A 144,179-nucleotide genomic window follows, 5' to 3' on the forward strand; every position below is an offset into this window, starting at 1 on the left:
TTTTCATGAGGGGAAATCCACAGGAGGCCACAAAAACTGCTTTGCAGCCCAGAAAACACATGTATACTCCACTTCTTTCTCCTAACAGAGAACTAATACAATTGAAGAAATCAACTTGTTCATCTTTCACAAAAGGGAGTCAGCAAGATAGATATTTATAATAAAAATATTTTAAAGCCTTTCTACTACTTGAGAAGGTTTTAGAAATTTTTTAGAAAGTGTAACAAATTGAAAAATCACAATTAGAAAAATAATTCTAAAAATTAAAACCTATTCTTTCTTTCAAGCCTTTAGTTTCCAGAACCAGATTCTATTTGCCTATGGAACCAAGATTACTTGTACAGAAAATCAGAATCATAAGTTCTTTTATTGTAAGTGATGTCAGCCTCATTTGCTGTCAGGAAACAGAATGACCAGAAAATAAGGTCATCCAGAACTGAAAACTAATTTGTTTTCTTCTCTACTTTGTTGTTGACACTTAAGTTCTGAACCAATGTGTGAGCAATGCAAGAAAAATGAGGCATTTTTCATTTAATAAGCAAAGACCTAAAGTTCAAGAAGCTGAAAGAAAGGAAGAAACAATGGAATATGTGATATGTGGGGGAAAAAATAGAGCAGTGTGGAAGTGTTTCTGGAAATACAGGAAAATATTAACAGTAGAGGATAGAAAACCAACTGTGACACTATTACACTTCTAGTGACTTCTGACACGTGGAACTGGTGTGGGGGTGTAGATACAGAAAGTGAAAACACTTGTGAACTGCAAGAAAATAAAATTAGAGTAAATTGAATACTATCTTTGCAAGATAAACTATACACTAAGAGTTTGTGCATTAAGGTCAGAAACCTTATTCTCAAACAGTGCACATATCTTTAACGATGCACACAGCCTTATTTTCCATAATAATTTATAATGAAATCAGAAAAAAAAAAAGTGAAGAAAATTTGTTTTACTACAATTTCGGTTTATGACCTTTTTTTAAGTACATTTAGGCAGTTCTGTGGAATCCATATAAATGACTGGGATGTCTAGGCAGTCTGACAGCATTATTTACTAACAACAGCAACAACTGGGGACCAAGCTATCCTGCTTGATACATCTCTGTCTTCCACTGCTCTGAGTGGTGACTAATGGTAACTAGGGTTAGTGAAGTTGCAAATGCACTGGCGTTAAACAAGAGAAGTGACAAAAGGAATGGGAAAGGCATAGAACAAAACAAAATTAAATAAAATGAAATGTGTTCCGTAAGAAAATCAGAGCACAGCACAACACAACACATTGTAGCTACTCTCTCTGAACATTCTGAGTTTTGCATTTTCCATGCAAAGGGTGTACAGCCTCAGAATTATGCTGCTTTCAGCTTCACTAGGGAACTCTGTAAAAGTTTACTGTATATAGGCATTTTATCTTATTTCCAGCTTGTAACAGGAAAGATTTTTGTGGAATTCTCATCATGGCAGTGGTGTATCACTTCCTGAAAGGATGTGTCTGCTGTCAAATTTGTGTTACAAAGTCAGAAAGGTTAAACAGAAGAAGCAGTGAAATTCCAAAGCAGCATAAAACATATTGCATAGTGCTGCCAATGATTTATCACTGGTTTCCTTCATTTGAATTTATAAGGAACAGGATAATCTACTAAAAAATAGACTTACATCAGAAAAAAAAAAACCCTTAACACAAAGAGCAGTGACAAAAATTACTGTATGAAAACTTCAGGTGGGAATTAATATTTTACAGTGATTAAATCTTTAGGTCTTTCAGAAAATTTTTAAATTATTAAAATGTTACTATTTTGGGAAGAACATATTCATATATGTAATCTCATGGAATTTTTATAAAATTTATTGTTATTCAAGGATTTTTAAAATTTATTATTAGTCTTAAGGGTTAACATGAGGAGACCTAGCAAAATCACAGCAACATATCAGAATTGCAGAGTGACTGACAGGTGTCTGGATCACTATGAAATATGAATCTCAATATCTGATTTTTGCAGCTGCTTTACCACAGTTTGCGTGCAGACAAGAAATCTGCTGCCCTTTGAATATGACATTAAATATCACAGGAAGCAAGTTGGCATTTTGTTAGTTCTCTTCCTATCCCTCCTCTATGTTTGCTAATGGGTGGAAATCCTCATGACAACAGCAGTAGGGCAAGCTACTGTTGTCCAAATCTCAATCCAGGGACTTTTGCAATTATTTAAGCAGAGTTTGAAGCACCCAATCTGCACAGTGTGTGGGAGATGTTATGAAAAACTGATGTTTTATGAGAACTTCAGGCACTGAACTGTGATTTATATGCTGAAGGAAAGTTAAAAAAAAACCAAAAAAAACAAAAAAAAATTGCAGAAAGCCTGTATGTTTAACTGTTAAATAGAATGGCACACCATTTCATAGAATGAAGGCAAGAAGATTTTCTCAATATTTTTCTTAATCTAAAACTTTCTTTAGACAGTAAAGTATCTTACTCAAGCTGTAGATTTTAGGGCAATGAGAAGTTATATTCTCCTTTCTGAAAGCTGGAGTAGATTATTTAATTGCTTTGGAAGACCAATCTTGAAAAATATCTTTATTAAGATCCTTACACCTGTTTATGCCGCAGTAATGCATCTACCTTGACATATCCTGAGATGCTGGTGGAGAAAAGCAGTATATTTTCCTTCTAAATAACAAAACCAGTAGAGATTCATGTGGGTTTATATATACATGTGTGTGTGTCTGTGTGTTTTGCCCAGTATAAATCAAAATTTAACTGAGTGTTGAAGTGTCAGTTATGAAGCATGGAAGAATCATAACTGAAAAGGCTGGATCAGAGAATTTTCAGAGACATCTGGGAAATAAGTCGCAGTCCTTCCTGTCTGCTGATTCTATTATCATTATTGTGAAATGCAGTGAAATTTCCTGTGTTCAGAAATCAATATTTTTTGCCTTTTTAATGTGTGCAAATCAGAATTTGAAGTCCTCACACTGAAATTTCTATTACTTTTTTCTGAAGAAAAATTCCCATGTTTAGTCTGAAAATACTGCTCTGGAAAATAACTTTGCATAGTAAATACATGCACAAAAATTTAAAGATTAGAAATTTATTACATCAGGCTAAAATCAAATTGCTCATGAATTTTTTTCCTTCTTTTTTTTCAGTATTGGCTGCGGTGTAGTTAAAGCTTAAAATGCCTTTGTATACTTGGGATAAATAAGGAAGAAGGAAAAATTTTAAGAACTAGGTGAAAATACTTACTATATAAGATGCCCTGCAGTAATAGTTGTTTTTAATTTTGAGCATATTCATAAACTTGTCTACAGTGGCCATGATGCCATTAAATCACTAAAAAATATCATATCCCATTAATCACTCTAAAGAGAAAGAAACACCTTTAAAATTTTATTTTCATATGGAAATGCTAGACAGATGCAGACATTGAGGAGGATTAACTGTTTTATCATATTTTCTACTTAATACATACATTCCTACATAACTACCATTAAATTCTAAATTTATTTTAGGGGTTAAAAATAAATATCAGCAGTTTGATAGGACTTGGGAAGATTTCCATAGCTTCCCATAAATTTTAAGAGCCATCAGAAAGGTCCATTGATGAGAAAGGTGTAAAAAGTAAGTCAGAAGCAATGGGCCATGAGAAGCGCAAGGCAGGAGTTTCCAAGAAGCCATTATTTTGTATTAGCATTGTGTAGCAGCAGGTTCTCTGAAGGAGAGATCAAATAAGGAGAAAAAGGATCTGTGAGCTATTAAATCTAGAGAAAAGGTAAAAAGACTAGAGCCAAACTGCTCAGAATAAAACCATAATTACTCTCAAGGCATCATATCTATGTCCAGGGCAACATTATCTGTGATAACTCTTGGCTGCACCTTAGTTTATCAGGATATTTAAACTGGCTGGAGGTGCAGGACTCACATACAATATGTTATATAGAATGGAAGACTGTGATAATTCTTCATGTACTAGATGGGATTGAAAAAAAAAAATTAGAAGTGAGAAGTTTATAAATAGCACAAGAAAACAAATATTCAGGGTTTACTGTATCTTTAAGCATAGCATACTCCCTGCTGAAAGAGCTCCCAGTTAGCAATTCAGGTGGGAAACAAGATATTACAATTCCTCTTTTGTTGTTTTCTTGTTTGTTGGTTTTCCTCAATCTAGAATAAAAGTAAATCAGTCTGAATAAAAAAGAGGTTTGCTCTATATGTATAGCAGCAAAACCATGACAAGAGAGATTGATGTGTCTATTAAAGAAGTAAGTGAGGGAAATCATATCTTAGTTTTGCTAAGGCTGTGCTTGCTGGTTTTTTTTCTAAATGTTTTGGAGTACAATTTTATGTCTAAAAAAAGTTAACCCGTTCATCCAGCAAAATCAGGCAAATAATAATTTGTCTTCCAGGATGATATTGAAAATAGTTTTCATGTCAATACCCAGACTCCCAACAGACTATAGATTCAATTACCAGAAACTTTCTACGCTATTACCTGACAGCTTCTTTGAGACATAGCAGAGCATAAAATAGGCTTGCGAGGTTTCTTTGTTTTGGGTTGTATTTTTTTTTTCAGTGAAGAAGACTAGGATTGCCACTCAGAAAGCTTCAGCATCTGACATTATAAACAACTGGAACATTCTAGTTATAAAAATTCTTAAAACTACTGTTAAATATATTAGGAAACATCATGGTGAAGCTTAGTTGGTTATAGATACTCCTCCTCTTTTTGTCACTTTCAGTTTTACAACAGCCACTTGTTCACTTTCAATCCACATCAAGTCAGAGAAGTTACTTGATTGTGCAAAAAATCGGTGCCTTATGAAGCAGTTTTAGGGCCACATAGGATTAATGGAAGCAGATGAATAAAACTTAATAAATAGAATGTAGAAATAATATAGACAGGTGAAAGCTCATAGATATTTTCACAGTTTTCATTTTCACAGTGTTTCAGTCTACATTTTAATTGTACTACTGGTCACCAAAATTCATTTCTGTGCAATGTGTTTGAAATATTGCAAATGTGAATAACTTCTTAATGTCTATGATGATGATGTGATTGTAAGCACCTTATTTAAGAAGTATTTCCTCCTATCCCTGCATAAATTGCTATCTGCCTATTATTTATCTTATCTGATCATATAAATGATAATCACAGGGCTTCCCACTGCTCTTAGTATTAATAAAACTCTTGAGAGTGCCTGAAATAAATTTTAAATGAACCTTAAACCTTAACTAGCTTGCCAAGACTTGAGACAAAGCACATAGCTCAGAAGTGAAGGACATGGAAATTTTACTGGATTGCAGAACTTGGTATTACTTCTGAATTGTGCCCTGGCAACACCTCAGGGCAAAGCTAAAGTCACTGCTGCCTTGTCCTTTCATCCTTGTGCATGGAATGAAAATAAAAAGGGACAATCCAGATCTAGCTGCAAACCAGCACATGACAGATGACTGATGTACCTATGTCTCAGCAAATACACAGAGATACAGGGCAAGAATGATAAATAGCCTGTAGTTAAGCAGAAAATCAGTTCTCCTTGACAACCTCCATTTTTGTGATTGCAGGATAGCTGTTGAAGTCCAAGGCAATAACAAAATCAACTAATAACAACAAATTTGTAGCAAGTATTTTAACAGCATAGTAAAACTAGAGACATAATTTAAGGAAAAAGGACTAATTTCCTCTAACTTGCAAGCATTGGTATTGTCTTCTCATTGACTTTCAAACTTTCAAATTAACAGAAAGAGTAAAGCTGTCCCTGGTTTTGGACAGATTCTTCTGCAGTGGAAGTGTCTTTGAACAACAGTGAAGTCAGCCAGTATGTCAGGTTCCCATGATCTCATCTATGAAGCTAATAATAAGCTCCAGAGTGTTAATGAGAAATGGTGAGTTGATAAAAAAACAAGTCAGAGTATAAACCCTTAAATTAGATGCTCCAATACAATTTTTTGTGATACCATCCTACCTTGATTTTCATTGCATTACTAAGTCTTAAGTTGCAAATGAAAGATTTGGCTGGGGTTGTGTATTCTATTGCCCTCTGTTAGAGGTGGGGCTGTTATCTGCTGTTAATTGGGCCACCTGTTAAAACCAGGGGGAGCAGTTTTCTTTATCTCTTCCACAAACCAGTCCTCTCTCCAGAAAATATCTTCTGTTGATAGGCCATTGAGTGTCACTGCATGACTGATAAAATTGCATCATCCCATTGTGAGATACTCCACCCAGGAGGAGGAGCCAAGCATTCCTACCTGGATATAATCTGAGATTTAGGATACTACATGCAGCCTTTTCCCATTGGACTCCAAGAGGAGTAGCCTTTTCCCTCTAGATTCCCAGAAGAAGACCAAGCCCATCTACACCACCACTGAACCTTCAGAAGAAAACTATGCCCTTCTACAGGATTGCTGCTCCAACAGAGCCCCACATGTCACTTCAGGAGGACTGTAGCTGCCATTTAACTGGACAGCTACCAACACTCTGACCCACAGGGTGTCAGGTTGTGTTCTGTCTCTGTTGTTTGGTATTACTGCATTTTTGTTTTTACTTTTCCTAATAAAGAACTGTAATTCCTACTCCCATATCTTTGTCTGAGAGCCCCTTAATTTCAAAATTATAATAATTTGGAGGGAGGGATTTACATTTTCCATTTCAAGAGACGATCCTGCCTTCCTTAGCAGACACCTGTCTTTTCAAACCAAGAGATCTTATTTTCCAAATTATTCATGTAAGCAGGTATATTTGAGGAGTCATGGGATCCCACCACTGGGTCTTGTCCAGTCCTGTCTTCCACAACTACTACTGAAAAGGTAAAGGTGAATGCAATAATTCTGTGACCTTGTGTGCCAAAATGTAGATTTGTAATTTCCCATCTGGAGGATACCTCGAGAAACTCTCCATGTCAAGGTTAGAATGAAAATAAGGAATTACCCCATCTTCTTAAATTTGGATCCATGTGACTTCTAAACAGGGAACACAGACACCCTGAGGCAGTCTCCTTCTTACAGATCTCAGCTGTTTTTCTTGCTATCACAGCAGCCACAGACAGCTTGCTTGGACACCATGGTGAGAGATGAGTCAGACCTCTCCACGTAGCAGAAGGTTTCCTCAAGCCCAACACTTCTGAAGACTGGACTGAATGATGCAGATAGGGTGGTTTGTACCAGAGGAACTATCATATTGTGGCACAAAATTCTGCAGGTATTTTTGGAGGAAAAAATTGTTTTTACCAAAATGTAGTGTGGATGAAATTGCTGTCAGGCATGTGAGAGCCTCCAGGGTCTGGGATCTCAAGTCTGATTCTAATGTTTTGAATCAGAAATCCCGGACTTTTTTATAGACCAAAAAAAATAGGACAATAGTGGTTTTTCCTTTCTGACAATTAAGAAAATAGGCCGCTAATTTAGACACTCAAAAATTTTAAAACCTACTGTTACTCTTAGTTTAAAATACCATTCATGAAAATCTTATAGCATGTTTGCTCTCTGCTTAATATTTATTCAAAACCCTTTCCCACTACAGCTGGGAATGCTGTTTCTAACCACTGAAGACAAGTGCAGAACGCTGGGGATGTAGAACAATTGGCATTGTTAAAGGCAACAGGGACAGCTTTCATCCAAAACATACTACACATCTCACAGATGCTGGTTATCTCCCAGAGCTGGTACTGATAAATGATGTACAACAGGAGTGAATGCTGAGACACAGCCAAGCAGAGAAAAGGGTATCCAGGAGGAATTCTTTCACACAAAGAGGCAACTTATTAAATGAAGAGAGCAGGTACAGTGTTTATTTTTCCTTTGCACATCTGTTTTCCTTCTCTCTTAAACTCGGGACTCGTTTGCATGCTCTGTTTCAAGACAGAATCTTGGTCATGACAGCAAAACCTTTATTTCTTTGTTCCTAGGATGGGTTTACATAGGTAAAGATGTAATCAAGAGCATCTAAAGGAGGGAGGTCTTGAAAACGTGTTCTGCTCTTCTGAGAAAGAAGTGTTCAAACTTAAAAAGGGCTCTGTGATTCAATACACCTTACTCTTATTCCCCCAAAATGGATAGTAGGTTCCTAGTTGTCCTCCTTTCACTTTCCATGTTTTTATTTTTTCCATGTTTTTATTCCCAGTTTCAAAATGTCTGAGTTGTCCTAAAGAACATCTCTATTGCTTGAAATGTTGTACAGTTTTTTCAAGATTTCGTGGTTTTGGGTGAAGTTGAGTTAATTTTCTTCACAGTAGCTGGTATGGGTTAGTGTTTTAGATCTGTGGTGAAAAGTGGGTTGGTAATACAGAGATGTTTTTGTTATTGCTGAGCAGAGATTGCACAGAGCCAAAGTCCTTTCTGCTTTTTGTACTGACACACTGGTGAGGATGTCGGGGGTGCATGGGAGGCTGGGAGCAGACACAGCCAGGACAGGTGACCCCAGCTGACCAAAGGGATATTCCTGACCATATGGCATCATGTTCTGTGTATAAAGTGTGGGAGGAAAGAGGTGAGGTTTGGAGTGGTGGCATTTGTCTTCCCCAGTCACCATTACATGTGATGGTGCCCTGCTCACCTAGGGATTGCTGAACTCCAGCCTGCCCATGGGAAGCAGTGAATTAATTCCTTGTTTTGTTTTGCTTCTGTGCTTGGCTTTTGCTTTCCCTATTAAACTGTCTTCATCTCAACCCTTGAATTTTCCAGCTTTCACCCCTTCAGTTCTCTTCCAGGTCCCTCTGGTGGGGAGGGGAGTGAGTGAGTGGCTGTGTGGAGCTTCATTCCAAGCTGGGGTTAAACCATGATACCAGTCTAGCCTGTCTCATATATTAAACTGTGTAAAGAACATTTGCAACTAATTGAAAACATGCATAAACTCCACAGATGAATGCCTCAGTCATTATCTTTCAATTATGAATCTTGGCTCTATCTATTCTTCAATATCTGGTTTTGAAACCACCTTCAAATCCTGACCTTCCAGCTCAGTAGCTTGTGTAAGATCTGGAAGATAAAGAACACTTTGAGTTTTGGCTCTGCATTATGTCAGATCCTATTCATGGGAAAATGTAAAAATTACAGTCCATGGTGACTGTGGTGTGGCACACATTTAATGGAATAGGCATAATTCTCTCAGAAACATTGTTGTTTGAAAGTAGAAATCAAAGAATTTGCAATATGTTATACCAGGCTCTGATCTACTTCCAGCAATAATGGGAGAGTTTTTAAAAGAAACCACAGACTTTTATCCACTCAGCTCTCAGGTTCAGAACCAAACAGTGCTGAGTATTAAAGTGTGACTCACTGACACTGATTCAGGGGTGATGAGGACATTTTAAACTTACCCCAGTGTAGGTAATTGTAGATCCACCTGAAGTGGTATGATCCAGCAACCATAGAGATTTCAAAACCTATAAAAATTGCTTGTTTTAATTTGCTCTTGATGCTAGGAATGTTTTCTTTAAAAATTGAGTATCTTTAGGCAATCGCTGACATATATGAGGGAACGTTCTAATGAAATTTTAATTTTTGAAAAAAATTGTTACATGCAATATGAATAAGTGAATAAATGTAAGTATTCACAAATTACTTTTTCTTACACAGGAAAAGAAAAAATACTTTTAATTCATTAAAGTATTATGCCTTACGATTTCAAAGTTGGAGTTACTTGTCCAATTTGTAGTTATTTGATTGAAATGACTTTCCATCTTGAAATTAATTTCATTTCAGGAAAAAACTATGCCAATTTTAAAAATAATTATTATTTGATGAGATAAAAATGCTGGAGATTAACAAGTTATTAATCTCTTATCTTTTGTGCTTCATTTTTATTTTCATTTAATTCAGAAATCTTAAGGGCCAGGAAAAATCTCTCTCTCTCTCTCTCTCTATATATATATATATATATAAATATAGATATAAAATTGTTTACAGCTGGGAATGGAGAAGTGAGTAAATTAAGAAAAATTTTCCCTTTTTTTTTTTTTTATATACTTTATTTCTCAGTTCTACTTCATAATATGAATACAGAAAATGTTACAAGTCATGTCATGCTTCCCTTGATCATTATCACCATATTCAGTTCCAAACAAGATTAAATAGGTACAAACTGATCAGAAAGTAATTTGGCTGGTCACTGGAAGAACAATATTAATCATCAGAAGATAACGTATTCTTTTATCCTTATTCATTCTCTCAGAATTAGTTTTAGAGCCTAAAATTATTCCATGGTCAAAGTAGTCTGGATTTAAGCAACAAAATCAATTAACCCGATTATTCATAGATCCATTTGTTCAATGGAAGGTGTGATATTACAGCAGACTGTGGTACTGAATGATTAATGAATTTTCTTTCGCTCCTGAGAAGCCACAAATAGGAGTATGGGTTTTTCAGTTCAGTTCTATCAATAGTTATAGGCCTCTATGCAAAATGTCACGCTAGTTTTTAATAATTTTTGCTCCTCTAATGCATGCTAAGATCAAGAAATGACTCAGGTGTTTACCTATTTCCTTCTTTCCCTTTAGAAGTAAGGATGACTAAACAAAGGGACTTTGAATTTTGGGTTTGAATCATGACAAGATAGACATCTGGGTCTAATTAACTCTCCTAACCTGGCATGCTGCAAGAAGGGTAGTGTTTTAAAATGTAAAAGAAAGGAGTAAAATCTCCTCTTTTCCCAGAAAAAGAGCATGAAGGAAGCTGGGAAGAGTAATCAGTATCCATGTCTGGTCTTTCTCTTCCTTACAGTGGAATCATATTTTTATCCTTGCATCCCACAGAGCTAGAATTTATTTTTTTTTTGAGCAGGTTTTTTCGAGTCTGGGATACATTTAACTCTTTTTCTTCCACAATGGGGGTACAAAGTCTACATCATTGCACGAATTGTTTATTATATCCTAAAGGATATTGGAAAATGAGTGAAAGATTTGTGGCTGGTGTGGAGGATGAAATCTTTGTATGCAGACAGCCTGGGGTGGGAAAGGTTGTTTGGATATTCTCCTATGGACTGTGCTATGAAATTACAAATCTAACAGAATAATTAATGAAACCTATGCTTCACAGTCCAGCAGTTGTCTTCTGTATCCTGAACCCAGAGTTATCTGTCCCATGGAAGCAAACTGAGTTTGAAAAAATGTTTTTCTTCACACTCCCTGCTTACCTGTGCTTGCATCGGATGACTCAATTTACTTGTTTGTGAGACACATACTAACCACAAAAATTAATTCCTTGTGTCTCTTCAGGAGTGTAAAGAAATATCCACATTCCCCTTTATCACTTGTTAAAGAACAAGATGGCTTAGCTGCCCCACTGTAAAGCTTATTTGCCTAAAACTTCAGTATATTACAGTACACAAAAATTATACAACTGCTTCTACAAATGCTTTTATAAACAACTCATTCAGCAACAGTGCACACAGTGAATGGGATATAATCCCAATCTTCCTTGGGAAGACAACTACAGACCTTAGCAGAAGAGTTCAAACTGATGCCACTGCACACAAATCTGAATTTTTTAATCTATTTTCCTTGCAATAGACTGGTGTAAGCCACCAAAAGAAATAGAAGTCATTCCCTTTTCAGTCTGTCAGATCAATGATCCATGAATAAAGAAGCCTTCATGCCAAGAATTAAAATAGATTGGAGATCTGTTACTTTTGTCTTCAATGGACTTAAAAAATAAAGCTCATTATGAAGATTTGCATGTGCACTGGTTTTCTCATGTTCTCCTTTTTTTTCTGATTATAAATCTATTTTTTCAGGACTTGGTCATATGCAAACCTATAATTAATATAAAGGAGATATTGAAGTATACCAAATATACAGAACAATTTAAATACTAAACGCATTTCTACCAACTTTATAGGTAAAGTTTTACAGTTATTTCAGTGACTTATTACAAATCAGATCTTATGCTTGTGCAGCATATTTGTCTGAGTTTATCTGAGGATAATCACGTCACACGAGAGAAGAAGAAAACTCTAAGAAAACTCTAAGAAAACTCTAAAACTCTAATGTCTTTCATTAAGTTTGGCTGTGGCTGTTATTCTGCTGTGCAGTAACCTATCTGGGACACTGAAGATCACTTCCTGATAGTAGAAGTCAGTAAAATGAAGTCTGGTATTTCTTTGGTATAAATGTCTACATTTACAAAAGTTCATGGGTACATCTATGTCAGATGAGTATAGCTAGGAGAAGTTCTTGGGGATTTTGATTAAAACATTAATGACAACTCTCTTAATTAAAGAGAGTTAATTATTTAAAAAATGGAAGCACTCAAACAGAAGAACAAAGCAAAACAGAACTATTCAGGCCTTTTCTTCAAGTCTGCCAAAAGATTTCCAGTGCAATAGTATCCTTCTTCCATTCTTCCACATCTGTACCCTGCTTCTGGACTGCAACAGAGAAATGAAAATGTGTTTAAATAAACATAAACTATAGGCCTTTTATGATTATATCTTTCCACATTTAAACAAAATAAAAAATGATGATTTACCTTTTAGACAATGACAACAAATCTTGATCTGAAATAGTCCAAAGTATCTAACTCTGTTAACTTTCAGTCATCATTTGAAGATTACTGTAAAATCATATTTCTGTATTAGAAGTGGTGTTGAAGATTACTGTAAAATCATATTTCTGTTTTAGAAGTGGTGTTCTTCTTGGAAAGAAAGTTTGCATATTCCATTTCCTGGTATGTAACTTCTTCAGACCTTTCTAGTTAATTTTAAATTCATAGAGCCATGGAAGCGATGTGAGAGATCTAACGAAAAAAACCCCAAAAAACAGAAGATGTGAAAGATTTTGTTGTAATAGAACAAAGCATCTTATGCCAGGTTACCAGCAGGCCAAATTGCTTGAATTATCCCCTTTATTGAAATACATACTGCTTCACTGAAATCCATGCAATGCTTTTATTGTGTTCTATGAAATAATGTTTAGGGAACACAGGGTTTGTTTGTTTTTCTAAACACTGAGTCTAAAAATGTGTGTATATATGGGGTATGTGCTCATATTCTTTAGTTTTATCAGCCCTACTCACACACAGAAATAGTGTTTGGACTTGTGATGTAGGGGAAGGAAAGGTACATCTTCTCCTCCAAACTTGTTTAATTCTTTCAGATTTTAACTTTTGAGCTAACAATGTTATCTAAGCATCTCTTATTAGGCTACAAGAAAAATGTATGTCATCGGAGGATTTTTTCACAAAATTCATGAAGTTTGTCAGAAAACAGAAAAACAAAATCCCTAAGCTAAACAAAAATGAGATGTCAAGGTTTGGAATATCCAGGACAGACCTTGATAATGAATAAAGCAGACTCTTACTGAGAATTTTCTTAGATCTTGGATTTCAGAGGAGCTCTTGATTTGTGTGGTCTTTGTTACATCGGGTAGGTAATTTGTTTCATCTTGATTTAATTTGTCACACACCACTTACTTAGCAAATGCAGGGAAAAGAATAGCCTTAAGGATACTTATATTTGATTGTTTCAGTAAGGAATATATGTTCTTTATACACTCAGTGTCCCCACCTTATAATTTGCAAATATGAAATGAATAACTGAAAGTGGTGACAGATGGAGTCCAAACACTCATGATAAATATAGTTATTTAAAATCCAACTACAATTTCTTGTGAATATAAAAAACTAACTTATTTTTTTCTTTTTGAGCTCAAGGCTTTGAACATTTTACTGCTTCTTTTAAAAAATCATAGTACCAAGGAATCAGACAATATTCAATTGAAGGCAAAGAGAATTACAGAAGAAGAAAAAGGTGAAGCAAAAATTTCATGCATGTAAGATTGATAGTCAACAGAGCTTTTTGTGTGTGAAGCACAATAATCTTTATGGCAAAAAACATCAAGCTACAGTAAAACAATGTTGATGACTTGCCTGGGCTGCTGTAGGACATTTATTATCTCATTCCCATGAATGTTGTGGTAGACTCACTGGGATTTTAAATTTAATTACTCCTATTTCAAACAAAATTGAGAGAAAAAAAGGGGAAGAAATAATAAAATATGTTTGAAGACCAAAGATGAAATAAACAATTGTGAAGCTGATGTTATTCCTTAAACTGTGCAATACATTTAAAGGCAATTATATAAAATAGATTTTATCATGCTTTGAATTTTTCAGAACATTTCTGGGTGACTTTTTATACTAAAGACAAATATTTTTTCATATGTGTGCATGTATAAACATACTTATGCATAACAATAAAATATTCTTTATGAATTTGGGCTGCTGACCATACCGAGAAGTTAATAAACTGGACTGAAAACTGTAAATAGAAGATATGTCAGATCAAAAGTACAAATAAAATAGTGCTTGAGTTAGTATACAACTTCTAAAATTATTGGTTAGTTCCACAGTGTAAAAAGTATTTTTCATATGCCTTTTTTGGTGATAGATATTAGACCAAAATAATGCATCAATCTATTCACCCTTTAGTATGGATTATTTGATGTTTATAACTGTATGAAAAAATGGAGTTTAAACATCACAACTGAGATGTAAAAATAGTCACAGGCAATATAGTTCTACTTTAAATTTTATTAGGGTTACCTATATTCACTATTTATTCCTCTAATTGCTGTGATCTTATATCTTGAAGAAATCCCCAAGTGTGGTGAACTTAGAAATAGCAGCATGGTTCATTGAGGTGGTTCAAAAAATTGAAATTTGAACTTTCTGTCTCGGTGTTAGACTAATATAGTTTGGTGTAGTAGATAACATGATGTCTATATGCATCTCTCTGTTGTCAGACACTGGTTACATAAAAATAACCTTGTTTTCACTGACATGAAGAGAGCACTTCATCACTGAGCCACTAACAGTGAATGTTTTCATCACAAATCTATAACATCTCTTACAGATACTGATGTGTGTATGCTCTGTATCCAGAAAAAAGAAGAAAATTATGTATCATATCCATGCTTTAAATGTAATGGATCAAGTACTCTTGATTTTTCTCAAGGAATGTAAAGTGTGATTTTGATTGCAGACCATCAAACTTCAGTCTTGATCTTCAGTTTAAAGGAAGACATGTAATACCTAAGGAACATAATCTTATTATGTCCTCTGGCATGTGTAAATCTGCCTAAAATCAAAAGAACAGACAACCTGGAAGGTGGGATCCCTTGTAATGAACCACTGTTAACATTGATAGCAACTTTCAATTCTCACTCTTGCAGAAAGACAGTAATTAACATTTCTTCAGCATAAGAACTCCCTCAAAACAATCAAATATCATTTTACAGTTAACTGAGTATGATATTGAGAAAGAAGTGAAATAGTTGGAAAACTAGTTGGCAGCTTTTTAACATTATCGATTAAGATTTTTGCCCTGATGTTGCCAAATTAATGTGCAAGGACTGGATTAGTCTTTCAAATATTTGCTTATGGAAAAGCTCTTCTGTGTGTCTGGGGCAATCTAGCAGACTATCTCCATCTTTTTAGGTGACAATTTTGTGGAAGCATATGTTGCAACCAAAACATGAGAGCAGGTCATGTAAATATTATGCATCTATTTTTCACTAGAAGCCTTGAACATTAGATAAAGCAGCTAAAACAGCAAACTCAGCTACATGGGCCTGCAAAGCAAAAACAAGTGCCTGTTTTCCCGAAATCTCAGTGCTGTGGAAACTAGACTGCTACCAAGATATACTATTTAATTTTGATGTGTCATATGTGTGACATATGTGTGACACATATAATGGTATTTGATACATGTAACCTTGAGCTACTCTGGTTATTCTACCAGTACAATACTTATAATATTTTGTAGCTTGCATGACTCAGCCTTTTTTTAATGGTAAAGAAAGAAACAGAGGAAACAGAGCAACTACGATCAGTACTTGAAAATGCAGAAGAGGAATATTAACTCGATTGAGAACTTGGTGCAAAATTTGAATTAAGACATAGTTTATAATTTATTATGGAAAGTGAAACAAAATAACCATGTAGCAGTTTTCATATAATGTAATTTTACTTTTTGCTCTGTATTTTTTCTTTCTTTGTTTAGAAAAAAAATCCTGAGTGTATTAAAAAGTATGGACCTGTATATCTATGTTATGCAAATGAAAAAAACAAAACAATTTCTATAGCTGATATTCATAAGATTTCCATAGCAGAATTTCAGTTACATAAAAGGAAGATTTTGTTTACTAAGTTTTCTTTGACATTTGAGTTCAGTTAGTGCCATGGCAGAAGACAAGTTGATTAGGTCATTTGCATCATCTAAATGGAATTCTGAGTAATGTCATCATTCAGTGGGTCATTGAGAACAGAAAAGTGATTGTATCTCATCAAACCAGGCTTTATAATCAAGCAAATAATACTTGGAATGTATCATTAGTCTGTACAGATACAAAGTCTGATTGGCTGATATTCAGATAAGGAACATGGACTTGGAATTGAGGGTGCTTAAGAATGGGGAAAAAAAAGAAAGCGTTAAGAAGGAGGAGAAGAAAAACACCTTTCAAGTGAATCCATGTTTGAGCCAAAACTTATTCCCATTAATCAGATTTGAAATCACCTTTAAATATGCTGAGATGCAGCCAATAAAAAAATATTTTCAGTAACAATATAATTTTATTTATACGCATAGTTTAATCTGATGGAAACAGTGTTTCTCTAGAGGTCTGTGTATTTTATTATGTACAAATGTTCAAGATATCTCCCCAATTTAATAAGAACTGTAGGTCTTACTATCCAAACCAGGCTTAAACAAACTTGTATAGAAAGTTTTAACTTCACCTGCCTGAAGCACTTGACATTCAATCAGCCCCAAAGGGCTCGAGTTAGTCCAAGCTGCAAAAAGCACTTTCATTTAAAGCACATACCACCACCGGAGAGGTGTTGAATCCGTTGCGTATTAAGTTAGCCTTTGTCAGCAGAACATTGCAGGGATTTAAACATGTGTTAACAAATTACCTTCATTCAGAACACCAGCTTGACCTGAATCTCCTGAGCTACAAAATTCAGCATGATCAAAAAAAGATAAAGAAAAGTGACAGTCTAGGTTAGACTCTTTTGGAATTGTAATTTCCTCTTTCAGTACAACTGGCAAGAGTTTTAAGAAACTGGAGAATATCTTCCATTGAATGGAATATGAAAGAATCTGAGAACAACACAGTGTTTAACCTCTATACTATAAGGAACATATATTCACACATGTCTGTATATCTTGCCTTAGGCCAGAGTCAAAGAAAAGAGAGTGTTCAATCCTGTAAGGTACTGAGTACTCTGGCTGTGATCCAGCAAAGCACTCAGCTATGTGTTTAAATTTAAGTACATGGATCATGCCACTAACTTCAATGGGATTATGCTTAAAGATAAACTAACTTTAAATGCTTTGCTGGATCACAGCCATGGTGCTCAGTACGGAGTGAATACAAATCCAGTCTGAGAGGAGCATTTTCCTCCCTGTTTCAAGTGAGACTACACAAAATACATAAAATATTTCTTTTCAGGAAAGGAGGTTCATATGATAACCAGACTGAAAAGATTCAGAAGGGTGGGATGATTAATAAATCTTGGAGTCCTTGTGTTCAAACAAATAGGCAAAGCAACAAACAAAAACCAAGCTTTGACTTTCCCAGGCTCAGATATTATTTTTTTTTCATGTCACATAATGACTGAGCATGGACTGGGATATAGATAAAGCAGCAAAAATTGAGTGAAAGAGTAGAGATAGAGGCAAACAATGTTCCTTTTTATCCTTTGCCAAATTTATCTCTGATTGGCCTCTCTTAGTTCTGTAATTGAAAAGAACAAGAAGTCTCTAAGTTTAAGCGTATGTGAATACCCTCACAGAATACACATCAATTGAAATCAGACAATACAGGCTATATAATGAGAGGCAAGTGACATTCTGATGGGTCTGATGCTGTTCCAGATGAAAACAGCACAAAAGTACACTTAGGAAACAAATAATCTTTCAAGAAGTAAAAGCAAACCTATGCTTTTCAGCATTATATATAAAGACTATTAACTTTGTCATTTGGTATACATGTTTTGAGCTTCCCTTGGCTCCTGTCAGTCTAAAGAGGACCTGGTTAAAGCACTGGAGCCTACTGAAAAAAGTCAGATGAACCATACTGGTCTTTCAAAAAGTGAAGCAAATAGGAGAAAGAACCTATCATGTACACACTTCTACCACTCACCTATTTTTGATGGGCAGAAAAAAGGGTTGTCACTAATTTTTCTTTTATTATTATCAGTCTAGATTGCCAAATCTTTGGGTAAACCTGAAAATTTGTCTTCAAACAGTAACTGTCACAACAACTCAGGTGATGAAAATGGACTGTGCAGCAGTATTTACCAGGGTGATGGTACGACTTGAACAAACGTGTAACAATTGCAAAATCCTGGGTAACCTGACTGACAAAATGTCAACCAAGTCACATTCATCTTCCTGTAAAAAAGAGAGCACATTCCCTAAAATAGCATACAAAAACCTAGGACTGCCTCAGAAAACTTGGCCACTCGTGGCTCTCTCAAAGACTTTAATCGTATTTAAAAATAATTCACAATACATACAATAGGGCTTCATATTTCAAGAGAAATAATTAGACAGCATTGCACTTTCTGGCTAACAGCTCTTGCTGAAGCAATGGGCCGCTCTGGCAAAAGTCTGCCACAGTGCACCCTGAAGTACAATCAAATCAATCTGATAAAGAATTCTATCAGAGGTTAGCGAACATGAAACGCTTTTGAACTACAAAGCGCCCAAGCAACTCAGCATGTGTATTTTTCCCCCTAGGTTTATCTTATTCCCAGAATTCAACTTCTCACCTTTTCATCATATCCATCGATTTCTTCCTTGTTGAGAAACAATTATACGCTAGGAATCTCTTTAACTCATTTATACTCTATTATTGAACCTTGAACCTTGTTCTATGGCTTTATTATTTTTTTTTGTGGAAGCCCTGCTCTAATTTTCTATTTACTTCTAAATCCTTAATGCTACAAAATATTCTTCAGATTCAAAATTTGTCACCAACAGCTGTGAAATTCTTTCTCAAATAGAAAGGCTTTTGATTCAACTCTTGAAATTTGAAGAATGTTCTCTATATTATACATATTTGTTTTTACCAAATTTGTATAATATTTTAAAGGAGGACATGTTTTCTTAGCTATATTCCCATAGATCTACATTTTTAACCACATAATCAAATCAGGAAAAAAAAACAAACCATAAACATTGAATTGGTTGATTTTTCTTTTCCATCTTACACAGATTTTTATCTCTCTATAAAAAGAATACACAAGAATTTACTAGTTGTGTGCAGTATTGGAACTCATTTCCTAGTCTTTTAAAATGCTTTTACATTTTTTTACAAAAGCTTAATTTTGTTTGATTGAAAATTCCACTTGGCTCCAGCATGGGAAAATATTTTAATCTGTAGTTCACTGATGCTTACCTTACTCAAATAAAGTGATGGTTATATTTTTGAAGTTCAGTATCTCTTCCATAGTACCTGTAAAAATCACTGCAATACCTGCAGCAGCTCTTTTCCTTGGGAGGCAAGTGTCCATCAGGAAATTTATCATCACAACTAGAATTCTTTGGGAACTTCATCAAAGAGACTGAGAATTAAAGGTATTTGGAAATACAACTCTCTTCCGGGGTTAGACTTATTTCTGTTCTAAGGCATTTTGGTGAAGCTCTTTACTGTTTTTTGAGGCCCTGATAGAGTTTAGGGTGATCTCAAGGTCAGCTCTTTGTCCAAACTCTTGGTTGTTTCCACAATGATGCTAACTCAGATTTTTCAATGCTTAGGTGAACTCTTTTGCAAACTCATTGCTCAGTGTTCACAATGTCAGCTCTTGGTTTTGAACCCAGAATAACACACTGGCAGGCTAGCTCAAATTTAAAGTTCTTATTAGCTCTAGGGAGAAGTCTCCTGCTTTGAATATGAAGTGAGACGCAAATGAAAGTTAAAGCTTAAGTTTACACTTCAGCAGGGAAAGAGGTACTTGGAATTTTTTCCTGTTTACATTTTAAATTCCCAAGGGAAATGAACAAAGCAAATCTTACATGGAGAACGGAAGCATGTTTAGGCAGGTAAAATTAGAATATTTCTATTATTTTATTGCTATATTAATATGTTTGATACAGATTTATCTCTGTGTCAGTCTTGGTGGGTTAGGAATCTTTTACCACAGTGTAGTTCCTCTAACCCCAGCAGCACAAATAAAATGTTTTCAAGAAAATCAGCAAATGTCATCCATTCCAGAAGGCAGTGGAGTTATTTATATTTACCTTCTGTTTTGAATTAGTGACTAAGCATAAGCACTATTCAGACTTCCTTCTATAGGTAGACACGTGCCTTGAAAACTGGGAAATGGGAACTTACATAGTAATTATGATGTGTTACTTATGTTGTAATTTAATCAAAATTACTGTGCATTTAAAGCTGAAAGTATGTGAAAATACATATGGCATAAAATAAGATTTAATCTCTTCTTTGGATGTAGCTACTAGCATAGCTACTTCCAGGGGTTAAGTTACCTCCATCTTCTTCCTGGTCCAATCATTCCTCTCTCTTCTCCAGCTCCTTCATTTGCACTTCATATTTGCATTCATCTCTGTGCAGCAATCTCACTTCTCTTGTGTCCACTGTGACACATCTGATTTTGAAGGCAAATGTACATAAGAGTCTGTGAAAGCAATAGGTTGATAAACCTACTTGTCATAACAATACTCTCTTGTTTTTGCTGGGGAGTTTATGTTTTGTGGTTTGTTGTTGTTGTTGTTTTTTTTTTTTTTTTTTAGCCAGATTTATTTTATTGAACTGATTTACCACAGAGACAGTGTTTTGGTGGCTCAAGGTTGGGAAGGGTTGTACAGTATGAAGTGGTGAAGCAGCAGAGTTGGAGGAGTGTTCTCTCCAAAGAAAATATTGTTCTTTCCCATTTGAATGTAGAAAGCTCCTAAGTCATCTCAGGTTTCTATATAACTGCACCACTAGCATATGATAGTTTGGAAAGGATAACAGGTAAGTTTGATGTGGTATTGCCACATAAATACCTAGCTTATGGCCAGACTTTATATAACTAACTTAAAAGACTGAAAATATAATTTTGCCTTCAAATGTGTTAACAATTTTTTTGAAGAATGATTCAACATTCAGCAAAGAATCTAAGAGCCTGCTGACTTCTAAATCAGTTGCCCAAAGTTAAATGAGGTTAAGACATAAATATTCATCCTAGCGCAGCCCTGAGGGCCCAATGGAGAAACAGGATCTCAAAGTTTCTCCCAGAGCCCATGTTTTGTAGTCTATGAAGAAGCTGAAGAGATTATTTTTGACTTTGTAGGGCAAACAGCTGCAGAGGCAGGAGTCTCTTATAGAGAATAATATGGCAGCAACCAACATGTCTTTGCTGAGAGATGAACTGCAAACAAAATGTGATGCAGCCAGCTGTCTATCTGTACTCTCTGGTAGCATAGGATTAATTGGAACTTTGGTGACACAGAACTTGGATAATGTAGTACAAATCAGTCTTGTTCTGAAAATGAGTGTCAGCTTTTACCAACACATTTCTCATATTATTCTCTACCCTCTCATAATGAAATAAAAAATTGTTAGCTTTTCTGAGCACTTATTTGCATTGAGAAACCAAGTTCGATATGTTGCCTGAGTTGACACATAGATCTTATTCCTCTTAGATTAAAACAAATTTTAAATCTATTAATTTGTATGGATTTTCTTTCCTCCTTGCTAGGTGCATTAAACTGCTCTAGATGACAATGAATATAATTTCCTGTCAAGTGTCTTCATTTTTTTTTTCGCATTGTCCCTCTGCTTTTCATTACCATGAGCATGGGCTATGCTCATGTCAGTCTCTGTGACTTCTATTCATCCTCCTAATTGTTTTTAATCTCTGTTTTAATTGTATTAAACAAACACATTTCTCTCTTCTGTTGTCTGTAGTCAAAAGAGCTCCTCTTTTTGAGCTCCCTTAGTTTGTTGGTGCAGTTGCTGGGTACAGCTACTTGAGCTGTCTCTCAGTAAGACCCTTTGAATTTTGTTTTGAACACATTTGGTTCTCCTTTGTTAGGAGAAAACAAAGGAAACAATTGTGCATTATGTGTCAGAGCACAATTTTTACACTCTCACACCATCCTTGCACTTGCTGTCCAAGACCCAGTAGCACTGCTATCAGGAATGTTATACCTTGCAATTTTTTCTAAAAGGCAAGCCATTATATACATTTTGATACTGTCCAATCTGAGGGTACAATTGCATTAGCTCCAGTTTGGAAATAAACTGGCATTCAGAACACCTCTTAAGAAAAAAATGCATGTATTTCTGTGTAAGTTAAAGCTCAAAAATTTATGATTTGAGGGTACAAAGGAGTTGCTCTCTAGTTTAATCTAAAACCTACTGAATCAATGAAAACACTTCCACTGGCAGCCGCTAACTTTGTAGCAGATTCCTTGTGCAGTATCTGTCCTCCTCTATTGGCCCATGCCTTGTTCTGTGACTCTCTCAGCAACGAAAAGAGCATCTTACTTAACAGCTGGCATAGAATGCATCCTTGTTAATCAGAGACAAAAAACAGCCCTTCAGTAGAAGATGTAAACATATTTTTAAAAACAAGAGTAAAATTACAGACCTCTGCAACTAATTTATCACTGTTCACAGTTTCCAGTCCATGGCAAAAGAAATAACAATAAATATTTACCAAAGGAAAGTGGATCTGCATTTAGAGTGTTTTAATAAATGTTTAAAAGAAAATCAGCATAGATCACTTGGCTTTGACAATCGCTTTTATCTGTCTGTCTTTGATGGATGTTGTTCATGCTCTTTAGTTTACAGTAACAAGCAAGTTTTTAATTTTTCTATCTTCCTTCTCTCTAGTGCCAGGCTATGATGGATGATGTGACAAAAATATTCATCAGTAAATTCTAAATCTTGAATACAAATTAAATTAGTAATATAAGAAACAGATTTACATTCTCCTTTGACATTGTTGTAACTGGATTGCATCTGCTACTCTCTTGTTTTTCCCTTCTACTTGTTTAATATTTATAATAATACCAAATCAGCTTTGGAATATCTTGTATTTTCCTTTAAGTACATGAGCATACCCTATTGTTCTAATATACTTTTGTCATTATTTGAGGTGAGATGTTTGGATTTTGAATGGAAGCAGCAGGAGCTGAATCATAGACAACTATCAAGGACTGGATTTCCAACCAACCATGTTCTGCTCTAAACAGCATAGGTAAAAAATTTACTAATTAAAAATATGGCTGTCTGCCCAGGCCCAGAGAGTGGTGGTGAATGGAGTGACATTCAGGTGGTGGCTGATCACGAGAGGATTTCCCCTTAACTCAGTGTTGAAGCTGCTCCCGTGTTAACATCTTGTATCTATAATCTGGATGAAGGGATTGAGTGCATCCTCAGACAATTTGCAGATTACACTAAACAGGATGGGAGTGCTGACCTCCCTGATGCAGCTGAGATGGAGTGTAGGAAGGCTCTGCAGAGGGATTTGAAGAGACTGGATTCATGTGCCAAGGCCAAACCCCATAGGCATTTAAAATATGCATGGAAGTGACACCTGGGGCATGGTTTAATGGTGGGCTTGGCAGTGTTGGGTTAATGGTTGGACACAGTGGCCTTCAAGTCTTTTCCAAACAGAACAAATCTATGATTCTGTGATTCTGTTCTATTTTCCAAGTGTTTTAACTTTACTGTCCTGAAGGGCAATGTTCACTTTAACAATAGTTTTCCTCAAGTTTAGGGGTGTCTGCATCCCTAAAGGTCTCCTGTATCTACGTAGTTTCTTGAAATCTTTCAGAGGTCCTTTATCCTCCATGCAGAGAAAAAGCAATACCTCATAGATGAAAAGAAGAATGGTAGAAAAACTAAGGAAAAATTTGATGATCCTTTTTAAATGCTTTTCTTTTATACACAATTTCTTCTTTAGAAAGGAATTTAATTTTAAATTAATGTTGCATGTAACCACTGTTAGGCACAAATGAGCACACACACACACACATACACACACATGCACACATGCACACACAAGGTTGTTATGCTGAAGTTTTCCTGAGAGAAGAAATACCTGTTCAGGAACTTAAAATGTGATACTTATGGAAGTCAGGGAGAACTAAATAAATGTTCACAACTCAAAATGTTACCAGTTAAAAATCAATAGGGAGAAGAAAGCTGGATGAATTTAAAATGCTCCTTCTTATAGATACCATATTTTCAATAATGTTATCCTAGCATTGCAGTTATTCACTCTTGCTGAAAAGCTCCTCTAAGGTCAATCTCAATAGAAGCTCAGAGTGAATCCAAATAAAGGATTATTTTTACGGTGTGGAGTGCAGCTTCTGCAATCTCTTTTACATTTCTCTTCAAAGGTAAGACTGACCAGGTAGGAAAGAGATGCCAAGGCATCCTTATTCTTTAATCAATTTCCAGTCACAGGGATAGACATTTTGGTCATCTAGTTTAACCTTTTCAGGGGGCAGATTTTATCCCATAGTTCTTGTATCTATCTTAAGGCTTTACATTTTTACATACTATTTCAGTATATGAGGATAGATAACATCTGGTAGAGCTACAAATTATTTTTTTTTTTGAAAGGTTCTTAGTCTAATATTCAACACTTGCAGAGGCAGAGCTCAACAGCATATTGATTAAAGGATTTCAGTGTTTAGTTATTGTAAAACTAAGACTGATTTCTAGCACGAACTTTCCTCCTCTGGCTAGTGGATTGCATAATAAGCACAAATAAATTGAAACTCCTTTAAAAACAACAACAAAAAAATCAAGCTGCATAGTTTGTGCTTTGGATGGCTAGAAATGAGCGAGGAATATGCCCCCGATGCCATATTTTGAGGCAATGAATTCCATGCAACCCAAACATCTAAGAGAACAAAGCAGCCAGCAATCAAAACTTGAAATCGCCCTCAGTTTCCCCTGCAAAGAAAGTAAAAGCAGTATGCCAGCACGGTTTATTAGATCAGATAAAGGCTGTGAAGTTTCATTCATTTATGTTTTTCCTGTTGTATCACTGAATGTTTCAGAAAGTGTGGAAGTTCGTATTGGCAAAGAGAAGCTGAAACAAATCTTTCTGGGATTAGGAACAAAGAGATCATCAGGCCTGTGCTCTTATCATGCTGTGGTGATGCCCTAGGGAGTCAGTGTGCTCTTAAAGGAATTATTATACTATCTGTCTCAGGGGGAATGTAACTTTTGTGAGACTAGAACTTGAGCAGAGAAAACTTGTAAACATAGTATGGCAGAAACAGATTACTGGGGAAATGAGAAAAAATGGATCAAATCTACAAATTCACAGAGAATGCTTTGGAAAAAAAATAAAATTATTGATTTCTTGCATTTGGGAAATTATCCTCTTAAGGCAGAGAAGAAGTAGAATGATTAGCTGGTTTAATTATAGGACCAATGTGACAAGAGAAAAAAATGGCCAAAGAGGTGACTGAGAGCTGTTCTGTAGGAAAAGATTTGAGTGTGATGGTTGATGAAAAACTCACCATGAGCTGGCAGAATGTACTCATAGCCCAAAAAGCCAATGGAATCCTGGGTTGCATCCAAAGGAGCATGGCCAGCAGGTTGAAGGAGGTGAATCTTCTCCTCTACTCTTGTGAGATCCCACCTGGAGTACTGTATCCAGTTCTGGTGTCCCCAGCCTAAGAAGGAGATGGAACTGCTGGAGAGAGTCAGGAGAAGGGCCCCGAAGTTGATAAGAGAACTGGGCTGAGAAAGTTGGAGTTGTTCAACCTGGAGAAGAGAAGGTTGTGTGGAGACCTCACAGCAACTTTCCAGAGTCTGAAGGAGACCACAGCAAAGATGGAGGTAGCTTTCCCTCAGGAACTGTAGTGATGGGACAGGGAGTAATGTGTGCAAATTAACAAAAGGAAAATTTAGGTTAGATATTGGGAAGAAATTTTTCACTGTAAGGGTATTTAGACACTAGAACAGATCGCTCAGGGAAGCTTTGGATGTCCCAACCCTATCAAAAGCCAGGCTGGAGAAAGTCTTGAACAATCTGGTCTAGCGGGAGATGTCCCAGCCCATAGCAAGAGATTAAGACTACAAGATCTTGAAGGTTCATTTCAAGCCCTTAACATGGCGTGATTGTATGATTCTGTGAAGTACAGAAGACATTTAATTTTAGAGAATCCACGAAATGCAGAGGATAAGTAAGAGTATGCTCTCAGAAGTATCCTAGAACACTTCAGAGCAATGAGACCATTAAGTCAGGGAAGAGTGTTTTGTTGTTTATTGGTTTTGTCTGGTTCTTCTAATGTAGTCTGACATATAGTCTGACAGCAATTTGCTTTCAGGTACGAGCAAAATGCCCATATGTGTAATACTCACACCTGTCACAAATTCTTTAAAACATTTATTGTAAAGGAAGAATTCAATCTTCAGTCAGAGCTGCTGGAGGTGTCTGGGGAAGGCAAACTTTATTTCCAAGACCCAGTCATTCTGGGCACTTTGGTGCCAAAGGATTATCAGAGTACTAGGGGAAGCTCATATCCAATGTACCTCAGGCAGAGGCAGAGAATGTCCATAAACAGAACCAGAAAACTCATGACTTAGAGGATTCAAGGCTGAAAAAAGCTCTCACAGCAATTCTGCAGTGTTCAAGCAAGGGTGTTCCATTATATCTATGACATATTTTTTTTCTTTGGGCTGAGTTTGTACATTTCACACCTGAGAACTTAGTCTAACTTGAACAAAACTTAGAGATTATACACATTCAATAAATATAAATAAAAATTATATTCTGATTGTATATATAATAAAACATATGCATTCCTCTTTTTTTTTCACCATATGTATCACATGGTCTTAAAACACACTTACATATATCTCTCATTTTTCAATTTCCTTGGAATCTTCTCTCCTCTGAGATGCAGAAGTGTGATTCCACAACTTTACAAAGTATTTCTCAGTCCACAAAACAAATTAGCAGAGTTTTTGCCTTCTAATTTGTCTCCATTACTGATGCCTCTTGATAGTTGCAATGTGAGTGAAAGAAACTGGGACATCCTATCTGAAAGCACATTTAGATGTTCCAGTTTGAGTGGAAAATAGACATAATTTCAAGTAATGCTCAGAAAAAAACCTCAAATAAAAGAACATTTTGTTTCACAGTAATTCCAAAGACTTAGCATCAACAGTGACTATAAATAGAAGCCGTTACGGAAAATGGTTTGGCAAATATTACAAATATGTTTGAATTACTGTACCAGTGCTGTGTAAAAGGCCATATGAATATGCAAAAAACATGCTGGATAATTAAAACCAGAAGAGAACTAGTGGGATGCAAAACAAGCTATAAACACCAATTCACCCATTTCTGCCCTTGAAGTTAAGAGCTTCTCATAGAGGTAAAGCTAAATAAATACTGAAAATTAGAAAAGAGAAAACCAAAAAGTATGCTAAAATGAAAACTTACCAAGGAAAGTTTAATGTGCTATTAGAGTTTGCATTTATTGTTTTTCTAAATGAAATATAAAGAAAAAAGAAAGGGAGAGTACAAAAAAAATCTCCAGATAAGCACTGCAGTTTTCTTCTACAAACCTGAGATAAAACATACCCACTTATTAAGACTAATCTCAAATCTGTGTTAGAAACATATTTGAGACATCTAATTATGGTTTCAGTTTTTATCACCAAACCAGACAGGAAGCATCTAGCTGTCAAACACTAGGACACTGTTCCTAGCTAAATACCTCTTTTTATATAGACCTAAAGAAACTGGGGAGAAAATACTATCTATGAAATATTTTTATGGAAGTTATACCCTTATGTGCTAAAACCAGAGCTATTTTGGGAGGCTGAAGCTGTTCCTTAAAGGAGAAGCTGTCATATTTCTGAGTTATCCAGCATTCTTGTGATTGGCAGATTTGTAACAAAAACAAGCTAAACCCACCCAAGAGATGGAAACAACCCTCCAACAGCCAAACACTTTGATGAAAAGCTTTATTAGGTTCCCAGTGGATCTGATGGTCAATCTCAAAAAGGTTTGCATTGCCCTCTATCTAGGCATTTGAGATTTTCACTTCACCCCTGACAGTATAAAACGTAAATGGTGCACTACTTCTCCAGCTCTGAAAAATGAAATTAAAACAGAGAAATGCATTTTCAAGGGATCATGATTAAAAAAGATTCTTATTTTTCTTTAGATGTATCAACCTGCTGCATATAATGAGTGGCTCTCTGGATCCCACAGATAACCATGAGAAGCTTTCCCCAGCCCCATGATTCCAACCAGGCAGTACACAGCTCCTAGATTAAGGGATCAGTGAAGAACACTTCTGAGACACATAAACGAGGCAGTTTCTAGCAAGAGTCGCATTAGAAGAATGTGCGCCTGAGTCCTTGGCTACTTCTTTAAGAGCTGGAAAATCTCTCTTTTCATCTTACTTTTCTTGAAGTAAAGAAAGAGAGTCTCTTTCAGTAACAACTCCCAGTCATGCCTGAGAAGTGGGACCTGTGTGACTCACCATTGCACCAATGCACAGGTGTTGTCAGGTGAGAACTGAAGTTTAGGAGGGTTCTTCATGGCACCCAACACCAACGCTACAATCTAAAGATGCAATCCAAAGGCTAAACCTCATATAAAAGAAGTATGCTCCTGTACACAGAGAATTATTTTGAAGAAGCTACCCATGTGTGTTGAGCCTCAGAATTTCAATTATTTGTACTGAAGATTCAGTAAGGTACTGAAAAGCACCCAAAATCTGTCAGTTTCAGGCAAGAGAAAACTTCATGCAAATATCAAATTTAGTCAGGATGGTTTGTGTTCTGGATGTCAATGAAGGGCACAAGAGGAAAAGGACAGAGTGGAAGAGGGAACTTGCATGAATGGCTTTAAGCCTCTGGGTGAGCTCAGGGCAGACCCTGTGCCTATGAAATCATTTTCTATTGTTAGCCTGTACAAAATGTTTGACTGTAAGCCCAGAGAGAAACTAGGCTGGTTCTGAGCCAGGCTACTGTTATCAGGACAGTGTAAGACTGCTGCACTGCACATACAGAACAAAGAATTGCAGATGTACTTTTCTCTGCGAGAGTCAGCTTAATGACCATTATTGTGATTTTCTAAAAAAAAATCAGTAAAAAAACCTTGTGTTCAGGCAGATGTGTTTCTCATGTATTAGAGAAGGGAAACCTTGACTCTGTGGATACTGAGGGTGAAAGGGGAGTTATTTCAGCCCTTGGAAGGTGACCTGCCCAAGAATATCTCAGCTCTGTTTTTATACAAGCCTTTACCTTTGAGTACACAATTATCCTGGTTATTCACTCTGAATAAAAAATTGTTTCTGCATGTAAAGGCATACAGCTTGGGTTTTCCTTGAGAGAATAAATGCACACAGTACATAATGGGGGAGGGGGGGAAAAGAGAAAAACAACTTGGCAAACACTTTTAGCAGTATTTCTATTAATAAGCAATGAGATAATCATGTACCTGAAAACATCTTATGATTCTATACCTCAGTAAGCTGTGCAGCACAGTGTTCTAGTAAACATGAGTAAGAGATTAATATAGAAGTTAATTTCAAATAATTTTTTAAAAAATACATTTTATGCATTCATTTCAATCCCTACTTTTGGATTATCATCTGAGAGTGTATGAGAGTGTATTATCATCTGTTGAGTTGTATTTCTGTTTTATCTGTTGTAATAACTACTCAGATTGGGAATCTTAGTTTTGGACGTTGATGGACAGGCCATTTCATTTTAGATCCAGGTTATACTTTCTGCCCACTGTCTTCAGATATGAAGGTGTAAGGCTATAAAAATAGAAAGTACTTTTCACAGGTCATTTGATTCAGCTTTGGAGAATAGAGTGTTTTGATATCAATCATGTCAGGATCTCTTCCTCTGCTTTAACTAGACCAGCTTAACATTAATTACAGAGCATTTAAAAGTCATCTGTTTAAAGGTGACTAGCTGGGAGGAAGGCTAGATGAAAGAACTTAATAAAGTTCTATTTTGGTCGGCATGTATTTTGAACAGCAAACTGTATTATCAACCTTGAATATGATTCACATTCTGTCAGCATGCTCAGGATGTGCAGGTTCCTTTGCAGCAAAACTAGAATGAATGTCATTTTGAATGTGAAACAAATACGTAAAGCAAGTATCCTGAAACATAATTTCTCTAAGGATGTTGTCACTGTCAAAAGTCATGAAGTGATTTAGTGTCAAGGAGACTCTAGATAGTTTTGCTTCTTTCCTCAGGGTTCCCTGATATTAATTATTTGCAGGAATCTGTGTATTCCTATGAAACAATAAAGGCAAGGAATATTGACTCTGAAAAAAATAGTTTCATTAATTAAATGCCTCTAGGTAAAAATATGCTCTGTGAAACACAGCTCTCTCAAAGTCCTATATACATTTGTGCTGCCAGAGATCCTAAACTGTGTTTTCCTGAGTACTTCCATAGAGATAAAGTGTACACCTGTAAATAAGCAATATGGCATATCTACTCTGTTAAGATGGTTTTAGTTAGGTTAAGCTGAGCATAGGACATGGAGTTTTCCTTTATGGGTTACCTGAGACTAAAACTTTTGGTTTCTATAAACAAGTTAGTCCACAGCTTGTCCTAAATAAAATGCAAACTTCTCAGCTTGGTGACTGTTCTCAGCTCAAGTCCTTTTCAGTGGCACAATGGCCTTTTAAAATTCATTATTTGCCTGCCAAATTCTGAAAAATTAATATTCATCAACTCCTTTTGATAATTTGGGTGGCTCATCGTGGTAATCCCATGTGCTGGCAAGGACCAAACACAGTCATATATTGGCTTGTAAATTAATCTTAGCAACCTGGTGACATAGTAACATATTTTGCATAGGATGAATGGATAAATTGATCACATCTGTGTAAATTCAGTTTTGGTATATGCTACCGTATGGTCAGCTTGACTTATTCTGGCAAGTGATTATATGATAACTAATGGTGAAACTCTTGGTTTGTCTTTTCTGCTATGATTTTTGTGAGAAAAGAAGGACTGTACTTCTTGTTAGCTAGGTCTCAAATATCAGCTCTTGTTGCTTTATTTTATGGATTAACATGTACAATAGTAGATTTATAATAAAATTCCATCAGAAAATACTTGAATTTATCTTTCTAGAGCAAACAGAAGCTGGTTAGAGTGATTCACCTTTCAAGTTCCGCAAAGTATAACATCTTCCGAGAATCACAGGGTATCTCTGGTTAGAAAGAACCTAAAAGGAACATTGAATCCAACTCCCTGCTCCTCAGAAGAGTAGCCTACCTCTTATAGAGAAAAACACTTGTTTTATCCAGTGCTAATCTCACACATAGGAGTCCTACTGAACACGAGACACTCCATGAACAAGACAGACATCCTGTTTTGATTGTTGATAACTGTGCACCATCTCTGAGTAAAGAGGTCTTCATCTTAAAGGGATGTTTCAAGTCTTCTGGATAACCAGTAGTGAAAAATCTCTTGGGCTTTTTTTTATTATTTTATAAAACTAGATCATAAGAAAGCATTTACCAGTTTCCTGACAGTTTTTCAAAATGATTTTGATCTGTTGGATGACTGATGTCCTTCAGTATCAAGGGTTCTGTTGAGAAAACAACATGTCTTCTTGAAGATGATGTAATGGGAAAACACTGGCAGATAAGAAGTAATAGACAGCAGGGTGAAAACTTTCCACCATGCCCCTATGACCTAAGACAGTAACACATGTTATTTCCATGAGATCACAATTCTGGCAAAATTAAAAATTGCAAGTGAGGATATAAAAGGCAGGGGAAAAAAGTTGCTATTATTGGTTGAGTTAGAAGATTTACTCCATGATTAATTTTAGTGTCACTGAAACTCAAATTTTAGATCTTTCAATCCTCAATCTGCACTGAGTGCAGTTCCTCCTAATAACAATGTATGAAAATAGATTCTCACTATTTAGAGGGTACCTGTGGTGTTCTAAAATATGTATTTTCAGTTGCTTGCTTTTTATATTATATATCTATTCAGGAACCCTCTGTACATATAGTAGCCAGTGAAATAACCTGCAGTTTGAGAGAAGCAGTTCATCAAAGAGGAGGGCTGTGAAGATGATCAGAGGCTTGGAATATCTCTTCCATGAAGACAGGCTGAAAGAGTTGGGGCAGTTCTGCCTGGAGAAAAGAAACCATCTGACTGTGGCCTTCCAGTACCTAAAAAAATCTTAAGGAAAAGAACAAAGAGAAGGGCTTTTTACCAGAGCATGTAGTGATAGAACAAGGGAGAATGGCTCCTAAATTGAAGAGGGTAGCTCTGGATTAGATATTAGGAACAAATTTTTTACTGTGGTGGTGGTGAAACATTGGAATAATTGGCCAGAGAAGTTGCACAATCCCTGGAAGTGTTCAAGGCCAGACTGAATGATGCTCTGAGAAACCTGATCTATTGGAAACTGTCTCTGCCCTTAGCAGGGGGTTGGAACTAGATTGTCTTTAAGGTCCTGTGAAAACCAAACCATTCTGTGAGTATGAGTCCCTCAAGTCCCCTCAGCACTACAAGCAAAAGGCATTATCTGCTGGCCATCAGCCCAATATCAAGACATCAGAGACATGTCAGAACAGGCTCTCAGCCTGAAGGTGAGATTGGTGCCTGAAGGGAACATTTTTACAAATGTTAACAGAGCATAATATCTTTGATTTTCTGATATTTCCTATTAATAGGCCAAGGACCTTGGTATTGCACATACAATTCTGCTCAACCTCATCAAGATGCATTTTTTTTCTCCTTGAATCACAGCAAGATATGTTTTGTAAAAAAAAAAAGCTTATACCATCAGAATGAAAATCGAATTCTGACAGGGGAAAGATTTTAACAATAAAAGCTGTGAAAGTCTCCTGAAAGTGAGAGTCAGTCCAATCTGACACAATAAATTGTTTTACTGTTGAACAGAGTCCCAATAACAAGTATAGATTACATGTGGAAGACCTGGTTTTGCCTGCAGCTAATGTACCTAGAAGATGTATTAACTGTGTAACTCTCCTATTTACAGGCAGTAGAAAGAGTTTCTATTTAAGTATAGGGTAAAATGGAAAAGAATTTGAGCACTAAATCTTAAAGTCAGCCAGATATTCAAAATATTTAACATTAGTAACTGACTTAATGTTCTAAATAATCTAGGGAGTCGACGTCTGTACCTACAAGTAAAATATTCATTATTATTTACTGGAATATGGAATTAAAAAATTACATTAGTCACTGATATTAAAATGCCAGACAGGCAGAGGAGGTGTGCTCTGTATTCTGCTGCATGCCTCCTAGGAACTATTAGTACTTCATGCTTTAACAGGCTGAAAATCAAGTGCAAACTCATCAGTGTAATTATTTCTTCTCTTCCTTTTGTGGAGGGGGTGCTGAAGGGTGGACATCTTTAACTTAATCGCTGATTACATTTGTTGCCGTATGAATCTGTAAAACAAGTACAGCAAATCTGTTTCTATGCTGAGTTGTTGGGAGCCCCCGCTCCTGCTCTCAGATTTGTAGCTCTGCTGTATGGAAAACAGAAAACCCAATTTTTCCTGCTGGTGGTTTGAATTGGTCTAATTTGTTCTGGTAATGGCTCCAGATGTCACAGTATAAAAGGAAGCCCAGCCCCGCAAAAAAGATTGCCATTCTGACCTTCTATTGAATTCTAGAGCTCTTGCCCTTTTTTGTCTTGTGAACAAACCCAGCACTCACAAACATGCTGAATGGAGTGGAAAAAACAGCTTGACTCTTGTGAAAGAAGTTACAAGCAGAGCTGAGATGGCCGCTTGCCACTTTCCCTCTCAGGGTGACATCTGCCACAGTTTTCTGAGCTGCTTTTTTTGGGGGAAAATGAACCTTCACCTCAGCAGGGCTGATCCTCTCCCCCCATTCCTATACCTTTTTTCTGTTTCTTTTTTCTGAAACTTTTGTGATTTTCCTTAAGTTTCTGGAGTCCATCTTTTAGGAGAGATGAAAACTCAGTCTTATTGGGTTTTTACTTCTTCAGCAAGACCCTAAAACTATTTCTCTTCTCATACAATAAAAATTTATTTTATTTCACTTACCACTCTATTTGTCCTGGCAAAAAGAGGTCATCAGAGTAATTCCAAATGAATACAGACACCTGCTCACACTGATAACAGTCCACTTACATGAACCAGACCCAGATATATGAGTGAATCCCAGACTTTCTGCAAATCATCTCCACAGTACTCTTGAGATAAGTCGTACCAAATAATAAATAAGTTGCGTAGCCAAGCAGAGTAGAGAACAATAACCTGTCCAGTGCATTTTATCAATTTTAAGTCATAGTCCAACAGCCAAGGGGAAGGATAGGAATGAGGAATAGAGTTTAATCAGCTGCTATTGCTTGCAAGAGCTCCAGAGGCTCTTGCAAGCAATACTTACATGATACAGGCAGGCAACATGATTCATCCATCTTTGCCTTTAGTTCATATATTTTGTTAACTGATCTTCACCTTGTTCAAGCAAAAATGTGTGAAGTTCAATTTCCCTGTTTACAGGAGGAAGTAACAAATCTTAGAAAATACTGATTTTGTGTGCAAATTATGTCTGCATAAGCTTGTGCACATGGGTGTGCATTTGTGTGTGTCTATATATTTCCAAGGTCTTGTCACTTACTTTATTGACATAATGGTTTTTTAAATAAGCCTAAAGGTAGTTCTGCCACAAAACTAGATACAGAGTATGATATAGTGGAAGCTTTCATAGGCAGATAAAGAGTAATTAAAAAAAAAAATAAAAGAACATATTCACAACCCTACTCTGCTTGGTGAGAATATAAGTAGCCTTGGCAAGCCAACAAGAGCAAAGATTTTGATCTGTCCTCCTAACTGCCTCAGATGTACTATTCAGCATCCTCCAGGGCAGAGCCATGCTGCTTGGCAGAGGGCATAATCTCCCAGTGCTACATGAAGCTGTCTCTGTTTAATGAGAGCAGAAAAATAGGGAATAACTACAAAAGACAAGACCAAGTGGCAGTCAAAGATATAGAGTACAAATCACCCATAAGAACATGTTAGAAGACGACTGTAGCCCTTACTCATGCAAATTCATATTTTTTCAATTACAGAAACCCAACAAGTGTGTGCACTACTTCAGGATTATTTTCACGAAGCAGAATTGTGCAGATACATATTTTGTTCAATATAAAGAATTCAAATGGGAAACCATTCGTTACACTGAAATAAAATATTCTTTTTGAGCATCGTGTTCAAGAGAGCAGAAAGCAAGTAAGAATTAGAGACTAACGTTAAAGCAGGCTGAAAATATAAAGGATTTTGAAAATTAACATTAGAACATGTCTTGGACATTAAAATATGGTTAAGGATCTTCCCCATGATATTTCTTGTAGGATACATATGGGAGAAGAAAACTCTCTCCTATGAAGTGTGCCTATTTTTATATTTTTCTTTATACATTTATGTCTATCTTCATATCTTTATTCATTATTTCTTTATCACTATCTTTATCAATAACATATTTTTATTAAATTTTATCTTCAAAGTATGCTTCATTGGGCTAGATCACTCCTTTTCAAGTTGCTTTCAATTTACACACAAGAAGCCATTAAATATTCAAATACTGAATTGTTCCTTGGTTTCTGTTCGTGCTTTAAAATGGAATTAATGTAAAAAGAATATTAATTATGAGGTTTCTACTTTGAATCAAGCCCACAATGGACAGATTAGACAGTGTAGAAAATTGAGACAAGTTTATTATTCACTTATCTGCCCAAAAATGCTGGAGTTCAAAAAGACTCACAGTCCACTGAAACCCAGAATAAGAGTTTTGCTATTTCATCTTGTATCTGATATGATCTTTACTCAATTTGCAAAGCAAGATTCCTTTTCTTTGCAGAGCATTGCAGTGCATTGCTAAGCTACTCCTTTCTTTGAGTTTTGTGTTAGAGACATGTAAGTGCTGAATTCAATTGTTCTTTCATCAGAATAATTCTTATTTTTACAATTAATAAAGAATAGTAGGCTGTACATAAATGTGAAATATATTTATTGTCAACAAAAAAAAAAAACACCAAAACCAAAGCCTCATGGAAGGAAGGAAGGAAGGAAGGAAGGAAGGAAGGAAGGAAGGAAGGAAGGAAGGAAGGAAGGAAGGAAGGAAGGAAGAGAGAGAAAGAAAGAAGAGAGAGAGAGAGAGAAAGAAAGAAAGAAAGAAAGAGAAAGAAAGAAAGGAAGTGAGAAAGTGCCAGGAAATATGACACTTACTGGGCCAACCACCCTTCTCCAAGGATTCATGCTGTCTGGAGATTTCTATCCAACTGTTTTGTTTTTTCTCCCTCCATTCTCTGCTATTTATCATCAGTCCACCTCTTTTTTTTGTTCTTTGTAGCAGTAACTGACTCCCACCAGCACTAGCAATCTGAGGTCACTGAGGCAAGTGCCTGTGTCCTACTAGAATTGATTGTTGCTCCAGGAGTATGACACACATATGACAGAGCCAGGTCACTCAACTTCTTCCCCCCCATTTCTCATTTCTGTTCAGGTAGCTATCACTTCAAGGTTCTTCCTCCCAGCCTGTCATGCCGTTTCTTATTGTACTACCACACGAAAAATAGAGAGTACTCCAACCTTTATGAGATATTATCTCCTAAGTATTGCTTTGCTAACAGTTCAGAAACCCACTCTTCACTAAAAAACTTATCACTGAGGTATACCGTTTTAAAAACACAGGGTTTTTTTCTAGTAACAAGTTTTACTAAGGGGAAAAAGCTGCAAAGAAAGGAGGAAGCCAACTCATTAGGAATAACCTATTAAATCTTTATGAAAATATGTTGTAGAGGAGTCATATATCTGCAGGGGATGTCATAAATAATAATTCAATGAGAAGTAAAAATTCACTCAAATACCTATGATAGTAACTTTTGTTGATGTAAAGCACTTTAGGATATTCCATAAGTGCCAATAGGCTATTTATCTTCGAGCAAAAAGAGCATTCGGGAGTAGTGCACATTTTTTTGTTTAAAATGAATATTAAAAATCAGCCTCATGCTCTGACATCACTTCTCCACTCTCAAAGTGGTGCAAAAATAGATGTATTTTTGTAAATATGTGAAGCAAATTTCCCACCTTTTTCTTTTGTTTGGTTGACTTGACATCGTTACTTTATTCTGTGTAGGAGTGAATGGCACATGCATTGACAGATTTCTAAACCTGTAATTTTTATCTGATGGCCCAGTATCTGAAGCCTCCAGAATGTTTTTAAATTAATTTTAATTCAGAACTGAATTAAATTCTCTGAAGGAAGAAAAATTGTTGATTGTTCTATTTCACTGATTTTCAGAAAAAAAGATTGTATGTAAACATAAAACCTGGGGTCAGCCCTCGCTAGACTCTCTCCATTATCTAGCAAGAATTGAAAATGTCATGTTTTTACCCATTTTATAATCAAGTCAAAATGGAAACAGAGTTTCATATGAGGTCCAGCTGCTGCTGTCACTAGTGCAAATCAAAATCACTTTCTTCATACCAGTCCTGGTGCCAGGTTATCTGGCACCAGATGAGAGTTACAGTGGCACAAGTACAGGGAAAAAAAAGGCACAGTCTAACGCAAATGACATAAGAAAATTGAAACTATTTCAGAGAAGTATGGAGAAATAAATTTTGAAAGAAAGGTCCTTCCTTCCACATTTCATTCAATGGGTTTAAGAATTACTGAAGCTTAAAAACATGTTCATCCATGCAGTATAAATCACTCCCTAATTCTTGGAGAACTCGTAGAAAATTTGTCTGAGGACAATTATTACATTGTTGAAAACTGACTTTTAGGAACAAATTTCTACTGCAGCCTTTTGACATTTAAAAACATGATTTTAAGATAACCTTATATCCCAGGCCCTTGGTATCATAGAGAAAAAACCAAAACAACTGGGTTGGACCTTAAGGCATTATTAGGTTTTTCCTTTTTCAAAAGGCTGAATCTGAACTTGAAACATTGCTGACAGATGTTTCAATAGTTTGGCTTAAAGCCAAATGTTATCACGTATCTTTCCTCCTGCATCCAGACCTCCACCACCATCAATTTTTTTTGCTACATCACATTGTAAATTCCTGTATAAATCACCCCTAACTCAATGCCTACCAGTTTATAACCAAGAAATAACTTGCCTGTTCTCACTGCTGGATTTATTCCCATGACACCTATACTCATGCTGTCTCCTTTAGAATGACATTGATTATTTTGTTGTCTTCCTATGAAGATCACAGTGCATATTTTATCCTACTCCTTCATGTATGGCTTGTCTTTTTTTCCCATGTTCTTAGCAGATTTCAATATTTCAAAAAAGTCATATATTGCAATAGACTGCCTTTTCACAATTACACTCTTCTTTATTAAACACCACAATAACTATGTAGGCTTTTCAAAATATTCTGCATGGTGAGATTTTCTTCAGTTCTGTGGACCTATAGCCTAATCCACAGCATAATTTTATTGCTTGGGTGGTTCGAAAGTGTTCAGATGTAATGATCTGGAAGCATCTCTATTAATTTGTTTGAAATATTACTTTTATTTTGGTCTTTAAATTTCCTTAAAAAAAACTTGCATTTTCTCTCCATTCAGGAGTCTGATTCCAATATTTGCTCTCAATCATATTTTGCCACTCTGCCAACTTATGTCTAAATCATTGCATTGTTTATCCCCGGGATTGTGTAAATGACCAAAATTAATAGTGATGTCAGTTACTTTGATGAAGCTCCCAAAACAAACAGTAAACCACGTTTGCTTTATATGTGAAATTATTAGTGTAACCAAAGCAAAATGATGCAATTAAACTGGCTAAGATAAACTAGACATAAACAGGTTCAGGTCTATGCATGTGTTATAAGAAAGCAAATATACATTTGTGACCTCATCTTTCCTCTGGAGAAAGATATCTGTAGCTCACAGAAACAGGATGTATACATGAAGACCTCCATATGCCCATGTTTTCATAGGCTTATCATGAGTGTTTAATTTTTGACAGTTCTGTCTCCAGATGATAATATATCTAAGCATGTCATCACATGCTTATAACTTGTCATGCTTGTCATGTCTCTCTAAATTTCTAAACTTTCTCCTGAATCACTGCAAAAATCCTGCCCTCCATCCCTCCCTCCCCCAACATCTCTGGTGCTCCCTGTCAAAGACACTATCACTCTAAAACACCAGCAATGCCCACTGAAAGTTGAATGGCTTACAAGATGACTAGAAATAATGTGAATATTTTGGCTTGATAAATTTTAGTGAAAAGATGAGTTTGTCAAATCTGAAAGGCTTTGAAGACAGATATCAAGGTATATTGTCATTGGAAGTTACTGAATGTCATGACCCACCTTCCTTCTCCAAAGCAGCTTCTTGTATCATTTGCCAAGTTTCAGACTAAGGATGTTTTGATTCACAAAAGTACTCTGAAAGCAGGGTACATTGTGCCTGGTCTAGTGCTCTTTTCTGCTTCCCATAATAATTTCCTATATAGTTACTCATTTCTGCTTCCCATCTTTTAAATATCAGAAAGATGACCAATTTCAACTGTGTGCAAAAGAGAAATGGAAAAAGAATGGGGAAAATTATAAATATTTGAAGACTCGGAAAAGTTAAACAATAAATGAGAGCATTCTAGGAACCTCAGAAAGAGTTTTATTGTAAATGAAATATAAATTAATAATCAGAGAGTACCATGTGTATGATAAGTATCAAGAAGGAAATGAAAAGAAAAGAAAAACATCCCTAGAACTGTAGTTATGGAAGACACCAGATAAATTAAGTAAAAATACACAAAACTTCATTGGAGTCTAGGGCATTGCTAGGAGTGGTAGAACATGCTTGGCTAGATTGTCTTAGAAGTAATTAAAAATACTGTAACAGGAAAAAGTCTTCATACAAGTAGATCAAAGAACACAAATAATCTTAATACTTTGCATTATTCATATTTGTCTAATAAATCAAAAAGATAATAATCATTGTTCTTTGAGGAGCTAAATGGTAGTTCACTAATCAAAGATAACATGGTAACTATCACATGTACTTTTTGTAAAGCAGAACTGTACATCGGTTTTGAATGTCAGAGTTAAAGTCACCATCCCCAGCAGTAATATAAATAATCACAACACCTCATCAGTTTTTCCCCTGTGAGCATGAAATAAAACTGCTGAAGCCTGAAATGAATAATTTATCTCAGAAGATGGCAATAGCGGTAACATCAACAGTTACAGGAAAGGAAATAAAAACTTCTGTTGTCTTAATCATTTTGTGGTGAGACACACAGCGCTGTGCCCCGCCGCCTTGTTCCCCTCCTCCCTGGAAGGAAAACTCACACAGCAGTGCCAGTGGATGCGGCAGGGATGTGCTTCTTGCCCTCCTCTCTCCGCCTTTCCCTTCCCGCAGGGCTGCCACTGCGCCATCGCCATTGCTCTGCCATCCACCTGCAGGAGCAGCGGCCTGGGGGCCGGGAAGGCCCTGCTTGGAGCACACACCAGAAGCCACCCCCTCACCTGAGGATTCATGCCTTGCTGATAGAGGCCTCTTTTTTACTTCAGAAGCAGGGAGCCAGGTGTCATTGCATGGGGCTCTGAAGGATTGGGTTTTTTTGGTTGTTTTTTTTTTTTTTTTTTTTTTTTTTTTATCTGCAGTCCTGCTTTACCTCTGTGCTGGCAGTTTAGGAGACTTTCAATTATCCTCATCAGAGTGTTCAATCGTGCAGCTTCAATAAGTAAAATAACTGGGTCTAAGCATGTTTTTTTTCTGATGGATGTTGTGGTTAAGAGGACATGACAGTGAGCTGCAAGAGTCATAATCTATTAATTTTGCTGGTTTATTTTAGTAAGCAATTTGTAGCTTTTCCAGAAAGTCTTTTACATTTTCTGCTCATTAATTGAGTCCCATTTATACTATTTCTTTTGCATTAAAAGATGTATTGCACTATTTAAAGTCTTAATTTAGCCCATACGTCAAAACTATATCTAAATGAGCCACTTAGAGCACTTTTGTATGAATTGCATTATGTATGTCTTTCCCTCTCTGTCTTTTTTATCCTTGCAGTTTCAGTTTCCTTATTAGATGGTAGGAAAGGAGCAAATAAAATATAAGTATAATAAACAGCAACATTAAAGCACAACTTGGGACTTCCAAGTCAAGTTCAAGCTGTAGAAGATATTTTTAGTGCCTGAAAATCCCTGGCTTTTCATTTATCTGTTTTCCTAATGTGTGCACTGACGTTATTGCTGCCATCCTTAACAAAAAGAAGGCGCATACTTTCTCAAGAGAATCTCTCCTTTTTATACTCATGTTAGGGAGACAAAGCAGCAAAAAATAGAAGAAAGTATCAAGGTGGACAATTACCAGAATGCCTTTCTCAAAGCTCATCTAGTCTTTCACCTTTTAACAGTCCTTTTACTCCAGGAAAACAAGACTAAAAGAAAACAAAACCAAACCTCTCCACCCTACGATCCACCCTGGTATTACTGAGCCTAGGGCACATTCTGTGTTTATAAAGGATGTTGTTTTTTTTGATTTTTTTCCTGGAAACTCTTCTGGAGGTTTTGCATGCATATTTGATTTCTGTCAAGTAATTTCTTCTTGTTTCATATACTAGCTGCTTAAGCAGTGAACTAGATAGTATACTGGTTTACATTTTTATATTTTCCTTTAAGGTCTTAATTGAATGTCCCATGGACTGCAAACTAATATATTTACCCCAGGGTACAAGAAACATTGTTCTTTCCCGTGGTTGGAAGCAGGCAGTAACATCTCCTTTGGGAGTAGTGCATTGCACTGTTCGAATGTGCGTGTAACTTAGATGCTGATATGGATGTTCACAGTAATGATGTTTGTCATCTGCTCCACTGCAGATGTGAGAAGCTCTTTTCCACTTATCACTACATGAGGTGACACTCTTAAAGGTCTTTATGCTCCTTTATTTATTCACAGAGATTGATGAACTTTTTTTCTACTTTATATTTTTATAAGCAAAGTGTGACTCTTAGATTACTTAAAGCATGTACTATATTTTTAGGATCTCAATTAATAATAACCAAGACAGTTTTTTGCTCATAAAACTGTATTTTCAACAGAGATTTTCTTTCCTTCTATGCTATTTTGTGCTGGTATATTGCATATTATAAGATACAATATTGCCAGTGGTTATAATAATGATCTTTAACATCTGTTCTTTGCAAATACCAACTGTTTCTTAATTTGGTGCCATATTTAAAAATAATTACCAGCTTTCAGCCTTCCAATTTAATGTCAAGTCATATTTCATTTCTATGTATTTTACTACGCAGCTGATTTTGTTTCCTTTGTTATATAGTTGAGCTTTAGCTTATAACAGATTGCTGCTTTTCTCATGTTGGATATATTTGATGATGTGAATAGCACTCCTTGTTTTCTTGTTCCATTGGCTGCTTTATTTCAAGCCTGGTAAAAAAACCCAAAAAAATCATCACAACCATTTTACCAATTTCCCCATTTTTTTCCTGGGCATGAATTTAAATGCACTACAATCTGGAGATACCTCTACAGATATGTAACACCTAGCAGTGTTGTTTCTTTCCAGTAACTACTTTTCATGTGGATCTAAGAATTTATTTATTTATTTATTTATGCTATACTTTGGAAGACTTTGTGTTTTGGACTGAACGCCTTTATGATAATCACATGGGAAATCATTCCAGCCCCTGGAGTGCTAATTCAGCTTCTCCAAAAACAAGAAATAGAACAAATCTGAACCCAAATCATATGGGTGAGATGGCAAATTTTTACTTATCAGTGTTTATGTATAAGGACTTTATTGGGGTTATTTGCTCAGATGCTAACTTCCTCTCCTAACTTCAAGAAATGCATCTTAACCAGTCCTTGAGCTTTGTGCAGAGCCCTTTTCCCACCCTAGTGGAAGGAATTGACACATATTTTCAATTTACTTTGTGGAAAGGCCACAGTTATTTGGGCCATTCTGAAGTATTATCACCTTCTCAAAAACCTGTCCTCTCTTCCACATTTACTCTGCTCTGTTGGAAATGTTTTTTACCCTTTTCATCTTCAAGCTAAAGGTGTTGAAGAAACCTGAAACTGCCTAAGGATTTGATCCGGCTATTGATAAGAGTAGCTCAGAAAAAGAAGAGAGAATCATGTTACCTTATAATGGTTTGCTACCCTCTTTTGATAACTTTCTGGATCAGTTAACATTACAAACTGTTGAAAACTGGCTCCTACTCTAGCTAGACCTCAGTCTCATACAATATGGCTATTCCAATGTTCCTGCAATTACCTCTGTCTTGGTACTGCATTTATTCCAAATTTTTGCTAAATATATTTTAAGTACCCTTGAAATTCATGGTCATAAATATTCTCAAAAGAATGCATGGTCTGCAAAAACATTTTTGAAAATTATTGTAAGTATTTATCCCTGTAACTTTTATTATAATATAGATAAAGAAGGGTGGATATTGCATTTAGTGAATAGGAAGTACGTACCTTGCAAATATTGAGGCAATAGGTTGGTGCAAAATTCTGGTACAAAATTGGTTGAAGTGATCAGTACAGTTAAAAACAGCCAAGACGCATTTTACCTGCACAAAACACCGGGAATACTTGTTTTCCCTTAAGACAAGAAAGTAATTTGAATTAATCAAGAACTGAGTAAAAAGAAAGCAAAGGTAGACAAATTTTTTACTTTAAAAAATATCTGTGAATATACAGTTTTCATTTGTGCTTTTAGCTATGCTTCCTTAATCGCAATATACAGAAGCTGAGGTCTCAGAACATTTTCTACCTGTTCCTGACCTGCTACAGTCACTAAACAGAATATTCAAATTCTTATGCCTCCATAAGCTATTACAAAATCTTTAGATTTTCAGACTCACAGACTCATCTTTGGTAAATTCAAAGATGATAATTTCTCTGTAGTGGAAGTGCTGTGTTATGAACATACAAATTTATCCAAGTTGTTTTGGTTTTTTTTGCTGTTGAAATAATATCCCTTTTCTGACATTTCTGTGATTATTCTCAAAACAAACAGATCAAATACAGATGATGAATTATTGTCTTTAATTTATGAATATAAGACAATCTTTAAAAAGAGAATCAGAACCTCTGATTTTTAATTAAAATATTAAGGGTATATATATTTTTGTATGAAGGAACTCTATTGTCTTTGGCTATGGTACCTAACACAGTGAAAATAGTGTTTCTTAGAGTCTCCTTGACATTACTGGTCATACTAGGAAAAACTAATAATATTATTGACCTTCTGGGGTAACACTTCAGAAAAAATTTATTTCTTGAGCAGTACCCTTATTTTTTTACAGAATTACATTTCTAGTAGTTTGAAGGTTTTATGAAATTAAATCAAATGGTAAAGATGTAACTTGAAAGAGTGAATTAGTTTATGACAACGTATTTGCATTTGAAGCAAAAAGGGCAGAAAGTCAAATACTACTAAAAATGAAATGCTGTATCATTGACCTCTAAAGAATGAAAATTATTTCTTGTAATATTCCTCTGTTAATTTTATTAACCACAAATTACATTTTTGAACCTCTGTATTCCCTGTCTATATTTCTTATTTTAAGAATGATTGTAAAAGTTTATGTATAAAAATTACAATGCTATAATCTGTAAATATTAGGTCACATTGAAAAAGGAAGATGAGAAGGACTTATTGCCTTGTTTGATGAATATTAGGGTACTATTCTGTATGCTTAGTTTCTACTTTTGTTGAATATGATCTTTTGGAAAATTCCTAATGACATATAATATTTTATAAACCTATTGTATCTGGTTAGTCAGATAAATTAATGAAGAAAAAATAATCTGTGATATGTAATGAAATAACTTCCTTTGGAAATATCATTACTAAACTGAAAACAAAATGTATTTCTTGTGTTGAAGAAGAAACATTTGAATGCTAATGTTCCTAGAAATGTAGGTTCCAGAAAGTTTTATGATGCAGGAGAAGCTATCAATTTATACATCATCCAATTGATGTGGTATGTTGTTTCCATATAATTTTTGAGAACCCAGTTTATTGCTTAGAATTATACAATTGAAGGTACTAAATTAATGAAAATTACTTTATTCATAGCAATAATTAAACATGCAGAATATATGCTCTGACCTAGGAAGAGATTGCAAAACTGAAGTTATAAACACCCTCTTAAATCTTCCTCTTGAATCTCTTAGCTGAATTGAGAAGGCAACACTTTTTCATTTATTATCTGTATTGGGTTTTTCTTTGTGTGGACTAAATAAATTTTTACTATGTTCAGAATGCTGAGCAAAGACATGTAAATATCTACTTATAAGCATTTACCTTTTTTTCTTGACTGCCTCAAAATCTTTATGCTATAGGGAAAATGTTATCTTTTGAGTAACAGAGAATCTCAAATTCCAAAACACTGTGGTAAATTCAAACTTGTGCTACCAGATTGTTTGGTACACCTGATTTGTAGAATGGGCTGCCTAAATTCCTTTGGAATTAATTAGTCTCAAATCTTGTTATAAACAAAGGGCAACAAATATATTCTCTTAAAAATCAAGAACTTTTTTTTCAAATTATAGTCTCAAGAGTAAAATGAAATAATAACTAATATCACAATTACCATATTAATAAGTCATAGTTCAAAATATGGACAATTAGAATTACTGTGCTAAAATTTCCTGCTATCTTCACTTTATTTTTCTGGTGATCATCATTTCTAGTGGCCTGCTGTGTGCTAAGGTCAGTAGCTTCAGTGAGGGTTAAAGGAATTTTTGCATTGAAGCACCAGCATCTGTAGCCTTTCGGTGGAAGTAGCTGACTCTTGGGATGGTTAATATCTTCCCCATCGCTGCTTGAGGCCTTTTTCTTTTATTTTTTTTCCCCATTTGTAATATCTTGATCTTTCCTCATTGGTCTGCAGGACCATGTCGGATCCAAATGCACTATCTATGCATGTTTTACTTATTTACTCAGGTTACCAGGTTACATCCTCCTCATAAACATTGGCATGTCATCTCTGGCACCATTCCCTGCCCATAATTTTAAGGTTTTTTCTCTGATCCTGTGCGTCCCCTTTTCCATGCAGCATTTCTCTCCGGGGTCATAGAGAGTTCATTCTGCACCAAACACAGCTGCTGAATATGGATGTCAAGCAGCTATCGAAGTGTATGGAGCTATACAGAAAAATGCATGTCTACACAGAGCTACACAATTTTACAAAGCCAAAGAAAGAGAAACAAAATCAGATAATTATTAAACAACACAAAATCTGTAGTCCATAACTAGCAATGACCTTGTTCTGCACAGCTCGAAGGCTGAGCTTGCTTTCTTGAAAAAGGAGGTGCAAAGATATAGTCCATTTATAAGGCATTTATATCATCACTCACTGACTGAAAGGCACTGAGTCATTGGCAATGGAAATCTGATAAATCTGATACACTGATTGTCTTGTTAGACATAGGCACAGTAGATTTTTTTCTTTTTTTTTACTTATTTTAGAGCTGTATGAGGGACTACGCAGGAATTATTCTCTGCAGGTCAGGCCTGGAGCATACTTTTAATACAGAGCTTGCAATGGCACATGCCATTTGAATTTGTTTTCTGTAACACAGTTTAAACTAACAAGCTGTAAATCTTGAAACTGCTTCTTTCTTCATACAGTCCTGACTGATGGTGGCAAAGTCCTGAAACACTGTTTGTATTTAGGAGTTTGCTTTATTGGGAAACTGCAGTTCTAAGAGGTAGTAAAATGGAGATACAATGGCTGAAGGAAAAAATTGTCAAGTCCATATAATGCAGTGCAGAACTACATAGCTGTGGCTACACTCTTTGCTAAATTTAGCCCTGATATTCCTTTTCATACCAGTTTCAGTGATCTTACATACTCTGACCAGGTAGCTGCCATAATTATGAGAATGCTCCACAGTATGTATGGGCCCTGCATACAAGACATGTTTAGTTGTCTGGCACATATAATAACTGAAATTAAGATGAGAGATAAATTAAAGAGCTATACTCATCTCTACTTCAGTCTGTGTCATTTCAATGAAGAGCAGATCTATTTTATGAGGTTACATACAATCACAGAAAATCAGAAGTGTACCCAAGCTGATAAACCCTGCTTTTAGCTACTTTAAGCATACTGGTACCTGTGAAAGAAGCTACACATATATATGTGGTCCATGTATCTTAGCTTCTAGATTACCAACTCAGTTTTCCTCTGTCACATGCATTTTTCAGAGTTTTATGGTGCAAACTTTCAGATTTCAAATCTTCATTTGCAAACAGACATGGAATTTTGTTAAGGAGAAAGGAAGACTTCACCTTTACAGTTTATAAAATATTCACCTACAAACACATGATACAAAGAAAACTTTTGTCAAAATGGCCAAATTTGAGACTAGACATAAATACAAAAACTGCTGATCTTGAAAATACTGGGAAATTTGAGTTTCCACTTCGGAAAGCATGTTATCTGGCCAAGGTGAAAAGTAAAAAAGTAGATTTTAATTTGAAAAAAGTAGATTTTGTTTAATAAAACAACAGAAGCCAAGCATCCCATTTCATCCTTGTTAGATTTAGCTTCTCTAAACCTTCCCTAAATAGCAGAGCTATCCAGTGACAACAATAGCTTCTTTTGCTGTCAACATCCTTCCCTGCGTGACGCCCCACAGCCTTGCCATAGACACGGAGGTGGGTTGGCTCCTCAAGGCAGCAGCTTGACCACTGCACAAGCTGTTCCCCATCTTGCTGCGGGTGAGCTGGCCAGCACCCAAGGCTGGGCTGACCTTGCTCCTGGGCTACTCACATCTTCATCTGTCTGGGACCTTGCTGTGCTTCCCATAGGTTGCTCTCTCCTTTCTCCTGGCTGCCAGAATAACTGGTCCTCCATCTGGCTACTGTCCAGACCAATCCAGTCACAGCTTCTCCATCTGGTTTATTCTTGGAAAGATGAACTGGATGTTTTAATTTAGAACAGTCGATCTCTTCCTACCCTCTCTCCACAGCCTACTTACATCATCTACACATATTTAATTCTGGCTGGACTTCTGCATAACTGTGGAGAGGAGATGTGCCTTCCTCCCCTGCACCTCCCCCCCCAGATATTTTTTTTCTTTGGTTCTTGTGTGTCCTCCAGTAGCAGAAAGTTTCCTAAATCCTGTGAAATTGTCCCCCACAAGATCGTTTCAGCATCATTACACAACTTTCCAACTTATTCTCTGCTGTTTTGTGAAAACAACCCCCGCTTCCAAAAATAGAACAGCTTAAAAATCTCTGTTTAATATTTGTACTATATTTTATTTTCCTTTTGATAGATCACTATCAACTACGTGCATATATATATCCATTCCTCCCTCTCCAGTGGGTAAAGATGTTTACAACACAAATTCATAAAAATAATTACTTATTAACAAATATCTTTGGTACCAAAGAGTAAAGCACATTAAGAGATAACGTCTTTAAAAGGAAGAGGCTTTGTGAATATTTTTAGTTTACCACGAAATATCTCATTTAACCTCATTTTTCTCCCCAGATTTTGTCACACAAGGTCTTGCTTGTTGCTTGACTCTGACTCTTCGAGGTCAATGCATTTCCATGCTGTTACTCATGTAGACTTCATGTCAGGGCATCAGCTGGTCTAATTGGCAGACTGCACACAGCGGCCAGTGAAGCGAGGTACATTTGCATTTGCCTGTCCTGCTCGTAGATCAAACAGAAACATTTTGCAAAGAGCAGTTATTCAGTGCTATCTTTCATGTCTTTCATATTTAAAGATCATAGAATCATAGAAAAGAATCTCACAGTGATCTGAGTTGGAAGGGAACTTTAAGGTCATCCAGTTCCAACTCCCCAACATGGGCAGGGACACCTTGCACTAAAACAGGCCCACATCCAACCTTGATTTAAATATTTCTGGTGATGGGGCAGGCATGCTTTTCTGGGCAACCTTTTCCAGTGTCTCAACACCTTCAAAGAATTTCACCCTGATATTTCATCTAAATCCACCCTCTTTTACTTCAAAGCCATTACCCCTCCTTGTTGCCCATTGCTAGCCCAAGAGAAAGAATAGGGAATTGCTGCAGTCTGAGGTTTGCCATGGACACTCCCCCTCCAACAGCTCTGTTTGGGTGGAGGCATTGGCCCATCACACAGGTACAGACCCAGTCACGGGTTCCTCTAGGTAAAAATGAAAGAAAACAAGTTAATATAATTGTTGTGTCCAGAATACAACTGTGAACTGTATTAAATTATCTTCTTTTAAGCGTCTACCTCTGAATCTCAATGTAGAAAAAAAGGAAAACATTTTTCTCTCTGAATTAGAAAAAGAGATAGAAGGAGGGGAATACTTAGGGGAAAAAAACAAAAACAAAAACAAAAAGCAACAAACCCAAAACCAAACAAAATGGGAGGTGGCACTGGTGTTAAACAAAGCAAGGTTCTTCTTTCATTTTTGCTGTCTGAAAAACATTTTCTCAGGGTGTAATAAAAAACCCAGTTTTTTCATTCTAAGAAATCAGATAACTCAAAAAAATTGCTCAACTCCTTTCCTCTATGCCAAAACAAGGCAGAGGTTTAGGGTGATACACTGAGCATAGATTGAGGGTACCTTGTCCTATGTAACCTGTTTAGCACCCATTAACAAAAATAAAATAATATTTGGCATCCTATTTGCATCTTCCTCATGGCAAAAGTGATAAACGTTGGATCCTTACTCAGCAGCTCATCTCAAAGGATTTAAAATTTACACAATTGCCTTCTAAGCTATCATTTAAGCTTAGCTGGTGGCATATGGGACAAAGTGTTGACATTATGGAATTCTTCAGGTGAGAATCCTTCATTTTATTTTGTTCTATTTGATTTCATTCATTTTTCAGAATTGAAATGTCATGAAGATTAATTAAACAAAATAAAGCAAACAAACCAAAACACATTTACATTTCTCAAATTGGAAAATTTAATTTAGTTTTTCTGAATTAATCCAGCACAGTTATTTTCTGCCACTGAAATTTGTACATAAGTGTCTGTTCCATAAATGTCCCAGCTTTGTAGTCCCTATTCCAGTTCTTGTTCTAATTTTTACACTTATTTTCAAATTGGGACATTATAATGCAGCAGGATACTGGGCTGATCAGACACAGCTATATTTTTTCTTCATAAACATACATTTGATATTTATAATATTTCTTTTTTCATGCTTATTTTTTTCTACATGTAAATGGGTGCACTAAGACTTATATTGCTACTTACATTGAAGTAGAAAGGCTCTAACATTTGTAGGCAACCGATCATGCATGTGAAAAAGTGTATGAGGGGTACGTAAACAAATGGAAAAAACATTTGTCTTGCTATTCTTCTACATATTCTGTTATTCACAGCTGAATTCTGCCTTGCACTACATATGATCTGTATCGCGTGATAGGCACTGTCTTCTCTGCAGGAGAAGGGAGAATATGCACGAGTTACTTACGGGCACCAGCCCAATTCAGGCTCTTAGGATCTGATCATCAGCATGAGACCTCAGGCTAAAGAGAGAGAAGAGATGACATCCCCTATTTCATTCAATTTATATCTAAACACTGTTTAATTGTAAGATAATAAGAGAACTCCATTCCTTCAGGTGATCATCTAGAAGATTTACCTGCTCTGAATTCATTCTTATTTGGTTCTATCTTGTGGTGGGAATAGAAACAGAGAGGGAAAAGATAATCACTATCTGAATATTATTTTCCAAACACAGTGTACTCTATCATAACAATATTCACTGGGAAAGGAAAAGGGAAGGGTAAAGGAAGGTAAAAGAGAAAGGAAATATCATTGGAAACATTGATTACAGTAAGATATTCAGATTCTTTTAATGACTGGTTCTGCACCATTTCCACAGGCTTTTCAAACAAGCCAATAAGTACAGTCATAAGTAATTATATTTTGTTGCAATTCATTAAACATTTTTCCTTCTGGGGAAAAAAAAAAGTCATTACAGAGAAAATAAAAAAATGCACAAGATTGTCATTAAATAATATTAAAACAATATTAGAAAATACAGAAAATTATTTTCTAATGGATTCCAGATAATTAAATTAAAAAGACACTCATTAATATAATAGATCAATCCATGCATTTTTGTATTTACAGTGACTCGTGTAACTTCTATCTTCTCTTCCAGAAGCTGTGACTTGTAGGATATGTTAGTGGGAATGGAATTCTAGCTGCAAAATTATTGAAGATGAAAGGGAGGGGAAAAAATGGGAAAAAAATCATTCAGCGTCATATATTTACTTTGAATAGTGACAGGAGACTTCTCAGGAGTGAAAGAAAAAATTATTGTATTTCAGCCTATGAAGCCCTCCAGGCCTCACTTCTGTGCTCTCTCGGTTCCACTTGGCTCCTCTTGAAGCTATACCTCCCTGAAGTGGTTATAAGTAAGACTAGCTTTAGAAAAAGCTGCATATCGAAATCCCCATTAAAAACTCCTTCTAGAAATGGCGAAGATCCCAACAACAAGAAAACAAAACAAAACAAAACAAAACAAATAATACAAATCCCACCAATTCAGTATTGAGTCTCCAGAGATACAGATATTATGAAAGGCCTCACTGCTATTGTGAGAAATGAAACTCCTCCTATTTTCCCAGCACTTCCATTTTCCACAAGTGTTGTGCTGGCTATTTATTTATCCTGGATTAATTCTTTTTAGCTTGATGAAAATTTGAAATGCAAATTCCAAAGAGTCATGATCTGGACAGTGGTTGTACGGGAGAATCATCCCCCTTGAAATCATGGAAATTCTGTCCCTCTCCCTGCCATACTTCCTTTCCTTCACTGAATAAATTCAACTTATTCTGATATCAGTGAACTGAGTGAACCCAAGAGAGAGAAATCTTATTACTTCAGTCCAATTAAGTAAATGTCAAAGCGCGCATCTCCTTGAATGAAAAATGACCCCTTAAAAAAATTTACAGTGCCTTTGTTTTTTAAAAAGACAAACAATTCTCTTGGGTTTCTCCATCTTTATTTTTGTTCAGTTTCTGGAAAATGGAATATATTTTCTTTAAAAAAGAGAAAATAAAAGGTAATTAACTCTACCGAATTCTTAAGACTGTCTCTTCAAGCTGCCATAGCATGTACACATATATCCATGAAGTATGACTGAACACTATATTTCAGGTTTATATTTAAAAGAAGTTAATAAATATCATGTTATAATTGGCTGATCAGCAAGCAAGCTTTAAATTATATACATATTTTAATTCCAAATTTATTATGCTCTTACCTCTAAGCAAACACCTAATTTAAGCTCCATGTTTTGGATGGATTAAATTCCTATTTTAAATTACGATAAAGACAGTGAAAGAAAATACTCCAAACAGATCAACTGTATTTTTGTTCTTGTTTTCTCTGTAAAAACTCATTCATTTTTTTGTTTAGTAGGGAATAAAAATTCACTCAACAACTCTAAACCTCCTGAAAAGTTTTGCTCAGATGATGAGTAGAGCTATTCTGCTGATCTCTCCCAATTAGCTGAGGTTCTTCTCTAGAGGAAATAACATGTTCTGTGAGATCAGGAAAGAGCTAACAAAGGTAAAAGTTTTCCTTTGTAGATGGTAGTCCAAATTATTTCATCTCTATGTTAATATCAAAAAGCCTGCTGATCATTAAAAGATGCCTACACAAAGAGAAGCAGAGACTGTTGATCACATGAGAACATTGTACTGGGAATAAGTATGTGTTTTCTTTTGAGTTAGAAAATTTTTCTCATAATTGTGTGATTTAGACTTCATTTGACTACTTTTTTAAGGTGCAGCCTGTACAACTAGCTTTAGCTTTTTCCTTATAGCTGCATCCTGTCTTCACCTTGTCAAAAACCTGGACATTTTTCTGCCCAGGCCTCTTCATCAGCTCTTCAACAAGCATTTCCAAGAAATTTCTATTTTTGTTTGCTTTCTAGGGCTCATTTATGTTTGCTTCACATGGCACATCTTGTGACAAGATCCAGCATTTTCGGTAAATGAGGATATCCTCATTTCAGTAAATGAGGATGTTGACAGGACATCTGCCAGCAATAGGTTTGGCCCTTTCTTTCATCTGTGTCTAGTTAATTCTGCTTTGGTGAATGAACGATCACCTCTTCTTTATCAGTAGAAACTCTGTGAGAAATGTAGTTCATAGAAAGCAGTTTTTTTCCAGGTGGTAGATGGCAACATACTTCTATATTGCAATTACAGTTTTTCAGTTTCCACAGAGCTTAGGAGAACATCCATCTCTTCTTCACATTCTTTGGGTTGCTCTACCTCAATCTGTACAGAGCTGATGTCAGACCATGAATGAACAGTAAGAAGTAACCATTCTCACTAAACACCAGCTCTCACCAAACACTCCTCTTTCTTAAAACAAGCAAACAAAAAATGAAGCTTGATAAAATGTGCAGAAGATATGAATATGTGATCTCAGTTCCCTTACTCAAATCCAATGTCAAGATTTAGACAAAACAAATTTTTTCTAGCACAGACAAAAAATACCTGAGGTAAGACTATCACAAATAAATCTCTGTCAGCTTGTTTTTGATATATAATTTCATGAATAGTGAAACAATGTGTACTAGAAACACATTGTTGTCAAAGAACCTTAACTTTAATGTCTGCTTTGATTTGAGAAAAAAATATTAGCTGATCTATCTACTTCTGAAAGCTAAAAGTGTATATGAGTTGATAAACTGTATTCATTTCCAGCCTGATACTGAAATTATGTTACTTATACTTAAGGCATTAGGATGAGATAATCTTCAAGAAGTTTTCAGGAAATCATCCTCAAAAGGCTCACAAGTGATTCTGAGTAATCTTACAAAAATCCAGCTACTCAGATAATTTATACCATACTTTCCTATAGAGAACAAGTCTTTCTGGCACTGTCAGGAAGGGCATGATGGGTGGACAGTTTTCCTGTAGTACTTCAAGCCCATTCAATTCAAGTTTTAAAGTCTGTGATATTAGGGGTGCTTGTGTTTATTTGATAGAAGTCAATTTGACCTTGACATCTAGATGTAAATGAATAAAACAGGGATTCTGCAATAGCCAAGGCACCAGACCTCACATCTGCATCAACCAGAACTGCTCTCTTTGCAGACCACGATCTCACCATGTTGTTTGAGAGCATTTGCCATTCTAGAGTCACATTTTCTCATTTGCCATGTCTTGTGTTCTGCTCATGAAATTTCTGAACATCTGACTAAGATCTGCATAGCTGTCCATAATTTATTATCAAAAAAAAAAAAGTATATGTGACAGAAGTACAGAAAAGAAGTTTTCCAGGTCCACATAGAAATTTTCTGAGACTGTATGAGGAAGAAGAAAAAGGGAGAGAGATTTTTCTTCAGGTTGGTGGCTTGGAGCTTTTTTTTAGTTTTAGTTTTATCATTAGCAGGAATCATTATGTCTTAAAAAATATATTCTCTTTTTTCTTTTTTCCCATTTAGGAATGCTCAGAAATCTTGGCCTGGAGTTATAACTGATGTAGGAATAGGCTCTAAATTATCCATCCCACCATAAACATGCCTTCCATAATATTTACTGAGGTTTTACTGCAATAAACAGTTCTTATTTTCTCACCAAATATCCTCATTTTTTTAAAGGCACAATGAATATTTGAATTAATGCTCAAAATTTACTAAATTGACTTAAGATAAAAGCTAATGTCTATGGAAAATTATTACCTGTTGCATAGTTATTCCACAATGTTTTTAGGTGATTTTTGTGGGATTTTAAAAATTGAATTATTTTTATTATATTTTTTAATTTGACTATGAAACCCCAACACTAGCTAGTAGATAAAATTCAATTTTCACAGAGAGTTATGACAAAAGCAAAGACATTCATTTAATGTCCCTAAAAACACGTAAGAAGATAAACCAATATGTTGGGCATATTTTTTTTTTACTCGGTGTGAGGATTGTATGATTCTTGAAACTAAATAATTTGGTGGAAAAGAAATGGCCAGAGGGCAAAACCCAGACTATAGAAACTCTTTTCTTTGACTAACTTTTGTGACTGCTCTAAATTGAGCACTTTTTTCCCTGACTAATCTCTAAACAGAAGGCATATCCCTTTCACTTGCAAAAGGCTCTCACACAAAATAAATTACCTTCCCACCACCCTGGTTACTTGCCAGAGAGTACTTTATTTTTCCACTAGGAAGAAGAAAATCAGCTTGTATTTTGCTTGCTAGACCCTTCTGCATTTTAATTCTGGACTCTGAATGAACATCAGAGAGGCTTTATGATGTTTTGCACAAAAGTGCCTGTGTTCATAGTTTTACTCAGGGCACCCAAAATAGCATGCAGTAAGCGGTGTCATACTGTGAGTTTTCAAAAGTAAAAGCAGAACTGACTTATACTGGCAGGAAGCTGTAACTCCGAGAGCTTTCTGAGGATTTGTGAAGTAAAACAGGACTGCTTACTTCTCTGCATCCCATGTTTCATGCAACTTTTGCAGTATCCATTCCTTTATTCCTCTAGAAAGCCCTGAAATTACACAGGTAAGATATGTCTCTGCTTTTTTATTTTATTACATTATTCTAAAATCAAACTTAAAACATTTATCTGGGTGTCTCCAGTGCAAAAGGCGCAAAAGGCAAAGACAAACCCAGAAGTCCCCCAAAATCTCTAGAGAGGTCTGCTTTTGCTTCTTCAGAGTCCATTGTCTAACTTCTGTATCTGTGAAATTCCAAATTTCTAAATTGGATTTACCAGGAGAAATATTCACTATGCTTGTTTTGTGTTCAAATTACAAATCCATTTTTTGCAAGACCCTCAGCTCTGACAGAATGCTTATGGCTCTTTCAGCTGCACTTATGAAAGTTATTGTCATGAATGTGTGCCTGCAATTTCTGAGGGTGACATCAAGAGTGAAAATTTTCCTGTTTTAAGGACAGTAGGAAATACTCCTTGTCTTGTTACTCTGCAGAGGCAGAAATATTTTTTCTTGTTTTCATTCACATTTTTGTTTCCATTTCTCTTTATAATCTCTGAGCCAGAAACTGCAATGTTTTTCAGACACAGAAAATGTGTGCCTCTACTTTTGTCAGATCTTGTGTGTGAAATGGCAATTTCTTTATATGAGTTTTTCAAAGAACAGTGCATTCCATACAAAAGCAAAATATTTACATTGCATGTCTCTTTTGCAACACTTCTATTGGAAGGTATAGTTAAAATTTATTTTTAAAGCTCAGACTTTTCAAATAGACTGTAGCCAAAAAGCATCCAGTAGAATATAGCCCAGAGATATTTAATACTTGTCGATTTGTTATTAAAATACTGACTGTCTGTCAACTTCTTCATTTCTGCAAATTATTTTGCTATGAAACTGGTGGGAATTACACAGTTTATGGATTATAATATTATTTTTAATAGATTGTTACTTAGAATCAGTTGTGGTTGCAAAAGCACCTCAGATAAACTACTTTTATTTATACCTGGATGAATGAGCACTATGGTACAAAAATTGGTCTATGGACTCAGTTTTAGGACTTATGAAGATATATTTCAATATTCAGCATTTTTCTGTTGGAGGTGTTGAACCAAGCACTTCCATAAAATGAATGTACGGCTGAACAGGAGTTCAGATTTTTGCATTTTTACAGACTAAAAAATGCATCAGTGAAAGAGCTAGACAACAAAAATCTATTCTTGGACTTATTTTTAGGTAGTGGAGAGAGGATGAGAGAGGGCTTTGCTCACAAAATACTCTAAGAAAAGTAGTTTAAAATTAAAGAACGGAGGCACAAATCTATTACAGAAAGCCACGCATAATTAGAAGTAAAATTTAACTTCTTTTACCCAGTGTAAGGTAATCTATGGAATTATAAGGCACACTTTATATTCAAAACTGAAAAATTCATAGTATCCTATATACTTCTTTCGTATGTCAGAATCTTTTACAATTACTGATATGAAGTAATTTTCAGACTATATCAGAACAATTTGATATTGAAAAAAGAAAACAATTTATTATATGCTATACAGGCATATTTTAATGATGTCTGTGGTTTAGTCTACTTGTTGCTTTTCATCATTGTTCTTTGGTTTATTTGATTTGATACTTTATATGTATATACTTTTGGATGAAATTTCCATTGCATAGTCTTTGCATCATGTTTTCTAAAATAATCCTTGGAATCTTCTTGTTTAGCTTAATCAGAAATATTTGGCTATTTTTCCAATGAGTTTAATTTATAAGATAATTTTGCCAGTAGAACACCTTTGATGCTAAAGGGAGTGAGATGTGTTACAATGGTTTTCCTACCTGTCCTTCCAATTTTCTTTATCCAAAATCACATTTGTTTCTGCAAATGGATGAATCAAAAGGCAAGAGAGTGTCTTTTGGCCATCTCAGCTATCCTGGTTATCCTGGTTATCCATGACGGACCCTGCTAAGCAGACATGGCAACATCCATTACAGACAAGGCTGATGCGGCTCAGGACCACAAGGGACAGAGCAGGGGACATGATTCTGCTTTGGGTACACATGTCAAGGTCGCTTCTCTGCACGTGCTTTGCCTGCAGCACAAAAGAAATTGCAGTTGCTGCTGCTAACAAGATGCAACTGCTAACAATGTTTGCAAAAGAACATTTCTCCCAGGCTTTCTACTCGAGACACAAACATAGCAAAGACCTTGGTTTTAAATTAGAATCTTTCAGTCTCAGGCCACTGACCTAACTGTTAAAGCAAACTCCTTTTGAGAAAACATAATTAAGGAAAAAGGGATATTTAATTACAATAAAACCATTTTTAAAAAGAGAAAGGAAAGTAAAACCTCAGTAAAAGACTTTGTATGTGCAAATACAGTACTGGAATTAAAAATACGATACCTGAAGATTGCCAAGATTATCTTGAGGGAAAACTCTAACACATGTACTCTGATACAAGGTTCAATTTGTGGAGGGAAATCTCCTTTTTACGTTGGTACTGTATGTAATTTTTTATAACTAGGGAACGACTGTTGCTACAGCTTTAAAATCGTTAACTAAACTAGAAGAAGCGTAAGATGTCACTGAACATTTCACTTTTTACACATAATTTTGACACCTTGGAAGCCAAAAGACACTCTGGTAGCATAAATTATAAAATAAGAGTAACAAAAGAATAACTTAATTGTGTGACTGAATATTTTCTTTATTATTTAATGTGATTAAAATTTAACCAAGTCTTCAAACTAGGTCTACAGAATGTTTCAGTATTTCACAGATCTTTTAGATGATCTTGAATAAAGTAGAAAATTAAAGTTTTTAAAATTTTGTTTTGCTTAAAAATTTTTGGTAAAGACTGGGTTTACTAGCATATTAAGCAATAATAGACCATATTGTTATGTTAAAAAATATTTGAAATGCCCTGTGCTCACTGTCATGCAGCATAGAGAAGGTTTGAAGCTTTTCATTGTTAGCGTTTGGATGGTCTAGTCAAAATAATGAGTTTTGTCTAACTACTAAGACTACAAAAATTAAAAGAGATTTAAAGAGACAATGCCTGTTAAATGATAAAGACTGTGGTTACACAGTCCTTTCCCTATAGAGAATCATTTCAGAATGGTGAATAGGATATACACCTTCCATCTTTGCTAAAAAATTAGAAAAAAATGATGCATTCAGTTACTGCCCAGTTCAACTTTGAGCAGCTGATTTCTCACTCCTCCATGAGATGTAGATAGCTGTTGGAGAATATTAAGGGCATTGCTGGTGTTGTTTTTATGTGTCACTGTGATGTATATTGACTAGGCCAAAATTTACCCTTAACAATAATTCCCAGTAGTAGAAGAGCTAGAATGATTTATGCTACTTTATATCTCATGAGATACTCCTGGAAAATAAAAGTATGTTTCCAGACAAATTAAGACGACAACTAGTCTTACAGAACGAATATGTGCTAAGTGTATTGGTTTTCCCCTAACATCAAATTTAACATATAAATTGAATTGGTTTCAAATGCCAGGTCATTAGATAGCTGGCATACATGGCTATTTTCATAAAAGACTGACCCAGAAAATGTATAAATAGCATTTGGAAATGTCACATAGAGATAAACTGTGATGATTGCTTGGCTTTTCATATGCTCTCTTTCAGGGGTGTACAAATGTTACAAAATTAGACCCATTTTCTGGTGCCTCACTTGTAATTTGCTTCTACTCGATTCTTTATCTCAACACTTTTGTTAAGCGATCATATAAACGAAAAATTTTTTTCCACTTCAAGATAACAGGAAAACAGACCCTATACTCAAAGACTGTCACAGCATGAGGCCAGTTTCACAGTGTGCAGAATAAATGGGCCAAGTTACCCAGAAATTTTAATCAGAGCTATATGAAATATTATGAGTGACACTACCTCTCTGGCCTGCAGCCTGGGGCAGTGGCAGTGATGCTGCTCTCCAGGAAGAAGTCTGGGCAGGTCAGCAGAGCAGTCTCCACCCACCACACGGTGCACAGCACTGGATGGGTCTCTCTGATTCCCCCTTTGAGTCCCCCCACATGCACACACAGAGTTTCTCTCCTCACACACTGTGGGGCGCCTTCCCCGTGTAGCTCTCTGAGCAGCCCCAGCCCCGTCAGCTGCTGGTCCCACGGGCGGATATCTGGCAGGGATTCCCCATTCCAGCACTCAGCACGCTGCCCCAGCCCATGTGGCTCTGACCGGGATTTCAGAGCTTTTCTCCTCTGCTGGTGGCTCCTGCAGAGCAGCACCACAAACTGCTTACAGTGGGAGCCTGAGCCACCCTCAGGGGACACTCCAAGACTGGATCGTGAAGGATCCTCATCTGAGGGGCAGAGCTAGTTACACCACCACCACCTGAAGGACCCTGACACGCAACTTAGCAACCCAGCGCTCTCATCAACCCAGTACTAACCAAAAAAATAAGTTTCCATTACATTGAGTCCTTAAAGTGCAAACCTGAGATTAATTAACCAAATCCCCTCCAAATAAGTAAAAATTTTAAAAATAAACTATTTTCAGCAGACAATATTGATTATTTCCCTCCAAAATGAAATTATTGTCTCAGAAAATAAGAAAATTTAAAGCAAGAACTTACTCCCAAATTTAGTGTAAACAAGCACAGTATTGTTTCATGCATGAAACATTCAAAGAAACTCTGAAATAAAAATTTATATTTACATTTGCCACCTATATTACACAAACTGCAAAAGTAAATAATTCAGATATGTGAATAACTGTTGTCATAAATAATGGATTTTTGCTTTTTCCTCCATTGGGTTTTTGTAGCGTAGATTGCCTGTTTATTCCTTTTTTCTTCTCTTTTCTTTTTTTGTTTTCTGATAGATAGCCTCTTCAGAATAATAGCTGATTTCCAAGTGGAGACATACTGCTTAAGTCTGAAGTACTAGAAACTGATTCAGCCTATTTTGTTTCAAATGAAAACTAGACAGCGCAGCAAAAACTGTTGCATCATAAAAATGACAGAGTATATTCCTGAGTATTACTAATCATAAATGTCAAAGGGAGTAAAAAGCACACTATTTCAGGAGAATATCAGAAGATAAACTCTCTTGGAACTATTTCACTGGCCTGCCACTGACACCAACTTTAGATTTCTAGGAATTCATAATTGTTGCCTGTAGGCTTTCTTTTTTTATGTCTGGCTATGTTGGAGCAATGTTCACTGTAGCCCCACCAGGGAAATGAGGTGATCCTATGGGCTGATAGAGCAGAATTTATTGGAGAATGAATTAATGTCAGTGAAAGACTGAACTTATATTTACCTCTAATGCATGAAAAATGAGATAATCTACATGTTTGTGTGACAAAATCACTATAAAGTGAGGTAATAAGACTTTATTTTGTTTTGATGTTTTCTCACATCCAAAGAGATATTCTTTTTTTTTTTTCTTTCTACATGACATAGGGGTTAGGATTTATATGTTAATATGATACCATAATACTATGACATTATGATATATTGATCATAAATCTTAGTAATCATATGGAGAAAAAGCATTCTGGCAATCAGCTGTGTTAAGCAGCGATTAAAATATATGTGAAAAATTTTCTAAAGTTTTTATTTTAGCTTTTTTAAAAATATACTGGAAAAAAAAGAAGAAATGTCAACTTCTCTGGATAACATTATTCCTTTTGTTCAATCTAGAAAAAATGGGTTAAAAAAAAAGGGCTTATTTTGTAATTTAAAGTAATTTGTACCAAGAAGATAAAAAGCATATTAGTAAGGAATTTTAAACACTATTTTAAACTAGTTTATCTATGAAACATCTTTGTTCTGGTCCAATTTCCTTTACTGGAATCATCTTTCGCTACCTGAAAGGAAAAACATTCCTAATAGAGGAACATGTGAGCTGCCTGTAGATGCCTTTAAGTAACTCATTACATTAGGTTAATTGCCAAGATTCTCTCTGGACAGAAAGGTGGTGGTTTAGGCTCAGTGTGCTGCTTGCCTTTCTTACAATGCTGTAAAGCACAAATACTTTTCTCTTTCCATTGATTATTTAGGGAGGCTGCACTGGATGTTACATTAAGTCATTAACTTTCAGGTGTTTACATTATAAATGCCATCTCAAGAAAACATGAGAGCCTCAGGCTCTGTATTATTAAATGCAAAATTGTTATCTATGCCATAAAGAGTAAACACTCCCATGAAAAAAATTAGATAAACTCTTGGGTTATTACCAGGTCTATAATATCTATAATTTCACAATGAACACTGTAATATTTCATCTTGCAGTAACTATTTTTCAATAAAAGAAGTTTATTCCATATTATGTTCCATTCTTCTGGTGATAAGATTAATTTTATACCTCATTTGGCAGCTGTATTTAGCAGACAATGATTCTAGGAGAAGAAATAATTTCCACAAAAAATACTAATAAATGTGAAGTAATAAAATAATGAAAAGGTAACAAGGAAAGATAAAAAGAGGGGGGAAAGGCAAAATGAAGCATTTTGGACAATGTAGCTTTGGCCAAGGCTCTGCTAGATCTTGTTAAAATGACAGTGGGTACTGAAGATAGGCATGGGATGCTTTTCACTCAGCAGAAACTGTGAATAAGTTTGATTTAACTGAGGCTGAGAGGCTGCAAATTGATTTCTTGATTCATTTAGGACACAGTCAGGGGCAGCATATAGAAAACCCCGGAGAGAAGAGGACAGCATTATTGTTTCCTTCCTTAATAGGTGTAAAAGGTTGGAACTCTGTCAAGTGGCAGCAAGTTCATCTGTGTAAAAGGCACTGAGAGGCATTCGCCCATCAGACACATCGATTGCTCGATGCGAGGCTGAACCGTGGGTGGCAGAGCTGGGGGAAGGAGATAACCGGGGATAACCGGGGATAACCGGGGATAACCGGGGATAACTGGGGATAACCGGGATGCTGAGCCAGCCCAGCCCTGCTGCCCGTCCCACCGCCGAGCTCAGGCACTCAGCCCACAGCAGCGCTGCTGACAAACCATGGGGAAGGGGCTCAGCACTCACAGCCTGCTCCGTCTTGCCCTTGCTTCATGATCCTAAGAGTTAGTTAAAGGTTACTTTGAAATTACTTCACAATTAATGAAAGCTCAGTCACATAAAAAAAAAAAATTAAAAAATCAAATTTAAATTTGTTTGTTCTCACATCTTTCTCTCAAGAGAGGACATTAATTTGAAGAAAGCAAGTTTTGAAAATCTGAGATGCTAAGCTACATGGCTTTCATATCAAAAACCCACAAGTTTTATTTTTGAATACCAAGATATTTATAAAAAATGGTCATAAAATATCATCGAAACAATTTACTGTATTTAAAAGTATTAATTCAAGTATCTGGCACTGAAGACACAAATCTTAAAGAATTTAAGAGGGCATACCTCAACAGTAATTTTTTTAGGTATTCACGTCTACCCCATTAGGCAGCTAATTATTGATACATAATGATAGTTTACCACTATTTACCATTAAAAAAATAACTACATATAAATGTATAAAAGAAAAGCAAATTGATAGCATTTCCATTAAATCACATACAAGCTCCTCAGTTTACAAAGATAAATTGGAATTGGTTTTGGGGTTTTAAGGGCTACGATCTGTATGTACAGAAACAGTCCACCAGAGATGCTAATGGTGTGCTAAAAAATATCACTTCTAGTGTTGGAAGCTATTTACTGCTTTGAACTTCTAAACTATTTATAAAATTTAGAATATTTCTGTGTAGATGTTTATATGTTCATGTTTTGTTTTCCAATAGTTATAATGCATTCTAACTCTCCCATTTCTACATCTATGATAAAGAAAACGGGTTACAATTACAGCAGGGGAATTTTTTGGCATGAGTTCAGATTAGTTTGCCATTTTCTGATTGCAGTTAACACAACTTATAGAGCTCAATTTATTCCATTGAATTCAACCTAGTCGAAGACCTCTTTCTATAAAGAAAATCAGGAAGGATCTTGGTTATCACATGGATAAAGGACTTAAACTCCAAGTACTTTCTACTTTGTGACAGTTGTTTTTCACATAGGGAAATGTGCTAAAATATTTAAAAAATATATTACCTTGAAATAATAATTTTCTTTAAGTTCTTTAAGTTGATCCCTCTGCTTCCTCAGCAGAAATAAATCCCATAGTTATGGTGATATGGTACAGGCATTCTGGAGAGAAATGAGCATTTGAATTTATATGTAGTGATGATGGAAGTAGTTCTTAGACCTTGCATTAAAATGCTCAACAAACTCAACACTACAGGAAAAAGTCTTGTGACAAGAGATTAACCTTAGCCTTCAAAAGAAACCATCTTTATGAAGGAGTTGAAGCCATAAAACATGCTGTAAGCATGACAGTCACTCTCCTACCTTATCAGGCATTTTCTTCCTTCAAACCTTCTCTTCTGTTGTACAAGTAGTAAATAAACTGGCAAAAAAAAAAATAAAATAAAAGCTTTTTAGTTTGTTTTGTTTTGCTTTTTTCTTCTTATCCTTCGTTCAACCCTCAGCATACAATTTCTCCACTCAAAGTACAAGAGGGGCTGACCAGGGACAGCAAAAGTAATAAGAGAGGCAAAAGGCAGACTTCTGAAAACAGGTGTTAAACTATAAGCTATAAACAGCAAACTATTCTTTAAGAAGATTGCAGAAGAGCAGCATAGTCCTCTGTTGGGATAAAAAGGGAACTCTTACAATTCATTTACCATTAAGCACAATTCCCCCCCTGAATTCTTAATATAGAACAATGTTCTACTGAGAGCCAGTGGAAGTGCTCTTCAAGGTGAAGTGCTTTCATTACAGATGAATTATGTGCCCTGTATATTGAATCAGTTGCTGTTTCCACAAAGATTATAAATCCAAATAGACTGTACTGAAAGAATCCTGATAATAGAACATATTTTACTTTAAGGTTACCTTTTCACAAAGCCTACTGAGTCTCTACTTGATCCTAGCTGCAAATAGTTCAGCATCCAGTTTGACACCAATATTTGAAAAAAAATCAACTGGTGTGATCCACAAAAAAAAATGCCCACCCTTTTTTTTCTCCTTATATGAACTAACTGGATTTTTATGAGATTTTTTTCCCTGCTTATTCTCTTCCACAGAGAAAAATAATCTATTGAAAAATATCAGATCATTTGATTAACTTGGAAACTTTCAACTTTGAAATAGCTCAGAGTTCAATCATTTTCTCAAGGTAAAGCATTTTGTTCAAGCATATTCCAATTTTAAGCTTTAGTACTTCCATATTGTCTTCTTTTAAATATTGCTGTTTGCATTCTGCAATACTCATTGGATATCAAGTGAAGGAAATGGCAAGGCATCCCAAAAGACAAGTTCAGATGATCTAAAATCCTTTATCTAATCCCTGGTCTTGCTGGCATGTTGCCTCTTTTCTCTTGGAGGTTGTGTGTGAGTGCTTCATACATTCGTCTCCTTTAGTTTTACCTAATCCTTCCTGACACTGTTTCAGCAATGGGTAGAATCAACACATTAGATTTATTCATTACTCTACAGAATAGAGCTTATTTTAATGTTCTACTAAGAAAACTTGAAACCCTTGTATTTATTTGTTTGGAAAATGACACTTGATATCCAGCGGGGAATTTTTGTTTTGTTTTCACATTGCTATGCTGGCTCTCCTAGCACGGATAATGGCCCTGGCCCCTTCCCAAAGAGGGGGATTTCTGTGCTGTGTTTAACATTCCATAGCTCTGTGCCAATACCCTGTCCCTGTTTCTGCTCCTTTGATACTGCACAGCGAAGGTGAAATAGTGCAATAATATAATCAGCATTAGCGATGTATATTTGGAGTCATATTTCAGTTAGGGCCAAGGAGGTCACAAAAGTAATTTGAAGGAAAATGAGAGTGAAAATGTACAGAATTTGCTTTCCTGGCTGACAGGAATTGGCAATAACAGCACAAACTCAGGACTAAAATATTGCTATTGCCCTTTTGTTTACACGTTTCCCTGTAGCAAAACCATGAGACCGAGGAGCAATCCCAGTTTATCTCTACTTGAATTTTCAGCCTAGATAGTTTAACCTAATTATGTTGTTTAAAAAAAGACCTAGTGAAATTATGAAGCACTAATAAATGAAGTTTCAACAAAATTAAGTAAGCACATATCTGTATTTTGCAAATACCCTCCATTTATTACACTGGCATATTTGATGGCCTTTGTGAAAGTAATGAATTAGACACTGGTTCCTGAGTGGTCTTCTAATTCTGAGTGTCCAGAAGACAGATAATTTCATTAAAATTAATGCTTACAGTGGAAGGCTTACTAGGCTATAGCACATAAAATGCAAAGTTCATGTCTTCCATAACAGAAAAAAATATTTTTTGAGAGAAAAAAATACCAAAAACACATGACTAAAGGATACCCAAACTCATATACATATGTGTATACATATAAATATATACAAGGTTCAGAATTAGAGGATGTTTTCTGTAAGAAACCCCTAAAAATTCAAGAGTGTGCTGAATAGCAGTGGAGTTTAGAAAAGGGAGATGAAAGCAAACTTATCATTAAGGCAACTGCATCTGGCATCTCACAAGTCATGAGAACTTCCTGAACAAAGCAAAACTTACCTAAAATCAAAAATAAATCCAAGCCTTCTGTTATCATAGGGAGCAACAAAGAAATTTATGATAGTGGCATATCTAACTGCTCCCTGTTTTCTTTGATTGCAAGTAACAGTCTTTTTTTATTTGTCTGAATAGGTTTTCATGCCCTGTTGCATTTCATGCCATTTACCTACAGTTTACAAGTAGGTATGAGCAGGAAACTATGAAAGGACCCAAAACACTGGAATGATAGGAGATAGCTGGAATATAAAAAAATGTAAATACAAGGATAAAATTTGATTGCGTGATCACCTCCCATCCCAGAAGAAATACAGATGCCAGCCTGCTCTTCAAATTAAATGTGCATGGGAAACTTTCAGGCTCAATATCTTATTGAAATCTAGAACATAAATTAAAATATCAGAAAAGAATAAAAAAAAGCAACATAAAATACAATAAAACTGTAGTGGTAATTCCTCTATGAGCTGTTCTTTTCGCACTTATGAGATTAAAATAAATAACTCGTCCTCAGGAGCATCATGAAAAAGACTTACAGAATTAATTACTCGAGGGAATTAAATTATATAGAATTTTTTAGGACACTTGAAGTTATTGGTAGATTTGATGATTAAAATGTCCCTATACATTTACTAGTACAATGTTTCCAAAGAATGTTTATTACACTTATATTTACCAGTGCTATTTAGGCAAGTTGCATCGCAGCAGGCCTGCTTTATGATTTCACTCTACCCAGTTGCTAAATATGACATAAAGCAGAAGGTGTGGGGAAGGAGGGCAAAATTAGACAGACAAAAAAAGACAACTGTTATTGTTCTGTTAGTGGGTGATCTCAAATCAGTTCTAGGTAAAAGATTTTCTGTTTGTGATCAAGAAGCTGAGAAATGAGAAATTGTCTGGAGTAAGCAAACAAGCAAATTTATTTTTGTCACATTCATCTTGACACAACCCAGCCCAATTGTTGATTATGGCACACTCTTAATCAAAAAATTATGTAGTGCCCTTCTGTAAAACTTGCTGTCCATGACAAAATTATGTGGTTCATAACACATTTTTCAATAGACTTCTTCAGTTTTGCTGTACCACGTTTTGTTACCTCAGCACTGTTACTGCAAATTATATCTGTGAACCATAAACAACAATTTATGCCTGTCCCATTGTTTTCACTAGATTGCAAAATTCCAAGTGTGCCATCCTCTTTTTCTGTTAAATACACATGGCCTTTATGGACCGTAACAGCTCAGTTTGAGGGATTTTTTTCTAAATAAATTCTTAATGAGTTAATAGCATAGCTCTTAGCCTCTCTTAAGTTTCACCATATGCAGGTTCCTCTTCCTTTTTATTCCCCTTGGCTTTTTGATTGGCTTACTGTCTCACACACAAATACTTTTGAGACAGCATGGGGCAATCAAAGCCCATTTTTCACTAACTAAGGAACTGACACTTATTTATTAAATATATATAATCCATTGACTTTTTAGACCTAAATAATTTAAGCCCATTACTATCTGCAGGATATGAGTTCTGTCTTATATAAACTAGGGAATTAAGTCTTTGTCCATTGAGTTACTATGGCAACTTCATGGACTTCCCATGGTGGGAAGTTGGCTTGCAATGAATTAAAGTCAGAAACTCAGACAGGCTCCTGAAAGAAGGGGTATTATGTGGATGAAGTTGCTTTAAAATAGCCACCTATCCATAAAAACCTATAACTATAATTTCTTTTGTAAGAACTTATTTTGGGGGCAAATTATGATTTAGTGAATCATGATGTCTCTGAAAGCTCATGCATATTCATGCATTTATATGCATTGAAGTTATCCAGCTTGTTCCACAGGCATCAAATATAGCTCCATAGCTTGACGAAGGAAAGGAAAACTCTACAAAGCAGGAGTGTTGATGCCCATGTCCAGGGCCAAGAAGTGGTTTTCAAGTGGCTTGACAAGTATCCACTCATTAATAAACCCTGAAGTGCTATTTCTTCAGTACTAATTTCCATGCACCACTCTGAAGGGATTAACTTTAAAAGAAGTACCCAAAGCCTTGCATATCACCTTTGAAATATACATGTGCATCGATGAAGAGGTGTCCTATCTCCAGTCTTGAGATTTTATTAAAACTTTACTTCCCAGGAGGAAATTCCCCCATTTGTCTCACAAATCTAGTACTAAAAGCAGTGAGAGATAGGAATTATAATCCATGCTTTTTCTTTCTGCTCTTCTTCATGAGCTGCTGTTTTAATTTGCAGAGTCATATAAAAGTTACCAATAAAAAGTGGTACCTGTCATGGCAGAAATAGTCCTGGTCATATTTTGCCAACTTAGAACCATAAGTCTCTAATTTTTACAGGCAAGTTTCCAAGATGAATTATCAGTTATTATACAGTCTCTTCTACTTAAGAAAATCAATACAGATAATGGTATGAAATTAGTTGTATAAAGTCAATTTTACCCTTAATATATTTTAAAATTTCATTTAGTTTGGCATTGGTAGGTTTCCCTTTTTTTTCATTTTAGTTTTTTGGGGATTTTTAGTGTTTATATTGCTAACATTTTAAAAAAATTCTACATTGTTACTTTATTTCTTTATCCAGAACTTTTTCTCAGGAAATTAATATTTCTCCTTTAGTCATTCTTATCCTGTTATCTTCCTTTAACATGCACCATTTTTGAACTACCTGGCTATTTGCAACTTAATTCAACTCCCAAGCCCCCTGCCTCCTGCATGTCAATAGAGTTCTTCTCTCTTTGAAATCTTCTCAGATTACATCTGCCTTCCACAAACTCTGCTCCTTTCTTGACTGCACAACTTCTTCGGGTAGTATGTCTTGGACCACTTCATTACCAAGGTCTGACAACAGTAATTTCTATAGATTTCCTAATCCTTTCTCTTACCTCCTTTGTTCTGGAGGCACTACTTTGACCACACAGTGCACCACACTGATGCCACAGCACCAGCACCAGCCTTTGTTAGTTTCAATATTCTTTTGAAACAACTGAGAGTACTTCATACTAAACAGAATGCTCTGCTGATTTCTCCGTGACATGTGTTTCTTTCATTGAATTTCAACAACTGATAAATATGTCAGATGAAAGGACACAAAACCCTTCCATAAGTAACATTTCTGAATAACTTCTGACATATCTGTAGATTTCAGATTAGTATGGTTTTTAAAACTGTGGTGAAAACTGGAACATGCAAAGGACTTGTCTGCTCTTTTCCAAAGCCCTGCTCAACAGGGCTGTGTACTGACCAGATGGGAAGTTGTCCTCTCAATGTCTCCTGTGCACTGAAAATCCCCCAGATCAGCACGCTTGGTTCCCCTCTCTGATGCAGGCCTTAGTTCATGTATAGCTCCTCTCTTGCCTAATCACTGTGTGAGAATGAAGTCTTGCATTTCAAACATCCTTCTGTTCACTTCTTATCACTTAGCATTCACCATGATTCCTACCCTATTAAAGTCATCCTAGATAGGAATTACTTTCCTTCTGTTTCTACCTGTCTCCTCCACTTGCTTCTTGGCTTAAGAAGCCTCTTAAATGGAAAGAAAAAAGTAGGTGATGAAATGTAAAAATTTTGAGTCTGATTGTGCATTCCAATACTCTGATAATACATAAAGTCCTGAAGATACCTGCTCAGTTGGAGATACAAAAGCCAAGGCTACAAAGTACATAAGAGCTCTTGAAATTGGCAAAATTATCCTCTGAATGATACACAGGGACTTTGGCTCAACAAAAAAATTTTTTATAATAGGCTCTGTAAAGGAAAATATCAAAAGAAATCTGCACAGAGAGGTCTGTTTGAGAGATAACATTGAGCAGAGAAGCAACAGAGGGTCACACAGGTAACAAGGGGAGAATGGCACACAAAGATGATAAAGAGGGAAAAGGATGCAATAATTGTTATTGCAGATGACCTACAGCAGCGGGAACAGAAGTGACGGGTGAATAGGTAATTCATTAATCTGAGGTGCAAACAGGAAACATTTTTAAACGAAGAGAGGGAAAAAAGTGGGGTGGAACATTCAGTGCCTTGGCTTCTCAGCGAGAAAGGAGTCTTCAATGCAGGCTAGAAAGAGTAAGAATTATGTTTCAGTACAGTAAAAAATGGTTGTAAAAGGAAAGAAATCAATGAAAAGTTTAAAAAAAACAGAACAAAAAAAAATGGAGAAATAAAAACCAATATTTTTTCCAGATTCAAAGCAATCTGGGTGTCTGGCTTTCTTCTATCAGGAGAACTAGTCCAGAACCTAAGTAATGTTGACAACTAACAATAACACTTAACTGAATTAATATCATCTGATGTTTTGGAGTTACTCTGAAGTCTTTAGCCATATTGAATTTTTAATCCATTTTTCCACAGCCATCGCAATGTGTTTTTTTTTTTTACTTTCCCCCTCTGAAACAACATAAATCTTGAAGAGTCACCAGAATGTTAGGACCTGTGATAAAAGTGTGTAGAAAAGGCAGCATATGTGGGTATTCAGGCACAAAAATAATAACAGGAATTTTTCAAAGCCTCTGTCCTACATAGGTACCTTACGGAACTCACCCAAAACCAGAGTGAAACCTGAACATTTCCTTTTCAAAAAGCAAATTTCAACACATACTCAGTGATGTTCATGACTTCATTATGAGTGGATTTTTAGTCAAAGCAAATTAATAATTAATAATAATATCCAAACATATCCTATTTTGATTCATTGTAAGGACTATGTTGAATGATAATGGAAGTATAAACAGCATTTCCCCCATCTTTATAGGAAGAGCTGCATGTACCAACTAGCAAGGTAATAAGAGAAATTCTATGGGTCAGCATGCAAGTAATGGATAAAAATTATGCTGAGATATCACAAGTCAACTTGACTATGGAGAGTGAAGTCCCAGATATTATGCACCTTAAATTTTATTTTTGCTTAACCCGATAGTATATCTTGATGTTATGTCAAAATATAGAGATGTCAGAAATCTAAATTCACACATATCCTTTAAAAATAGCTTTTAAGTAAATAATTTTTAGAGAATTCAATATCAATAGATAGAAACTTCCTTCCATTTTCACTTTTTTTAATTTATAACTCTAATAAAATATTATTTCATTAAAAAAAGAACAGTTTGCAAATCTGATGATATTTGTTGGATCCTATCTGAAAACTTTTATTCCACACCTTGAAACATGACAGCAAAGAAAAGGAAAGCTTTTTGAAATATTTTTATATGAAACTTATTGTAAAGCACCCTTTGTGTTGCCTGGATGACCTAATGCTCTGCTCCTATACTGTTCTGACTAACTCAGTGCTGGAAAAGTCTTACAGTGTTTCATTGAATCAAATAACAACCTCATTGAATTAAAATATTTTTTATATATGACAGGTTAGAAAAATATATCAGCCTTCAATGTAACTCATGGAATGAGTGAAGAAAAGATACATTCATAGTAGTAAAGTTGAACAGTGAAATATTGAAATCAGAGGTAAGGAAGAGAAAAGTCACTGATCATTGAGACCTAAGCAAAACAGAAACAGATTTTATTTCATTGCAGGAGATAAGGGAAGATTCATCAACAGAGTACTAGATTAAGAGAATAAAAAGGCAAGGAAATATATTATATTTTTAGGAATTTTGTCAGTTAGATACTTTCTATCTCTATTTCTCATTATTCTGAAAAATATGCATAACCTTCACTGTGTTGTCTCTTTCAAAAATCAGACAAATTCTACCCTTTCCTATCTGATGCAACTGCAGACTCTCTGAGGAAGGTGCATTCTTTCAGCATTTTTCCAACTGACTTCCACAGCGATGGTGGACAGAGTTTTTCTGTTCATGAATTTAAATTATATCTTTAAATGGAATAGGTGGATTACATATCCCAGCAGATTTTCTTGCTTATAAAGAAAACTCTACATACCATTAAAAGTAATTGTTCCTTGCTCTATTCATCAATAAACAAGTAGTGTTAATAATTTTTTTTAATGGCCTTTTTTCCTCTTCTTATTTCTATTTTTTTCCTAATGTAAAGATATGGTTTCCTTAACTGCTTGTAAGGGACTGCTTTCTGCAATATTCATTTACTTTACAAACACATCCTGGTAAGTTTCCTCAAATCTAAGCATTAAAATCTGATTTCATTCTGGTCTTCCATTGACATACACTGGATTATTTAATTTCAGGGTGTTTCTGATTTGCCTCATATTATGTGGAAAATTAACTCTAAAACCAAACCCAGAAGTTTAACATAAGTCAAATTCTAGCAAAGAGCATCCTCTTAAATATCAAAGCTTCTTTTTATCTCGTGTTTGGTGGAATTAAATCTCCTCCAAAACCATGGAAAAGGTGAGTTCACTGCAATATTAGCTTAAATATATGCAAAGAATAATTATGAATTAAAGAGATTAAAAGAACCTAAATCCTACAGAGAGTTTTGGAGCATTTCGTGAAGTGCCATCATGAAAATCATTTGGCAAACAGATTCAAGTGTGAATCACAGAATGCAGTCCTTTACATCATTATGCTGACAAGTGGTTCTTCAGTACTGAGTGGTATCCTGCAGAGCCAAAAATGTTCCAGGAGGATTTGCCCAGTGAATCAAACATCTTGTAATTGGATTTGCTACTTGCCTACAATAAAAAGCAAATGCCAGAAGGCAAGAATTTCTGTTTTTACTGTGTACATGTGTTAGTCTTTTTAAAGAAGCAAAATATTTATGCTAAAATACATGGGATTAGTAGTAATTTTCTATAGTGGAGACTATCTTAGAAAAAAATAATAGTCCTAGTTAAGGAAAGTTACAATTAAAACGAAATGCTTGCTTATTCTTAGTGCAGACAGTGTGGTGTACCACAGCTACTTGTACTGGCATAACTGAATCTTTTAACATCTCAGCATCTGTTTACCAAATTGATTTTTATATCAGAATAAAATGTCTGAAGCTATTGAATAAATGCAGAGAATGAACATAATTTTTCATAATTTCTAAGGTAATCTTTTCAATTTTTCTTTAGCTAGGAAGCATCTGGACTGAAGTAGCATTTAGCTGTACGGCAGAAAGACCCTGAAAAAGGACAAAATGTAATCATTGTTTTATCAGTGCTCAGAAAAGAGACACAGATATTCCTCCTGCTTCATTTTTCTTCTGCACAAAGAAAGGGAAGTAGGAATATCTCTATGTCTTGTCTAGGGAACTATTCACCAAATAACTTCATATCTCAGTTTATAACATGTGGAAAAGCCATGCTTCCAGAAGAACACAAAATGCCACATCAACTAGGGAACAACCCCATAGGTTTAATTGCATCTGTGTGTGTGTCAATATGATGGTCTTGGTGATAACTGCTGGTCCCTTGGGGGATGTCGGGAGACTCCAAATGAAACACTTTATTACTTTGTGATGTTGCAGATTTAATTTTAATATTATCTTAAAAACAGTAAGACAAACACTCACAGAGGAAGCTTACAGAAGCATTGGCTTGCCTCTGGCTCAGTCCCTATGCAGGGTTTGCCTTAATCAGCACTTCCAAAGGTCACCATTCAGAGCAAAAGCTGTCCTGCACAAGAGAAGTTTATCCTTACACATATACTCTCTATTTTGTTTGATGGGGATGGTGTGAGTGCTTTCCCTTGTACCTAGAGATTTTTAGGTGGATTGAGTCATCTCTTTCAGGTTCTTTCTAAAGGATCTCAAAAAAATTGCAATGACAGGACTTGGGTCTCCTGCCTTTTGAAATGTTTGAGGCTATGCTTCCAGTTCTATGTTATATGGTTGATAACAGAGAATAAAATAATAATTTTATGTTTTCATAATCATGTGTTTCAAAAATTCATGAGAATCTTCACACAATCACAGCAGTGAGTGGCAGCAGGCCCCTAAGCCAAACATAAGAATGCTGCACCACACACAGAAATATTGAGCTGGTTCCAGCCATATTATCTTCAGCAAACTTACAGGTCAGCAATCAATTAATCAGTTCTAAAAATACTGGTGGTTCAGAGTTCAAAAAGGCAAGAGACTGGTTACATCACCATGTATGCTCGTGGCCATCAGGAAATAGGTACTGTGAAGCCAGTTTTATATGCCAAAGTTCAGATGGAATAAGATACTATCAAAGTCGCCAAATTGAATGAATTAAAGAGTTGTTTCTCACTTGGGGTTTACTCATGTCTATTGGTGATTAACACAGAGAGATTTCCACTAAGAAAATGAGAGCCACCAATGACACTGCAGAATGAGGCTGTAGAACATAGAGTGCGTCACCACATCCTCTATATAATCTCCTTTGACTTGTGAGCTTGACAAGTAACTGCTCTACCTCTCTTTATTTCTACTCACTGCAGGAAATCTCATCCTTCACCTTAGCCTGCTTTCCTGTCATTTTAAACAAATCTGCTACTTTTGCCTAGAGTTGTCACAGGTTTTTAATGGAAGACATAGGATTTTGAGAAAAAAAAATTACAATCTGACACTGAAAAAGTGGTTTTGAATATCTAGTAGGGACAGAAATCTAGCTGCTGCTTGTCATGCTTTGAAGACTCAGAGTTTTGTCATCCAAAATGTCATTTGGGCTTTTCGTACAGTGCAACAGATATTGTAGCAAAATATGGGGGATGTGTTAATATACTGTGTTAATGTATATAAAACACTAAGAATGACATGATTCCTAGTGAGTCTGCTCTCTACTGATTGAAATACACAGCCTTAAAGGCACTAATTAACTAAAAAATTCCTTTCTCTAAGCTATTTTGTCCATGTATATCTGACAGATAATGACACTGCTAGTTCTATATAATAGTATGAAGGCTTTCCTTAATGGCACAATGGTGTATTTTCAAAATGAAGAAAATAATGTGCCCATTACAATGAAGTGAAATTTAAAAATAGTCATAACATCTAAGTAGCTGCTCTCCATGTAAGTGAAGTTCTGGGTGACTGGTGAAGACACATGCAGCCATGCTGTATTAACATGCACTACCAGTCAACACGCTTTGGTCAAATGTCACATCAAGATATGCAATAAAGAAAACACCTCTCAAGGCTAAGTAGCAGCTTTTCAAGAAGCTAGCTTTGCAGCAGACTAGAAAGACAATTTTTGATATACCTCCAATTAATTGACTGAAGAGAATATTGCATTTAGATGTAAGTTCTGATAAGCACTATAAAATTATTATTACATTTAGATGTTAGTTCTGATAAGCACTATAAAATTAAATTCAGAACACTTGTTAGATATAGCAGTCCAAATTTATTTTAAGAAAAATATGTGAAAGACAAGAAAGTCAAAATAGATGTAATTAAAATGTTCAGATTCAATTACAATAATAGCTAAACTAGACAGCTACAAACAAATGCATTCAGGCAGATAAATATAAGCTGAGAGGATTGTGGAAAAGGTGCTTTAAGCTACAGCAAGACTGGTGTCAATTTTACCCTGTCACAAAAATCAATTAATCACTCAGTCAATCACACAATATGTATGCATGGTAAATGGTAACTGTGATTGTATTTAGTAAAAATTAAGTTCAAATTGCAAAAAAAATTCTTGTACATTTTCATACTTTCTTTTCACTGCTGCCTTATTATAAAATTAGTTAAACATTACTGTCAAAATAGTGACTTCCAGCATAACTGGAGTTAGATATGCCATATTTATTCCTTAGGAGTTTAGTATGCCTTCTTCTAATGTCTCCAAATAAAATAGTAAAAATACAAGAAAAATGGAAAACCTTCTTTAAAATACATCTTGCTACTGATTGCAAAAGATGTAATCACAGATGAAATACTTGAAAAAGATAAGGCAGAACTTTAACACACCAAACCTGTAAAAATCATTATCCTACTCCATCTGAAATTCAACAATGGTAAGGACTAGAAAGAATAAGATTAAGCCCAGTACTTTGCACATGCCAGAATATTTTATCATTGTTCTGTAGAGATTATAAACACAAAAAACAAACTAGTGAACCCATAAAATATATGCATTAATTAAAATAGTTCAGATATATATTATTAGCTACTATTAATTCTCTCAGAATTGCATAAGTAATATAGTCATGGTGTCTACCATATTGCAAGACCTAAACTAGTCAATGAAAATGAGTTCATATCTAGTGTTTTCTGGCAAAAAGATAGAGCAGCAGCACTATAATACACTAGGATCCTCAGTATTCAACCACATTAAATGCAATTGGCATGAATAGTCAGTAGACATAAAACAAAAGGACAAGTCTGTAGTGGAGAAATATGAAGGTTTCTACTACTTTAAACTTCTTATAACATGGTAATCTGTAGGGGTTAGTTACACATAGCCTTTCTTCTTTATCCTCTTAAGTGAAAATTAAAGATAGCAACATACAAGGGAGACAGATTTTGCTACAATCATAATAACACCGAGGCATAAAACAGAACATGCAAGAGAAACAACATCATGTTAAGGCTGTTCTTGAGATAAGAAATGTTTCAGAAGCTGCATATTAATGAATTAGATTGGCTTACATGAATTATTCCTCTCGTTGTTTGCTTGACATTATTAAATCAAGCAAAGACAGCACCAAATTCCAAAAAAAGAATGTATTTCAATCTGAATTTCTAATTTTTTTTTTTTTTTTTTTTTTTTTTTTTTTTTTTTTTTTTTTTTTTTTGCTGAGTACATTCAAGGACAGAGAGATTTGCTATTCTCAGGAGTCAGTTTCAAAACTGTAGCACCAAACATGTACAGGAGATGGTCCTAATGATCTCTACATAGGAGTATCTACCAACATCCCTTGTTACCCTATTTCAGTGTTTTGCTACCTCCTAACTAAAAGGCTTTACTTATATCAAATTATGGGACTTTTGTTACATTTTTCAGCACCTGCACTCTAACCTGCTGTTTGGATTTTTTTTTTTTTATTGCTTTAGAAAGCTGTTGTTTGTCTCTAACGTTAGTCTATTTTCTCACCAACAAATATATAACTTCACTGTATCCCAGAAGTAGTCTCTTTTAGACCTCTGTTTCTTTCTGTTGTTTTTCTTGCAATGTTAGGCAGTAGCATGTATTATTTTGTAATGTAATTACACAATCATAATTGAAAAAAAAATTGAAACAAAGGAAACTCAGAACCAAGTCATACTACCAGCACACCTAAAATAACATCCAGTTTCAAATGGAGACAGGATGTCACTGGGTGAAGATTCCAAAATAAACTTTTGAAAGGACTCATCAACTTTGTTCCAGGAAGGTAAATCTGTTTCTAGTCTCCAGGGAACTTGTGGTTTCTCTTGGGTATGTAAAGAAGAGGCTGCTCTATAAGCTTTAAAAGCTGCAGCCCATTTATTACAATTGCAATGGATATTCTCATTGCTCTGGTCTTACTATCAGACTTTATTATTGCAACTCACTGCATGTGAGAAAAACTGGAGACAAACTTCCAAAAGGACAGGAGCAGAACAATAGTTTCCATTCCTTTCTTCCTCTTGTGAAATTTTTAGTGACAGATCATTTGCTCATCTCTGAAAATATATATATATATTTTGTTTTTTCAATGAGAAACTATTCTACTAAAAAATTATCTATTAGGGCATATTACTGCAGTGCTCAAAAGCTCAGTGCTTTTACTAATCCTCTCCTCTGCTGCATACTATAATTATAACACAGAGTACAAGGTCATTTCATTTACAAAGACCATGGCAAATGAGTGTAAAACAAGAGACAACTGATGGATAGGGAAAGACAGGAAAGTAGGAGGGAATAATGAGGCAATACTAGACAAAGTGATAGGCAGCAGTCTCAGCACAGAATCATCTGAACAGCGTGAGCCCTTTTATATTTATTTTTCTTTTAAGTAGGTAATACTGAAGTTTGGACTTTTAAAGAAAAGACTAGAAAATGTTGAGGGAATAAGAAACTACTTTCTGGCTATTTTATGAGACTGACTTCTGAGACTGAGCTACAACCAGTGGAAGAGAAAGAATATGATTGTTTCACAAGGACTATAACTGGACTATAAAAAATGGCAACACATGCTGGCCAGAACCTGGAGGCAGTGTCTCAGTGCCAAATGAGTAGGAAGATATTAGAAGCAAATAGGCTTTGAAAGGTCCTGAAAGTAAAGACAAATTCAGAATGTTTGCTATAGCAGAGAAGAGAAAAACAGAGATTCATATAGATCTCAACTCCATTAAATAGCTTTGTTTTTAGAAGAATTTGCCTGCCATCTGTATTTTCAGGTTAGCCTCCTTACACTAACAATGTGTGCAGTATATCAGAATCTAAAAAATATTTACTTGTTCCAATTTGTCAGGGACATGATGCTTAAGTCCATGTAACACAGGATATTAACATAAATTAGTAAAAAGGAGACACCAAAATGCTCCAAAACATCCATTGCATGCTTTATGCTGTTCATATGAACTGCTGAGTACATTGCAAGAAGGTGGCCAACAGCAGACCAGCATTGCCCTTCTGCACCCTCACTAAGTTTTTTTCAAGACACAGTGTCTTCAGACAAGTTTGATAAGGACTGTTTCTTTCACATTCACTCTGCATGAAATACTGCCCCACAAGCCTGAGATATTTTGTTGTATAATGCGAAAAATGCTAGAACAAGCATTCCAAACAACAACAAAAAAAGCCTAGTCAGAAAAATTTGCTATTGCCGAGACTGAACACCTTTCTTCAGATATAAACAGTGATTGAAATGCATTTTTCTGTGATTTTTCAGAAAGGTCTCCTTGACTGTTCAGCTTTTGTTCTTTGAGTAGTCTGTCCTTTGCAATGTGCTGAAATGAAATGAATGCTCCTTTTCAAGGTTACTTTGTGTGCAGATTACTGCTTAGAATTAAGTACACCCATAGCATAGAGACTCTCCAAGGTCTTCAGGCCTTCTTAACCTCATTCAAGACTCATTTCAGAGCCATGCTGAGCTTTGTTGGACTTAAGTCACAAATATTATTCCTGCAGCCATGGGAAAATAAGAAGTTTTCTACAGGAAACTGGAAAAAGAGGATACCCAAGTCACATTCCTTCTATTCAAATCTTGTCTTGCTCTGTTACAGCTTTACAGTCAAAAAACACAAAATGTGAAAAAATTGGGATGTACACTTTAATCTTGGTTGTTCTATTTGACTTTCCTATTAGAACTCCTCCCATTTGATCTCTGCAGATTACATTTTAACAAAATGTTGTCCTACATCATATAAAGATGCTGGAAGGAAATAAATAGTTTTCTGTACTATCTGTCTGTCTATTTAAGCAATTATGGCATTTCTCTTTGGATAAGTATAGTAAAAGCTTGGCGACCTCCAACGAAGGGGAGAAATGATGCATCTGACTCCATGGATATCAGAAGGCTAATTAATTACTTTGTTATACTGTATTATTCTATTCTATATTACAGTACATCTAAACTGAATCTGCCAAACACCCAACTCAACACAACTCCACTCAACTGCACAGAATCTCATGACTTTCAGCTGACAGTCCAACACACACATGGATTCAATTAGTCAATGAATCAAAACACTCATACCAGAATCCAATCACCAATTCCCTTCAGGTAAACAATCTTCCACAATGCATTCCACTTGTTCCAAAACAGAGGAGCAGTAAATGAGATGAGAATTGTTTTTTTCTTTCTCTGAGGTTCAGAGAATGTGAATACCAGAAATATCCTTGGGAAGTTGTGCCTTGCTTTTCTCTGTGAAGAGAAATGCGGCTACAGATAAGGATGAGTATTTAAAATATTAATACTTTAAAAACTTACAGATTTTTCAGGTCTAAGATAAATTAATCCAAATTTTTTTTTTCAGTATGTTTTTCAAACTGACTAGTGTGTCAGAAACTCATAAACCAGATTTCTCCTTCATAGGAAATGTTATTCTTCAATGCTAAAGCCTTGAAAAGAATGGCTAATGCCATTGCCAAATGGGTAGGTATTTTCAAAATTTTTCTTTTTGCCTCACTGAAGATGGCTATTCTTAACTGAGCATGGAATTATATTTGAAATTTCCTTCATTGTGCCAAAAATCACTGAAAAGCCAGTAATAGCTTACAGTTTGTGAAGAGCCCTGATTTTCTGAAAGTACACATAGTGGAAATGAAAAGAGCATCAGAAACCTACAGCTTTTAAGATACGTTTGCCCTTTGTCAGTTTAGTTGGAGAAAATAATCTTAGAGGTGGTAAAATCATTTACGACAAATTCGAATCACAGAATCACAGAATATGTTGGGTTGGAAGGGACCCACAAGAATCACTGAGTCCAACTTTTAGCCCTGAACAGGACCATCCCCAAGAGTAACACCATGTATCCTAGATAATTGTCCAAATTCTTCTTGAACTTTTTCTATGGGTTTGGTGCTGTGACCACTTCCCTGGGTAGCCTGCTCCAGTCTCCAAACACTCTCTGGGTGAAAAGCCTTTACTTAATATCCAAGCTAAGCTTCCCCTGACAGAATTTCAGACCATTCCTTTGGATCCTGTCACTGGTCACCACAGAGATAAGATCAGTGCCTGCCCCTCCTCTTCCCCTCACAAGGAACTTTTGACTGCAACAAGATCTCCACTTAGTCTCTTCTTCTCCAGGCTGAACAGATCAAGTGACCTCCTTCTCTCCATGCAGAGCTTCCTCTCAAGGCCCTTCACCATCCTCATGGCTCTTTTTCAGATGCTCTCAAATAGCTTAATGTCTTTCCTATATTGTGGCACCCAAAACTGCACACAATATTCAAGGTGAGGCTGCCCCAGTGCAGAGCAGAGCCCAAACTTTCCCTCCCTTGCTGTACCTGATGCTCCCCAGGACAGGGTTTTGTCCTCCTGGCTGCCAGGGCACTGCTGACACCGGCTCAACTTGCCATTGACCAGGACGCCCAGGTCCCTTTCTGTGGCACTGATTTCCAGCATCTCAGTCTGTACATACATCCAGGGTTGCCTCATCCCAGGTGCAGAATCCATCACTTTCCCTTTTTGAAGCTCATACAATTAGTGATTGTCTAGCCCCCTAATTTTTTGAGTTTTCTCTGCAAGATCTCCCTGCCTTGAAAGGCTTCTCCCAGTTTTCTATCATTTGCATACTTGCTTAATATTCCTTCCAGTTCTTCATGAAAGTCATAAAGATGTTGAAGAATACAGGGCTGAGCATGGAGGCCTGTGGAATACCACTAGTGACAGGTTTCCAGTTTGACATCACCCCATTCACTGTAACGTTGTACCCAACCTGTGAGCGAGTTACTCAGCCAACACCAACCCAAGCTGTGTTTATCCAGTTGTGTGCTGAAAATGTGTCTAGTAGGATCCTGTGAGAGAAAGTATTGAAATCCAGAAAGATTACATCAACAGGCTTCCATAGATCAATTAGGTGAGATAACAGGTTATAAAAGGAAACCAGATTTGATAAGAAGTACTTTCCTCTCATAAAGCCATGCTGGTTGTGACCAACTACTGTGTTGTCCTCCAGGTATTTTTCAATACCTTCTCAACATCATTCTCTTTAACTTGAGGAGGCACCAAAGTGAAACTGACAATCCTGTGGTCTCTGGGCTTCTCATTTGTGCCGTTCTTGAAAAATGGGACAACATTCACCAGCTTCCAGTCAGATGGGATCTCTCTGGATTCCCAAGATCATTCAAAAAGCATTGAGAGATGTTTTGCAATGACATCAGCAGCTTTTTGAGAATTCTCAGATCAACCCCATAAGGCCCTATAAATTTTTAGGGATCCAGCTTGAGCAGCAGTTCCTGCACGATTTCAGAAATGACTGGGAGTTGATCATTGTTGCAGTCATGGTCCTCCAGCTCAGGGCTGTGGCAACCCCTTGGTGCATCATCCATGCCAAAGGCACAGGCAAAGAATCCATTAAACACATCTGCCTTGTCCATGTTGCTGTTTGGCTGGGAAGGAGAAAGTTGTAAATTTTTGTTGCTTCTTCATGGTACCCTATAACCTTTAACATTTTTGCAGGCATTTTGCTGAGCTGGGAAAGTGGGTAAGAAGAGGTTAAAAAAAAATCTGCATCACTCTGTTCCAGCTGTCAGACATCAGGGCTACTGAGGCTAGATATTCACCCTTCAGGCAGTTTTATGACTGCAGCTCAAAATGAGCCCTATCTAAGCAGAAACATACAATTATTCCAATCAAATTATTCCTAGGCTACACAATACAATTATCCAGCTTAATTTGAAAGATGAATTAATTGAAGGATTGTTTTCCTTTTTTTTTTTTTTTTTTTTTTTTTTTTTTTTGCATAATAAGTCCCTGTGTAGGATATTCATAAAGAAAAGTTAAGTACTTGACTTTCATGTTAGAGACTCTGAAAGGTCTTTTAAAAATCTCTTATTAAAATTTTAATAAGAAACAGACTTCATTTCAGCTCTTTACTTTTGGGGAGGAGGTTTTAACACTGCAAATCAACTCTTACATTAGCACAGAATCAATATATAGAAGTAGAAAGACAAAAATGATGCTTTGTCAAAGGCTTTTTTTCCCCCTCTTTCACAGATTAAGACTGATTGAAAGAACGGTTCAGCATGAATTCCTCGGTACTGCTATGCCTCATGGTGATGCTGGTTCAGCTTTGGTCTTGCTCTCCCAGCACACAGAACTCCAGCGCTCAAAACACAGCTCAGTCTTTCACACCAGCTCGAAGAGTGAAACGTGGCTGGCTGTGGGAACCTCTTTTTGCAACTGAGGAACAGATTTCGCCGGAACCTGTGTATATTGGACAGGTATGATAAGTAATGATTCAAGGACAGCACAAGGTTCGATTTAGCATGCTGAGTAGCAGCTTCTACCCTGACTTGGAAAGCCAAATATCTCCAGTGGCATGGAAATAGCAAGAAAAGTAGAAAGAGGAGTTCAGGAAGCTGTAATAAGGCAGAACCACATTTCTCCTTTCCTGTGACCTTTCTCAAGGTCAGAGAAGTCCAAGAGCTTTAGGCCACAGCAGCACCAAGCACTTTCCTTCACTGAGGACTGCTGTCAAGGAAACTTCACATGCATGCTGTTAATAAAACTAGCTCCATGTGCAGCAGATGAAGGTATAAAGCTGAAAAGTTCCTTTCTTCCTTCTGAGTGAAAGTTAAGACTCATTTATCAACGTCTGGCAATTTGCTTGTGCTATTTTTGGCACTGCATCAAAGCAGCCATACTGAGCGTAGTGTAGTTTACAAACAGTATTTAGTTTGATTTTCTATTACACTAAGTAGCAGCTGATTTACCCCTCATTAATTTTTAATGAAGCTGATTAATACTAAATCCTTTTACCACTGAGAAACTACGGGAATCTGCATGGTTCATTAGATTAATGTAGGTTTAGTACAATGAGCAATTATTTTTCACCCTCCTTTAAAAAAGTGCTTGAAGATAATTGTCTTAATGAGGGTTTATCTGCCCCCTTCTCTCTCTGCTTATCATTATTATTATTTTATTTATTATTATTATTTATTTTTGTATGCTAGAAGCAATTTTAATCTTAAGATCTGCTTTTCTTTTCTTTAAGGCCCTTTTTAAATGAATGAGCTAAAATAAGTTTAACTGCTAATTAACTAGCACTAAAATTTAATTGGGCCCAAAGGGTGAAGTGCTCAAAATTCATTAATTACTTTTTCACAGCCCTTTCAAAGTAGTTACTATGGAAGTGTGATGTCTCACTTCTGAAAGAAAATGTGAAGACATACTGTCTATTTTTTAAACAATTATTATTACTTTTTCAATACTTTGTAAAAGTACTTCCTGAAAAAAAAATCAACATAAATGGCATGTATTTTCATGATCTCACCTTTTTATTTCTCACAGGTTAACTGGGGATTTTATTGAAGATTATTGTTAATATATTGCAGTGAAACCATTGTCTAATAAGACATATTTACTTGTGTCTTTTTATTGAGTAGAATATACGCTGCTTTGAGCAAATGAAGTGGTAGTCTCTGATCAACACATGAATTTTTAGTAATTAAGGCTCTGAAGAAAACTGCATCAACGAAAATTCAAAGGTAGACAGTCTCTGTTTTTAAATCACTATTCCATATCAAAATCTTTTTTCAGTCAGAAATAAATTTTCAAATTTTATATAACATAAACTCATGACTCCATTTCCATTATCAAGATTAAGAAAAAATAAATGTGTCCATCGGCACTGCAATGGCAGATACACAAGGATGAGTACAAAAATATTTGTTCGCAATTCTCATTTACAATGGTAAGACCATTTATTTTGTTCCCAGCCTAAAAAAAACAAGTAAACCTAGAACCTTTGCTATTCTTTCTCAGTAAATGTCATCTGTAAGGGACCTCTCATTTAACATGTTCAAGGTCATGAAATCTTTTGTGGATAAATGATTCTGAGTGAAATTACTAAACACAGGCTATGGCTTAGCAGCCAGCCAAAGGCATGCTCCCAGACCCTGAGGCTTTGATACACTCTGTGGTCACATCTGAGCCCCATGCTAGTTTAAAGATCTAGATATATATCACTTCTCCCATGTCCTGGCTTATGTGAAAAGGAAACGAAGATTTATAGGTAACAAAGAATCTGTTATGTCCCTCAGTGAGAAGCCAGATTTGGATGGTGTTAAAATGAGTTTGACCAGACCACTTAAGGGGGTAACACGGTCCATGTCTAGCACACAACTACTTATGTTGAAAATATTTAAGTTGTTCATACTTTAAATGGTTCTAAACTCCCTAAGACTTGAAAATTCTGTATTTTGTACTGTCAAGGACAATTAACTCTGAATATTTTAGGTGTTAAATACTTTTACAGAACTCAAAACTGTTCCTCATACCTCAGAGCAGTGTCCCAGTCACATTCTGAATCAATTATCCATCTGATGCATCCAGACAATTATGCATTTTGAAAATCTTAAAAGGCATAGTCATTCTTCCAAAGAAAAGTTAAAACTATTTTTGCAACCTCAGAAGTCATTATAAAATATTTGAGGAGATCTGAGAGGGAACTGTTACTTTCCTGTTCTGTGGCTTCACAACTTACAGTGACCTTTAGGTTTAATAAACATAAACAAAACAGTGAGATATTAAAGTCAACAGTTAGGCATATTATTTGCATTTTAATCATGTTTCTTCATAAGAGAAGCAAGTTGAATATTTTTTTTGTTTACTTTGGATTTTTCAATTAGTATCCAGGCTCTTAGAGAGTTTGATATTTTTTGTTCTAAAACCAAAATAAGTGGAGAAAAAAAATAGAGAATTAATGATATAATGGAAATTTTTGTTCCCATAAAATTCAACTTTGGATGCTTGCTATGTCAGGAAATCAGGTTATTGCTCTTAAAATATTGCACCATTATATATCACTAATATTAACAGAACTATTTGGTTGTCATGAACAAATGCAGCTGGACTAAAATTTTCTCCAAAGCTCAGCTTGGAGAAATCATCACCATAAAGTTCATCTTAGCAATACAACAGAGGATGTAGATCATCTTGGATAGAAATGGAAAATGTCTATGAATTTGTTTTGGAATAAACAACACAGACTTTCACCACAGAATGTCTTTTCCCCCTCTAATATTTCAACAGAAAAAGAACATCACTGTTGCATACATTCACACTTAGCATTGTTGAGTTAAAAAAAAATTAACAACTTTAAAAGTACATGTATCATCTGAAATAATAAAAATTAGATAATGTTTAATGACCTTTGCAGTCTTTTCAGCAGAATCGTAGGGGGACCTGAAAAAATGAAATAAAGTAGGTCGTTAGATGCATTCCCTTCACTTCAAAGTAGTTGAAGCATCTCTTTTCAGGTATATTACACATTTAATAGTCTGCTATATCAATACTCTTAAATAAATTAAAAAAAAATAAATTAAAATGATTGGCTGAAAATGTGACAGTACCTCCTTTCAAACAATAATGTCCAAGAAGGCTCGTTAGCAAAAGAGTTCACTGTAGAATCAAAACAAAACATAAAAAGAATATTTCAAAACTTCATTCTTCCTAAACTGTGACTTATTTTTCTCCCTTTTGCTTTCAGGTGAAATCAGATTTAGACAAAGAGGATGGCAACTTAGAATACATTTTAGCCGGGGAGGGAGCTGGAAGCTTTTTTGACATTGACAAATATACTGGCAAAATTTATGTAAAACAAAAGTTGGATCGAGAAAAGAAACCTTTCTACATTCTAACAGCAAAAGCAATTAACCGGAGCACTCAGCTCCCTGTTGAACCTGATTCAGAATTTATCATCAAGGTTCGAGATATCAATGACAATGAACCACAGTTCCTGGATGGACCTTATGTGGCCACTGTTCCAGAGATGTCGCCTGATGGTATGATAAACTGTGAATCAAACTCTTTATTTCCTGATTTTTTCTAGACAGCTATGTTGAAGTAAAATTTTAATAGCATATTTAACAGACTGCATCTCAGTAAGAAGGAAGGAAACTGTTTTATAGGTTTGGAAATTTGCAAAAGTATATTTTTATCTTGAGGTTGTAAATACCTGTACTTAACATTCTTGATTTTAAATATTTAGGTACCTGCATCTATCCAAGTCCTTTTACAGATTCTAGATACATGCTTGGATTGACTATAGACATTTGTCTTTCTCATCAGTGATTCAGCCTTGAAATTTGCACTTGTTTAAAAATATAACGTTCTCAGTAGAAATAGGTAGAGTATTGCAGCCAGTTGGGAAGAAGTGATAGCCACTTTCACTGCCTGCATGTGGCCTACTTATTTACACTGCCAAGCCTCTTTCCTTTCAGTCAGCTTCTCCTTGTTTGGATTAGATATGTGCAGTGAATGCATTCTGCCTTCTGATTTCTCAAGTACAAAAATTGTAGTTTTCTTGTCAAGAGGAAAAAATCCCTTTACCTCTCCTTTCTCACTTTCACATGATCAGACAGACCTGTATTAGGATCTGTCATGTATCTGGAAACTTAATACAACAAATGCAAAGTAAAGTCAACATCTGGCAAATATAGGTATATGTATATACATATGTTTACATTCACATCTGCATTCATAATATGTGGACATGTAAGCCTTCAAAAACCCCAAAGTGTTAATAGAGCTAAGGTAAACAGAAATGTTATAGGTAATATCTCCAAATACCTATCTTCAAAATCAAAGGGAAACTACGTTCTTCTGATGTTGCAGGAAAGATTCCAGTAATCTATCAAATTTAATATTTTAATTTTCTTTTGTTTATTGAAACAAAATTCAAATATTGAATTGATATTGAAAAAAAATTCAAATATTTATGGTACCTTAAATTTCAATATATATGGTACCTTAAATATGAATCAATGTAAGTATGCTTTAAGTACGACTCGATGAGGTCATTAATGTAATAGCATCAGTGATGCTATTAAGCATTATCTGCTCAACTTTTGGAGCAGAATCAGTGAATATTTGACAGCAAGCCATAAACTTTATCTTCTTCTACCAGTCAGCATCGCAAGATAAAGAAAAGGATACTCATGCCTGTTATTTAATTGAAAGTGAGGTTAGTATCCTAATTTCTGCCAGGACGCCGCAGCTCATCATCACCACCAGCAGTAGCTGCAAAAGACATGCGTTTGATCAATTTGCTTGCTAGTGATACTTGCTACCTGCTTATACCACTTTCCACCAGGGAAATCACTGTCACTTTCCTCTGTGCAGACAGACTCAATTCTGCACCTGACCTCTTGCTCAAATAACATTTTCTAAAATAATCAGTTGCTAGTTCAGAGGGTTCTTCCAGCTTTTGAATCTTGTTCATTTGCTCAAGTTTGGAGACAAGATAGGTGATTTGTCAAAGACCTTTGCATTTTTATTTTTTATGTTCTTATAGCAAAAATGAGTACAATTCATTGTCAAGAATTACCTAGGATTTCAAAAATTTAGGATTTTGATAAATCCTTTCTTTTTTTTTTTTTCTTTTTTTTTCCCTCTGTGGTAAAACACTGTTTATAGGCTCCTTAATCTGTTATAAAAATAATTTTTGAATGGCTGATTATCAAGTATGTCTTCATTTATACTCTTAAAGACTCGTAAACACTCACATAAATGTAAGAACAACTGAATTTCTTACATTTTATCTTTCTGCCTTTATGACAGCTATATGAGAAAAAAAGTAAAAAAAAAACAAAAACAAAAGAAAGTCAAGTAGGATGGTACATAAGACCAAAAACAACAGTAGTAATATTTTCCCATATACTTCTGATTCTTACCTGAAACTATCAAAAAGCAGTTGAGCATTGAGAAGTTTCACTCTTTACTGCCTTGAGTTTGCTATAAAGAGATCCACTAAAACTGAAAGGCTCAGCTGTCTTTGTCCACTCTCCTGTGCCATCTATTGTATATACATTCCTGAAACATGGTATCACTTCACCATAAAATTAATTAAGCTACAGAAAATTTAATTTACTTTGTGATAGTCCTGTAATATTATAAAGTAAAAAAAAATATTCCATTGAAATATAGAAACATATGAAATGAAAAATAAATTAAAAATCAGAATAAAAGCCACGTCCCATTTTTCACCCATGTCAGAATGGGTAAAAAATAAAGAAAGAACCTTATTTGCCTTCTCTCTTAGACAAGGACTTCCTGAAGTAGTAAACTCAGTGATTTACGATTGTCCAGTGTATGATAGATGAATCCAGGTCATCCAGGATCTTGAAATATTTTCTGCATTACTGCTTCTACACTTGACCTCTCTAGCACTAATACCATAGCCATTCCAGAGATCATTCTTTCATCTACTTCTTTCATGGAGACACTACTGGAATACTAATGCCCATGTCCGGAGTATAAAATGCAAGTGGAGTGTATACTTGACAGTGGTCAGCTCCAAAACATGAAACAGCTGAGCCACACACCGTGAGTACTTCTGGGGCCTCACTTACCCTGCTTCTCAAAACGCAGGGACTGCACTACTGAGGTGGGGCCTGTTTCAGTGTGCATTCTAAACCAACCTCACAAGGAAATTTATAAACTCGTAGCAGAGAGGAAGGACAACCCACTGAAGTTTGCAGTATCGGTAGCATAGTGGTTGATTACATTAGTGGTCTTCTCCCAGTAAAATAAAACATACTCTTGCATAATAAGGGGTGAAGAACAGAGTTAATTTAAATGATGCAGTGCAATAGAGAGGCCTTCTCTTTGCTCTGTTTCAGTGCTCTCTAGCTTCGGTTCAGTTCACTGATGCTTGGTCTCTTGATAATTTCCTCACAGAAAACATTCTTAGGAAGCATGGTCAAGACTTGGAAAAGCAGGTCACTGCTGCTGCACATTTTGTCTGGAACTAAGAAAGCGAGTAGATAATAACTCAGTGCTGGTCACTTGCCTCAGACAACCACAGCACGACCAGAAAATAGACACAAATAACTGTGCCTGAAGTTAGTTACAAGTACCAATATATATACAAATGTGCCAACAAATTAGAATACATTTTAATTCTTTATTAGCTTTCTTTTATCTTCAGTAGTAAATTTTATTAGGCTTTTATATGCAAGTGTCACAGTAAATGAACAGTGTGTCAGCAAATGGACTCTCTTCTGAGAACACAGGACTCTGCTTTACCCTCAGGCATTTGCTACGATTTTACACTGTCTTCCTTATAACTGTTAAACTTGTACAAATGCTGTATATCTGATGGAGTGGTTGAGAGTCAGATGCAATAATGTATCAGTATTTAATGTCTTTATAGATCTCAAGCATTATTTAGAAAAATGAAGAGTTATTTGCCATATGAGGGCCCCACAGTATACCTAATGGGCTGCAGGGTATAAATGGCACTCTACCATATTTTGCCCAAGAAGGGTAAAATCAAGGCTGCAGAGATACAAAGTAGCACTTTGTCTTAAATAAAGCAAATCAAAAAGTTCAATTTTAAGCTATATCATATGATGTTTTTAATGTCAGGACTAGGGCTTTGTGGTTTCTTAACTTTGGGAGGGTGTGTACAATGTGAAATATGCTAATTGATTGTTTTAAAATAAATTATTTGTATCTGTTCAATTATTCTTCTCACAATCATGTAGTAACAAATAATGGCTCTGGGGATTTTTTGAGTATGGAATATTAACATTTCGATTTCTTTCACCCAAATACAAATATTAGGTAAATATGATACCATTCTGCAAATGGTTTGAGTTGAGGTTTGCAGTTTTTTCTGGGTTCTGTTTTGTTTTTTGTTCTTTTTGGGGTTCTGTTTCTGTTTTAGTTTAGTTAGTTTTGATAGATTGTTTTTTTCTGATGTTTAAATGTATAAAGAAATACAAGTTTCATGAAAGTTGAAAATTAAAAACTGAGGATGTACTTTAAAGCCAGGGTAACATTTTTCTTCTTCTTGCTACATAGTCCATACTTAATGTAGAGCTTCATGTAGTTATCACACAATCTTTGTTCTAAAAAAATGTGAGAAAAGATAGCCTGCTCTTCACTTGGTCTCCTGTCACCCAAATTTAGAAATAAATTATCTTCCTCCTTGGAGCACAGGATATCTGTTATTTCTTCCTTCCAGGTCAGCTCCCTCTTTACTAGATTCCTTTTGACTATTCACGTTTCCATTGATTACATCCATCAGCTGCATCTCACTGGCTCCAGCTGAACAAAGTCCTTACTACTATGTTCTGAAATACTCTAGAAGAGTTAACAGACCAGAAGAAAAGTGTGCTTGGGTCCCAGAGAAGAAGGAAATGCTGATTTCAATTCAATATTTCTTTATACTGCTTAGAAACTGTGCAGAAAATAGATTTACCCTTAAATGTACAAAAGCTGTGATGATGACTTTGAAGTCCTACACATGTTGTATTTTACTACTGATTTACTAAATATATTGCTATAAATAAGTGCATTCCTAAAATAGTTGTGGACACTTGAGTTTGTTTAGTAGAAAATGGTATTAATGACATACAGAACCTGTTGGATCATCCACAGTGACTGATCCTTTCCTAACTAGCAATTTTTTTTTAAAGCAACTGTGTTCTAGTCATGCTAAATGTTCTTAGAGGATGAATTTTCTGCAACTGTGAGACCAATTTTCATAGATCACAGCTGATATGAAGTTAATAGCTATGTAGCTGAAGATTCCATTTGCTCTTTAGACTTATTAAAGAATTCTGTGTTTTCTGAGGCATATGTGTGCCCTGATTAAATATGAATTTGTACTTTTAACTTTAAAATTTCTCCAAAGCAATAGGATCTGTATATATATTTATACATCTATACACACATCTAAGTCATCTATATTTATGCATCTAAACCCACATGTCAGATATTTGATATTGTAGATAAGTTATGAGGGACATATACATCCAAAATTTGGTGTGAATTAATAAGGGCTTAGTTCACTCTCTGCCTGAGAGAAGAAAACATGCATTATGGAATCAATTCAAATGCTGCTCAATAAATTGAGAGAAAATGAAAACGAATTTTTTATTTAAAGAAGCAAATTATTTATTTTAGCCTTTCCTTATATGCGAAAGCTGTTTTTTCTTTTCTATTTAAAAATAAAACTATTTAGCTGCTAGAAAACTCAGCAATGAATATATTTGTTTTATTTGGGACAAATAGCACTTTTTTTTTTTTTTTAATTAAAAAATGGTGTTTCTGGTCTAACTCCTTGCACTCCACCTTTTCTTCTTCTTTTCCCCTCCAGCCTAACTATACTGCTGTATTGATAAGCAGATGCAACCGTGTGAATGTATGCCAGAAATTTTTAGGAAGTAGCTTGATTTCCTGCTGTTCCTCACAAGAAGTGATATTTGTTTTCTAATGCAGAATCTAGGAGAGGAAAAAAAGATAAAAATAATGATTACCTTAAAAAATGATGTTACTGTGGGTATTTTTTAAAGGACAGTCATTAGACAAGGTGCCATGAGATTACTGTCAATCTTCTATCTAGGATATGAACAGCTTCCCATCAAAGAAGAAACCAAGCTTTGCAGTTTGATTCCACTGTGTTTTTGCACTGGGATTTCTGCCACAAGTTTTGAGCTGGGACAAGCTCATTAAAGACTCAAGAATAAAAAATTTGTACAGAGCCTTGTTATACTTCTTGGTTGCTTTGCTTGTTAACAATTAATTTTTTTATCACCAGCGGGCCTACTGGTGATAAAGTGACTGTGTTTTCTTATTCCTATGGGAAAATTCTGTAAAATACTTTGAAGGAGAGGAGGAGAAACAATTTGCTTTACTCCACTGACATACTAGAAAATAGGCATGATATACATAGCATTTTAAGCAATATAAATGTAGTGTTGAAAAAACATATATGGTTTATTTTTGTTTTAATTGAAATTTTGAATGCAACAAGAACAGCTGCTGAGGAAATATTTTCCCTTTTTAACAGTAAATTTAATAGATGCCATTTGCTCCTGTAAATTTTTAGGACTGTTTATTAGTATAACTGGTATGTTAAAAGGTTTTTAAAGAATTCATATTTTGTAATTATGAGACAATTTAGACAAGAAGAAAACAAACATAATCTATTTTATTTTTCCTTGAGGTACTTCGGTTACACAGGTAACAGCTACAGATGCTGATGATCCTTCTTATGGGAATGGTGCTCGTCTGCTTTACAGTCTTGTTGAGGGACAGCCTTATTTCTCAGTGGAGCCGAAGACAGGTACTACAAGCAAATTTGTACCCTCATAAACTCATAAAATGGATGCAAGCAAAATTGTCTTTCTTGATTTTAACAAAGATCAACTGACACCACTCTACACTCTTACATCTCTGCATAGTTCTTAGAGCTCAAAAAAATCAACTTTTCTTTCTCATAGGAAGATGAAATTCTCCCTCTCTAGAAAATCCAAATTTTATTAAAAATTTATCTTGTTAGGAGTTAGATACTGAACACCACACTTTATAAATTGATCTAGGAACACTTCTGAATCAACACCTCTATGGCGCATCATGTGATATTTCTATCTGTATGTTGAGAAACGACAGATATGTGACATCCCTCCAAAAACCTAATTTCTGAATAATAGACATGTCTCTACATGGTAGAGGAAATACATGGAGTATTCTGCTCCCCAGAACTCTAAATATACAGAATGGGTTTGACACACAGTGTATTTTCTACCACGAGGACTACTAATACCCAGTATAAGAACAGTTGTTCTATGCACAGTTTAGAATGAAAATTCATAACTGGCTGCAGTGATACATGTTATATGCATATTATACTATAAACCCATGTCAGATGTTGAGAAAAAAATGAGACTTATATGCCATTGTATTATTTTTTCTATTTTTAGGGGTCATTAGAATGGCTTCCGAAATGGATAGAGAAACAAAAGATCAGTATTTGGTCATCATTCAAGCCAAAGATATGGTTGGGCAACCAGGAGCATTTTCTGCAACAGCCACGGTTACCATCAATCTCTCTGACATCAATGACAACCCACCTGAATTTCAGCAGCGTGAGTAGAGACTAATTACAGTAATGGAAGTCTTGAGGAAATTTAGATCCACTGTATCTCTGTTAGGTTTGCAGGTTGGTCTTTTTAGAACAGGGCTGCGCTTTAAATTTAGCATACAGCTGTAAAAAAATAAAGTAGGGGAAAAAAACCCCAAAGTCCTCACAAAAACTCAAAAACCAAGAGGAAAATAAAATCTATCCTTTCAAAACTCTCAACTCTGCTGATTTTACTTACTAATAGACTCTTGAGACAAATCATTAAACTGCTCCCTATAATTTGTACAGCCTCAGACTAAAATCTGGAAAACAGGATATTTAGCATCATTTTCACTCCTCTTCTTTCTTATTTTCCTCTCTTCTTTTTTTCTGACACATGCTAGAGAGTTTTTGGCAAATTAAGTGAACCTCTCTGTCCAGGTAGTTTGTAGTAAATGCGGGAGCTGCTCATTGGGCTATCAGGAAAAAACTGCACTGTTGGGAAGTGCTGTCCTTGGCTGTTTTTTCACCCTGTTTAGTCATAGAACCATAGAATAATTTGTGTTGGAATGGATATTTAAATGTCATCTAGTCCAACCCTCCTTGGGCAGGGATGCTCAGAGCTGCATTCAAGTGACCTAGAATTTTTCAGGAATGGAACATTCACCTCGTCTCTAGGCAACCTGTGTTGGTTTTCATCACCCTCAGAGTAAAAAACATTTTTCAAGTATCTAATCTAAACCTTCCCTCCTTCAGTTTAAAACCATGAGCTGTTTTATTTTAGTCCTTAGCTCTATACACTGATGAAGTAGGCCTGAGAGCAAAGGGCTCCCAAGGGAAAAGACTGTCCTGCCCTGCACCCAAAATCTATACAATGCCAGATCACATCAATTGCTCCGGTGGAAGCTGGGACTTTCCCCAGCTCTCTGAGAACCTCAAGCTACAGCACTATTAACCATGGCAGATCACTAAACTTTGCCAGTTTTTGTTTCTTTAGGACTCTACTACATGAGTGTCTCTGAAGAGGCTCCCGTGGGCACCACCGTAGGCAAAGTCTTTGCAGAAGACAGAGACATTGGGGACAACGCAGCCATGGACTATTTCATTGAAGCAGATAGCCCAGATGTTTTTAACATCATTACTAACGAAGAGACTCAAGAAGGAATTATCTTACTAAAAAAGGTAAGATCTCAGAAACTTTTTAAAAAATCTCTAACAATTGAAAGAAAATCCTCAAGCAAGCTGGATGTGCAAGAAAGTTCTACTGCTTTGGATTCTCTTATTCTTTTTATTTAGGCTTTGTGATTTGATTGGAATATTACAAGGGATAAAAAAGAAAAAATGCTTTTCTTTCTGTTGACATTTTTGACTCATTCCTATTACTGCTGAATATAATAGCGACAGCCAGAATATCTTAATGTTATCCCTAACTGTGCCACACAGTGTATCCCGTTGTGAGAAAATGTTCTACCTCTTCTGTGCATTGCCTGTAAAATATTTATTAATAAATTGCAAGCAATATCACCTCACTTCCAATGTCTCCTGTTAACTGACACAAGAATTTATTAATATATTAGATAGTGGATTTTTTGTTGGGACATAGTTTCAAAAAGCTACTAAATACAATCAAAAAAGACTAGTTTATGAGTTAAAAAAAATTAATATTATTTGATACTGTGTAATTTATTTTGGAATCACTCAGAAAGATTTCTCAGTCATCTCAGGGATCATCTGAAAGGAAGATAGAGTTCAACAGCCTAGTGAAATGTAGGCCCCTGAAGAATTGAATGCTTTAAGTGTAAAAGTTTTTGTTTGTTTATTTTGTGGGATTTTTTTAGTTTGGGAAGCCATTTATTTAGTAGATTTTTTATTTTTTTATTTATTTATTTATTTAATTCAGAAGATAAAGACTATCTAAAATTTTAATGAAATTATGTGTCATTAGGGATGATATTCTATGGGAATTCTTTTTTACAGTTTTGCTTGACTGCAGCATTAAAGCCAGTGTGAAATGTGAAAGCAAACAAGCACATTTGAATTTGAAAGTGTTTTTAGCATAAGAAGAAAACCTTAGAATTAACTTCTAGTAGTAATCCTTTTTTTAAACAATCTTAAAAGAAGTACAGCACTAGTTTGTCTTTAATCTCACACCATTTATTGAACTCTATTTAATTTAAATATGAAGAAAGAAATATTCCAAATCTCTCATTCTTAACAGAGAGTGGATTATGAGAGCAAAAGGAGATACAGTATTCAAGTAAAAGCTGTGAATCGACACATCGATGAGCGTTTTTTGAAAGAAGGACCATTTGAAGACACAACCATTGTCAAAATCAACGTGGAAGATGCTGATGAACCTCCAGTTTTCACCTTGGACAACTATGTGATGGAGATTGTTGAAGGAGCTATGAGGGGCGCACTGGTTGGGGCTGTAACTGCCAGAGATCCAGATGATGATGAGAGTCCAGTCAGGTACCTGTCTTAAAATCTGAACAATTTGTCACTGTATCCCGCTTTGTCTAAATTGCATAGTACATAGTGATGTCAGGGAAATGTAGTTGGTATTTCCAAAGCATATCTCTGTTCCTTACCATAGCTCTCAATTACAGCTAGCCGTGCTTTTATTGTGACAGCCAAGGCTATTGCTACTGTCATGGTTTAACCCACATTGGCAGGTTAAGGACCACAAAGGCACTTGCTCACTCCTACAGCCACTGGGATGTAAAAGAGAATGCGTAAAGTTGTGAGAACTCATAAATAAAATAAATTCAAATAAAGACAGTTGTTAATTATTATTTTATTGATAAAGATAAAGATAAGGATAAGGATAAGGATAAGGATAAGGATAACGATAACGATAACAATAATAGTATCAAACAAAATAAGAGATGGGAAAATCCCAAATCTACAACAAATACCTAAGAAAAAAAAAAGTTATGCAAAAATACCCAAAACAATTTCTCACATAAGCCAACTGACACCTAGCCACTCAACCCAACAACAGCAGATTCTTCTTTTTATACTATCCATGATAAATACTTTTGCTGTCTCTTAAGGGAGAAACCAGGTAATTATCTTTACCATGGGATTTATAACTAAAATAGCTTCTTGAATTGCCTGACATCACTATGTACTATGCAATTTGGAAAAAGCAGGATACAGTGACAAATGGTTGAGACACAAAATAATTTATGGCGTGTAGATTTCTAATAGGAGAAACATATATATATTATGCTACAGCTTCAGAGCTGTAGGTGGTGATTTGTTACGATTTTCCATTAATTTACTGTTATTTATGGGACTAATAATAGATTAAATTTAAAAAGAAAAAAAGTACATAGTTTTTTTTTTTTTTGTCCCCTCCTCTAAAAGGGCTCATTTGGTGGTTTGGTTAGCTGACTTCAATATCTTCTGTGGAACAATTAAACATTAACACAGATCTATAACTTCTTAGTCAGAAATGTTCTGGAGGAACTGGCTTCAAACTGAATATGTCCACATAGTTCTAAAACAGTGATACAGGTATTGCATCAATGAGTTATTTTTGAATCGAGTACATAATTTCTAATAAAAATATATATTTTTGAGCTAAGTGCCAAGAAAATGAATCTAATTTTGAAACCATTCCTATCATAAATGACGGCAGTACTTATAATTTAGAAAACAACTTCTGTTGGTTTGTGGACTCCAGGTTTCAAACAAACAAATTTAAAAAGATGTGCAATAAAACCTCACTATGTTAGTAATAAAAAATAAAAAATACTTAATAAATTTTTTCTGAAAAATTTTTATCAAGAGTCAGATTACCAAAAAATGCCCAAACAAAATAACTATGTCAGAAAAATTATAAATACCTCAAATAGAAGTTTATAAGTATCCAAAATTTTGTTCAAATTATAAGAGCTTTCACTTATAGTATTGTGCTGGTTCTTCAATTTATCTTCTTAGTGATTTTTAAAAGAGACAAAATGTAGCTATAAATAACAAACTAGAGAGTCATTTACAGAAAGGCTTTGTCAAGCAGAATTAAAGGTACAATAAAAAGGAAAAGTTGCATGTGGGCATTCCAAATTGGAGTGGAAAAAATCTTTCAATTATTCAAACAGGTTTTATTTCCGTGAAATAGACTTTATTTAGCAACTGCATCATATGGTCTTTTGCTTTGTAGACCATTTTAACAGCAGTAAATATATTTTGCATTATCTTTGGTTGTCATTTCAGTTGCAATATCTTTGGTTGCTCTTTCAGTTCATCTTTGTCCTGCGACAAGCAGTTAGACTTTAACAGCTTGAGTGGCATGCGTTTATGCATGTGCACATGTACACATCCACATATCCACAGCATCCAGACCCTTTTTGGCAAAGACTCAGGAGCACTGAGTCTTTCCTGCAATCTCCTGCAGTAGGATTTTGTACTCTGCCTTAGTGTCACCTCATTACAAATAGTTGTCTGTCTTTATAGTGCCCCTTCCCTTGGCATCAGAGCATGTCAGCAATGATAAAATAGATTTGCTATTATACCTCCACTTAGATGTTGGTGTTATTCATTTCACAAGTGGCAATTCTGCTGTTTCTTTTCAATGAAGTCATCCACCTGCTGGGAGACTGACTTAGAAGTAAGAATGAATAATGCATTTCAGATTCAGTTCATATTAATATAGATCTGAGATGTATTTAGTTTTATATAAAGAAGAGCTTTGATCGTGGCAGAACTGAATTTTAAATGTTTATACATGTACATTTTTCATGATTTCCGATTGAAGCAGCACACATTTATATGCATATATGCACAGCTCTGTTTCCTCAGCTGACAATAGCTTTCTATATCGTTGCCTCTGATGGAACTTTTCAGTACTACAGAATGTCTTTCCTTTTTTTGGTGCAGGTACTCCATTGTCCACAGCAGTGATTTAAAGAGACTGTTCAGCATCGATGAACACAGTGGAGCAATCATTGCCACTGAACCTCTGGACCGAGAGAGAGCTTCTTGGCACAACCTAACTGTTACAGCCACAGAAACAAGTGAGTAAGAAATGTGAGGAACGCTGGGGTTCTTACACTGTGATCTGTAATTATCCTCTGTATGTGCCTTCTTTTAAGTGGAGAATATATTCTTCTTTGTGATTATATTACTGTTGCTTGCTGCACTAAGGAGCATTATTAAAATGATTAGTTAAATAGAAGTGGAATGTATTTGAGCTCCAAGGTTCTGTGCTTTTTCATAAAAGATGACCTTATGAAAAAAGAAATTGTAGTGGGATCGAGAGTGCAATGCTTTCAAGTTACACTGAAGCATAAGAATTGCTCCTGCAGTGCAAGATCTTATGTTAAATTAGACCCTGGTTAATTTCACACCAGATTTTTGACTTGTGTGAAATTAGCCAGGGTCTAATTTAACACCAGTCAGAAACCTGTGGCTCAAATTAATTCTGAATGTTAAGGCCTAAATCATCTAGACGTCTATTCAGGGACAATTAGAGCCTTGAAGCCCCCTTTATATAGATTTCACCTGCCAATTTTGTTTGAAAGTCAAATGCAAATTACCTCTGTTTGTGTTTTTGGTGATCTGTTTCCCCTGAATCTGGGACAGCACTAGAAATTTAATAGCTCCTCATTTATAAGGCAGTTTAACAAGATTACTGAGATATTATTTAAAAACTACTCCCATTCATCCTCAGGAAGAAGAAAAACAATATGAAACTAGAGTAAAATCAATAGATCAGACCTATTTTGCCAAATACTCTTAGCACCTCTTCTTTACTCCTGAATCTCAGTTAAATGTCATTTATTGCTATGACCACTTTAAACATACATTATTCAACTTCAATGTTGCCAAAATGGGGACTTCCCTGTAGAACATTACTGCTGGAAGTCTACTATAAGATAGTCAGCATCAATTTTCATTGAAGTCTTTAACATCTTTAACTTGCATTTAGGAATTAATGGTACTATCTTCCCTTTCAGCCTCTCTGTGAGATTTTAAGCATGAATTTCATTCTCATGTTGTTGGGCAGATAACAGGTGTTAGCAAATTTGATCTCTGGCATGTCATGAACGGCTCTATGGAAACACAGCAGGACAACTTTGGCCTAGACTTTTTTGTTTAGTTGAACAATAAAACAGGAGGGAACCAAATGTTACAAATTATTAACTGCCTCCTGCAGCAAAAGAAATTGAGATTTTAGTGGTAATAAAATTTATTTTAGAGAAATAGAGACCCCATTATGTTTGAATTCTTATTCTTTATTTCTTTAATGATGATAAGGTCACTGTCTATAATGATATGTTCAAAAGATCTGAAGTTACATCATCTTGGTCTGGGCACACCTGAAAGGATTTGTATCAGGAACTAGCAGTATATTATTCCTTGAAATATAGTTATATGTACTGTGTGCATGAGACATTTGGTGGATGACATTGTGGCTCCACCGAAGCACAATCAAAATGTCATTAGAGTTCATCCAAATGAGATGTTCATTGTACCTTAGTCAAGTGTTAAAACTGTGTTACAACAGGCCCCAGGAGTCTGTTGATATGCCCTGACATTCATACACTAGGCAAGACTTTTGAGTCCATTGCAACAATTGCAGGGATGAGAGATTAGTGAGAGAGGCTTTACTCTGTTATTCTGGACCTGTGATGTGGATGATTCTATTCTCATGCCATTGAGGAAGCATGTTTTAAAATTATTCAGAAATAGGGCCTAATGTTAAGTTGTTGGAACTTAAATGTGAGCAGGGAGAACTTGCAAACTTTTGACTCTCCCCTTTATGCCTAAAGCTCAAGAAAAATCAAGTTTCCTTTCATAAGTTTTTACTTGGTTGTAAGAAACTTTCACCGAGTTCAAAGATGAAGCACAAACTATGGCGTTCTAATCCTGCCGGAGAGGAAGAAATTTTTAAGTCATTACTATCCAATTGACAGTCAGTCAGTACTGGTTTTCCCTAAGCTCAGTACCGGGGTCAGTTCTGTTCAATATGCTTTATCAATGATCTGGATGATTGGACTGAGCGCACTCTCAGTCAGCTTACCTATGGCACCAAGCTGGGCTGTGGGACGTTCTTCTGTTGAAGGGTATAAAAGCTCTGCAGAGACATGTGGGCAGGCTGGATTGATGGACCAAGGCCACTTGTATGAAATGCAACAAGTTCCAGGTCCCGCACTTGGGTCACCCTGCGTGGCACTGCAGAGTGGCCAGAAGGTCCTGGAGCATATCCAGGAGAGCAAACAGAGAGAGTGAAGGATTTGGAACACAAGTCCTGTGAGAAGCAGCTCAGGGAGTTGGGCTTGTTTGGATTGGAGAAAAGGAGGCTGGGCGGGAACTTTGTCTACAAGTACTTGAAAGAAAGCTCCAGTCAGTCTTCTCTGTCATGTAACAAGTAAGATGACAAGAGCAAAGGGCCTCAAGCTTTACCAGGGGAAGTTTAATTAGATACTATGCGCGAGGGCCTAAGTGGCCAAAGATCCGGCTAGCAGGAGGTGAAAGGCCGACGCCTCTGCTGCAGCAAAGGCCAGCCCCCCTTGGCGTCTTGGCCTCGGGCTGGGCTGGATCGCGGACCGGAGTTGCACGCTGATGAGACGAGGAAAGGAGCGACCACTTGCTGGGGGTGGAAGTCGGTTTATTGATGGCAGGTAGGCACCAACAGAGGGTAGGCACCGACCAGCAAATGGCCAGGAACAAACGGTAAACCAAGTTTTAAAGGCAAGGGGTGGAGAAGGGAGGGATGCCCAGCTAGCCAATAGGGAAAGGTATGGGGAGGTACATAACCTAACTGACATACAAAAGCAACCAATAAATACAAAATAAAGGAGGAGCCCCGGGACCACAGCCAACCACAACCCCCAGAGAGAAGGTTCTCGAGGACTAGGAGGAGTGGGGAGTGATTGACTGGGCCCAGGGAGGAGGAAAAGTTTACTTATAAGGACAAATAGGGGAGGAGAAGTTACATAACTTTGGTGACTGACAAACTGGGAGAGCAGGGGTGACCATGGAAACATGACTGATAAAGGGCTTGTGGCGGGAAAACTGGGGAGGACAGAACCATTTTACATAAAACAGGGGGGAACAATACATAAAATAGGGGAGCAAAACGAGAAACTTAAGAACACACTACAACAATACTAGTGATTTTTTTTTTCTGCAATAGGGTTGTCTAGCATTGGAATAAGTTTCCCAGGGAAGTAAATGAATCACCTTCCCGGGAAGTGTCCAAAAAACCTGTGGATGTGATACCTGGTAAAAATGTGGGTGTTAAAGTGCTGGGCGCCGCTGCCATCTCTTGTCCCCAGCAAGCCTCTCCTGCCAAAAGGCAAGCTGAGTTAGCATTCAGGCAGTTCAGTCAAACCTCCACTCAACACTCACCACAGCGGGCTCAGCGATAGAGGCAAGAAAGGCTCTTTTGCAAGGTTTTATTCCAGCAGAGTAACACTGCTACCAAAGGACAAACCCGGGAAAAGAGGATCAACCATGGGGATCACGCAGCGTATAAAGGGAAGGCGTGGGGGCAGAGCTAAGGGGTGGGCTGAGGGGCCTGGCCACCAGGGGTAGGGGGGGGGTGACCACCAGGGATACCAAGCCAGTGACAGGGGAAGGAGAAATCCAAGGAAGTTGTGACACCCTGGGGGAGACTGTTTTTCTCTTTGGGTGGGATGACTCTATGATAAGTAGTTAATGTTTCCAGGGCTGAGGGCTTGAGGATTGACCAAGGGAGGAGAATTCATGGGATACCTCAACCTGGGGTCATGGTTTAGTAGTGAACATGGCAGAGTTAGGTTGACATTTTGACAATTAACTGAGAAGTCTTTTCCAACCTCAATTATCTATGATTTTGTGATCAGTTTTACTTAATACTGTCAGTCCCAACAAAATTAACTCACAACAGACAAACGTCATTTTACTGCTGAGCCTTGCAGGTGTCCTTTCAGGGGGGTCTCCAGACTTGGATACAGGACTGATGTTCTGTGATAATTTCAGTATGGATAATATAAATTTAAAATTAAATGTCACCCTGCCTTGGTCACATATATATTTTTGTTGATAAGCTTTTAACTTTTTGGAGTAGTCCTTTCTTAAAAAACTATTTAGGTTCATTTCTTTTAGGAAGTAAAGAAATTTACCTTAGCATAAATGATAGTCATGCTATAAAAACATGAATTATGAAGATAGCATTTATTGTTGGTAGTAGTGCAAGTATTATTGTTATCATTACAGGTTTATGTTTACTTGGCTCATGTCAATGTAAGCTTTCTTTAATCCCCTGCAAATACAGAATTGTGTTTTGTATGTAGAGATGGTCATTGCTTTTATTTTCAAGTTAATAATACAGATCCCTAGCAATTGAGGTGTTATCTTAATTTTCACATTGATCCAGCGTGTTGCACTTGACATCCTCTTGTCTTTGTCCTTGTTTTTCAAGTCCTGATCTCTCTTGTAGAGATTGTAACAAAAAATTTTCTGCTAGTTGGGAGATATTTAGATATTGTACGATATGGGTGCATTAGCTGAATGCATGTTGCCTACCTTCTTTTCAAAATGCAACTAATGGAGTAACTCTGCTTCACCAAAACTGTAATAACTATAATTAAATATTCACCAGACACTGATTTCAAGAGTGGCTTTGCAATATGCTGCTCCCTCCTAAAACAAAACAGCTGTGATTTCAGAAAAATTAAAAATTTTCATATTGTTAAAAACTTCCATAGATACAGAAATGAGAGGAATGGTCTTCCTTTGTCATTTAACCCTATACTAAGGAAAAAAAAAATCCCATCAAGGCAGCCATGGTGGTACAACCCAAATATATTGAAGAATTAGAAACAAGGCTATTACAAAATCACTCCTGCCCAACCCCCCCCCCCCAAAAAAAAAAACCAAACAAAACCCAAAAAACCTGCAACCTTTTCTTGAAAGAATACAGACGTGATTCCAACAACGTGCTATCTAAATGTTTTGTGTAAGCAAAGGGTAGGCTTTAAAGCCAATATAGTACCCATGAATGCTACAAACAAGCAAGGTAAGAATAGGCAAAACTAGCTGGGTCCTTCCTGTATCATTTTCTATACAACTGAAGCCACCAAAGGCATTCCCTGCCTTCTGTTAAAGATTAAAAAGCTCTCCTTTGAAAGACAATGTAGTCAAATCTCCGCCCTATACATCCAGTTGCGACTTTGGCAAAAGAATTAAGGTAACTCCTACACTCTTTATATTATTTCGAAAAGGAATATATGCTACTTTTTATGTTTATCTAGAAGGAGCTGAGCACTATTTCATTGCCTATTGTATTATATGGACATTTGATTCAACAGGAGAAATGTCATCCCACAAAGAAATATTTTTGGAAATGAGTCTGACAGATCACAACGTTTGGTAAATTAGCACAGCTGTAATGACTTCACAGGAGGAACAGAAATGTGAAACTGCTGAGCATCTTTGCCTTTATCTCTGTGGTACTTGCTTTTCCTGCTATTTCCTTGAGCAAAAGACTCAAAGCTATCAGCATAGATTCCATAGCATCCAAGAAAACAAATGTTTGCTCAAAGCACCTAGTGTATTATGCATTAACAAAGTAATGTAAGAACCAACCAAACTCATGTAGTTTGAAAAGAGGCAGAGAGAAGTACATTTAGCTTTTTTCTTAAAGATCCATTTGACTATTTTAAATCAATGCCTTAAGAACTTCTGGACATGTCAGACACAGTGACACTAGCACTTAACATGAGACATGTTTTAACTATAATTATTGATGCAGTCCTGGTTTAGATATAGGTGATTAATGTCTTGACAGACATTTAGGCTGAAAAATGTTCAGTATTCCTGGAATATTTTAAGGTTACTTTAATCACTGGAAAACCATCTTCATTACCCAACAACACATCCAAGTTAATGTGAGCATTGCTATGGCAGAGGAACTTTTTGCCTACAAGAATAATAATAACTTTCACTGTAGAGAAGCAGATATTTCTTAAAGCTATGCTGTGTAAGTTAGGATTCAATATGCTGTTAGGTAAAGGACTTCCAAGAGGTATCCAATATAGAATCAAAGAGTTAATGAGTAGTTTGATTTGGAAGGAACAGATAAGGTCATTGAATCCAACCATGAGCCCAGCACTGCTAAGCCCACCACTCAACCATGTGCCTGATGCATGATCTGTATCTGGCACTATAGATACCTTCAAGGATGGTGGCTCAACAACTTCCCAGGGCATCCTATTGCAATGCTAGACAACCTTTTCCAAGAAGAACATTTTCCTAATATGCAATCTAAACTTCCACTGGTGCATCTGGTGGCCACTATCACTTTTTACTTGGGAAAACAGATCAACCCCCCAGCTCCTTGCAACCTCCTTTTGGGCAATTGCAGAGAGTGATAAGGTCTCCCCTGAGCCTCCTCTTCTCCAGGTTAAACAACCCCAGCTCCCTCAGCCGAGCTTTGTCCAGCTGGGCACAAGCTGGCTCATGTTGAGCTGCTGTCGACCAGCAGACCCAGGTGAGGAATGCTGCTGACCTGTTTGCAGGCTCAGCCTGTAGCAGTCAGTCACTCGGATTGACACAGACAAGGCTTTGCCTTCAGCAGCACCTACATACAGGACTCCCCCTGTCTACAAGTACAGGCAGCCCACTCCCCTCTTCTTCTGGGGAGGCAGAAGATCACTAATGCAGACATATACACACATGCACAGCACTCTCCAGATTCACAAGCACACACACACTCATGGATCCCTTCATACCATCTGTTTGCCCAACACCCCTTCCTGAATCCCAAGTCCTCTTATCTAATTCAAATGTCTCCAACTCACCAGCCAGTGCACACCTGATGCTTACTTGAAACCCACAGAACTCACATACTCATCCCTCATGCACCCCAGATTTGCAAGTCCTCCCTAAGTGTGAACCTCCCAAGCACTTTTCCTGGACCCAAGGATCCCTAACCATTGTTCAGTCCAGTTTAAAGTTTGTCAGTAAAAACATACATGAGCCCCACACACACCTAGTCTGAGGAGGGCACAGACAATTTTCCCCTGTGCTCCTGAGTCAGTAGCTGGCATCACAGACCCCCATCCTGCTCCAGTATCTGGAACCAATTTTCATTCACACATACGCAGGTCACACCAGTAGCTGCCACTTAGTCCTTGCAGCACACATACATATGCAGAGAGAAAGAGTGACATTATGCAGAAACATGGCTAAGAAAATGTTTATTAAGAAGATGTAAGTTGATAGAACAGACTGGTGAGAAGGTGCAAGGCTAAGCCAGACAAATGCACTGTCTGGCCCTGTTTTGCACACAACCAGCCCCTTCTACACCCTTTTCTAGCTGAACTCTCTTTGTTCCTCTCTGCATGGATCTCATGGGTCCATAAATCTCCATAGAGTCCCCATTTTCTCAGATCTGGGGTATCTCTCATTTAAAGTCTTGCCAGTTACAAAGTCCAAGTTGATCTAGCCGGAATTGTTGTCCTGTGTTTTCTGGATAACCAATCAATTACCATTAGATTTGTTCCTTGCCATAGCCTCTGTGTTCATTTTGTCAGGTCTGTCTCTTGGTTTTGCGTCTGTTTTCCCCTTTTTCTCCACTTTTTCCACTTTTTCTCAATTGTCAAGACCACTGATCTGATGGAAAAAACATTCTCACACCACTTCAGGTGCCCACATCAATTAGTATACCTGACCAGGTTACGTCCTCATCATCCCCTCTCTTTATCACTTGTCCCACAGGTTTTTGATCCAGGATGCTGTTCATGGCTTCCTCTTTGTCTTATTAACTCCTATTTAACTGGAAAAGCACCAGATACCCTTAGAAGAGTCGACACTTTCCCACCACATAACCTTAGATATGGCTTGTACAGTAAATTTTTCTAAATCAACAAGAAATTATTTATTTTTTACTGATCATGTTTTTATTTTTTTACTTTTAAATCAGCTTCTGATTGGGTAAAGAAAAGCATAAACAAATCCAAAATTTTCTAATCTTTATATTACTTTAAAATATGTAGAAGATTATTCATAACTTTTTTTTTTTTTTATTTCTGTCTTTTTTCAACCATTAGGAAATCCTGAAAAAATTTCGGAAGCAAACGTGTATGTTCAAGTTCTTGATGTTAATGATAATGCACCAGAATTCCCTAAAAATTATGAAACATTTGTTTGTGAAAATGCAGTTTCTGGACAGGTGAGCATGAAGTAGTTACCCATCATTTTTCTCACTACAATGAAGATTTGTTCTGAGATGTTTAGCATTGATTCTTTCAGTTCTGTGAGTACAGACTGCATTTTTTCTATTTCCAAAGTTAGTTCTGTTGATATATGCATAATACAAAATTTAAATTTCTGTACAGTGGTGTGTATTTTTTCCCCCTTTAAAAGAAAATCTGTATGTCTTGTTTGTATTTTAAAAAAAGTAATAAAGTACAGGCAGAAACTTCTGAAAAAATATAGGACACAAATTTGTTTCATGTTAGGGGCACAGTTGAAAAACCTGTGGCTGGTAACTTCAGCAACAACATGAGAACCGGGCCTAGACCAATTTCAAACCAGATCCATTGTGTCCTTCAGATAGAAATCTTTTACTGTGAACTGAATTCAAATCCTGACTAGTTCAGCACAAGTCTTAAAATGTTTAAGACACAGCCCTCACAACACCTTCCCTAGCTGGTAGCTTAATTTATTGTTATATTTAACATCCTTCCCAGGAGGTTATTTTCCATTTCCTACTTGATATCCACACGAATGGGGTATCATCAGTCAGTTACCTCAATTCCCAGTTACACTGCTGTCTTTCCATTTTCCTCCTGTAAAAAAAAAATAAAATAAAAAAATCCAGGATATTAAAAAAAATTTTTTGGGGTAGGCTTTTTTTTTCTTTTTTGGTTGGTCAGTTTGGATCTTTTAAAAAGAAAAATATATGACATAAACAACAACATCTAAAAATACCCAACCAAACAAAAAAAGGTCTATAAGAGGAAAATCATCTATATGTTTTTCCACCACTCTAAAGCATTATTTGAGCATTAAAAAAAAAGACTTTTAGGATATATGTGATGGTTCTGTTCAAAAGTTTTGTTGTGTTGGTTTCTCAGTCAAACAATCTCTCTTTTTATGCCATTTTGGTTTATTTTGACCTCAATTACTCTGCGGCTAAATAAGGCTTTTCCTGTTTCTCAAATGATCTCTTTATGGCCTTTTGCATCCATTTATATATTTCTCTATCAGAAACTACTTTGTTTGTTCTGCATTTGGAAATCTTCCTGTCTGCAAAGGCTACCTCTGTTTAGGAGGTATTTGGAGTAAGCCATTTCTATTGGTCTTGGGGTATCTCTTTGACAGATAAAAGTGCAGGCATTAAATCAACTGCATTTCATGCTCCTTGACTTCAAGACACCATTAATTAAATATGGATGCTTATAACATGGATATTTGTTATCCATGTTTTAGACTTGCCTCCAAGATAAAAACCCACGTGATTAATTTCTCAAGGTTTTTAGTATTCCATAGTCACCTACTGATAAATAATATCTGTATGCTAACCTATCAATAGCTACTTTTCAGTATCAATTACATATATATATATATTAAATATTTTGAGAATCACTGGATAAAACTGTTCTGCAAAGAATAGCAGTGTTAGCAACGCTAATAAATTCTTTAAGTATAGTACACTGAATAATTCTTTGACATTGCAATATATGAATGAGGATTCAATGTGATATTTTTCTCACCCTACAGAGAAGCATAATGTTAATTTTTTATTTTCATTGTTATAGGCTTTGGAGAATCACAGGCATCTTTAGTTTAGCCTGTTGAGACTGCAGCAGTAATGATAAATAATTTTCTCATTAACAAGTTATCTTAGGAAGAACAACAGGAAAATGCTACTGAAATGCATAATTATCACAGTCAAAGTTTATGATATTTTATTTAGTGTTTAAGATTAAAACAGAATTGTTAGTTGATGTATCTTCTTTGGTGTTAACTTTTTCTTTTTTTTTTTATTTTTTACTCACAGATTTTTTTTTTTTCTCAACAAGAAACCATAAGATTCAAATGTGATTTTATAGGTGGCCTGGTTGTCCAATGAAAAATAAAATTTACATTTCAGAAGAATTAGCTTAAGCAATTAAATGACTTATCCAGGATATTACATACCTTTTTATCTTAACAATATTTCTGCAATCAATTTCAAGTAGCTATGGAATCTGCTTACATGTTAAGTTCAGATTAAAGATTGTGTAGCTACACTATCACACCTGTCTGGCCTTTTAGCTGGAATCAATGTGCTGAGAGATGTTTTCAGAGATGTTCTGCACTTCTGCAATTCACTTCTTTCCTTGATCTGAGCTGTGTCTCATTTCATGGGACATTCCAAAATATATTTGCATGAGTTTACAGTGTTTAGGGGAAAATGAAGGAAAGGCACTGCAGAGGAAAAGATACCACTAATAAATGAATGTTTAATTGTTTAATTCAATCTAGTCTTTATCTTGGTGTCAGCCTGGTTAGCTACAAAAGTAATGTAGAGTGAGGTTACAATTAAGTTATTTTTACATAGCCTAAAAGTATACTGATTTGTGATATAAAATATAAAACACACTATGAGTAAAAGTAATTGTTTTTCTAATTATCCAGACTCATACACTGTTAATAATAACCTCAGTCTAGATGAGAGAGCTTGCTTTGAAGTTTTGGATTTTCTGAAAGACTATCAAAAATCTTGGTCTGCTTTTATTGACTAAGTGCTGACCTTCAAGCCCATGCATGGTGTTTTTGCGCGAATTGCAGCTATGTTTAGCTTAGCCTCCAAAAGTCATTCAAACAAAAGCATTAGATTTCAGTCTGTGGGACTATAATCCAAATTTGACAATAAAAATGGATATAAAGAAGATAGATAGGTGTTTTTGGCATCATACTGAATGCGTTCATCATGTTTATTAGACATCTTGAATGGAATTTTCACTATCCATTTAATGTTACCGTTTAGTACTGTCCTATAATACAGAAGTCTTTGCTTTAAAGTGTTGAAAAACGCTTTCACTGCACCACCACCATTCCATGAGCTGTTTTCCAAATGAATTGAACATGAAAGTTGCACTGTTAAATAGTCTTCTGTTCCACTACAGCTATAGTTATCATCAGATAAAATAGAACAGTATTATTAAGGCATTCAAACCTCTGATTACCTTTTGATTAGACTTTTTGACTTTATAACTGCATGTAAACACAGTAAATTATGACTACAATGTTCTATTAATTGTTTATATTTACCATTTAGGGGTGTGTAAATTTAGTACAAACCTTTGAACTTCCAAGGAAATATGCATTACAAATGGTCAAAACACCAAGATGACCAAATCCACCCCAAAGGTAACACTAGAGACATCTCATCAAGAATGAATCTCAAAAAAAAAAGCCTAATTTCCAAGTCATTAATAAATAAACTCATCTAGATGAGGCAGCTTGAAAGATTCATGTAGACTGTATCAAAATACTTATATTATATGTGAGCAAGCTGGCCATCCATAATGTACATATGCATGGTAATTTCAGCCCTTTTGTGAATATTGATCTTTCTTCCTATCAGAGAGAAAGCTGATTTCAGCTGAAGATAAACTATACTGAACTACCTATATTCTGAATTAATCTATCATCTTTAATGCATATTTATTCTAGTAATTCTGAGTTCCTTTAATTTGGGGATCACATATGAAGTGATTTTGATATTAAAGCTTGCATAGCAATTTTTATTAGATTCAAAAATGTGATTGAGTATGCAGGAACTTTGAGTCAGAGACAAGAAAAAAAAAATTTATTTACTCAGTACTTGGCACATAATAAAATAATAATCAGTTACACTGTAAGTGAAAAGTACTCGTTTCCTATTACTCCTCTACATAATGAAATGTTGACAGAAGAAAAGAGAGGAAATCTTTAAACAAATTCTATGAGCATATGATTAATGCTAAAAATGAGTAGTTTGCTAAAACAGATCCTTTCTAGCAAATCATGATGCAAAATTGTTTTTACTAACAGAGAAATGAAAGTTAGAGTTGACTGTTTATTATTTCATATTGCATGTTTTCTTCAACATTTACAAAAAGCATCTGAGCAGTAATGATAAGAAAATAAAAAGTTAATAAACCCCTCAACAATGAATGCATCCTTTAGAGTGTAAAAACATGATGAAGCTGTGAAAGCAATGTTTAATAAAACAGGCTCTTACACTGAGCTATACCTGCAGATGCACTGAGTGTAACATGTGATGTTTTGAAACAGGGGGCACAGTGACCCATGGAAAATTCCTTTTTCTGTTTTATGTGGACCATGATTTCACAACGTTATCTCTTAGCAAAATGACACAGGTGGGAGAATTTTATTAGCATATGTGAACAAACATAAAAAAAACACCTCAGTGTCACAGCATGAGCTTTGTAATTGTTAAGTCTTTGCAGATAAGTACACAATTTTATTTATAGTTGACCGGAAACGTTTACAGTAGACCCAGATAAATCATTTGAATACTGTGCCAATTTGCTTTTCAAAACAGAAGCAGTTATCAACACTTTAATCTTTTACCTGCTCTAAACTCTGATGATCAGTAAATTTTATGAGACTGAGAAATATCTTTCTGCTTATAAGACTTCTGCCAATTTAAACAAAATCAGTTCTGTACTCTCTAAAAAAATGGGTGATTAGGTCTCCTTCATTTTATAATCCACAGCAGAACTCCTATCGAAGGATGTTTTGTGGAAAACAAAACAAAGAAACTGAAGTGGAAAGAGAGAGGTGGTAAATGTTCCTACTTCCCTCCATTTCTGTAATGGAATTGGTAAGACTAACACATAAAAGACTCAAAATTCTACATTCAGAATTCTTTAGCATCAAAATTAGGAGTACTGTCGTTCAGATAAATAATTTATGCCTTAAATGTATCTTGGTTGAAAGCCAATAGAAGCAGAAAGGACTGCAACAAAGTAGATTTTACCTTTCCTTTTGGACCTCTCCATAATTCCAATAAATACCATTTGGAGTTCAGGAAATAAATTTCCAATTAAGTTTTATCAAGCTTACCTGGCAGTCAAATATTCCATAATCCACAAGTATTTATTTCCAAGATGAATAAATGCAATCGAATAAAATAAATAATTTATTTACAAGATGACATTCTGACAACCTGGGCTGGCATGTGTATAAGGAATTTCTTCCTCTTTCAGTTTGCCAGGGTGGGAATTTTTGTTCAGATAAATCACTCACAACTGATTTACCATGCCTTGTATTCCCCTGTTTTTGCCATTTACAGTTACCACAAGTCCTCACAGGGGAATTTTGTCCAATGTTCAGATTCTAAACCTTCACCTCCATTTAGGCGTAAAATGAGCATGTTCCTGTTTCCCATCTGTGCTTCTGGTTGCTTATCTTGTGAAAGCTTTCTTCTCTGCTAGTGCACTGAGATATTTCACTGCTTTTTTAAGTCCTCAAAAGCCATTAGAAATTTAAATTAGTTTTTAAAAAAGAATCATGTGAGTTAATCTCTGTTTTAAAGAAATATCCATTTTTAAAATGAACCTCTGGATCTTTAAAGCTTCTATATTAATGAGACTTGAAATAAGAATTTTTAAAGCAAATAAATTTCAGCCATGTCAACACAACAACTGACATAACCTTGCAAAAGCAGCAATTCATCCACTATAATTTCTTTATTTATACGCTAAAATATAGGAGGTGTGTAAGCCCTAACACACAAGCAGTAATTGCAGTTTTTGAGAATGTGATGCCAGTCCCCCTGGTACAGAGCTAGGGTCTCCTAGGTCAGATGTACAAAAACCTAGGAAATCGGAAAAAAAATAAGGAATTTATTTCACTCTGAGTGATTTTTCCTTCCCAGTCAGTAAAATCAGAGGCATTTATTGCTCTCTGCATATTTTATAGACTAACATGGGCTTTGTTGAATCTTAGTATAAGAGCTACAGCAAGAAGTAAACAATAAGGATTTGCCTTGTCCTCACATTCCAAATCTTCCCCTGCTGCTAAGGTGAATCCTTAAAGGCATATATCTATATATGTATCTATATGTGTCTATATTTATAGCGAGAACAACCACAGGAATCTTATGCAGGATGGGACAGCACAGATCAAAGCAAGGGAAGGTAGTTTGGGTTTTTTTCAGTTAGCCACATTCTCCTTAGAATTTTATTGATTGAATCAGATATAGATTAAATGTGCAGAGCCAAATACATATGTACAATATGGAAGTCAATAATGAAATAGCAAAACAGTATCTAATTCACAACTGCTGTAATTTTATGATCTTCACACATTATATACTCTAAACAATATGTTTTCAAAAGATATTGGTAATACCTGGTTGAATGAAAATCACTTTTTTTTCAGTTTGTAGGTGGGTAATTCTTCTCTATCAAGTAACTGAACTGAACTAAAACCAAAACAGTTTAGTTTAAAATAAAACAAAGTAAATGTGGCCAAGATGTCTTTGCAGATCATTATTTTATTCTGCATAGTTAGTATATCTTAATAGACACGGAATTTTAAGGACAGGCGTATGTACATTCATACCAAGATTTATCCTCATCTGTGACATGTAACCCACAAATTTTCAAGAAAAGCTAGTATGGTCTCTCATAGTTTTTTGAGGTAGATGGCAAAATATTATAAAATGTGTTCTTTGCAGTTTAGACTGGATATTAAACTTTGTACCCTATTTCTGTTCATGTTGAGCTTACTCTGGGAAATGCATTTTCTTATAAAAATGACGCCTGTGGTAGTCAAGGAAATGTTAGCTGTCAGTTTATCCTCATTGATTTCTTGACCTGCGTTTTTCTAGCTGTATTTGCATCACCTCAGGTATTTTGTTAGTTCTGAGCAAAGAAAAAAAAAGAAAAAAAGTCCCTCGAGAATCCCTCTCCCTCATACACCATGACATCACTGAAAAGTGATTCCTCTATTCCTGGCAATAAAAAAAAAAAACAACAAAAAAAAAAAAAAAAAAAAAAACACAAAAAAACCAAACAAACACAAACTAAAAACCTCAAGGGTGCTCATGTTTCAATAGAGAGAAAATATAGATTGAAATAAATTTCACATATGAAGAGGGAACATTGTTAAGAATACAAAGCTTTTGGTGTGTAAGCCACATTTTGCACTTTGCTGTGATGATTTCACCAAACTTGGCTAGCTTGAAAAGAAAAAGAATGTGTGATGAAGTTCTAGATCTTTAAAAAAGGATCTATCCAGAGAAGAGTTGTCAAAGGCACAATGGAGACCAGCAGTAGCCACTTCCACTGACTCAAAGCCCTGATTGTATCATTCAGGTGATCTGTGCTTTGAGAAAAGTTGAGGGTTCAAGTTTTTGTGTTCAAATACATACAGAGCATGAGATAACTGATAAAATCGAGCCAAAGTTCAAATTTGACCCTCTCTTTCCTGAAAATTGGCCAACTTCCAGCAGTTTGCTTTCCTCCTGATCAGCAAGGATGTTCACTAATATATGCAGATAATTAAATATTTACTGATAAATATAACAAATATAGACTTTTAAAAAGAAATACTACTAATTATGTTTACTATGTGGTTGTTTATTTACAGAGATGAAAAACATTCTTTTGAATGCTGTTATTTTTTATTTTATCTTGCAATGACTGTCTGGTTTGACAGATTTCTAAATGAAGGCTATTTTGTTTTCTTGAGAAAAAGCAGCCAAAAAATTCCATAATCAATCTGTTATAATATCCAGAATCAACAATTCAGCATGTGAACTTGTCAACGCATGTAACTTACTGAAGCCACAATATACCAGTTGAATGATGTCCATGTGTTCGTGGACTCAAAAGGAATGGGTTTTGCATAGAAAGATTTCTTCAAATGTAGAATGATATACTCTTCACTTGGATTAAAAAAAAAAAAAAGAACAAAACATTATATATATATATATTTTTACGATTTATGGAGACTTCATTTGCTCCTGGTCATTAGCTCTGGAAAGCATTTTACATTTTCTCAACATTTTAATGCCTACCTGTCTCAAATGGATGAAAACCTTATGCAGAGTACTTGCAGAATATAAGTCTCAATAAGCCTATTTGGGTGTTTGGTGAATATTTGCATATTATGCGCTAAATACAGATTCGTGGATCATATCCTCAACATCAATAGTTTAATTTTAACATACCTGTTATATCCTTTCTATTGCTTTAAAGGACAAGGAAAATCTTTTACTCTTAAACAACTTTGTTCTCTTATTTTTCCAGCTAATTCAAACCATCAGCGCAGTGGATCAAGATGACTCCGCAGAAGGTCACCATTTTTATTTCTCATTGGCTCAGGAGGACTCAAACAGCTCACATTTTACTGTCAAAGACCATCAAGGTAGTGTCAGTCATGCAGCTTTTTAAGACCCTCCTATGGAAGATGCATGCTTCCAACAGGTTCCTAATTTCTTAAAATTTTCCATTTACATACAAATTTTTGTCATAAAAATTAAATATGTTCTGAAGTCCACCTCAAAACAATAATCTAATAGCAACAAAGAGTGTATTTTCCTTTTCAAGTGACTAATGTAAACAGCAAAAGGCAGTTTTATTTCAGGGAAAGACAAAACAGCTGAGATGAAACATACACTGGTATTTCTTAAAAATTATTTTCTTAATGCTGAATATGGTGGTCATTTCCAACTTTCTTGTTAAAATTATTTGCCTGAGAAATAAGACCATTAGAAAGAGAAGATTGATATAAGAAGATTGTTATTTCATTAATTCAGCAAGGCCAACATTATAAACACAGATAACTAGGAATGGAATGTGAGTCTGCTGAGACTACAAAATAAAGCTTTGTTGGACTAAGCTGAAGTACACATCGTTCTTACTGACCGTGGTAATTATTTGAATGCTCTGGCCAAGGGAACAAATCAATGGAAACGAGTTTTGGGGAGCTCCAAATACATTAAATGGCAAACTACTTCGCAATTATCTTCAAAGTTAGTCAATGTATCAATAAGAATTTCAGTTCCCATCTTCATCTCTCACTCCCTTCCAGGAAGAGATAAGTCAATATATTAAGGTCAAATTGTGCACAAGCCATGAGCCTTTCCCACCTTTCCTCTTTCTGCCCAAAACCCAAGCTGACCCTCAGACAAAGCAACCCATTCAGTTCCTTTTGATGGCTACTAATGGGGAAAACAAAACTTTTTGAAATATGATGCAATAAGATATCATCCTGCCTCTTTCTGCCACATCCAACAGAAATGGCTGGTTGAATTGCGATAGCCCTAAGGAAGAGAAAAAAAGGCTGTAGATCTTTAGTATTTTATCTCAGAGTTACTTTCTGAACTATGATAGAAACCTAGAACAACTTACATGTGAGGGAGTTTAATTCAGGAGACTATTTGTATAGATGTATTGTGCAAATACATCTATAATACAAGTTTTTCCCTACTACATATACGCACGTGCAGTCTTTCACTCTGCCATGAGAAAAAATTCTGACATGGAAATATTTCTAGATTCCTTTTTCTTCTTTTCATTATACATGTATGTAGACAGGACTATTTTGTTTTGCAGCAATCTAAGTAACTTACTCTAATTGATATGCAGCAGGACCTCAATTTAAGCTGTTTACTGTGTTTTTTACAAAACAGATTTCTAAACACTCACACTTAAATACAAAGCAAAGTGGAAGCATCTAAATAGTTTTGCTATTTTAGGCAGTAGAAGTCCAGCTAACTCCAGTTTTTGTGCCAGGGAAATAAATAAAAGACCCTTTTAGTGGACTTTTTTCTTGCTTTTCCTTCTTTCCCTTGCCACCTGTTTTCACTATGTGCTGCTAGAAACACTTTTTAACCTTTTTGATTGACAAACTGTCTGTATTTTATCGGTGAACTTCTGGCTTGGAAGCAGCTGGATACATGGAACCATTTTAAGAACCAATTAATTAATCTGAGCAGGTGCCAGCTACTGAAAAAGATGTTAACTTCTTTAGCTCTGAACATTAAAACTAGAGCTCCTCGGTCAAATTTTATGATTGCCCCTGGTGTACATATATCAAAACTAAATACAATTTATTCACAATTGACAAAATATGCACCAAATGTCAGTGCCTGCTTTTATGTTTTTAACTTTTGTTAATGTGTAGCTTTGCAGAGTATGATTGCTTTTAAATAGGTCAGATACCACTAAATATTATTGTTGTGGTTACAAGATACATAAATGCATATCATCATTATAATTTATTCTCTAGATAACACAGCTGGAATTTTCACAGGAAAAAGTGGCTTCAGCAGGCAAGAGCAGTTTTTTTTCTACTTGCCAATCTTAATTCAGGATAATGGAACCCCACCGCTGACGAGCACAAATACTCTCACTGTCACTGTCTGCGACTGTGACACCGAAGTTTACACCTTCTACTGCCGCTATGGAGCTTTCATGTATTCCTTGGGTCTCAGCACAGAGGGTTTAGTTGCTGCTTTGGCTTGCATAATAATATTCCTAGGTAAGTACAAGTAAGAAAAATGACTTTGCTTCCTTTTACAGAGAGGTTGGTTAAGTAACAAAGATGGACCCTTGACTCGAACACTGGAAGTACTGGGCCATTGGTAAAAACTGAAAAAAAACCAAATGTTTAATTTCTTTCCTGTTTTCTTAACTATAATTTCTCCCTTCCTTTCCCCAGTTTTCAGTAAAATTTGAATTCTAACATAATTTTCTAAAAGTTAGGTGTAGTTGAGTCATCGTCCTCTTTACTCTCCTGGCAGTGCAATAACAAAGATATCAGAGCCCAAAGTCTATATTGATCACAGGTAAAGCTGAAGACAGCATTATCCAAGAAAATTTGCTAGTGTATGAATATATTAAAAGAAGTAGCACCCTACTTATTCTTCCTTAGGAATGGCAAATGTAGAACTGAGATCAATTATGAATAATAAAAGAAACAGGGAATCTGAAATCAGCCAGAAAGTTCCAGACACAGGGAGTTTCTTTCCCAATTAAGGTTTCGTCTCTGTACAGCATTTTCTCCAAATGCTGAACATCTCCTTTTTCCTCTCAGGAGGCACCAGCTTAACTTCCAATACAACTGGGAATTTCTCGATATGAAAACTGGGATGGAGAAGGGTTCAAATGCGCAGGAGTTTTTCTAGTACCTCTGTAAAGGGTTGTGCACAGCTGGCAAACAGCACTCAGAACCAAACCAACAACTCAAGGTTGGCCGTTCTAGACACTAGCCATTTCTTGACTTCATGGAAAAGTCTAGGGATGCATCATATTCCCTTTCATCCAGGCCCTGGTTTCCAATTGAAGACATGGGAATATACAATTAATTTGTTTTTTCTAGGCTTGCCTGCACTTCCAGAGTTGTCTTATTTAAATCTGAGCTTAGATATCTGTCTAATGTCTTTTGGTCAGTTTAAGCTTACAGGTCAGTGTGCATTTCAAGTTTTGATTGCTGGTTGCAGGGTATCTGAATAGGTTCACTTTGTGTTATTGACTTCAGGATCTAAGGGTCAGGCAAATTGCACCACTGCATTATCCAGGCCATAATGGGAATTATTAATCAATGATTTCTTGGGTTCTTGCAAAAAGGTTCTCTCTCCAGGTGGAATAAACCCATGGCATCCACTGGACCTATTAATATCACCAAGGTCAAAACAGGGTTATATAAAATATATTAGTCCAAAAGAAGAAAGAACTTAATCTACTACACTATTTAAAAATACACATATTTTAAATTCCTTAATTATTTGAATTTATTTTTGAAATTATTTACAATTAAATAATAAAATGTTCTCTATATAATGTTTGCCATTTATATCTGAAAATTTAATTTTCAAGTAGAAAGTATACCATCAGAAGAGTTCAACAGGCAAAGCATTTGGAAATCCACCTGTTTTGTGAATACATAGTAAAAATTCTTGTTTTCTGCGCTTTCAAGTCTTGTGTTGGTATCTCCCATGCAAATAGAATAGTTTATTGTAAACTATTCTAGGTAGAAAACAGAACTGCTTCAGGTTCCTCATGTTCTTAAGTAAAATGATATAATTCTTGATAGTAGTATCCTTTTATGTTCTGAGTAAAAACACTACAGTCCACAAAATACCTGTTACATAGAACTGCAGTAAGATATAGTTAAAACTGAAAGAATTAATCTCTTTGAAAATCATAGACCAATTCAAAGGGATTGCTTCAGTTAAAATGAAATTATGTGGGATTAAATAATAATGCTTTAACAGAAAATGTAAGAAATCTTTCACATATTAAGGAAATAAGATCATTGGATTCATAGACTTGACAGAAAAATGACACAGAATTTAGGGACTCTTCAAATTTTAAAATCAGCACAACAGAAATAGTTGAACACCATTCAGCGCAGTCTGTGGAACTTAATGATTCAGCCAGGTGAGGAGTATATCTTGCTCATTGTCTCATTTTTCATTTGATCATGATGGGGCTTTTATCAGAGAGACACATAGAGATTAAGAATTTAAATTCTGAATGTGAAATGGATATATTATGTGATAAAAAAGGCACTTTCAAATAGCATAACCTGTGTTTCTATCAGTTTCAAATTTGCATCTACCAAAAGAATTGCTCCATTTAATTCGCATTTTTTATAAGTCCCTTTGTAGCCATTTTCCAACACACCCATTGCTCATCTCAAAACCATAAAATGCATAAAAATTACAGCTCTATAAATTTGTTAAGATAGCTTCACTATTCAACAGCCTTGATACTAAGATAAGAAGTGATTTTTTAAATCTTTCCAAGCACATTCATAGTATCTAATTCTCCTTAATTTTTTCTCTTGTCCTTTCTCTTTTCTTTTTATTTTGTCAGTGTTCCTGTTGGCAATTGTCGCCATAAGGCAGCAGCAGCAGCAGAAGAAGCCTCCCTTTTCAGAGAAGATGGAAGACTTCAGAGAGAACATTGTCAGTTATGACGATGAAGGAGGGGGCGAGCAGGACACAGAAGCCTTTGATATTTCAGCACTGAGGACACGCACTGTCATGCGAACGCACAAACCTCGGAAGAAGGTGGCCTCTGAAATCCAGAGCCTCTACAGGCAGTCTCTGCAGGTTGGCCCAGACAGCGCAATCTTCAGGCAATTCATTTCAGAAAAGCTGGAAGAAGCAAATACGGATCCTAGCGTTCCTCCCTACGACTCGCTTCAGACCTACGCGTTTGAGGGGACTGGCTCCTTGGCAGGATCCCTCAGCTCACTGGGTTCAAACACCTCAGACATGGATCAGAGCTACGACTACCTTGCAGACTGGGGACCTCACTTTAAGCAGCTTGCAGGCATGTATTCTTCCCACAGAACTGTGGGGGATTAGGCACTTTTTGAACTGCTCTTTTGTTTTCCTAAGTCTCAGCAACCAAATGCAACTGTGGATTTTTAAAAAGGAGGTCATCTCACATTAAACAGGAGAATTAAGAGCCCAAGGGATTTAATATGGAAAGTTTTGGATGTGGAAACCTCTGGAAAGGATAAAACACACCAGGGGTGTTACCACATGAGGAGATGGTGGTTATAGTTGGAAAACCTTGTCGTAATCCAAGGGTTTACATGCAAACCTTGCCTCTTTGGATATCTAGATCCTCCTCTGGATACTGAAAATCTGGATCTTGCTAGCATAAAAGGAGGAGCAGAAGCCATAAATGGATGTTGTAAACATTCTGTCATCCATTAGCTTTAAACAGTTTCCAAAGCTGACAGACGTATATTGTTGAGGTTGAACACATACATTAACCAAAGTTAAACACGCATGTTTGTATAATGCTTCATTATATAAATATAATTCTGTGAAAAAGTAAACCCTAGATATTCTAATACCATTGTCAAAAGTGCTTACAAGATCATCTATTTATTGTTCTTAGGATGATAAAACTAAAACAAATTTTTTCTCTTTTCTTATGAGAAAAATTAAAGCACATTACGACATCAGCAAGTATTTGCTGCCACTTTAGTTTTAAGCTATTGGAAAATATGTAAACCAATACTTAATTTAGCAAATAAGATAGGAAAGAGAATCAATATTTAACTTAAATACTGCAATCGACCACATTATATATTACTGCACTTAAAACAAAATGCTGTCCAAATACAGACATTTTTTCTTTGTATTAAGAGTTTAAAGGATGACTGATTTACCAGCACAGATTTATTTTTTTATTATGGAATATAAAATTAGCTGCAGTAGTCAGTTTTATTATAACAATATTAAGAATCTTTAAAATACTAAACTGATGGTTATAAAACTTTATGTATGACATTAGATAATAAGATAATAAAATGCTTTAAATGCTAATCCACTTTGAAAATGATCCTGAATCATTCTGCAAGACTCAAGTAAGATTTCAAAATTCATTTCACACTCTATTTTTTTCCAAACATTCCATAGCAAATATATAGCTATCCCAGAACAATTCTTTACTGAAGCAACTACCCAGCAGCAATTTTGGAACTGAGGTCATCAATGTTTTCAAAATCGTCTGTCTGAAAAAAGCAACCCACATGTATTTTACTCACCTCTCTTTCACTGAGTGCTCATCTTACAGAAATAATATCCTGCAATCAACTGATTCAATCATCTAAAAGCTGGCATTATGATAAACCAAATTATGCAACATATTTCTTTCTATTTTCCTTTTTTTTTCTTCTTTTTATAAGTAAAATTTTAGATAAGTGAAACTGAATTACAGATTCAGGAAAGCTTATGCAAGGAAGAAGCAAACAAATAAACCAGCCCCAACAAACAAATTCTGCAATGTTTACTACAGTTGCTCTTTACTGAAGAAAACCAAGGTATGTAGCCTAAGTGGAAAAGTGCCAGTGCAGTTTAAATTCCTGTTTTTAAAAATAAAACATGGAGGTGTTTTAAAATCAGGAGAGATTTATAGTGTGAGGTCTGGTAATAACAGAAATATTAGTCATTATATTCCTAGCTGAAAAATTGGGTGGGTAGGGGGGTAAGGGACAAGGTGGCCATCTGACCAGAGGTAGATGAAGCAGCACCTGTTTTCATAAGAAAGAAAAAAGATTCTTCCCAGTCTCATGGTAGGATGCCAGTGTGAATGAGCAGCTACAAACAAGCTTTGTTAGCTCGTTACTTAGTCATTAATACAAGTTAAAACATTGTATTAATGACTTCAACCTTTTACACCAATGGCTTTCAAACAGACGTGGCAAAATTGCTTTTATTTGAGAAAATATTTTACATTTTAATAATTTGTTTCATGGAGAGAGAAAGACTATACACCACTAGTTGTTGACAACAGTGAAAATTACATGTTTAGGATTAGGTCTATAGATTTATGTGGGTTATACCCCAAACAAATCCTTAGTCCACAGATGGTCCCAGTAGCTTTAAGAGAATTCTCTGTGCTTTCAGGTTGTATTTAGTACAAAAAGGATAACAGTGTCTGATCCTTTCTCAATCCAGAGATTTTGTCCATTTATGTGGGAAAATAGCCTTCAACACTAAACCATCATGTTTATAATTTCCTGTCTTTACTGTGAGCTATTTTAACAACAAATAATTTTTGTTAAGTAGTGCATACCACTAACATAGTTTTTTTAACCCCATGTAGGCCATTGTCAGTAATTTCTATGTGAAAAAGAATAACGGCCTGTAATGGATCTTAAATTATTTTTAGCTGAAATAGCCTTAGATCATGTTTACATAACAGCCGAAGGACATGTTTTGCTCTGAAACAAGAATTTATTCCTAGATGCTACTGGACCACATCTTATTAGGTTCCTGGTATTCAATCTAACCCAGCCTTGTCAATTTTCACGTGTGAGAAAAGAACCACTGAACTTACTTCACACTTTAACTTCACACTTTCTTTAAGTTTGCTGAAAAATGAGTAGTAAAAGATTTTTTCGAATTGTCTTGTTATTTGAAAAGAAGTAAACATTCTGATCACAATCATGAGAAACATGACATTAACAAAGGATAAGTTATAAGTTGGAGTTTCTGATGATGAAATCTATTAAATTGTAACCTGGTTTTCCCAATGGAATCTTCCACTATCTTTACCTTTCAAAATTTGATTACTAGCTAGAATTCACTATGTTATTGGCTGAACTGAAGAGTGTAGGTAGGGTGACAGATGATAAATAAATATTCAGCTGTTCATGACCTGCCCAAGGGAATATAAGGGAGACTTACTTGCTTGAGGATTCCTTATGGTGAAAGGAAGCATGATTACACAGACTGCTTTTCTGTATGAACACTTTGAAGAGATATTCCTACAGGTGTCTTTTTCTGTAACCTGGTAAAAAGAGAGGTTAAGAACTGGTGAAATACCAGACAAAAGATTGGCTTTCTGTTTCAGTCTGACTCATAAAGATTCAGACCAAACCCACAGAGCATTGTGGGTTTTGTTTTATTGTATAAAAAAGCAAGGAAATAAACACTACGCATATATACTACTAATAACAATTAGCATTCAGATGTCTAAAACTTAAAAAATATATACAAATCACTTAATAGCATATTGCAGCTTCAGACTCATTGCTGTGAGTAGAAAACAATATTTTTTTTATCAATTAGGCCAAAATAAAAAGTTTCAATTTGGTTTTGACATCATACATCCCAATGCAGGTTTTTTAGTATCATAACACTGGGAAGAAATTGTGCACATTACTGTGGGTAGTCTTAGTCTTCAATTCACATAATTTTCCTACCGCATTTTTTCTCACAGGTATTGTCATTACATGCCTAGCTTTGCTTTCAAAATCTGCATTGGAAATCTGGTTATTTTAACAATCATTCTTAATTATAAGGGGTGATCCTGTCAGATGAGGGTAACACTTGTTTGAAATAACAGTGCACAATTTAAGCTTGAAAGTCAGATCTAATATATGCTCTCTAAGGAGTAGAAGTTGAGGAGTTTATGTGACTTTTCACTCTGGAAAAGAAGGTATTTCACCTTGATCCAGATTACAAAAAAATAGAATAGACTTTATATGAAAAAACTAGTAGCTATTAGTAAAGCCCGCAACATTTTTCTACTAGAAAACTGATAAATCTGTGTCTTATAAAGAAAAACTGAGAGAATTAATGTTCATAAAAAAATGATGCATTATAAAATAATAATTTGCTTGCTTTTGTATTTATTTGGGAAAAGACAAATTCTACATGCATGATCTAATATCAGCCTTCTGTATCATACATGGAGTTCAAGGAACAGTAACATTTAACTCTGATATCTAGAGAAGGATAAAACATGCATACAGAGAAATTGCTTGCATCAGTATGAAACACCTTACCTGCAGCAAACAGATAATAACATTTGTCAGAAATATGTATAGGACTCAACAAGAAGTTTGCCAGAAAAGGCAGTTAGATATATAGCACCAAGAGCAAAACCTAATAAATATAATTAGAAAACACCAGTGCTTCAAAAAACTCTCAAGTAGCAGAAACTGAAACAGGATATCAAAGGATCTTAAGTCCCCATACATTTTAATTATTATTTAGATAACACTTTCATAATATTAAAGTTCATAATTTAAGTAATGCTCCACATATGGTGATTCAAATAGATTTGATTTCTACAGAGACAATTGTACAGTCTCCTTACATGTATCTGAGCAAATGGATACTACAAAAGCTATTACATTAAAGCTTAAAAGGATGCAGACTTACCCATAGCAATATATACATATATATATATATAAAACTATATACAAAGCATTGCTTCTGACACTGTTGTAAGTAAATCAGTCTCTGTCATTAGAAATTCCTCTGAAAAGACTTTAAAAAGGACATCTTCGACAAATTTTAGTAGCTTGGGAAGCTGGAAAAGGAATTTTTTTATGTACTGATTCAGTAAATTGGACTTAAAAATATCAAAAAATATCCTGCATTATTAATAGTGGGGACACCTGAGAGATAAACAAAAATTGGATGTTGGATGACCCTGAAGAAAGAAAAATAGAAAATTGGTAAAATTTATTGACAAAAATAAAAATCATCCACTCTAGAAGTACTACTTAAAAATTAAAAATCTGCTGTTATACTGGGCACTAATCTAGTAGGCAATTAAACAGGACAAGGATAGTCAAGCTGCTAAAATAACTATGAAATGAAAACAACATTCATTCAAGAAAAAGAAAAAAATCAGATATGAACAACACCTGTACAATACAATAGGTAATAGAAAATGTTGACTATGAAACTAAAACAATAATAGACTACCCCATTGTTTAATTACTTGACAGCTCATACTGTTTGTCAGACTCTGACCAGCCACACTAGTATTGTTTCTGAAATTCAACCATTCCTTTAAACAGTATGACAAAAATAGACCAAATATTACTATAAAATGTTTTCATAGGACAAAAAAATCTAGTTTCTAATTTATTCTTTATTGAAAATGTGCAAACACTTTGGCAAACCAAGATAAGGTGTCCAAGATATATAAAAAAGGTGATAGGTTATCTTTAAACATCTCCTTCTAGACTTTCAACAGCCTAATTCAATATGCCCACCTTTCATTTTTATCTGATGAATCTCATTTCATTGGTTGCAAATGACAATTTACTCAGATCACTTATCACTTCAAAGTATTAGTACAAGTACTTTACAATTATTTTATAAGAATTCTGAAAGATTAGTGTCTAAAGTAATACATCTCCCAGGTTCTTTATCTTGTTATCACAAAAGTCTTACTCTGCTTTTCCACCATTGAATGTAAAAACATCCTAGACAGCTTCTATAAGCGCTCGCATCCCCTGTGGTACATCTCACTCAACCTCAGACACCCAAAAATCTGGAGTAAATTATTCAACTTCCTTCCCATCCTGTGCTGCCACTACCTCAGACATCACAGAAATTCCAGGCAGGCTGGACTCTCCAGGACTTCAAAATAAGAGAGGCATCTTTCCTTATGGGAAAGGCTTAGACACAGTAGACCTTCCATAGCAAAGAATTCCTCCTAATACCTTTCCTTCATCTCACTGTGGACACTAACTCACTGATAATGACTTCCAAAGCTTCATCTACTTTCCCCAAACTGAGAGTGGTATAAGGACTTATCTAAGTCCTTTTGCATTCATGTACATTTGGATTTGTTTTAAAAAACTCCATGTTTTTTTTTTGGTGATAGCTCCTGTCACTCTTGAATGATTATTATTTCTTCATATTTTCCTGCTAACAGCTGCAGGTTTCCAAGTTAGCTCCTTGTGGAAATAGCTATTTTGATATCACAAATTTCAGGAAATACATAGAAATATGCATGAAATCAAGGCCAAAAGAGGTCAAATGATTCCTGTAGTTGTTTAGCTCCTGAACTGGAAACAACTTGTAGATCCTGAAATATCATCCTTCAATTTTCTTTGTCTCAGTGGCCATGTGGAACCGAGTCAAGGTGGTGAGTACCTTGTCTGTGTGTAAATCACCCTCTCTTTTTTATACTTTTGTTATTAATATTTTTGTTACTGTTCATTTCTCATCCCATTGTTTGTTTTCAGTAAATTTTTATCTCAAGCCTTAGTCTCTGCCTTTGTCCCTCTCTCACCAGAAGGGGACACAGCGAAGGGGGCACAGTTTATTTGGAATTTAACTCCCAGCTAGTTTTAAACTACAACATTTCATATAAAAACTCTATATCCACCTGAGTTGGTCAGTTCTCATTTTGTGGGTCGCTGGGAAAAAATGTTTGGCCGGTGACCAAAATATTTGCTTGAGGACATTTTATATATCTGTTAGGATTTTTTACTCATTAATCTTTATTCACTGGTCTACAAGTCTGATTATATTTTATATGCTTTGTTCTACATAGATTGAATACTTCTTTATTCTAAAGCTCATTTTAACCAGGATGCAATATTGCATCCATTCAGTGATCAGAAGCTAAGCACTAGTAAGCTGTTTGCACCTTGTAGCATCCTATTCCAGTGGCAGAATCCCAGAACAATATTTTCAAGGCCTCTTCTCATTTTATGACTTTATTATACTCTGGATTTTATTTTAGGATCATAGGTTCATTCTACAGCAAATAACTCTTTCAAAAAACTGCAAAAATACAAATAGAGATATATAGAGTTACACCATATGATTACATAAAGCTAAACAGATCTGAAACAAATCAGATAATAGTTACCTGATGGTTATGTAATTCTTTATGTTTAAACAAGACATAACTTATTCTCTCAGGCCAAGATAAATCCAGAGAAGAGCTGGCCTGTGTTATCTTAGTACCAAGCCACTCACAAACAGTAAAATCTGCATAGTTACTACCTATACATCTAAAATCACTGGAATGTTTTCAAAGGGAAAACACATTCAGAAACTAAGAATTAATCTCCTAAAATTTCAGGTATTTCTGGAAGAGGAATTTCCCGTAAAGGAGGTGAAGATCTCCCTTACCTTTGTGTTGGTGTGCATTATCAAAGAAAAAGTAAACAATATTAGAATATTATAATTTGTATGTATTTGTCAGAAATGTAGTTTCATCCCTGCTATTTCTTCAGAGCAGATTTGTAATATGAAATTCCTAATTGTTCACCAAGTTTTTATTAATGCAACCAGCAGAAAATTTGTTGGTCTTCTGCTGTCTCACTGCTTCTATGTGATAGATGGTTTGGATTCAATAAAAAACCCAAGCAACCAAGCAAGCAAGCAACCAACCAACCAAACACAATTAGTTTTCAAGATTTACTGCAACAGGATTGAAATATTTATTTTCCATTATTATTGGAGAGTGGCAGAGAAAATGAGAACATAATGATTAGAGAAGCAGTCCTCTAAAAAAAGATCCACAAACTGATTGCTGATATTGGAACAGCAAAATTTCAAAAAATATACTTGGCTTATGTTTTCCTGTTTGCTTTTTCTGCTGTCCAAGAAAAGAACTTTGTAATGCAAGTCATTGTAGGGACAGCCAAATGCACCCAACAGCTGTTGCAGCAGAGGTCTCTGGAGTCTTCATTCCTCAGGGATAAAGCAGATGTTTTCAGACTATTGGTGTAGTTAATATATTGGGTTGATACTAAATAGAAGTGTAAATGGAAACAAACAATTTCTTGGCACTGAAAATTAAATTCAGTTTGTACCATATTTCTAATTTTTCCTTTGCATTATCCTGGACATAAATTAACTGTTCCTGACATTCTTTGCAAAATACACATTGCATTTGTATATTGGTTTTCTCCAAAGATCATGCAGAACAATTTTTGCTTTCCATGTCTCTCCTCCTTATTGATTTACTGGCTTGTAGGATTCTGACAAGTGCACACTTTTTGCTCTGAGCATTTTCTTGATGTTTCTTTAATGCTCACCTTTAAATGGAGAAAAAAAACTAAAAGGGAAAAAAAGAAGGAAGAGAGAAAAAAAGAAAAGAGCAGGAGGGGACCAAAACCTCAGCAGGCATGTAAAAGTGTCATTGTGGAATGGAGTTGGAAAGACAATCAGAAATGGAACCTACTGGGAGTTTTACAACTGTATAAGACTGTAATAAAATAAGAATTTTAGCCTTTTTTTTATCTTTGTAAGATGCTTAATATGTTTATTGACACCTAAAAGCATTCCTCCTATTGCAGAGACCTAGGGCATTAGAAATGCTTTCCGTTATGTTGGTGCCTTAGAGTGATATGCTATGGATATTTCACTGTAGATTTTAAATTCATGATAGTGTAGTGAGAAGCATTTTTATAATCCTTACTTGGGAGTTGAAAATGGGAAAAATTTCAAAGATGTAATCAGGATCACTAAACAAAACTATCTGATCTCATATTCCTTTGATTTTTATTATTATTACCTTTGCATGTATGAAAGGTGACCTCTGAAGTCTGGTGGTTTAACAGTTCAAGAATGGGTGCTCCTTGTCTACAGGTAATGTTTAAGGAAGAGCTAATAAAACCTTTATGTCAATTTGCTCAAAATAAAATAAACTTTGAAAAAATAAAAAACAAAACAAAACAAAACAAAAAATAAAACAGGAAAACAAATAAACAAGAAAGAACCAGACAAGTTCCATTGCTTCTTGAAGGGAACTTCAACCACCCCAAAATCTGTTGGGGTTTGGGGTTTTTTTTATTGTTCTGTTTTTGGGGGGTTTTGTTTTGTTTTGTTTTAAGAGGTGAAAACAGTATTATGCATATACTAGAGAAAGCATATTGGTTTTTTAGATAAGTAACATCATCTTAATCCCAGCAATTCTTGCTTATTTCTTTGATCACAGTTAGGTAATTTTCATATGTTTGATTGCTTCTGACTTCCTGGGAATTTAATATTCCCTGCCATTTTCCAGAAGCTGGCATGCCCCAAAAAATGTTAGATTGAACCTAGGCATGCCCAAAGAACTTCTTGTATTCCTACCCATTTACTGCTACCTTTCATAGCAGTTGAAGGGAAGGTCTGCAACCTGTACCTGAGAGAAGAATGTGTCAGGACAAGAAAGGAAACAAATGCCATGCATCTCAAAATCAAATTCAGAAAATTAAGTCATAACTCATATTCTATAACAAAGCATAAAAACAAAGAAATCAGAAAAAAATCAGACCTTGAAAAGCCATTAAAATCAAGCTTTAAAGATGAACCTGAGAGAGAAACATCAATTTTCTTTTCTCTGTGATTGTTTTAAAATGTCACTATACCTTGAACCACCCTTTGAGTTTTCAAGTACATATGTGGCAACAGTGTAAAGAGAGGAAAACATAATTTTCTTACGGGAAAACTACTTTCTTCAATGCTATTTACACTTTGGACTTTTAGGCTAATCTTTGAGTACATTTCAGGCAGCAGTCCAGCTCAATCTGACATTCTAACTTTCAAAAACTTCCTTCTTCCGCTCTCTGATGCCTTTTTTGACTATGCATGCTTCCTCATCAAAACAGCTAATTAAAAAAAACTAATTATCCAATTTACAACACATTTTCTAAATTCCTACCACCTGAAACTGATATTCTGAGGTCCTAACCCAGTCTTATACAAAACAAGTAGAAAATAAACAAGTATCTACTGATTTTCTTGGAAGGTATTTTTATTTTTACTGAGAGAGGATTTTTGGCTGGAACAATTAATTGTCCATACACTGAGAAACCATATTTAAAAAGTCCTTAAAATAGTGTCATTTTGGGGATGTGTATACTGTTGATTTTTATTTTTAAAGTGTGGAGACATTTACTGGGGTTATGTTTCATGCAAATTTGCTTAGACTAATGGATTGGAAGAAGATCAGTAAACAGTTGTCCTGCTGGAAATTAGGTGTGTCTGTAGAAGCACACTGGCTCATTGAGGCTATGCTCATATGCTTTAACAATGAGAAGTTTTGTACAATGTTATACTGTTGAAGGAATTCTGAAAATGTTTGCCCAACCTTTTTATAGAAGTGTTATTCTGAATTTCTCGGCTAGCCTAAACACTTCACTAAGTAACTTAATAATTGTCCATTAGGTTTCTCTGCCTTACAGCAAAAATTTCAAGTAAAGCAATAGGTCTAAGCTCCTGAGGTTTGAACTACTATCTAAGATATCTTTGTTGTTGCAGTAGAGTATTTGTGGTGTTAAAAGCTTCCATCAACTGAACTTTTCTTGCAAAGCTACTGAAACAATCCTAATGAAATATAGCTAGGTCTGCTGGCTTTTTTAGTTTATTTTTCTGATGGTTGTAGAAAACAGTTTTTCCTCTATTTAAGCAATTCTGCTTTACAGAAGACCCAAAGATCCAGTACTTATTGAGAATTAGTGCACAAGCAGCTTCCACTAAGTAGATTATTATATACATCCTTTCATGTTCCTATATTAACTTAAATGCTGATTATTGTGATTCTTTTTCATTTTCTTTCTTTCTTTTTATTTATTTATTTTAAACTTAAGATGGTTCATATGGGCTCAAGTTTTAGCACGTAAATCATAGATGTGCTACTGTAGGGCCTACTTTATATACTGTGGAGCTTATTGGTGGGAAAATCCTGATATCCAGGATTAGCTTCACACTGTGATTAACTTTTCAGTGGCAGCAGAATGGGATTTTTAATTCTAGGTTTTAATAAGTTTATGTCACTTATCAGTTGAACACTTTGGTTAGAAATACACTATTTCCACATAAAATGCTTTTATTCTACATCCTCTTTTTCAGCTTCTAGTAAACCAATTCTGCAAATAATTCTAATTCTCTCCTAAAGGATTCACTTCAGAATAGATTCACACAAGGCTTTTGAATGTTAATATTTCAGTTATTTTACTTTCCAAATAACTATCAAAAAACACATAACTGTTTTGCAAAATCCACTGGTAAACAAATCAGGTTTATTTGTGGCTTACCTAAATGGTTCAGCTGCAAGAAGAGAGGAGAAAAATGATAAATATTTTTGTTGCTCTTCTGTAAAGAAATACTAAAGTATTTGATATTCTTCTTGTGATAAGCATGGATGTATGGTAGAGCTCTTAAGACGTATATAATTCCATGCAGCTGATACTCCATGCAGTGATATTTTGTCTCAGAAACAACCATAAATTTAATTTGATTGTAGGTATACAAACTAGCATCCTTTATTTGTTTGTTTGATTTTCTTATCTAAGCCACTTCATGTACAACATCTTTCTGCCTCATTAACTTTTTTAATTCTGATTTCTAAAACAATAATCACAGTAAATCTAACCACAGTAATAATCACAGTAGATCTGGATCTTGATCCCCATTCTTCAACAGCTCAAAATTATTTACTTTGCTGCATACAGACAATAAGAGTTTCTGTGCAAGAGACTAAGAATGCTTGATGGGTTCACCCAAAGTGCTGTGGAATGTGGTAACCAATGCAGCATATGGAGTCATGGAGCATGCTCTGCTTTATGAGGTGCGGCTGGAAAGGTGGCAAAAGAAATGTGTCACAAAGAGGATCTGCTCTGGAGTTGTTCTGCTCCTGTCACTCTGGTTCATGTGTCTGTATGTGTGAAAAAAGAGAGCACTGTGAATATTCCCGCCATCCCCTGAGCTGTCCAGATGCCAGCCAGCTGTAGCTATAGAAACCACACTATCATTCAAGCACATAAATAACCCTTATCAGAAAGAAATTGTGCTAACTTGCTCTAAAAGCAGCTCCACCATGCAACTCTGAAATCACAGCAGGTTTACATGTGCCTGCCTTGACATATCCACACCTGCCTGCCTGCACTTCTCTGCAAAGAGCTGCTCTAATATTAGCCTCATCCTGACTAATTGTGAGGATTATTTTACTGTTGGGGTCAAATTCAAAAGAGCAGCTTCTCAGCAGAACATGCACCAGTATTTTGTGGGTTAACTATTTTAACAGATTCCAGTAACATTGCAAATTACAGAAGTGGATCTTCCATTATAAATCACTTGTTTCTTCAAGTGATGCTCTGTTTTCTAATTAATTGATCATGTAAGACTTATAGAAACTCAGGGCCAAAAATTGCTGGAAATTATGGGAGAATAGTTGAGCACTTTAAACCAGATATGAAAGGTTAAATTCTGCCTTTGAGCAGTACTCATGTCAGCCATGCTACAGCCTGAAAACATTCACTTTATGAAATAAAGTGAAGCTATTTTTGCTCTGCACAGAGAATGGAAAGCCAGATAATTTACTGCAGTTGAGAAGATGTTTGTTTTGTTTTGACATTATTATTGCTTTAAGAACGAAAAATAAGCAATGCCATACAAATGGAGAAATGTTATTGCTTTAAATGAAAAGCTTTGAAATGCTGCACTTATTGAGGAATCAGACCAAGAAAGAGCATTATATGGAAAGATCTCTAAGAAAAAGAATAAAGAAAGAATTCTTATAATATAATAGTAAAAGGAAATTGTAGAAGGATTTACGGACTGAGCTTCCTGTGTTTCTCCACAATGATAGGTCTCTTGCTGTTCAGGGACTGCAGTGGTTTCTGTAGGAGAGTCAGAGACCAGGAAGGGGAGCTGTAGATGAAACAACCAGCATTCCCTTAAAGAAGCCAGGGCTTAGGAAAAGTAAGGGGCACCCATCTCATCCTCCTCGTTGGTAATGAGGTCAGAACTTACACAAAATGCCTCACTCTAAGCAGCGTGGTCAGCTAATGGTAAGTTAGGCTTGAAGATTAATCGAAGATACCCAAATCTAGTGCACAAAAAGTTAAACTGAAAGCCAGAATTTAGATGGCTCCAGAATGAACTATGCTAAGGCACGACGAGTTTTGTCTGTGCAAGGGGCATGAAAAAGTTCCCATATATTCTGAATTGCCACAAAAGTCAATTCAGAGAGAAGCTCCCATGCAGTTGGTACCTCTCCCCTTAACTTGCTTTATAAAATTTGCATGAAGGTTCTATTGACCATAAGGTTCTTGGTGAGGATGCCAGGGAAGAGAGTTGGCACCAAGTAAGAATGACAAATTCTGGTTGTTCAATATGTGACACCAGCTATCACAGCTGATGATACTTGCTCATTTGGTTTCATTGATTTTTTTTCTTTTTTTCATTTCTTCGGTTTTATTTTTTTCATTACACTTCCTGGTAGAGGATTCTGGAGTGAGATATTTTACAGCCATTTTATCAGCTCCATACATGTGTGTATAAATATATATATAATATACATAATATACATAATATATATAATATATATAATATATATAATATATATAATATATATAATATATATTATATATATTATATATATTATATATATTATATATATTATATATATTATATATATTATATATATTATATATATAATATATATGTATGACTGATGAACATTTGAGGCAATGTCATGACATTGATTTGAGTCTCTCGGGTATGTTGGGACTCCAGCATGAGCCCAGACTAAAACAAGGCTGTCTTAGTCTCTAATAATGGCTGTTTTGCTGTGTTTCTCTTCTGTACATTCTAATCTCTCAAGCATTCTTTTTAGTATTAACTTCCTCCTCAGTTGTTGTTTTATTGTTTCAATTGGAATCACTTTTAAAACATATTTTTGTTCTGTTATATATTAACATCCACCTGTAGGAATCAACTGTCAAAGTAGTGACACTTGTTTTTTCATTCAGTAATAGCTTCTCTGGCTTCAAGATTTTGTAGCATTTGGTTTTACACCTCAGTCATAACTTTTCACTCGACTATTTATTTGAATGACTTTTTTTTGAGAAAGTTATTTATTATGTTGACGGTTTCTTATGAGAGTCACGCAAGTTATTGCTGACCTGCATTGCCATGTCTAGTGTTGGCAGGGGGTCCTAGGTTCGCCCTCTTACCTCTCCACAAGCAAATATCTGTTTTGTGGAACAGAATGTGAATTTTTTCAGAATTTTCCCTACATCATTAATAAGATCTTGAAGAGGACTGGACTCAGTATGGATCCTTGAGATACACTGCCTGGTATTGCCTCTAACCAGACTTTATGCCATTGATCCCAATGTTTTGGGCTCAGCTGCTCAACAGTTTTCAGTCCACCTCCATGCTTATCCAGCCCGTACTTCAGCAACTTGTCTTATAAGATCTGACATGAGACAGAGCCAAAAGCCTTCCACAGGATGAGGTGTCCAATGTCCGCTGCTCTCCCCTCATCTACCCACTGAGTCATTCAATTGCAGAAGACTCTCACATGTAGTCAAACATGGCTTCTCCTTTGCAAATCCTTGCTGATCACTTTTAACCATCTTCTTGTGCATTATGTGCCTGGAAATGGTTTCCAGATTTAGTTATTCTAGGATTTTACCTTTTGTTTATGACCTATGTTCTACTGCATTTGAGTGCCAGTCTTGCAGCAGAATCTCAATGAAACCAATGTTCAAACCTCTGGAATATTAGTGACTTTGAGACAATCCTGATTAATTTTTCTAGCTGTAAAACAGACTAAGTAATATTTTACTGCTTTGTATGAAACAGATTTTTTTTTAAGCTGGCTCCTGAATTTAAAATCTTCTGTAAAATCCAGGTGGTTTTTTTTTTTTTTCTAATATATCTAGGCAAGTGGAAATTCTTTCTCAATCTTTCATCACTTAATTTATTGTACAATTTGACTCAAGAATAGATTAAAATAATGCAAAACACATTAAAAATGGTACATTTACAAAACAATTTTCTGTAGCTTCTAAAGAGGTCAAATGTACTATTCCAAGTTTACAGAATCATAGAAAATTATCTGGGATTTCAGAGACAAAAAATTATTAGCTTGAACTTGTCATTCATTGAAATGTCTTTTATAAAGACATTGATTTCATAGGCTGGCTTCCAAATTCAGGTTGGCAATAAATTTTAAGCATTGAATTGTAAACATGAGAACCAAAGGACATCACTAAACTACAGAGAACTTGGGAAGCTTCCAGAAATTTATTTACGAATTTCAGATAATTAATTTGATGGAAGGTTTGTCAGTGTTCACTTTTCATGTAAAATAGTGGCTTCTATTAAAATTGTCTGTTTTGAAGAGCTCCATTCTTTTGTCTATCCACAATCACAAATAATGAGGGCAGAGAGGATTTTTATTTTCTGGAAGTGAGTAGTTGGTGGGTGTTACTTGTTGGCTTGTTGTTTGCTGTTTTTTTTTTTCTCTCCTGGTTTACAATAAAACATCTGACACTTGTAAGCAATAGTAGCTATTACTCTAAAGATATCTTGATTGGCATCACTAAAATTACCCTGTAATAGCTAATACATTAACTATTTGAGGAATAAACTGTCAAAAATTGATAAGAAAACTTTAACTTCTTATTTTCAGAATTAATTAATTGGTACCTAACATGATAAACTTGAGTACACACCATTTTTTTTTCTTTCCAAGAAAAAAATGTGTTGCATTTTAATGCTGTGGATTTTAATCTGCATTTGACATTATTTTCAAAATTCTGCTCACACTTCATGAGTAGGAAAGTGTGTTCTCTGCAGAACTAGTTTTCTGATGCATGTGCAGAGAAACATTTTAATTTTATTTTTAATTTAATTTTATAAGTGTACTTTTAAATGCCTTATCATACCTCCTAGAGAGCCAGTCATGGATGAGTTTCTTTTGCATTTAGGAGTGAAAAAATTGTGATCCAAATGATCATATTTGCTTCAAAGACTTCACAAGGTAATAATGTTTAAGAAAAGCCCCCATAAACATTGGTTATCTACATGCAAGGACTTCAGGGAAGAGACAAACTGTTGGTTATACCTTATGAACCTTTTGGTGACATTTCCTGTTAGGAGGGGTCTTTTCCTTTTGTTTAGGTCTAGATTTCACTTTTAGGGTAAATGAAATGGTGCAAAGCACCAAAAAGGAAAGAGCTAGTGAATTTGGAGAACAGGCTTGCTTCCTTGCTTTTTTATATATAAACTGGAGAACAGGAGAAGAATATGACTCTTTTTCCATGAAAGTAGGCTGTGTTGCAAAAATCCTGGAAAATTTAAAATTCAACATGACTGCCACATACATGAACTTTGGCTTTCCAACTTGATAGAAAATAAATTAGGTAAATTTAATATTTATTTTTTTTCTTCTTTCAAGTTTCAATTCATAATTTAAAAATAATTCAGTGTGAGCCAAGGAAAATGATCGTGTCTCTGATAAGGATTGATCTGTTAATCAGATTATGCATCAACATGCTGTCTAATAAAATTTATTTCAAATTTCAGCTTATACTTACATTTTTCGTCTAGAGCATGAATGTTTCCTTTTTGGTAGGAGCACTTAAATCTAGATTAAAATTGGTTTTGAGTAGAAGACTAGAAATTTTGTACTATTAAAGGCATTGTACCTCTTTGTTCGACTGAAGAGACCAAATCCCCAGACTCTTGGAATTTGGAATTTTGAATAGGTCGGGGTGGGGGGTTCAGTGATGGGAGGAGAAGTAAAAGATTAGAAGGAAAACTAATCTAATGTTGTTCAATATTTGGTTAAAACTCAAGGAAGGCCCTGTAGCTGAAGTACTGCTTCTAGATTGTATTTTATTAATGCTTTCTTTTGTACCACAGTATGAAAAGACATAAAGATTTTATCTTTGATTTAAAATTAATGAGGAGTATGTTACTTCACTGAGAAAGAATATCAGAAAAAAAATCTTTACCTTCCAAAAAGAAAGAGGTTTGTAAGCAGATTTAGGTTTTGGTTCTGGATCTTCCTGGTTTGTGTGGTGAACTTTGAAAAATTATTTAAAGTGCTTGTGCTGAAGTTCCTGCAGTTTTATGCTATACTTTATGATATATGCGAAGTAAGCACTTAGGTGCCTTGATTGCCTTGATTGAAATGTACATTGAGATAGCAAAATTTTAAGACAATAACATGTCATTTTTTAATGAATCAAAGGTTCTTGACTGTATATCTTCCATTCAGCTCAGATGTTCTGAGGCAATTTCTTGTAACTAAAAGATATCAACAGCTAAAATTCTTAGAATATATGTGGTAATTTGAATTCAATTACTTTCCAGCTGAACCTGAAACAAACTCAACCCTCCCCTAAATATTCAGTCTTGCAATATGTCAATCACTTCATTTGTCACATGGTAAACACATCAGAGCATCATAGCTCTAACAAAAGGAAACACTAACATATGAGAGGTGTCCAATCCTAGCTGCAATTAAGTATCCATCCTATGAACATTTATAAATTAACCAGACTTTCTCTAAAGTTATAAAATATCTTATCATACAGTAGCTGCAGGTATCTTTCTCCTATGGTACAAGGTGCTTGAGAACCCTCTGAACTCTCCAGCAGACATCTGAGACACTGGGACTGAGTATGTGAAGCGAAGGAACCACCTCAGCATTTCGCCCCCCTCACCTGCCTTCCCCACCAGCCTTCCCAAAACCAGTGTTGTCACCAGTTTCAAAAAATTCTCTGTGAATTTCACAGGACCAGTAGTGTTCATCATCAGTTTGTCAATCAAACAAATAAATTACCTTTTTTTTTTCCAAATGGAACACTTTCAAAATCAAAATAGCTCTAGGCTAAGTATTTTGACTTGGGTTTTTGGTTTTTTTTTAAAGGACCATAAGAAATAAATACCACAGATATTAAACCAGTCTATCTTCTAACTTTTTTATAGAAGTCTTTTCCATCCTGAATGACTGAAATACAAGACAATGTATTTATTCAATCCAGAAATTCACTTTTAGCTTCATCATTAGGAAATTTGGGCCAACTGATTTTAGGAAAGACACATTCTAACCTATGTGATTAAGATAGGCAATATGTAAAGGTCTTAGGAAAACAAAACAAACACACACAGCAAAGCAACATGAATAGAGGCAATAAGAATATAATACGGAAATTGCAAAATGAATTATAGTTTACAATATTGTCTTCCTGAAACACCAGATAAGAAAGAATTTGTCCAAACTTTTTTTTATTTGTGTGAGATGAAATTCCAACAATGTAAGCATGATAGATTAATTAAATAATTAATTTAATGCTTACATTAACAGAAATGTAAGCACGATAAATAATCTTCCCTTCAGCTGATAGGAAGTCATGAGATATGGATGAAATCTGATTTAATGACTTCAAAACTTTACATTGCAGATGAAGCCTATAACAAGAGATTCAGCCATCTCTTATTATTCAACAGAACTCATAATCATTTACTTTACTTCATCCTAAGTTTCCATTTTAACAAAGTCAATTACTTTTAATTATTTGTTTCTAGTTTATCTGAAATGACTGCCATAGCCCCTAACTACCACAAAGTTCAGAATAATATACTCATTAACAAGCTGTATTGGTATCAGGAATGTCTGATTATGTATTGTAAAAAAAATTAAAAGCAGCCAGATCCAGCATAGATCAACATTCAACAGCGAATTTATTTGGAAAATAATAACAGTAATAACAAGAAGATTTTGACTGTATTTTCTGCCTGCACTGAATTATTTTTTCTCCCAATTATAAATGCTACATACATGTGTTCACTGAATGACCTCAACATTATAAAATGCTGTCATGAAACTTCTCATCTCCATTCACAGCACTTTTGGTTTTTATATCAACCAGTTTTGTGTCAAATAGCTAAAAATTGTTGTTTTCTCATTTGCTGGCAAAAGATTATAGGTTTTATTCTAACATATAAAGGGAAGAAAGTGCCTCAAAACAATCTGGAAAATACTATAATCATCTTGGCTTATCACTATTCTTGTTAATGTAGATGCTCTTGTTATTTATTATTCTTCTTTTTCTGAGCTGACATTTCAAAAAAAAATTCTGTTTATTGCTCACATAAAATTGATCTTCTAATTTCCTTTTCACTTTTTTTTTTTTTTTTTTTTCTCCGATAAATACTAAGCTGTGTTGAGACATCTGATTCTTTTAGGTTATTTTGCCCATCTCTTTCTTTCCAGGAAGAAACACAGCAGGATTTAAAAAGTAAACAGAATTCCAGAAGAGGCTTACTTTTTTTTTTTTTTTCTTGGTTAAGTTGTTTTTGCATATATTTTTATTAGGTAATTATTACTGAATTTTCTTAGTTATGATTTTCTTTCTGTTTGCAAGGGAAAAAATTATTTAGCATTACTCTGAGACTATGCCTGAGAAAAGTCTGGGTCTTCAATGTATATTGAATTCAGCCACTTACTTCTTTAAAGCATATCTTACAAAATAAATCCTTAATAGTCACCGGTGAAAAGCATATAAGGTTAAAAAAATTTACAGAACCAGCTGAACAGTCCTCCTCTACATTCCTTGGACACAGTTCTATCTATTTTTGTAAGACTGTCCTTATATCACCTGTGCTGCAGCATATGAGAAAATGGAGAGCAAACAGGTTTTGGGCATTAGGAATTCAGAGGAGATGACTGACCTTTGTAATCCATGGTATTTCATCCATTTATGATATACGTTTCATTTGTTTGTGAAGCAAGCTAGCTTATTAAGTGAAGAAAGGCCTCAGAAAGCCAGTTAATATTCAAGTTTATCCAAGCTCAAGAACAATGCATCCCAAAATAGAGGAAGTCAGGCAAAAAAAAAATAAAAAATCTGAAATACCAGCATGGATGAACAAAAAGGTCCTGGACAAATTCAAGCACACAAAAAGGAAGCCTACAGAGGGTAGGAAGTACAGGTAACCCTGGAGGAATACAGGGAAGTTTTCTGAACAGTCAAGGATCAGATTAGGAAAGCTAAAACCTGGGGAGAATAAAATTTGGACGAGGATATAACGGACAACAAGAAAATCTGCTGTAGGTATACTGGTGATGAAATAAAGACTAGGGATAATGTGGACTGTCTCTGAAAGGAAATGGGAGGTCTGACTATCCTGGTGTGTGATGAAGGCTGAGGTAGTCAATGACTGATTTGCTGCACTGCCCAGGTTATAGACACCAAGGCAGGGACTAGGAAAACCAGTAACCACTGGCCATGGTAGATGAAGACCAGGTCTGAGATAATTTAAAAAAAACTGAAGGTGCACAGATCCTTGATAGTTGATGAGATGTATCCATGTATCCAGAAGGTACTGGTGGATGAAGTGGCTAAGTAACTATCCACCATATTTGAGAAGTCATGACAATACAGTAAAGTTCCTACCGACAGGAAAAGGAGAAACGTAACCCTCATCTCCAGAAAGGGAAATAAGGAGGACTTGGGAAACCACATACCTTGGCCAGTGTCACTTTGGCACTTTGATCTGATGGGGCAGATCATCTTGGAAACTATGAAAAATCAGAATGACAGCCAACATGGCTTCACCAAGGCAAAATCATGCCAGTCAATTTCGGACATCCTCTGCAATGGGATTATGGTGTTGGTGGATGAGGAGGGAGTGACCAATGGCATCTACCTGGACTTGTGCAGAGAATTGAGACAATCCTGCATTTCATCTTTATATCAAATTTGGAGAGACATGGTTTGGATGGATGCAGTACTCAGTGGATAAGGAACTGTCTAGATGATCACACTCAATATTTGCAGCACACAGCTCGATGTCCAAGCAGGGACCAGAGATGAATGATTCCCCAGGGATCAGTATTGGTACTGGTGCTGTTTAACATCTGTGTCAGTGGCATGGACAGTGCAGTTGAGTGCACCCTCGGTACGTTTGCTGACAACATTGAGCTGTGCAGGGAAGCATGGCATGCAAAGAAGGGACCCTGACAAGCTTGAGAGAAGGGCATGTGCAAACCTCATGAGGCTCAGCAAAACCAAGTTTAAGGTCCTGTGCCTGGTTTGAAGCAGGCTGTAGAAAGAATAATTTCTACAGCTAAATACAGGCTCTAGAAAGAATGGATCAAGAAGAGCCCTGAGGAGAGGAGCTTTTCTTGGTTGATGAGAAGCCCAATATCAGCCAACAACATGTGCTTGCATACAGAAAGCTTTAACAGCAACATGGCTACATCAAAAGCAGCGTAGCATGCTACATCAGGCCAGCAGGAAGAGGGAGGTGACTTTGCCCCTCTACTCTGCTCTGGTAAAATCCCACCAGAGTACTGCATCCAGCTCTGGGACCTGCAACATGAAAATGATGCAGAACTCCACCTGTTGAAGTGGGTCCTGAGAAGAGCCATGAAGATGGTCACAGGGCTGGAGTACTTTTCCTATGAAGACAGGCTGAGAGAGTTGGGGTTGTTCAGCCTGGAGAAGAAAAAGCTCTGGAGAGACTTTACAGCAGTCTTCCAGTACCTAAATGGCCCTAAAAGAAAAAGAGGCATGTTTTACAATGTTGTGCAGGGAAAGGACAAGAGGTAATAGCTTCAAACTGAAAGAGGATTGGTTTAGATCAGATATTAGGAAGAAATCCACAACTGTGAGGGTGCTGGGACACTGGAAGAGATTGCCCAGGGAAACTGGCCAGGTTAGACAAGACTTCATGCCACCTTGTCTTGGAAGGTGACATCTAGTCTCAGGCCCTGGCTGAGTAGTCTTTAAGGTCCCTTCCAACCAAAACTATTCTATTATGATTCTATTATTTCATTATTCAGAACACACAAGGACACATGCTTCATTGTGCTAAATAAATAATATTTTTTTTCTTATGTAGATCCTACTAGGGATTAAAAAAAATGCCTATTAAAAGTTAATAAAGAGTGGAAAACCCGTGGTAGGCAATTACAATAAAATGCACTCAAAAATTTTATTCTTTCTATGGCACTTTTTTGAGCTTTTCAGATCATTAGAAGAAAATATTTTCCAAATAATTCCACAGAATTTCCATTAGGAAATCAGAGCTTGTCTACACTGCTGAGAAATATCTAAGTTAAGAACTACTGCCTTTGAAGAAAAAAAAGCAGGATAGTAAGGTCAGAATATCTTTAAATTAATAGAGTGTGTATTTTTTTTTTTTTTGTTAATGAATCTTTACTTGCCACAAAAACATGCAGGTTAGACTACCTACAGAACATTTCTGCATGCAGGTTGGACTCCCTACAGCACAGCCTTCCTCTGAGCCTATAAGTGATTATGCTTGTACTGTAAGCATTAAATAAATATTTCAAATGTTACACTTGCTCCCTGGCTTTACACTGAATATATTTAAGGGAAAAACAGTGGTGCTTAAATTGACCAATATCAATAAACTGAAAGCATCCAAGACTGGCCAAGAATAGTGCAGTGCAATTTGTGGGTTTATTTTATAAAAGCCTTTTCCTGTGGAAAATTGAAACTCCACTTTTTTTTTTTTTTTTGTTCATTACAAATAAAACTAAATATTTCAGGTCCTTCCTGAAAGTTAATACAAGGGAAAAACACTGTTTGCATATTCACCAAATAGCCAATCTACACTAATTGGCTGGTGGCAATTATTTCTGAAATTAGAAAAAGATGCTACTAAACTAGTGAATCTCATTATCTTTATTTGCATGAAGTGTAAAAAAACTCTAATCTTAGATAAACACTGAAAAAACATATTTACTTGCAGTTGCATTAGAATAATTTCAGAATTGTGCAGTAGCACATTGTACTTTTATGCAAGTCTGTAAAATACGGGAATGCCACTGGTGCTACTTCGCATGTGCTCTATTTCCACAAGCTACCAAACTGTGCATCATATTGTCTAAATAAGGATGTGTAAGCAGATGCTTCTGAGCTGTTATTTTATGAATGAGATGCTTTAATCTCCTTTAGAGATAAGATGTTGATTCATCTCCATTTATTGTGTAAATACATGGTGGAACATTATGTGTACAAAGGAAAAGCTTCACTTTACTAATCAAAGAGATCTAAAAAGGCTCTGCTGCTATCTGCAATCTTACTAACAGTTCAGTGTATGCCCTGTGCTGATCTGTTTGTTCTTCAAATGCTCATTATTCATCCTTCTCTCGGCAGAACAGAAAAGACATTGGAAAGAAATACTTTTTAAAAAGTGTTTTATTTTAACAACATGCATTTATAAGAGATTTATTAGGTATTTTTGTAAAGACATTCTCCCATACAATATGTGAATATGAAAATGTGCTTTTCTTTTTTATTTTTTCTTAAATAATAGCAGACATACTGTTCCCGTTTACTCTCTTATTTTGCACATCAGGAGAGGAACTCTCACCTTTGGATCTGAGGAGATTTTCAGCATATTTAACTCCTTAGAGATATGGAGGTTTGAAGGTGTGCAGGTTTAACATGGGATCCTTGTCTAGATACAAATTCTGGTTGGATTTTGCTGACCTCATGTGAAGATGGTGTTTGCCAGCCCAGTCTCAGAGCCAGATTGTCAAGCTGTGCCACCAACTGAACCACGCTGGCTTCAAGAGCAGAACCACACAAACACAGCTCTGTAGCTCCTCAGACAGAGGAGTCTCCTCTCAAAGATGCATTATCCCCTTTGCCTCATTCTAATTCCATTCTAAGGAATCTCTAGCGTCACTTAATGGAGTTACCTGATTTCATTCTGAGGACTCTTTTTCTACCTGGTTCGGTCCCTTTGCCTTGATTTTTATCACACTTTTCTAGAGGCTATTTGAAGTGCCAGAGTAGCAAATTCAGCATAACTCTCTCTCCAGCTGGGCTGGAGGCCTCTTCCAATAATCCATGGCTCTTTGAACAGCTCTCTGTGAAAGGAAGCATTAGCTCCTGCTGCAATTGGGATAGAGCCAGACTCAGCAGGCATGAGCAGGCCCACTTGTAAGAACAAACCCCTTCTTGAGCCCGAGATAAAAACATTCAAGCTTGCCTGGAAACAGAGACACAGGCACCTCAGGAAATGCCATGCAGAAGACTCAAATGCTTTTCAAAATTAATTTTGTGACGGACATGTAACACTTGAATGAGGACTGTGTACAAACAGGCCAACACAGTGGGTTCTTAATGGGCCTGTAATTCTTGGTGAAGGATTCCACTAAGGAGAATGCTTCTAAAATTCCCCATAGAATTTATTTTTAGTGTATTAAAAAAAAAAAAAAAAAGAAAAACCTTAATTTGATTTTACTTAGTATATTTATGCTGATCAATATATTTTACACAACAAACGAAATATTCTCTTTTAGCTTGAAAAAATCCCCACACTATAAATCAAGCAAAAACGAAAAATATTTTCCCTAAAATGACATTTCATGCAACCCGGCTGTGCTGGTCTATCAACAGGTAAAGTACTGGGGAAAGAGAAGTTGACAAGCATTATACTTATTTCTGTTTGACAGATGACAGTGCTCCTCTACATGTGTACATGTGTGTGCATATGTTACATCATTCAGAAAAAGCAGGAAAGAAATCACTTTTTCAAAAAGTCAGAATTAGTCTTGTTTCAATTTGGTTGTTTTTAAATAAATAGTTAATACACAAGGACAACTTCTTCCAGACTATTTGCTTTAGAAAAACTTTCACCTGCTTCTGTCTTGCCTTTATTCTTGTTATTGCTATGGCACTTAACAAGGAAATTAGTTCAAAACTATCCATACTTTTTCTAACATCATGCCTTAACACTTACAGGCTTTTAGATGATAGAATTGTTTTCCATTCATCAACATACAACCATCCTGTACAATGAAAGAAGTGACTGGTTTGTTGTT

General features: G+C 35.6%; 1 protein-coding gene across 1 annotated transcript; it reads left to right on the top strand.

Moving 5' to 3' along the window:
* The first annotated feature begins 7,703 nt into the window (after positions 1-7,703).
* On the top strand, positions 7,704-120,549 carry CDH19 (cadherin 19). The gene is made up of 12 exons (XM_058021877.1): positions 7,704-7,769; positions 82,476-82,702; positions 85,972-86,266; positions 92,440-92,559; positions 93,197-93,361; positions 94,334-94,518; positions 95,555-95,808; positions 98,221-98,357; positions 106,383-106,504; positions 114,591-114,708; positions 116,575-116,826; positions 119,166-120,549. Exons 2-12 carry the CDS (start codon positions 82,505-82,507, stop codon positions 119,660-119,662), a joined length of 2,343 nt encoding a protein of 780 aa, XP_057877860.1. The 5' UTR covers positions 7,704-7,769; positions 82,476-82,504; the 3' UTR covers positions 119,663-120,549.
* Positions 120,550-144,179: the final 23,630 nt, after the last annotated feature.

Source organism: Melospiza georgiana, chromosome 1 (genome assembly GCF_028018845.1).
Source record: "Melospiza georgiana isolate bMelGeo1 chromosome 1, bMelGeo1.pri, whole genome shotgun sequence".
In the NCBI taxonomy this organism is placed as follows: Eukaryota; Metazoa; Chordata; class Aves; order Passeriformes; family Passerellidae; genus Melospiza; species Melospiza georgiana.

Bases quoted from the DNA above. Each gene is read 5' to 3' on its own strand.
- CDH19 (XM_058021877.1), top strand. From the start codon at position 82,505: ATGAATTCCTCGGTACTGCTATGCCTCATGGTGATGCTGGTTCAGCTT. The intron at 93,362-94,333 runs GTGAGTAGAGAC...TTGTTTCTTTAG, and splicing joins CCCACCTGAATTTCAGCAGC to GACTCTACTACATGAGTGTC. The intron at 95,809-98,220 runs GTACCTGTCTTA...TTTTTGGTGCAG, and splicing joins GATGATGAGAGTCCAGTCAG to GTACTCCATTGTCCACAGCA.